The sequence below is a fragment of the Muscardinus avellanarius genome (assembly GCF_963383645.1).
Source record: "Muscardinus avellanarius genome assembly, chromosome: 3".
In the NCBI taxonomy this organism is placed as follows: Eukaryota; Metazoa; Chordata; class Mammalia; order Rodentia; family Gliridae; genus Muscardinus; species Muscardinus avellanarius.
Genome location: NC_137788.1, coordinates 100,077,474 through 100,220,123, shown reverse-complemented (window position 1 = coordinate 100,220,123; position 142,650 = coordinate 100,077,474). Strand labels below are relative to the sequence as shown.

The 142,650-nt window shown below is 41.5% G+C and overlaps 3 protein-coding genes and 1 pseudogene across 7 annotated transcripts; 1 reads left to right on the top strand and 3 right to left on the bottom strand.

Annotated features, from left to right (window-relative positions):
• Positions 1–21,980: 21,980 nt before the first annotated feature.
• Positions 21,981–23,726, bottom strand: LOC308260182 (ubiquitin carboxyl-terminal hydrolase 21-like; annotated as a pseudogene). The gene has a single exon. The product of its transcript is annotated as a ubiquitin carboxyl-terminal hydrolase 21-like (transcript).
• Positions 23,727–35,012: 11,286 nt separating this feature from the next.
• CHI3L2 (chitinase 3 like 2) lies at positions 35,013–51,055 on the bottom strand (the record flags this gene model as incomplete). Of its 2 annotated transcripts, none has more annotated exons than XM_080693405.1 (9): positions 35,013–35,150; positions 36,310–36,426; positions 38,998–39,180; positions 40,335–40,464; positions 40,712–40,836; positions 41,394–41,544; positions 46,996–47,052; positions 47,321–47,522; positions 51,031–51,055. In XM_080693405.1, 9 exons carry the CDS (start codon positions 51,053–51,055, stop codon positions 35,013–35,015), a joined length of 1,128 nt encoding a protein of 375 aa, XP_080549531.1. The 2 variants fall into 2 exon arrangements, with proteins under 2 accessions (XP_080549531.1, XP_080549532.1); XM_080693406.1 differs by lacking the exon at positions 51,031–51,055 and adding an exon at positions 48,094–48,118.
• Positions 51,056–78,972: 27,917 nt separating this feature from the next.
• Positions 78,973–97,829, top strand: DENND2D (DENN domain containing 2D; the record flags this gene model as incomplete). Of its 2 annotated transcripts, none has more annotated exons than XM_080692556.1 (12): positions 78,973–79,030; positions 83,233–83,408; positions 84,483–84,595; positions 85,749–85,818; positions 86,518–86,595; positions 87,664–87,804; positions 89,078–89,226; positions 91,889–92,066; positions 95,776–95,817; positions 96,654–96,738; positions 97,083–97,322; positions 97,753–97,829. In XM_080692556.1, 12 exons carry the CDS (start codon positions 78,973–78,975, stop codon positions 97,827–97,829), a joined length of 1,407 nt encoding a protein of 468 aa, XP_080548682.1. The 2 variants fall into 2 exon arrangements, with proteins under 2 accessions (XP_080548682.1, XP_080548681.1); XM_080692555.1 differs by lacking the exon at positions 78,973–79,030 and adding an exon at positions 82,612–82,699.
• A 3,610-nt stretch (positions 97,830–101,439) lies between these two features.
• On the bottom strand, positions 101,440–136,124 carry CEPT1 (choline/ethanolamine phosphotransferase 1; the record flags this gene model as incomplete). Of its 2 annotated transcripts, none has more annotated exons than XM_080692467.1 (8): positions 101,440–101,559; positions 102,117–102,242; positions 102,722–102,880; positions 103,964–104,095; positions 119,141–119,225; positions 125,597–125,738; positions 128,442–128,589; positions 135,786–136,124. In XM_080692467.1, 8 exons carry the CDS (start codon positions 136,122–136,124, stop codon positions 101,440–101,442), a joined length of 1,251 nt encoding a protein of 416 aa, XP_080548593.1. The 2 variants fall into 2 exon arrangements, with proteins under 2 accessions (XP_080548593.1, XP_080548592.1); XM_080692466.1 differs by lacking the exon at positions 119,141–119,225 and adding an exon at positions 111,387–111,471.
• Between the last annotated feature and the right edge of the window lie 6,526 nt (positions 136,125–142,650).

Below are 142,650 nucleotides of genomic sequence, written 5' to 3'. Positions count from 1 at the left end.
GATTTTAGGATGGCCTAAGTGGTTGTCCAGGTGTGGGAAGTCACAGAAGACAGTGGCACTGAGCTGTGCTGCCCTTGGCCCCTTAAGGATGCCCTTGGGTCCCACGTACCCTGGGTTAGCACAATCTTCTTTTTTTGTGTGGGTGTGGAGATGGAATCCAGGGGCATTTGACCTCCGAGCTACACCCCCTGCTCTATATTTTATTCTTTTATTTTGAAACAGGGTCTTACTAAGTTGCAGAGGGCCTCACTAAGTAGCTGAGGCTGTCCCGGAACTGCGATCCCCCGGTCCCAGCCACCCGAATGCTGGGATTAGGAGCGTGCACCACCACACCCGGCTAGCACAATCTTCAAGGACAATTTTATAGATCTTCTGTAGGGTTTCCAGAAAAGGTGATCCAAATTTGGAAATTTGTGGGAAATTTTTCTTTTTTGCATTTAAAAGTATTTTAAACGGGCACATTACTAATTGAACATATATTTGGGGTACCATATGATATTTCATACATGTATATATTATATAATACCCAAGTCAGGGTAGTCATATATATCTCCTTAAAAGTTTATCATCTCTTTTGTTTTTATAGTACTGGAGATGGAACCCAGGGGCCTTCTACCTCTGAGCTATTTTTACCCCTAGCCCTATTTTTTTATTTTTATTTTGAAACAGGGTCTCATTAAGTTGCAGAGAGCCTTACTAAGTAGCTGAAGCTGGCTGTGAACCTGCGATCCTCCTGTCTCACCCTCCCAAGTACTGGGATTACAAGTGTGTGTACCCTACCCTCAAGATCCCAGATGTTTGTGGATACTATCTATTATAGCTTTATAGGACTATTTCCTGCTTTCCTTATCTGACTACCTCTGAAGCCATGATAAGAATTAGTATCTCAGGAAACCACATGCTCTATCACAGTGGTCTAAGAATAAAAACGGAGGGAAGTTGATTTGATTTTTGGCATATTTCAAGTATATTTGTCTCATTTAAAAATTTATGGAGTTTAACGATAATCATTTCATCACAGGAGATAAAACTAGCTATATTCAAGAAATGAAATGACAAGATAGAAAAAATTTAAACGCAATGAAAAAGAGAGAAGAAAAACTGTAGAAATAAAAAAGTACCACCATTGAAAGAAGGAACGCAATGCATGCATGTCAAGATTAGAAAAGCTGACCAAAAGAATGCCTGACATGGAAAGTGAATCACAAGAAAGTATCCAGGCTGAAGCTCCGAGAGGCAGAGGAGTAGAAAATACATATATACGTTAAAGAAACAGGCGAGAAAGATCAGGAAGTTCTGAGGCACATGTATGTGGAGGGCCACAAAGACTGGAGACAGAGAATGTCTCAGAACTCATGAAAAACATTGAGCAACAGATTAAACAAATGGTACACACAAGACAAACACAAACACTTGTCTTCTCAATAGTAAAGCTGATGAAAACCAAAGAAAAAATCTTGAAAACAGACAGATATGGAAGACATGGTACTTCAATAAGCCCAAGAGCTGACTTGTGACACAGTAGAATCCAGGAGTCAGTGCAAGGGCACATTGAAGTGCTGAAATAGGAAGGAATAAAAATCCAAAAGAAAATTAAGAAAAGGGAGTGTATGTCTACTAGTATCAGGCAAAAATGAATCAAAAGGCATTGCTAAAGATTAAACATTTTATTTTTTATTGGTACTGGGGATTGAGCCTAGGGATATCTTACCTCTGAACTATACCCACATTCCTTTTTATTTGTATTTTGAAGTGGTGTTGCTGAGTTGCTGAGGTTGGCCTCAAACCTCTAATTCTCCTGTCTCAGCCTCCCAAGTACTGAGATTACAGGTGTACACCACCAAACTTGGCTTAAAAAGATGTATTTTAATTCAACAAAAATAAAAACCTCAGGAGCTGTAACATTTCTAAATGTATACGTATCTCTTTTAACAACATATTCTGAGAATGTATAAAGCAAAAAGTTGATGGAATAAAATGAAAATGAGATCATTCTACCTTCATAATAGGAAATTTTAATATATTACTAGTAGTTGATAATATAATCAGAGAAAAAAAAATCAGTAAGTATATGGAAGATTTTACCAACTCCTGACTGAATTAACATGTAAAAAGAACAGCTCCACTGACTAAAGAATGCATGTTATTTTTAAATCCTTGAAAACATTTGTCAAAATTGCCCATGTGCCGAGTTATAAAAATTTAATCAATTTCAGCTGATTGAAATCTGAGTTATGTAGAATATGTTCTCTATCCATAATGAAAATAAAATAAATCAATAAAACATCTAACTAAATGACTGATTAAAAAACATGTTATAATGTTCTATGCTGCAAACAAAAAATGACTAGATGAAATATTTACAATAAATACCTGTGTTAGAAATCAAGACAACTATTAAAGAATCATTAATCCTCCAGGCACAGTGATACACACCTATAATACCAGTACATGAGAGGCTGAGACAGGAGGAGCACAGGTTTAAGACCAGCCTCAGCAATATAGCAAGACCGTCAGCAATTCAGTGAAACCCAGCAACTCAGTTTCACTGAGACCCTGTTTCAAAATAAAAAGGGCGAAGAGGGTATCTTGGAGGTAAAATTTCCTTATATTCAATCTCTAGGACCAAAACAAAAACCTTAAGCATTCATCTCAAGAAATTAAAACACTATTAAATTAAACCTAAAAGAAACAAAATAAAAGTAATAAAAGGAAGTATAGATATTTACAAAATAAAATAAATATGTAATAAAAATCTCATAATTAAAAGTTGAGTTGGGAATGATAATGCATGTGGGTGGTCCCGGCTACTCAGGAGGCAGTGACAGGAGGATCTCTTAAGTCCAGAAGTTTGAGGCCAGCCTGGCAGAAGAGTGAGATCCCATCTCAAAAGAGAAAAAAGAAGTCAAAAGTTGATTCATTAAAAACATAAGTAAAATCGAGAATTCACTGATAATATTTAAGGGAAAAATTAGAGAAGGCACAAACTTCCAATATGAGAAAGGAAAAGGGAGATATTGCTACTGATTTTACAAATATTAGATGGATAATAATAAAGTTTGAAAATTTAGATGAAATGGATACATTTTTAGAAAGTATCTTACAGAAACTATTATAAGAAATATAGTTCTTAATTTAAGGATTTCTCATGAAGAAAACCATAAACTCAAATGACTTAACCAGAGAATTCTACCAATTATTTAAAGGAAAAACCCGCCAATATTATACAAGTTAGTAAACCAATTATTTAAAGGAAAAACCCGCCAATATTATACAAGTTAGTAAAAGAATTACTTGGTGTTAAAATATATTGATGAAGTATGACAACAGAGTGCAACACACTCTGGGTAGGGTCCTGGATGAGATACGAAAGACATGTTGGGACGGCTCACAGAGTTTGAATAGAGTGTGTTCTGTGGTTGCTGATTTTCAGCTTGGTAGGGTTGTATGGTTGGAATGGGAGACAGTATCATCCTTGGAATGTTATAGTGGAATCTTTAGGGAGAATGGGGCATTATTTCATACAAAGTGCATACAAATGAGGGAGGGAGGGAATGAGAATGTTTAACAACAGGAATTTGGGTGAAGAAGATGAGAATATTCTTTTTATCCCTTTTGAAAACTTTCTTTGAGTTTGAAGCTTTTAAAATAATAATCAGAATAAAGAGATACCATTAAGAGAATGAGAAAGTCAAGATATGAGAGCAAATATAAGCAACAAAACATCTAGACCTAGCATGTTGAATATAGTAGCCACTCTAATAAATATGTAGCTGTTGGACATTCAAAATATGGCTAGTCCAAGTTGAGTTGTATTTACATGTAAAATACAGCCAGATTTTGAAGATTTAGAATGAAAAAAGAATGCAAAATATAGCATAGCTTTTCTACTTAGTACTTGTTGAAATTATAATATTTTGGGTTTTATTTGTGGTACCTAGGGGATTATCTACCTCCGGGCTATACTCCCAGACCTATTTTATTCTTTGTTTGGAAACAGCGTCTCACTAAGTTGCTGAGAGCTTCACTAAGTAGCTGAGGCTGGCTTTGAACCTGTGCAATCCTTCTGTCTCAGCCTCCTAAGAGCTGGGATTACAAGCATGTGCCACCATGTCTGGCCTGAAATTATAATATTTTGGATATATTGGATTACATAAAACAGTTATTAAAATTAACTTTACATATTTATTTTACTCTTAATTTGGCTAGGTAAAAATTTAAAATAACATGGCTCAGATTATAGTTCTACTGGCTAGAATTGATCTACAGTATAAAGCACTATTACAGAGTAGCAAGAAAACACAATTTAATTAAAAAAAAAACAGATGAGTGGAAACCTCACAACAAAGAACATCTGGATAGCTAGTAAACTTACATCCCATCCCAGTATGGACTGAGAAATGCAGTGTAAACAATAATACACTCACCAGATGGCAAAAATAAAAATGAGAAGGATATGAAACAACTGAAACTATATATATATACGCACACACTACTTTTGGAGGATGCATTAATCAGCTTTTCATTGCTATGACAAAATACCTGAGAGAAGAAAGTTAGAGGCAAAAAGATTTATTTTGCTCACATTTTCACATTTTCAGAAGCTTCAGTCCATGATTGGCTGGCTCCATTGTTTGGGCCTGAGGTGAAACAGAGCATCATGGTGGAAGGGTGTAGTGGAGGAAAGCCATTCACCTCATAGCATTCAGAAAACAGGGAGAGACAGAGACAGACTTAGGCCTGGGGACAAGATATCCCCAAAGTCATGCCTCCAAGGTCTCATTCCTTTCAACTAGGTGCCATCTTCTACAGTTTCCATCACCTCCCAGTTCATCTATGAATCTATCCATCAGTGAAGAATCCATTGATAAAGTCAGAGCGCTTGTGATTCCATCACTCCCCTTATGTACCACCTCTGAATGTTGCTGTATTGGGGACCCAGTCTTCAACATACGAGCCTTTGGGGATAACCAAGATCCAAACCCTAAAAGTGGATGTGTAATCAAGCCTAATGCGTTCACTTTAGAAAACTGTCTGACAATCTTTCCTAAAGTTGAGGTAGACATCTCTATGACCTACTAACTTCTACCCCTTGGTGTTTACTTAGCAGGAATGTGTACAGTTGTGTACCAAAAGACATACATAAGAATAATAAAAGCAACATTACTCTGGGCATGGCAGTGTACGCCTGGAATCCCAGTACCTGGGAGTTGGAGACAGGAGGATTGCAGATTTGAAGCCAGTCTCAGCAACTTAGTGAGGCTCTCAGCAACCTAGTGAGACCCTGTTTCCAAATAAGAAATTAAATCAGGCTGGAAGTATAACTAGGAGATAGAATACCTCTGGGTTCAATTCCCAGTATCCCACTCCCCAACATGCGCGCGCACGTGCGCGCGCACACATACACACATGGAAAATAAGCGGTATTATCCACAATATACTTAAATTAGAAACAAAGATGTCTACTTACAATAGAATAGAAAAAATAAGCTGTTAAGTATTTATACAGAAATGAATATAAACAAAATCCTGCACATGCAATAATAGTTTAAAAATGTTGAATGAAATTATTCAGACATAAACATTTACACACCATAAATCAATTTATACAACACTTAAAAGTAGATAGAACTAACCTATGAGCTAGAATTCATTATAGGAAAATCTTTGGAAGAGGAGTCTGAGAGGGAACATGAAGGTGGCTGTTAGAGTTTGGGTTTAGAACGTCCCCACATAGGCTCCTGGGTTGAAAGTGCGGCCCCAGTGTGGGAAGGTTCAGAGTGGGGCATGGCAGGAGGATGTGCCACTGGGGGTGTGGCCTTGGGAACTGTCTATGTCCCTGGCCACTGCCTGTCTCTTTCTCTGGTTCTGGGACCCCATGAGATGAGGGCCATGGTTTCTGCTTGGAAAGCAACTGATTATGGCCTGAAATCATGAGCCCAAATCAACTTTTTCTCTAAGTTGTGCTTGTTGGTCACGGTGATGAAAAACTGACTAAAAGAAAGGTTTATGGAGTGATAATGAGATTCTATTTCTTATGGTGAGTATTGCTTATAGCAGTGAGTTCAATTGACATATATCACCAATCTGTTCAGCTATGATTTAAACTTTTTGGTACATATTATAGAGCAATATAATAACTTATTTTTAAAAATCTGACAAACTTGGAAAATCATCACTATTTTCAAGAATAATATATTAATTTTTCCTCTCTTTTTTAATACTTCTGTGGTTTATGATTTGTCTAGGTATCATCCCTGTTTAACTAAAGCTATCTACCTTTTTCTGTTAATCAGAAACCAGTCTAAAGTGTTATTAATTCTCTAACACTAACTTTTGTCCTGATGTCCATTAACTCTTCTCTTTTATTTTCTTAAACTTTGTATAAGATGACTTTTGGCTTTTTTCTGTAATTCTAGACTTAGTCATCTTGCAATATCATATAAGAATCTGACTGCTTCATTGTCTTCTGAAGTAGTTATATCTGGGCATTTATATACTAAGCCACATAGTACTTTGTTAGAAATTATTTTCTCCTTTACATTACAGTTATAGCATTATATTGAGTTATTTGTGAAACTTTGTGGTAGATTATTATCTATGAACTTGATTTTAGGATAATAATGGCAGTATCATAAAATAATTTGTCTCTCAAATCAGACCTTGGATGTGAATAAGATTGAGAGCCCCTGATCCAGGAAATGAAAAGCCTGTTGAAGAATACATGTGTCAAGAGAAGGGAGACACAAGGGAGGAAAATAGACTTGGTAAGCCTCACCTTCTAGAGTTTCTTAAATACCACTCTTCCCTCTGGAGTGAAGCTGAAAGTCCTTCAAACTGGGTGTCAGTAAGGTTTTTGTAATTTATTAGCTGTACAATATTGTGGAATTTACTTAAATTACCTAAGCCTTGGTTAATTTACAAAAACACTAGTCATGGACAGTTTAGGAGTTAATGCAGGGACAAACCTTGCACAGCAAGTGATGAACCTATAATTGGCATTTAACAAATATTGATGCACTTCCACTCTACCACCTCCATGCCAGAACTGCAGCCAGCTCCAAGGGTACCTTTGTGCACACTGAAAAGTGTCCCTTTATCTGGATTGGGGCTGCTTCTTTCCAAGGTTTATGGCATGGTAGAGGGAGCCCTCTCCCATTCCAGCCTAAGATCAGGCTCCTCACGCAGTCCTGTACACTCCCCACCTCTTTCTAGTTAGAATGCAACACTGAAGGAATGAGATTTCACACACAAAGTAGATAAAGACACAGTTACCTTGATCAAAGCCCCAGATGAATTGCTGAGTGGTCACTGACTTGGTTTTCCTGACTTTCTCATGCTCAGGTACATCAAACAGGTCAGATATGGTGGGTTTCCGAGAAGGTGTGGACCAGAACAGTTCTTCATGGGGATTTTCAAGAATCCTGGATGTCTCATATACTATCTCCATGAGTGAGTTGACACTCTCTTACATGGCTTTACCCAAGAAAGTGAGTATAACTAAGACTGGCTGCTAAGCAACAGCCCCACCCTAGAAGATACCCTTCAAGTCATTGTGACATTTGCTTTTTACAAAGCAGCATTGTGGTATAAAGGGAGCCAGAAAAGCCTACATTTTGGGAATTTGTTCTACTAATTATCAAGTACATGATCGTGGGAAAGTTATTTATCCTTGCAAAGTTTTGATTTCCTCACCCTGCAGCACAGGGCCAATTTACCATGTAAGAGATAACCTATATTAAGTACTTTGTCCAATGCTTGGAATACCCAGCTTTCTAATTCTGACTTTCCTTATGTCCTCTCATATTCAACAAATACTTATTAATATAAATAATAATAAGCCAAGCACTCAATTGATAAATGGAATAGCATCAAATTAAAAAGCTTCCGAAGAGCAAAGTAAATAATCAGGAAGAGCATCTAGAGAGAGCCTACAGAAATTGGAAAAAAACCTTTGCCAGTTACTCCTCTTACAGAGGACTAATATTCAGAATATATAAAGCACTCAAAACTTAACAGAAAAAACAGAAACAAATAATAATCAATCTAATAATAAAAAACAACCTAATCAATAAATGGACAATTAAATAAAATACTTCCCAAAAAGAAATGTAAATGGCCAATAATATAAAAAAATGTGCAAGATCTTTAACAATCAGAGAAATGCAAATAAAACCTGAACTAAGATACCATCTAATTCCAGTGAGGATGGCCATCATCATGAATACAAATAATCATAAATTCTGGTGAGGATGTGGGGATAATGAATGCTTATACATTGTTGGTGGGATTTTAAATTAGTACAACCACTGTGAAAGTCAGTATGAAGATTTTGTTAAAACACTAGTAATGAAATCACCATATGACCCAGCTATACTACTCTGAGATACCTTTTCAAAGAATTAAAGTCAGATTACTATAGTGATACATGAATACCCAGGTATATCGCAACATATTTCACAATCGCCAGGTGTCTTCAGCAGATGAATGAGTAAAGAAAATGTGGTATATATACACAATGGAGTTTTACTTAGCCAATAAAGAAAAATAAAATTGTGTCATGTGCAGGAAAATGGATGGAACTAGAAGACATTGAGATTAGCCAGACTCAGAAAACCAAGGGCCACATGTCTTTTCTCATACATGGAATTGGAAAGAAAAAAGGAAAGAAATGGGATCTTGTAGAAATGAGAAGAAAGACCAATCGAGTAGTGGAAAAGGATTGGGACAGGGAGGAGGGGAGAGAAAGGAGTACCAGGAGGGAGATAGACCATATGATGTCACATGTATAGATGAATGTACCACTATGAATCTCTATTCTGCATGGGGAGAGAGAAGGGAAGGAAAAGGAGAAATATGGGGAAGAAAACAGACCAAATGATGGTATATGCATGTATGAATTTATCATTATGAATGTCACTATCATGTACAACCACAGCACACCAATAAAAAATAATAAACACCTCCCCATCCAGTATGTCAGGCAGTATTCCAGGCAGTGAAAATATCCAGCGAACAGAAATTATTGTCCTCATGGAGGTTAATTCTATATGAAAAATACATAAAAGATATGGTATGTCAGGTAGTGCTAAGTATTTGGGGAAAAGAAAGCAAGCACAGCAGTTTGAGAAGGATAAAGGGATTTCGGTCTGAGGCTGAGCAACCACAAAAGGCCTCACTGAGATAGTGACTTGGAGGAAAGACCTGAAGAAGTGGGGGAGAGAATCCAATGGAAACCTGGAGAAAGAATGCCCTAGTTTCACAGGCCCTTCACTACCACTAGGAAGTACATTAAGAGGCGAGACTATACTGTGTACCTTTTGGGGTGGTGGGAGCCAGGAATTGAACTCAGGAACAATTTACCACTGAGTTAAACCCCAAGCCCTCTTTTTCATTTTTTTATTTTGAAACAGAGTCTTCTAAGTTGCCTCAAACCTGCAGTCCTTCTTTCTGTGTCAGCCTCCCAAGTATTGGTATTATAGGTGTGCACCACCAGGTCCAGCTTCAAGTTTGTTTCTTTTATTTTTGAATACTTTTATTGGACAGAAACAGTCTCTCAAAAGGGGATCCTGAAGCCGAGCATGGTGGCGCACGCTTGTAATCCCCGTGCTTGGGAGGCTGAGACAGGAGGATCACACAGGTTCGAAGCCAGCTTCAGCTACTTAGTGAGGCTCTCAGCAACTTAGTGAGACCCTGTTTCCACATAAAATATAAAAAAGGTCTGGGAGTATAGCCCGGAGGTAGAAAGCCTCTGGGTTCCACCCCCAGTACCACCACCAAAAAAAAAAAAAAAAAAGGTGGGGGGGGGGAGAATCCTGTAGCTTATTGGCCGGGCAGGTACCCTATGAAAAGTCCCTGGCACAGATATTTCCAGAGCTGCTAATACAGGAGTTTTGGACCAGCTGTGGGTCTTCAGCAGAAGTGGAGAGACAGATGGCTCTGCCCTCCCATTCCTGGGCAAGCCACGCACCAGTGCCTGTGTCCTGAGTCCTGAGAGTCACTTTGGCTCCTTCCTGAGAGTGGTCACCAGGCTGCAGACCTATCCTCTTCATACTGTCACCTCACCTCGCATCACACATCCAAGCATTTCCTTCTCATGCCTCCCCGCCTTCATGTTTTCACATCTAGAAAAGGTTCCCACCCAAACATTCGACCCAAGAACACTCGTTTTGACTGCTGGTTTTATTGCAGAACTTTAGGTAGCAACAAGCAGCAAGGGACCCTGGGGGTGGAGACATAGATCAGATTCATGCCCAGTTGCAGCAATCACAGCTGTCAAAGACAAGCCCCGCCTGGCAGTTGTGCTGGTATGAGATCCCATTCACACAGTGCCAGAAGGCATTTCTGTTCTTGGCCACAGGGTAGAAGCCGTTGGCTTTTCCAGCACAGAATCCACAGAATCCACTGCAGAGCTGCTCCCACTTCGGCTCCTCCTCCTTCCCGCTGCTGAGAGGAGCAGCTCCTGGCTCAGTGGCCTGAGCAGTGGCCTTGCAACCGGAAACACAGTACAAAGAGCACACTGATCTCAGAGGCTACGCGCTTCACCTGGAGGCAGAGAACTATGGGCATGGGGATCTGGAGGTGGACTCCCATTAGTTCTGGAGTCCTACAACTCAGGATCAGAAGGCTCCTTCACGCTCAAGAATTAAGAAAAGGTGTTACATCAAGCCAGACTGGCTTCCAATAGAAATCTCACCTCCAAGTCATTCAGGAAGTGTCTACAAGCACTCAATGTGGTGCGCAGAACATTTTTTTGGTAGGATCTGGTTATAAGTGGTAAATAAATGAACTATAAGAGAAAATTTGGAACAGATTTAAGGAGCAGTGGTGAGGATTTCTTGTTGAAACTCCCCGCTGTGGGTGGGGAGGAAGGATGAGAGAAACTCTGAATAAGGGATCCCAGAGGGACAAGTCAACATAATTGAAGGTGAGCATAATTTCTGCAGAGTCTGCCACGTATTTTTTATTTTGAAACAGGGTCTCACTAAGTTGAGGAGGTCCTCACTAAGTAGCTAAGGCTGCCACGAACTGTGATCCTCTGGTCTTAGCCTCCCAAATGGTAGGATTACAAGCGTGTGCCAACACGCCTGGCTTAATAGGATTTTTAAATAAAGAATAAACATGCACAAGCACTCAGAAGTAGTCAATAAGTACTTATTTTATTTCTAAATGAAAAAGCAATAAAATTTAAGCTTGATGGTATTAAATTTGAACCTAAAATAAAACCTAGAACCAAACTCTTTCTACTAAAAAAACAAAAAACAAAAAGGTATGGAGATGTAGTTCAGAGGTAGAATGTCCCTGAGTTCAATCCCAAGTAATCACCCCCCCAACACACATACACAAAGAATGTGGAAATGCACTGCACTGATGTGGTGCACACTGATGACTACTGATGATTTTGAGGGTGGAACCCAGAGGCTTTCTACCTCCGGGCTATACTCCCAGACCTATTTTATATTTTATTTGGAAATAGGGTCTCATTAAGTTGCTGAGAGCCTCACTAAGCTGAGGCTGTCTTTGAACCTGTGCGATCCTCCTGTCTTAGCCTCCCAAGCGCAGGGATTACGAGCGTGCGCCATCACACCCGGCTCAAAATGTACAACTTCTTATTGAAAGAAATTAAAGAAGATGTAAATAAATGAGAATAAATTCACATTCGTGGATTGAAAGATTTAATATTTTTAAAGTGTTTATAGTAAATGTCTTGGGTTCATTTAATGCAATGTCTTTGGTTAGGTATCAAGAAAATAGGCTTATCCTGGCTTATAGTTCTGGAGGTCTAACATCAAGGATCTTTATCTGATCAAGAGGATACATCTCATCATCTTGCTGGAGAAGTCTCAAGAAAGGGAATCACAATGTGAGAGATTGGAAGCATGCATGTGTACCTAACTATTTGGGCTCCTCCTCTCCTCCTCCTCCTCCTCCTCCTCCTCCTCTTCTTCCTCCTCCTCCACCTCTTCCTCTTTCTCCTTTCTTTCCTCCTCCTTCTCCTTCTCCGTCTTCTTCTTTTTTTTTTTTTTTTTGGTGATACTGGAGATGGAACCCAGGGGCATACTATCTCTGAGTTATACCTCAAGCCCTATTTTTTTTTAATTTTGAAACATGGTCTCACTGAGTTGGAAAGGACCTCACTAAGTAGCTGAGGCTGCCTCTCAAATGCTGTGATTACAAGCATGCATCACCACACCAGCTTCTCGCTTTTCTTCTAAAGCCACCAACACTCAATTGTAAGGTTCAACCCTGATGATTTTATTTAATCCTAATTATCTTCCAAAAGATCTGCCTTTTAAAACCAGAGTTGGATTAAGTTTCCATAACTACACAATTCACCATTATCAAACTATGGAACCAGCCAAGATGTCCATCAATAGATGAATGGATTACAAAACTGTGGGATATGTTCACAATGGAATTTTACTCAGCCATCAAAGGAAAAAAAACTCAATTACATCATTTTCAGGGAAATGGATGGAACTGGAGGACATTATGCTAAGTGAGATTAGTCAGTCACAAAAAATAAGAAAGCAGATGCTTTTCCTAATATGTGAGAGTTAGGGAGAAATGGGTCATAGGAGGAACTCTAGATGAAAAAGGAAATCCTATAGAGGAACAAACAAGACAACCTAAAGGAGGAGAAAGGAGGAGGGAAGAGGAAAATCTCTAAAACACACAATGTACTTAAACATCGAAGTCAACCACTAAGCCAAGGGAAGGACGGACAGGGAGGGAATGGGGTGGGAATTGGGTAGGGGTTAAATCAGTGATGTGTTCAGGTATGTACACACAAGTTTTTTACCCCAATATGATGTATGAATATAATGCACCAATAAAAAATTTAAAAATAAATAAATAAAAATAAATATACTCACAGTAAAATAAAATAAAATCCATCCTTCTAGTAACTCACAATAGGAATTAAAGTTAACATGAGTTTCAGAGGTAATAACCTATGTTCAAATCAGAACACTACCCAAGTGATCTATAGATTAAATACAATCTCTATCAAAATTTCCATGACATTTTTTGCATAAAAAATAAAAACATTCCAAAATTTACAGAGAATCTCAAGGAACTCTTAAGTAGTCAAAATGATCTTAAAAAAGAACAAAGCTGGAGAACTCATACTTTTTGATTTCAAAATTTATTACAAAGTTACAGTAATCAAAAGTATATGGCATTTGCATAAAGAAAGACATATAGACCAGTGGAAAAGAAGGAAGCTCAGAAAAAAATACGTATAAATTATTCTGTGTAAAATAATCTACAGTAATTTTAAATTTTTTAAATTTAAAAAATTTTATTCAATATTATTCCCAAATCATATATAAATATATCTCGATATATGTTGTCAAATGATTTCTTATAAGAATGTTAACATTATTCAGTTGATGTTTATTTCAGCAAATGATTAGGGAAATCAGGATATCCACACACAAAAGAATGAAGTTTGGCTCTTATCCAATACCATATAAAAAACTAACTCAAAATGGATAAAAAATCTAAATGACCCATAAAGCTCAACAACCAAAAGATCCAAACAACCTTATTCAATACGAGTGAAGGACTTGAATAGATGTTTCTCCATAGAAGATACATATATGCTCAATAAGGAAATAAAAAATGTTCAACATCATTAATCATTAGGAAAGTGCCATCAAAACTACAAGACTCACTTCACATCACTAGGACTAGTACTAAGAAAAATAAGAAAATAACAGGTGTTGACCAAGACGTGGAGAAAATGGGACCCTTGCACACTGTTGGTAGGAATGTATAGCTTCTATGGAAAACAGTGTGATAGTACCTAAAAATTATACAAAGCAAGACCTAAAAGTGTAGAATGCCCCTGGGTTCCATCCCTAGTACTGCAAATAAATAAATAAATAAATAAGATACTTATACATCATGTTTTTCACAGCATTATTCACAATAGTCAAACCATGAAAGCAATTGAAGTGTCTATCGACTGATGAATGAATGAGCAGACTCAGTGTATTATTATGTATTATATATTATTCAGCCTAAAATGATATTCTGATTTAATACTACAACATGGATGAACCTTAAGACATTATGCTAAATGAAAAAAGTCATAAAAAGATGAATACTGTATTATTCCACACATATTAGGTAGAGTAAGTCAAATTCATATAAACAAAACTAGAATGGTGATTTTTCAAAGACTGTGTTAGGAAGGAATGGAGATTTACTGTTTAATGAATTTGAGTTTTATAAGATAAAAGAATGGTGGTGATATTTGGCTAACACTATGAATGTATTTAATACAATTGAAATTTATATTTAAAAATTATTAAGATGGTAAATTTTCTACTTATTTTACTACAACTAAAAAATTGGGGGGGGGGAAGGACACTGCAGTCTGACCAATGTTGTTCATGCATGTAGACAATAAGGACATGCCAGAAAGAATAACCAATGCTGGTAAGTTGCATAGAGCATTCTTCCATATTCACCTGACACACTGGTGCCCATGTAATAGAACAGAGTATCAGAGTAGACTCCAGAATCACAAGGTTGGATTATAATCCTGGTTCTTATTAGTATGTAGAATGTGACCAATTATTCCACCTATTAGCTTCAATTTCTTCATTTAAAACCTACACATAGCTGGGCGTGGTGGCGCATGCTTGTAATCCCCGTGCTTGGGAGGCGGAGAGAGGAGGATCACGTAGGTTTGAAGCCAGCCGTGCTGGCTTTAAGAAACCCTGTTTCCAAATCAAAAGTATAAAAAAGTTCTGGGAGTGTAGCCCGGGGGTAGAAGGGCTTCCAGGAACCCCAGTACCACCAAAAATAAAATAAAATAAAATAAAATAAAATAAAATCTACACATAATAGCTCTTGTCTTAGAAGGTTATGAATATTAAATGAGGTAATCTGTGTAAAACACATTGTACACAGCACATATTAGTTATTTAATAAGTTTTAGCTAATATTATTCCCAAACCAAAAACCTCAAAATCTTAGGTAGCTGAAAAATAACTGAGGGAAAGAAAAGTTTGCACACAGGGGTCAGCAAGGTTGGGATTGGAGCCTGCCATGAGGCAAGGCCGGGCTGGGGCCTCCGAGGCCGGGATCAGAGCCTGCTGAGGGGTAGGTCGGTGCTGGGACCATGAGACACAGCCACTACTTAGGCCTCTGAGGCCGGGATTGGAGCCTGCTGAGAGGCTAGGCCAGTGCTGGGGTCAGCGAGTCCGGGAGCGTAGCCTGCCGTGAGGCAAGGCTGGTGCTGGGGCCAGCGAGTCTAGGAGTGGAGCCTGTCGTGAGGCAAGGCCGGTGCTGGGGCCTCTGAGGCCGGGATCGGAGCCTGCCAAAGGGTTAGGCCGGTGTCAGGTTCAGCAAGGTCAGAATCGGAGCCTGTCATGAGGCAAGGCCAGTGCTGGGGCCTCCAAGGCTGGGATTAGAGCCTGCGGAGGGGTAGCGGTGATGGGGCCAGTGGCTGGCATCGGAACCTGCCTTGAGGCAAAGCCCCTACTGGAGCCTCCGAGGCCAGGATCGGAGCCTGCCAAGGGGTTAGGCTGGTACCGGGGCCAGCGAGGCTGGGATCGGAAACTGCCATGAGGCAAGGCCGGTGCTGGGGCCTCCAAGGCCAGGATAGGAGTCTGTTGAGGGGTTAGGCTGGTGCCAGGGTCAGCGAGGCTTGGACGGAGCCTGCCTTGAGGCTAGGCCAGTGCTGGGGCCACCGAGGCCAGGATCAGAGCCAGCCGAGGGGTTAGGCTGGTGTGGGGGCCAGCAAGGCCAGAATCGGGGCCTCCCGTGAGGCAAGGCCGCTGCTTGAGCCAGTGAGGTCTGGATCAGTCCACCGGGTAGCCAGGCCACTACTGGGGCCATCAAAAGTGGGATTGGTACTTGCAACGTGGCATGCACAGAGAAATATCGCAGAAAATAAAAACCAGATGCTCCCCCTAATCAGCAATAACTAGGAGGAAAGGGGCAACAAGAAGAGGTCGAGTTATAGAAAGGGCCCTATAGCGAAGCAATTGAGGTGACCAATCAGAGGGTATGGAATAGGGGAGGATGGAGCCTCTTTAAAACTCAGGAGGTACATAAACAAATGTATCAAAGTTAATCACCAAACAAACATGGGATGGAGGGAGGGGGAGGGAATGGGATGGGGACTGGATGAGGGCTGATTGGATGATGTGTGCTTGTATATCCTCTCAAGTCTTGTATTCCAATGTGATATATGATTACAATGCACCAATAAAAATAAATTAAAAAAAGAAAAGTTTGCACACAAAACTCTGTGTAAGGATTAAATAGCATATTTCAAATATGAGATTATATGTTTACATAAAATATTTATTCATTTCAAAGTTCTATATGACTTGAAAATTGCTTTTTGCTTTTTATTTCCTGAGTCAGCAGAGGAGAAAATTATGACTATTTTATATGTGTCTGCAATGGGAATTTATAAATTATTATTATCTTTATTTTAGAAAAGCTTCCTAAAGTCTTCAGTTAGAATCTGGCAGGAAGGGAATGAACTCTTGCAAAATGTGGTGAATTTTCTGCTCTGGAGGTGTTCAAGCATAGGCTGAAAGACATCCGTGCCACATTGTAAAGGACTTCTGTAGTGAAAAAATGACAAATTTGCTGACTCTTACGATCTACTAACTCATTTGGTTCTTTCTACTCTGCAAGAAGGAGGTAAGCCGGGCGTGGTGGCGCACGCTTGTAATCCCAGCATTCGGGAGGCTGAGACTGGAGGATCACGGTTTGCAGACAGCCTCAGCTACTTAGTGAGGCCCTTTGCAATCCAGTTTCAAAAATAAAAACAGTAAAAAATCGGCTTGGAGTGTAGCTCAGAGGTACAATGCCTCTGGGTTCCATCCCTAGTACCAAAAAAAAAAAAAAAAAAGGTAAATTTGACTTTATTTTTCCTTTTGCTCCCAAATACAGTTGAGCAAACAGAGTTTGAGGAAGTTATCCAGTCAGGTGTATAGTCAAGTTCAGAGCTTCTGGCTTTTAACCAAGTTTTTGTTTTTCCCCTTTTTGCTAAATTCTGCATTTCTATTAATGCAGCCTAAGACTGTATTATCTCTTTTAGCAACTTTAATAGTTACTCTAAGGGCACTCTTGTGGGAAGAGATGGTTCCAGGCACCTAAACCAGCTTCAACCAGAGCAGTTCTATATTTATAACTGTACCCATTTTCATTTTTATTTGCAGAATGAGTTATGAGATGTTAGCAAGAACAACAGAAGTTTAGAAACCACTTATTAATTTTAATTCCCTCATTTTCAAAAGGAAAAAAAATGGCTAAAAAATGTTTAATTATAGATCCAAGATCTCACCATCAGTTAGGATCAGCTATTAAAACCTCCAGCCTATTGACTTCAATTTGGTATTCTTCATTATATTGAACTGAGGTCTTTCCATCTTATGGTAAGGTTTTTCTCTTTTCTGAAAAAAGTTTAACTGTGACATTTCATGAGTGTATCTATTAAGTGCACACTTGCTTGCATTCCTTTGCAGATGTCTGTTTTGGTATTTTTTAACTAATGTTCAGGCCTACTGACAGTACACTAAACAAAGTCATTAATGATTTACTTCCCCTTTCCTGACATTATGCCTTACTACATTGGTGAATAGAGAAATGGATATTTTTTTTCTTTCATTTTAATTCTAGAAAAGAATGGACTTGTCCCCAGGATGAAAAGAGGAAATAGTCATATCTTGACTTTCATTGTTAAGATCATGGCAACTGTTTGCAGACTGTCTTCTTAAACAAGTCTCTTCTATGTCCAAGTTGTGTATTCTATTTTAAGCAAGGTCTTCTGCTCCTTTGCCTATTCCAACTGAAAACCTAACTTGGAGACATTCCTTACTAGACCTGTGCTCTTTCCTAGTTACGGGAGACATAGGCATGTTCTAAACTGAAATTTACACTATGGAAAAGGAAAGGAAGATGAATGAAGGGGTTGAAACTGAGGGAGGGCGTACAACTTGGGATTACTCAGCATTCACCCACTTAGGATATTATTTTCTAGTTCCATCAAATAACTCTGTCAAAACTGGGCAATTGAACTGAATAGACATTTCTCAAAAGAAAAAATACAAATGGCCAATAAACATGTGCAAACGTGTTCACTATCACTAGCAATCAGGAAATGCAAATCAAAACTACAATGAGATTCTATCTAACTCCAGTTAGAATGGCAATTGTCAAGAATACAAACAACACTAAATGCTGGTGAGGATGTGGGGAAATAAAAACCCTTCTACATTGTTGGTGGAACTGTAAATTAGTAAAACCCCTATGGAGATCAGTGTGAAGTTCCTTAAAATTCTAGAAATGGAATTAACATATGACCCAGCTATACCACTCCTTGGTATCTTTCCAAAAGAAAGTTAAAATACTAGAACAATACATGTATACCCATGTTTATTAAAGCACAATTCACAATACCCAAATTATGGAACCTGTTAGGGTCCGAGAGACGCCCCCACCCCAAACAACAGAGAACTCACCAGAGGATGAAAACCACAGGCAGAGTTTATGGCAGTGCAGCAGAAACTGGCATGCCAGGGTCAAGTCTCTTTCACAAGCACGCAGGCAAGTGGTCAGAGCAAGACCCCGAGCACATTTCAGGCTTTACATTTATAGCCCCAGAGGGGGCGTTCACATTGGGATACAGCCAATAGATTTACAAGGTAAACAAGTACAGCCAATGATTTTCAAAGAAAAATATTTTCCACATCCGCACATTCTCAAAAACACTTTAAAACACTTCAAAAACATTTCAAACTTCAAAACAACTCCTAACTTCAAAACAAGCCTTAAGGTCAAAACAACTCTTGACATCAAAACAAGCCTTAAGGTCAAAACAGCTCTTAACATCACTCTAACTTAATTCTATATTTTAATTCTATATTCTAACATTTTAATTCTATAAGGGAAGGGGGATGGCCCTCACAGCCCCCTTACAAACCAACCTAGGCGTATGTAAACAGATGAATGGATAAAGAAATTGTGGCATATACACACAATGGAATTTTACTCAGCCATAAAAAGCAAAATTATATAATTTGTAGAAAAAATTATATAATTTGTAGAACTATACGCTGAGGTCAGCCAGTCACAAAGAGTCAAGGCCATATATTTTTCTCTGAATGTGAAAACTAGAGAGAAAATAGGAAATAAAAGGACTCAGATAAACGAGGAGACCAGTAGAATAGTAGGAAGGGAATTGGCGGAGGGAGGTTGGGGTGGGAAAAAGGAGTAACAAGGAAGAAAACAGTTCAAATAATGTTATATCCATATTTGAAGGCATTATTACTAATATCATTAACATGTATGAGGAGGAAGGAGGGGTAGTAAGGTGAAATGTGGAAGGAAACACAGCAAGTAATGTGTGCACATATGTTTGTATGACTTTGAAACTCATCAATGATGTCCAATAACAGGGTATCAATAACAGTATATAATGAATACAAACATCACAGAGGCACAGATGGAGCTAAGACCTGCAGTGAGTGGAAAGTTTTGGCTGCTCATGAAGAAACCAGGCTGACTTCACCCAGAAGGCAAGCTGTGAACTGGGGCGAGAGTCCTGCCAAGGAGAGGAGACAGAGCGTCCACTGAGTTGCTGGGTGGGAACCAGTCACCCTGGCAGACAGGGAACAAGTGTGACTGGTGAGAGCTCAGGGTGCTGTAGGAACTGAGATTTAACAGATGGGTAGAAGCATGAGGTTGCCCATTTAAATGTCATCCCTGGGCCACCCTGATTTACAGGGCAGTCAAAAGCTTGATTTGCAGGGCAGGCAAAACCTGTATAGCTCTGTTTCAATGCCCAGAGACCATCCTAAAGGTGGGAAAAGCTATACTTCCCAAGCTTAGGTCAGAAATGAGCTTTAGGGATCTACTTGAGAACATCAGAACCCAGTTCTGACACAAGAGGAAATATCAACAAAGCGCACCTCTTTGTCAGTGAAGAAACCGAGGCACTACCAAGGGCCCCAATAACAACCCTTAGTCTTTCTGAACCACCCCAGCCTGACTCCAACCAGCGCCTCCGCAGCAGGAGAACGGACACCTGCGCCCTCTGGTGGTGGTTGCCAGGATCCCGTGTCCTGGTATTATGAAGCGCGCCCAAACAAGAAGACCACGGACTCAAATTAAAGTATAAATTAAGCCTTTAATACAGATACGAATCTGGACCCAAGCCCCATCTGTCCCAGCAGAGATAGCAAGGGTCCCGATCGCAGTTAGCAAGCATCTTTTATACCTTTGTAATGAAGTTGTTGTTGTACAAAACTGATTGGTTGACCTTTACTTAAAGCAACAATGTAAAGCTTGCAGTTGTGCAGGAAGGCATAGATAGTTATGAGTTTGTTTTGACATATTTTTTAGGATGTGGTTTACGTTGGGTATGTCCAAAACACAAGATGGCCTGTTTATCTAACTGAAACATTTTCTGAACTAACTTCCTCTTGCTCCCCTCCTTTGTTCTCAGGTCTTGTCCTTTTCCTGTTTACGTCAAGGCAGGCCTTGACATTCCCTACTGGTCTTTATGTGGAATCAAATAATTGATTCAGAGGTCATAAGGCTCTCCCATAGCTAGGTTTCGATAGTGACTAAACATCTTAGAACACTTGTCCCCAAGTACAGAGATGTTCAGGAACATTTTTAGTTAAGGTTTCTTTCAAGGTGCGATTCATTCTTTCTACCTGTCCTGAACTCTGAGGTCTATAGACACAATGTAATTTCCAGTTTACCCTGAGTGTCTTAGCCAATAATTGAGTGACATCGGCGATAAACACTGGACCATTGTCAGACCCCATATATAGTGGCAGGCCAAACCGAGGGAGAATCTCGGTGAGGAGTTTTTTAACTACTACCTGAGCTCTTTTGGTTTTGGTTGGATATGCCTCGGGCCATCCAGAATAGGTATCTACCATAACCAAGAGATACCTGTATCCTCCAGGAGCTGGAGTCAGTTCGGTAAAATCAACCTCCCAGTATTCTCCGGGGCTCTCACCTCTGAACCAGGTTCTTAATGGTTCTTGGTGTAGGGGTCCTAAGTTTACCTTAGCGCATGACTGGCACCTACTGGCCAAGTCTTTGGACATCTTGTCTTGCGAAGCAGTTCGGCCAGTTTGGTTCCTCCAAGGTGAGTGCTCTGATGTGTCTGGTACACAATCTGGCACCCCAAGACCTGGGGAATAAAAGTTCTAGAATCTGGTAAATAGAGCCACCCCTGTTTACCAGGTCTTGCCTGGAGCTTTTGTGCCACAGCTTGTTCTTTTTTGGAGCACGCGGGCTGTGGAGGCAAGAGGTTGTCAGGAACTAAAGTTAAAACCTCAATGGCCCTACTGGTCTTTTGGCAATGTTCTTAGCCAGCAAGACTTTTGCCAAATTTTTTTTTTATTTAGGGCCTGTGAGGGGTCTTTTCGATTATTAAAGACCTTTTGGGCAACTTCAACCAATCCTGAAAGTGATTTTTCCCGCAAAGCCTTTTTAACTTTCTGGGGCTGACTGGGCCACAAATTGGACAGCCAGTGCTCACCTATTTTGGGGGGCATCCGGGTCGATAGGGGAAGTCCGGTATGCCTCTGATAGCCTCTCCAGGAAGGCCATAGGGCTTTCTCCTGGACCCTGAACTGTCTCAGTGACTTTAGAAAGATTTGTGGGTTTATGGGTGTCTGCCCAAAGACCTTTGAGCAGAAGCTGGCGATACTGATCGAGAGCCTCCTTACTGTGGCTGGAGTTTGGATCCCATCTGGGTTGACTGCTGGGAAAAATACCTTTCAGAAGTTCAGCATCAGCAGAGGGCAATCCATCTGGTCCAGTAATCTGTTTTTTAGCCTTTATTTTAATTCTCTCCCTCTCTTCAGAGGTGAAGAGGGTCTAAGAGAGAAATTAAACCTCGGGGATTCTGAGAAAAAGAGGGATTTCACGGGACTGGGAGACAAAGCAGCCTCCAGGTGGAAGAGTCCCTTCTTTAATGGGAGCTATGACCCCCTCCCCCCTCTCCAATAAGTGGGGAGCCTGGGGTTAGGGCGCTGGGGGAGTCGCAGGCACTGGGGCGGCTCTTGCATCAGCTGGCAGAACAGCACGTAGCCCTCGCTGGATGCCACTTGGTTTTTGCTGACAGGGGAGACACGGGAGTCTTTGAAGACATGCCAGCCAGTCTGACAGCGGCACAGGGCTGTGTACTGGCTGCAGTGGACGCTGCCCGAGTGGTTGCAGAGGGTGTACAGCTGGTACACAGGGCTTCTGGTTTTGTCGCTGGCAAAGTCTTCCAGGCTCAGTTGCTGCAGCGGGAAGTCTACGCCTACTGAGCTTTTCTTGATGGAGCCTCGGGAGGTGGAGAATTCAGATGGAGCATGAGGATCTCGGGGAACCACTGTACAGTTCACTTTTTGGTATTTCCTGTTTTCTGCCGACATCGGTCACACGGGGGCATTCTCCGACTCTAGCTCCTCTTCCTTGGTGAACAGGGTAAAGCAGTCGCGCAGAGACACCTTGCCCACTGCAAGTCCTTTTTTGGGGATGGGCAGGGACAGGTCACAAAAAACCTCGAAGGTCGTGGAATGATACCCACAGGCCTGGCACTGGAGACAGCTTTTTAGCTGGCCCACAAACAGGTCCACAATCTTGCTGTCCTCTTGCTCCAGGTAACATTTCCACATTAGGGTGGCCCGGTCGTCCTCACTTAACTCAGGTTCTTCTAGCAGAGCCCCTCCTCGGCGGGGCAGGGTAGGAGCCGGCCGGTTGGTCAGGATTGACGGAAACCGGCGGCCTCGGTGGTGGATTTCAAGGTGTAGCCGCTCCATCAGGAGCTTCAGGAACTCTTGGGCATCCTCCTGGATGTATCCAGAGAAGGAGGGAACGTATTTCTGGAAGACCGCCCAAAACCAAGTAGGATTCACAGCCTCGAAGGAGCCGGGGTTTCAGAGGGCGCCAATCACATCTGCAAAGGCTTCTGTGAGCTCTTGGGCTCGTCCCCAACCAGGCATGTCTTGCCGGAAGTCCCTTTGCAAGCAGAAGTCTTGGAGAGGCCGAGTGCCGCTGAGGCAGTGCAGGACGGCGTTCAGGAAGCACGTATCGCCCAGGTTCCGCAAGCCAACATGACCAGAGCCCAGCAGGAGCGTGTGATGAGCCATCTCCTAGGCATAGAAAGGCTCAGAGGGCCGCGCAGCTATCATGTGGAAGGCGCTGCGGGAAGCAGGGACTCTGTCTAAATGCTGAGCAAGATTGGGGGTCCAGGAAAGCCCCCGAAGGCGGCGCAGCTATGTGCTCCGTGGCAAGGTGGGGGGGCTCCGGCCAGAGTGCCAGGCGGCCCAGCGCAGCCCCCAGCTCTGCGGGGCTGCGGTGCCCTCCCAAGGCAATCCCCTTTGGACGCAAGTCCCCGCTGCTCACAGACTTGGAGCGGGCTAGGTCGGGATGGGAGAGGCAGAGCCACAGTTGGGGGTGGTGAGCCAGGCAGGGGAACCCTGTGATCGGCCCACAGGGGGCCTCTGGGGCGAGGGCCCCGAGGTCTGTCCCCTGTCCAAGCTCCAGTTTCCTGAGCCGCTCCTCAGGGGGACCTGGCCAGGGAGGCAGGGGTCGTAACATGGGGTTCGGCCCAGGGGCTGAGTTGCGGCGCTCCTTGCTGCGGCCTGAGGGGCAAATGGTAATTTGGACCCCACTCGGGGTTGGACATTCACAGGTGGCTCTGGGCTCCGGCCCAGGCGATGCTCAGAGGCCTGGGGCATTGTGGACACCACAGGCTGAACCTGTCCCCCTGCGAGGCTGCGGGGGAGGGCAGCCGGGGCCAGGCTCCAGCTCAGGGCCGCCCCCTCCTGGCCCCGAGCAGCCCCGCGCGGGCAGAGCTGCATCTCCAGTGGCGGCTGTTGCCCTGATCACTTCCTCCGCAAGGGCCACCCCCATCTTTGTTGGTCCCGCCCTGCCACTGTGACCAAATAGGCAGTTGGCCTGAGACAAGATTCCAGAGGTCAGTAACAAGGACTTGTCCCTTAAAGACTCTTTCTGGCTCAGGTTGACACCCTTTAAGCCATGAAGGCTGGTCACTTAATATATCAATCTAAATGTCTATATAGGGTATTTGATCAGGGTGCCCTGCTGGGCGCCGACTAGGTCCATAGACAACATTTTGAACTGCAAAACAAATATTTTTATCTAAAGTGCCATTTGAGGGCCATCCGACACCATATGTTGGCCAGTCAAGCTCACAAAATGTTTTTAAAGTGAAAGCATCAACTCTTACGCCATAATGTTTTCCCCATTTTTTGAAATCCTGAAAATTTTTAAGAAAACATTCCAAGGGAGACAGGGTCCCTGAGGAGGACGATCCCTGCCCCATGTCAACACCAAACCACAGAGACAAAAGCAAAGCGACGGACGGATCCTCCTGTCTCAGCCTCTCAAGTACTGGGATTACAGGCATGCACCACCACACCTGGCTTAATTATCATTTTAAAATACATATTTTCTGGTCCAATAGAAGAAGTAGTGATTAACTTTTTTTGTGCCTGACTATACTTTTAGTTTGCTACTAACATTTTTTAAAAATGTGAACTAAATATTTATAAACTATTTCTGTGTGTGTATGTGTGTGTGCATGCATGAGAAAGAGAGTGAGAGCGAGAGAGAGAGAGAGAGGGAGAGAGAGGGAGAGAGAGAGAGAAATATTGGGAATTGAACACAGAAGCATTCTAGCTCTGAGCTACACTCTCAGTTCCATTTTATTTTTTATTTTTTTGGAAACAGAATCTCACTAAATTGATGAGGCTGGTTTTAAATCTCCAGTCTTGTCTCAGCCTCCCAAGTACTGGGATTGCATGCATATGCCACCACAGCCAGCTTTGTGAAATCTTTTTAAGGTGTAAACATTACCTTTGCGACTCAGTGAGACCCTGTTGCAAAATAAAGAATAAAACTAGGGCTGGGGGTGTGGCTCAGTGGTAGAATGCCCCTGGGTTCCATCCTCAGTATCGGAAAAAACAACAACAACAAAAAAAACCTGTTCACTATATGAAGAGGTTGGATTTGAAAGAGCTATTTGTGTGTGAATACAGAGAAATCTGAATATGCCAGGCTCTGGTGTATTCAGGTTACTTTATTGAAGTTCCTCTTAGCAGATCTACAGAGAAGGACCCTCCAGAATATTGACAGTCCCCTCTCCCACACCAGATGTCATTCACCAGCTGTGTCTAGAAGATCCTTTGGGTCTTTTTTCTGGGCCATGCTAGGTTAGCTGGAAAATCTGGAGGAGGCCTCCCTGGAGGCCTGGCAGGAGGAACTCTGGACTGTCTTTTCCTTTTCCTCAACTATGTCTAGTTTATTATCTCAAGTTGGGAAGCAGTGCCTTGCTTCTTACTGGCAATGGAGACACCAACCACAGATTTGAAGACAATCATGAGAGGGAATTTGCCTGGCCCATGAAAAGTGCTTGTGAAGTCCCCTTGTGACCACACCCCATTCAAAGCTTTCCTCCAGCAGCCACTCAGCCTCGGGAGATAACTGGGGAGACTGTGGTGCATCCTTGAACAAATGCAGGGAACAACTCCTGCAGGATAGTTGGGAAGAGGATGATCGAGTCGAAGGGATGAGGGAATGGAAGTCTCTGTCCTGAGGGACTTTGAGGAAATCTTGGGCATATTTTTAGGAGAGGAACGAATTTAGGACCATCAAGTCAGAGAGAATGAGTCTTGGGCTCCAAGCAACTCATTTTCCCTGCTCTGTTCTTTACCTTCTGAGAAGGCCTCCTGAGCTAGAGCTTGGGTGAGCTGAGGGTAACAGAGTTAAAGGACCTTTTGCATAGCAAAGAGTCTGTAAAGAGAGGGGCGCAGATGTGAAGGAATAATGTGAAGGGCCTTGAGGTTGGTGAGCAGACCACATCCTCCTTAGACCTGAGCATGTAAAAGGCCAGTGATCAAAACTTCACCATCTAGAAGATCTCTCACGTACTGATTGTGGTTCAGCCTTTATGGATTTGCTGGAAGCAGGAAGTAGGCAAAGGAGAGGAAGAAGCTCTGGGGTCTACACCATGGTCTCTGGAGTATGGATGAACACCTGCCTCGAGAAGGCTGATGTGCACAGCTGCATCAGGACCAGAGCAGAACAGGATAGAGGGACAGAAGAGAGTTTCCGGGAATGGGAGGGAGGAGAAGATGCAGGAGCTGAGGAAAGGAAGCAAGCCAGCCAACTGTGACTGAAGGGGAGACCGGGGGCTGCTCTAACTGCCAGGCCCCACAACTGGGCCACTAGTCACCTTGAAACTTCAGGGAGCCTCACTTCTGGCCTCACCTCCCTTAGCTATCTCCTGGGGTTGCAATTCAAGGGGCTGGAGAGCAGGTCCTCCACCTTTCCCTGATCATGCAGTGGGAAGGGCGAACTTCTGGGGTCGGCACATCCAATCATCTGTTCTGCCTTGTAGGCACAGGGAGATGCCCCGAGTGTGTTCCACATCGTGTTTGCTTTTTTCGGGGGAAAGCAGACCTGGGGCAAGTGCAGGAGGAATATTTTGACTTAGAAGTGACCTGCTCTGTTACAGTCACTTTTCCCCCTTCCTTTTTTTTTGGCGGCGGGGGGGGGGGGGACACTCCTCCCACCATTTGCTGGAAATAAAAGTATAGGACTCCAGTTTCACCCAGCTTCCTGCCCTACTTTCCAGTCCAGTGGGACAGTGGAGAGCCCTGGATGGGGAGAGAAGAGACATATCCTATGTCTGCCAATAGCCATCTGGGCGACAATGGACAAGGCAGCTTCTTTGTGCATGTCTCTAGCTTCCCTTTTAAGCTAATTTGCTTGTTCCCCTAATTTGAAAAGAGTTTCTGTGTCAAAGACCTAACAAAGGAACAATAAAGCATAACAGTCAAGGTCTGAAACTCTGGAGCTGGAAACCTCAGGTTTGAATCTTTGCTGTGTTACTTACTACTGTAACCTTGAGCAAATTAACCCCTCTCTGCCTCTACATCCTATTGTGTGAGATGGAGCAAATATTTGTGCTTATTGTTTGTGCTGAAATGATATATAAAAAACACTTAGAAGAGTGCTTGGCTCTGCATTTACCCTGGCTAAATATTAACTACTACTCGTGTTAAAGATGCCCATCTGTTTTGAAAGGTTAAGAAGTGTTATCAATCCTTCATCCTACCATTCCTTCCTAGTCTATACATAGACTCAAAGCAGTAAAAAAAAGGGGGGGTATACTGTATTAGAAATCAAAGTACAGATTCTCTCTCCATGGATGCAAAATTCAGCCTTTGAGTGAGAGAATGGGCCTCTTTGGTGCCCTACCTCAAAGTAGGCAAGAGTCACAGTGTCCAGAGGCTGGGGCCCAGCAATCCTGGGGCCACAGATAGGTACACTGAGGCCATGGGTGCTAGGGTTAGTGAGAGCAAAGGTATGGGAAGTCTCCTACAGCTTTTCCATAGAGGGTCCCTGGTTCTTCCAGTATTTCATCACAGAGTGCTGGAGGCAAGAGAGCTCAGGAAGCCGCCAAGCATGAGCCAGGAGGCTTTGGAATAGCCTAGCTTTCTGCCTAATTCCCTGGAGCGGTGATTAATCTTGGTTGCCAGCATGACTATAGAGAGGTGCCTAAAAGATTGGTAAAGCACATTTCTGGGTGTGTCTGTTAGGACGTTTCTGGAGAAGATTGGTATGTGAGTCGGTGAACTAAGTGGGAGACTCAACCAGCTTGTGGACGACATTCTTCAACAGGCTGGAGGCCTGGGTGGAACACAAAGGTAGAAGTGGGAAGCCAGTGTCAATATTCCCTTCACTCTTCTTGAACGGGGTATGTCTCTTGCTGCTGTTGTCGTCTGTGGACATCAGACTTCAGATCCTTCGGCTTTTGAATAAAGAGTCGCACCAGTAACTCCAGGGAGCTTCCAGGCCTCCAGCCATGGACTGAGGCTACATCATTGGTCCCTCTTGTTCTAAGGCTTCTAACTTCTTTGATTAGGTAACTACTGGGCTCCTCAGCTCTCCAGCTCACAGATGGCCAGTGTGGGACCATTCAGCTTGTCATCATGTGAGTCAATCTAATAAAATCCCTCTTATAATTACACACTGGTTCTTTTCCTCTGAAGAACCCTGACTAACATACCTGGTGTCTCCAGAGACAACGCCCAGTCAAGTCTCTTCCACAACCAACTCTATAGAAAGGAAAGGAACATCCTTCCTTCATGACCTGGATCTTAGAGGCATCTTTGGTCAAGAGGGGCATTGCTTAGGTAGCAGGGTCTAGTGTTAACTGGAGGTGAAAATCTCCTGCTATGCTCCCTCCCCTCATCCTGGACTGGGCATTTGAGGCATAACTAAAGTTCAGTTTGTCTTCCCAATGGGCTTAATGTGAAGCTTAAAAATTTTGAAGCATAGAGTATCAATCTGGGAGATGTTTCACATCAATTTTTAAATCCCTGAAATTATATCTTGCCCATTTAATCACTAATTATTGAGCAGATTCCTTATTATAGCTCCCTGAGATATAGATGTTAGAAGTTAAATCTCATAGGATAGGAGAAGGATAGAGGGAGCTGAGGAGTAGTAGCAAGAGAGGTTATAAATGTGCTTCTAGCATAAATGGAAAATATGCTTTTAAAAATTCTCAAATAGCCGGGCATGGCGACACATACTTGTAAACCTAGTACTTGTAATCCCAGGCTGAGAAAGGAGGATCACAGGTTCACAGCCAGCCTTGGACCTTAGTGAGGCCCTCTACAAGTTAGTGAGACCCTGTCTCAAGGAATTAAAAAATAGGGCTGGGAGTATATATGGGAGGCAGAATGCCCCTCAGTTCAATCCCTAGTACATAAAAAAATCTCAAATGTATCCAGGTGTGGTGGTATAGGCCTTTAATCCCAAATTCTTGGGAAGTTGAGACAGGAATATTGCAGGTTTGAGGTCATTTTAACAACTCAGTGAGATCTTGTCTCAAAAAAGTGGGGGTAAGGACTGGGAGGATGTGGTTTGGGATTATCCCCAACCACTACTCTGTTTACTTTTTGTGAATGATAAATGGATGCCATTAGTTGTAGAAACAGAAATAGGGAATATGAGCTATCCATCAGGCTTTCTTGGTTTCCCTGTCAGTCCCAGTGCAGGAATCCCCTACATTTTTTTTTTTTTGTGGTACTGGGGGTGGAACCTAGGGGATTTTCTACCTCTGGGCTGTACTCCCAGACCTATTTTATACTTTATTTGGAAACAGGATCTCACTAAGCTGCTGAGAGCCTTACTCAGTAGCTGAGGCTGGCTTCAAACCTGTGAGATCCTCCTGTCTCTGCCTCCCAAGCGCTGGGATTACAAGCATGTGCCATGAACCCGGCTCTGCATGTTTTGAAGATACCCATTAGGACTGGGTTCCCGAATTCATTCCCTCACTTACCATATTAAAATTATTATAGTCTCTTGACCATTGTGTGATGCAAACAGGGAGCCGACCTCTTCTATGAAATCTTCCCAGGAGCCTCTTACACTCTATCATCACACTGATGCGGTCCAGATACCTTGGGTGATTGGCAGAGGACACAGGAAGAGGGAAATGACCCAAGGGAAACCACATCCCACTTACCCTAAACTTCCTAGTCCCTACCAAATGTACTGTTCAAAATTATGTCATAAAGGTTCCTTTATGCATTATTATTCTTTATTGCATTCTATTCTCCTTCACCTTTATCTCAAAAGTACCTGATACATAAAAGCCACCCAAATCATAATCAGTATAGTCCCCTACAACTGAGAAAACACTATAAATCTAACAAAGAATGTGAGCAGCAAACACTTATGGATAGATAAGAGAGCACATTGTCCCCAAACTCCCTCTAAAGGCTTCTCCAGAGCTCAGGTCTTCTTGACACCAGGGAGGTACCTCTCTCTGACTTTCTAACTCTGTATCAATCCTTTGCTTCCTCTGGTAATCAAATACTGGAAAGGTGAATGAACAGAGTAATTAAAACCAGGCAGGTCTCCTGGGTTTACACTGGCTTTATCGCTACATTTCTGTAAAGGAATTATGGAGTTGGGGCCTGAGCAGAGACTACCTGCCTGGCTACCATTGTCCATACACCTTCCCTAAAAGCTATCAGTTATGTTTTGACATGTGATGCCTACTTTGACTTTCAATTATTTAGGATCCTAGATCAGCCTCAAATATGTACCAGATATGCAATTTTCCTAAATGTGCATTTAGTCAACAGCTTTTTTTTTTTTAAAGCAGCCTCATGAAATCTCCGTTGTGTCTTTGGGTTCATAGTCATTGCTGAGGTTGAGAAGGTGATGGAGAATCACATGCCACCCCTAACCTTTATTCCTGATCTCACATCTTGCCTGGGAGGGAGCCAGATTCATTGTGGGAGGGCCTTCAGTGCTCCCTATAAAAAGCATTGCAGCTGAGTGCCCATTCAGTCCTGGAGCAGGCATTTAGGATGTTCTATTAAAGTGGACAAATTTCTGAGTTTGCTGAGTTTGCTGGTTCCTATCTATAATAAGGAATCTGCTCAATAATTAGTGATTAAATGGGCAAGATATAATTTCAGGGATTTAACTCCCCTGAGTTTCCCAGGGGAGCTGAGAGGAGATTTCAGCACACCTGTCTTTCTCCTCCATTCACCGCCTGTCTTCTCTTCTACTCTCTGTGGCCCCAGGCTTGAATGACCCTCATCTCTCTCCTGCAGGTTCTTGGGTTCATAGTACAGTGGAGAAGGAAGGAAAAGCACCTAATGGCTTCCTCTGAGAAGCAAAGTGGATAATATTGGCTGACCAGGATAGGCCATTTTCCCTATATAAAATAACAGAAGACTTGGGCCAGCCTATTTCCAACGTTCTGTGATTCCACTTAAGTGCCAGTTACAGAACAGAAAATCACAGACTGCATCAAAGATTAACCAACTACTTAGTGAAAGAAATGAAGAAGTCAAATACTTTTCTGGATGTGATCCTTGGGAGGCAAGTTTAAGGGGCCGAGGAGGGAGGCATAAAGGCCTTAAATAGTTAACACATCTCCTGGAGGCTTACCTATTCCTCAAAGATGACCAAACTGAACAGGATCCTAAGAAGAGTGATCACCGGGCTGGGCACAACAGTAAATCCTGGGTGTGGTTGGGTGTCGTGGGAAGGAATAAAATTTGCAAGCAACATCTGAGTAGAAAAGGAGAGTAAAGTTGGGTCTTGAAAAGGTGAAACCCAGTTCTCAGTGTGAAAAAACTACCAGGGGAAGGCCCAGCCCAAACGCCACCTCTCTTGCGAAGTCTTCTCTGTTCTTTGTTTTCCATTGCACTCAGTTTGTGTCTCAATTTTTTTCACTTGCCACATCTCAGTGCATTTGTGCTTTGACTTCCTTACCAGGTTGTGGGCTTTGAGTGTGTGTGTGTGTGTGTGTGTGTGTGTGTGTGTGTGTGTGTGTGTTACTGGGATTGAACTCAGGGGTATTTTACCTCTGAGCTACACCCCCATCACTTTTTAATTTTGTTTTGTTTTGAAACAGGCTATACCTCCAGCCCTATTTTTTATTCTTTATTTTGAAACAGGTCCTCGCTGAGTTACAAAGGGCCTCACTAAGTAGCTGAGGCTGTCCTCAAACCATGACCCTCCTGCCTCAGCCTTCCAAATGCTGGGATTACAAGCCTGCACCACCACACCTGGCTTATAGTACATTATTTTTGATCAGTTACCCTAACATGTGATAAGACACAAGAATTTATTTTTCTTAACTATAACTTAGTAGTCATTGACCAACCTCTTGCCCTCTTCTTCCTATCTTCCCCCCCTGATAACCACTATTCCCACTCTCAACTTTTTTTTTTTTTTTTTTTTGTGGGCTTGGGGATGGAACCCACGGGCATTTGACCTTTGAGCTACACCCTCTGACCTATTTTTTATTCTTTATTTTTGAAACAGGGTCTCACTAAGTTGCGGAGGGTCTCACTAAGTAGCTGAGGCTGTCCGCGAACTGTGATCCTCCAGTCTCAGCTTCCCGAATGCTGGGATTACAAGCATAAGCCACCATGCCTGGCCACTTTCAACTTTTATGAGGTAAACTTTTTTAGATCTCACATTTTAGTGAAATCATTGTGGTATTTATCTTTCTGTATCTGGTCTATTAAACTTAACATAATGTCCTTCAGGTTCATCTATGTTGTCACAAGTTATAGTATTGTATTTTATCCTTTTTATGACTGAATAGAATTTCATTGTGTCTTTATATTATGTTTCCTTTATCCACTGTTCAACCCCTGGATTGAACCCAGGGCCATTCTACCTCTGAGATAGACCCTCAGCCCTTTCTATATTTAATTTTGAAACAGAGTATTGCTAAGTTGATAAGGCTGACCTGCAACCTGCTCTCCTGCTGTCTCAGCCTCCCAAGTCCTAGGATTACAGATGTGTGCCACCCCACCTGGCTATACCCATGATGTTAAATGAACACTCCAATTACTTCATGGTGCTACAGTGAAAAATGGGAGTGTAAGATGTCTCTGACACATTGATTTTATTTCCTTTAGATATACACACAGTAGTGGGATTGCTAGATCATGTGGTCTTTCTGTTTTTAAGGACATTTTCATAACACCTACACTAATTTCCATTTCCATTCACAGTGTGTCAGTGTTCCCTTCCCCTACATCCTCACCAATACTTATCTTTTGTCTTTTTTTTAAAATATCTATTCACACTGGGGTAAGTTGGTATGCCATTGTGGCTTTGATTGCATTTTGCTGATGGCTGGTGATATTGAATCCTTCTTTATATAACTATTGACCATTTGAATGTCTTCTCAAGGAAGTCCCCTCATATTTCCGTCCTTTTTCCCCTCTGGGTCACATAGCTGCCTAAGACCACTCCTCCATAGAGATTCTCGTGCCACCACCTTCTGAGATCAGTCTAGCTGCCACCACTTATCTGTGCCTATCCACTTCCCATGCCCTACTTAACTCATCTGAAAAATGGGCTAAGTAGGACCTGGTACCTCACAAGCCATAATTAAATATACACATGCAAGTATTCACAGGTTAGGATAAAAGTGATTTTTCTTAGAAATAAAAATTAGAAGAGAAGTAAGAAAATGAAAGAAAACAGTTTATAGTTTATCCTAAAAGTAAGGTGCCTGCCTCCAGAAGTAGCCTTAGACCTGGGTTACAGGAGTTCATGCTATGGGTTCCATGCTTTAGAGAAAGGGTTGGCACACTTTTCTGTAAAGGGCTAGATAGAAGATATCTAATCTTTGTGGTCCATACCATCTGTCTCAACTTCTCAACTCTGTGATTATAGAAAGAAAACAGCCACAAGAAATTTGTGTTCTTTTACAATTTTTATTTACAAAAACAGACAGTGGGCTGAGTTTGACACATGGGCCATAAGTTGTTGATCCCTGCTTTGCAGAATTCCACTCTGTTACTCTTTCAGCTGCGCTCTCCTGATCAGGTGAGGAGACTTTGTGCCTGAGAGCAGCTCCACCTAGAGCTCACATGCTTTCTCATCTTAGATCTCTGCCTCTATGGTACAAAGAGCCATAGCCCTGCAGAGACTTTTTCCCTGGGCAATTACCATAGAAGAGGTTGTGTGTGTGTGTGTGTGTGTGTGTGTGTGTGTGTGTGTGTGTGTGTGTGTGTGTGTTGAGGGGTAAGGTGGGACATAGACAAAGCTTGACTACAAAGCTTGAGATGTCCACAAGTATGCATATGAGTCCTCTTGCCCTGTGAGACATAGCTGAAGGTGAGAACCAAAGTCTGTGGGGCAGGAGCTGAGGGCAGTGTTGCCACATTCTGGTGTGGAATTTCATAGTCTGAGAAATTTAAATTCAAACTTGATCTTCTAGGTTGTTGTGAAGTCGTACTTGTTCATGAAGGAAGGTAAAACAGTATGTTAGCTCTTTTTAGTATTTAAACCTATGATAGTCTGGCTCACATTTGTGCTGTAGCCTCGGGCCCCACACATAGTAGGGGTAGGACAGCCTGATACCACAGCATCAAGGTCTGCATGCAAAGCCACACTTGCTGGAGCAAAATGATGTTTTTCTCTATGCCATAGAGTAACAAGCCAGCAGCTGCAGGAAAACAAATCTGGGGCCAATCCAAAGTGGAGGTAAGGTCAGGAAAAGCTTGGGAGACAAGTTATAGAAAACAGCCTGCCAAGGGGAATCCCACACAAGAATTCCTGTATAGCAAGCAGGCAGCAGACAGCAAGGTCACCTTGCCTGTTCCATTTTTAGTGAAACCTGGATCCAAGAAAAAAGAATATTTCAAAGTCTAATTCAGTAACCTGAGGCTTGAATCATGTTACTAGACTATGGTTGCTTAGAGCTAGAAGTTGCTGCCCAATCATCTAGCCAGGATTTTTCAAAGGGGTCTGGACCCTTCTCCAGGACTGCTGGCCCTCATCAGTTGTCTGTTTGGTGAGCCCCAGCTTCCTGATTCTTCACCACCTGCCTGAGAACCAATTGCCTCTGCACCGGTGGCTTCTCACCAACAGCCTTCACCTGAGCAAGAGAATACACAATGCACCTGGAGATTCTGCGTTCTAAGATGCAGCAGCAGCAAAGCCACTGGCCTTCAAGATAGGGTAGGGTGAGAGAACATCAATAATGACCTCAGGACTTCCTGTCTAGACTAAATAGGATCCTGCAGGAGTTAAGGGGTAGGGAATGTTAGGTAATGACTGAGATTGGAGTTCTCATCGGCCCAGTGAATTGAGGGCCGTGGGTCCATTTTCTTCTGATTTAGAAAATTATAATTAAAAGAGAATGATTTTTTGCAAACAAAATTATGGCGATGTGAATATATATATCCCCCATATGTGTCAAGGAACCCCTTAGTTCTATAAATGGCAGCCAAAATTGTTATTCTTGTTATGAGTCTATGGGAAGCCTACAAAAAAGAACTGTTCTAAATGAGAAACCAGAGCAAAAGATATAAAAGGAGCATGAGCAAAGATCAGTGTAAATCTGTGGTGGTGACCCTCCCTCCCTCATCTCCTATGCCCTTCTCTGCACAGGAGCTCTCTGCCTGCTCCCAGCCCCAGCCCTGGACACGTTACCATCATAGGGAGCCAAGATTTCTCTTGACAGCTTGGACCAAGGGGTAGGGGCCCTGGAGGCAAGATTTGCCAGTGAAGTCATCCATGTCAATTGACCAGATCATGGCTCCTCCAAGGTTTAAATTCTTTAGAAACTGAACCTGTAGAAGGCACAGAGGGACATGAAGATATTAGGTTTAGATGAGGGCATACGCTTAGAACGCACAGCAGACTTACCGGTTTCATGGAGTCAGAGGCCCTCTGAAGGAAAGGGGCTCAAGGAGAGAAGGAGAGGGCAGCTCACTATTAACCAGTTCCCACTCCGACTCCAGGACTAGCATTCTTGGAGACTATGAAAGCTTTTCAGCATAAGAGTAGAAACCAGGAAGCCATTAGCAAGACAAACTTCCCAAGGCTATCAGTTACACTCATATCTCCTTCCTGCCCTAAGCCTGGAAGGCAAGTAAATGTGTCCCTAAGTGCTAAGGATGGGTAAGCTCAGAAATCTGGAGCCTCCTGGATAGGTAACCCAACTCATGAGAACTGAAGGGTTTGTCCTGAGATTCCACAAGGTGGATAGTTAAGAGTTTGAATATAAAATGTCTCCCAGACTTTATGCTCAAGAGGCACCATATTCAAAAGTAGGTCCCTGGGGGTGTGGATGTGTACTGTGTGTGTGTGTGTGTGTGTGTGTGTGTGTTTGTATACCTGTATCTGTCCTGACCTGGCCCTACCCAGCTGCGAACTCTGGCTCTAACCCTCCCTCTGACCCTTTTGCTCTTCCTGCTCTCCACCACCATGCCTTAAGGACCTATCTCCCCTAAGCAGGCATAAAATGAAGTATATATATATGGACTAAAATCTCCAGATCTGCAAGCAAATACATCTCCCTTCCTCTAAGTGTGTGTGTGTGTGTGTGTGTGTGTGTGTGTGTGTGTGTGCCTGATGTTTGGATCCCAGTGGTGACACTGCTGATTGAAATAGATCCCTCTAAGCAGGCACCAAGATCTCCATTAAATTAGTGATTTATTAATGTTGATCATTGGTCATCCCCTCTTTCTTATCCTTGTTCTCCCCTTTCCCCCACACCTCACCTTTTCACTGATTTTCAGGGTTTTTTTTTTCCTTTTCACCTCTCCTACCTGTCCCACAGATACTCACAGGTGTAGTCTTAGGCTACACAGAACACTGGATCCCATCCTAAAGTCTGGGGCCCCAGAAGCTTCTCCCTTTCAGCATAGAGTATTGAGGCATTTTGCCACACACACATTCCCCACCCTAAGGAGCACTTCCCTGTCCCAGTGTCTCTTGCCTACCCACCTTGGTCTCGACACTTTCCACGTCCTCATAGCCAAGCCACTGGTTTCCCTTGACTGCATAGGGGACCTGTTGATCCTGGAGCCTTATGATATTGGCTCCTTGCAGGAACTGGCATATCTGGTGAAGAGAAAGGGGGACCATGTAACAGTTTGAGATGTTGACATGGGTTCTTGTTCTTAGCTACTTAAAAAAAAAATAGAACTATATTGCTGCGAGCTTAAGCAAATTTTATTATTACAAAGGTAGAAAGAAGAGACAGAATTATAAAGCACTGTGTCAGAGAGAGGGATGCAGTGGATTTCCATGAAAATAAGACACTGAAGTTTTTTGTTTTTTTTTTTTAACATAGAGAAGTTTTTATAAGGATTCATTATTTCTCATCCTGCTTAACCAATTCTATCTGCCCCTAACCTGATGCAGGTATAGGCCTGCCCATTATCTCCTGTGCAAGCCTTTGTTATGATTATAAGGATTTACTGTCTCCCATCCTGCTAGACCAAGTCTTTTATCTGCCCCTGACCTGATGTAGGTGCAGGCATGCCCATTATCTATGGTGCAAGCCAAGATGTGTTACTTGGTTAACAAAATCAGCGGTCACATGGTATATGCCCTCTTTGGCAAAGGCCTGTACCATCTTTCCATGTCCTTGGAGAGTTTTAGCCTTTTTTTTTTTTTTAAATCTCTATCTGCTAGAAGTTAGTTATTTGTAAACTTGTCTTTAGAGTATGGAGGCCCTGGACTACAACTCTTTTGTGTACTTGGTAATCAATATAAGGTTCTCTTAACTTTAACATTCCATGTTTAGCTGGGCTAACAGCTAACTTTTATTTTAGATGATTGAGGTCAATATTGGCTGCAGCTCTTGGCTAACAGCTTAGGGGCAGAGAAAAGGATTTTATTGTTTTGCTTAAGTATGAAAGCTTATTCTTGTTAGCAATTAATATACTTTCTTAAACAATCAATATAGGCTCAATCCCCATCAAACCAGAAGGTCAGTAACAGGTCCTTCTTGAAACTGAATGAGGTAGACAGGGCAGGTTAGTTGTTAGGAGTTTGGGAAAAATATCTTTGTCCCGGAGATCAGACAATGAGAGAAATGGCCTTACACATCATACAGAATGGGTGAGACAAGGTGAGTCACTGGGAACTGTCTGTGCTAAGGCCTCATCTGAAGGAGCCACAAGCACCCAGAAGTTGGAAAATACTCAAGCTCCAGATCAGAGCTGACCAATAGATCTTCCCATTCCTTCATTTGAAAAAAAATGTAAATAATTACAATCCTTCCTACATATTTATCTTACAGTATTGTTATTAAGATCAAATGAACTAATGCATATTAATTTAAAATTGGTAAAATGCTTAACAAATGTGAAGTATTATGATGACTATTATATCATTCCTCACTTCACAGCTAATTCCCAGTTTAAACCCATTACTTCCTCTCTGTCCTTCCTATTCCCAATATTCTTTGTTCTGGGATCTCCCCTTTTATACTTAGCTGCTTTCTCTTTCTGTTAGCTAAGAAATAGCTCCTAAAAGAGATAGATCTTCAGTGAACAAGTGCATTTCAATATCTCATAAAAAATTTATTTGTGATGGCCTCTTCCTTTTGAATGGTATATACTTATGCCTACCTCAATAAAAGCAGAAAATGAAAGTTAAATATTTAAGCAAACATGAATTTGTCAAAGTCATAATGACCTAAGAGGACAAACTGAACAATCAAATTAAAATTTTCATAAGGTGTGGGAGTACATACCCAGTAGACCATGGTAAAACTACCAGTTGATTGGGAACAATGACCCTTATTCTCCCCGGAGCTGATAGCAATCAGCTGAATAACTTCAATTGTCTTTACTATAAGCTGTTCAATCTCTGGGCAGAGTCTGACTCATTTGGCTTCTCTCTCCTTCTTGAAACCCCACTTCTCTGAGCTCAGCATAGATCTGCATGGATCCTTTCTGTCCTGCTTTGTACTCCTTGTTAATTTCTTCAATGGGATCCTCTTCCTCAGTACATCCTAAGATGCAGGAGGTCCTTGGGTTTTGTCTTGGACCTTATTCACTTCTCAGTGTGTGTTTTGGTTTCAAATTCTCTCTGTCTCTCTGTCTCTGTCTCTGTCTCTCTCTCTCTCTCTCTCTCTCTCTCTCTGTGTGTGTGTGTGTGTGTGTGTGTGTGTGTGTGTGTGTGTGTGTGCTGATGACTTCAAATCTACCTCTCTAGCACAAACTGACCTCCTGTGGTCCAAACTCCCATATTCAGCCATTTGCTTGTTACTGCTATGCTCATAGACATCTGGATATACCTCAGTCTCCTCAAACTCAGGATGTGTCAGGATCATGACTAATGCCACTCTATTCCCTCTTGTCTTCTCTTAGTCAATGGCACTACCATCTACTTGGTTGCCCAAGTCAAGAACCTGGAATGGCTTAGTTCGATTTCCCAAAGTCTCTTCCCTACCCCTTTCCTGGCTAGCTTTGTCTCCTCCTCAGAGTTCAGCATATTTCACTTCTCTGGGAAGCATTGCCTACTTCCTCAAGTCAGAGTTAGGAGTTCCTCTCTGTATTCCCACAGTACTCTGCATTTCCCCCCTCACAACATTCAGGGTATTTTGTTACTGCCAGGGTGAAGCCTTAAGCCCTTCCCAGACATGGCAGATGGCCGAGGGCACAGAGAAGTTTCAGGTACCTCATAGTAGGCCAAGAATCCTGGAGACTCGGTGATGGGACCAGCAGCTCCAGGGCTGGAGGCAGGGGCCCCAATGTTGGTGTCTGCAGAGGCCAGTGTGTAGGAGTGTCCATATGTAGGGATACCCATGATCACCTTCTCTGCAGGCATCCCCTTATGAATCCAGTAACCCACAGCGTATTCCTAGGAAGGGAAGGAAAACTGAGGCCTAGGTTGTGGGTAAAAAGATGTCAAGCCTTTCTTAGCCTTCATCCAAAACTCAACACAGGTGATTCCTAGGTCCCCTTACTACACGTGAGTGTGGACAGTCCCACCAGCACTTGAGTGTTTAATGCACCTAATGCTCTTCACTAGTAAAAAACATATGCAGCATTTTCTAAGTTGTGAAAGACAACTGTGGACAGTGAATCACAAAACAAATCAGGCAAGGGACCCAAGACATGAAATCAAGGTTGTCACCATATTTCTTTCTCGTTGGAGTCCATAGGCTCATCATACTTACTATTGGGGTCACCAACAGACTCATGGTCTACAAGGCCTCACAATGACCTGGGACCCAAGGGACAGGTTTGGAGACAAGGAGCTAATTTTGAACTTCCTGACCTCAAAAACAAAATATAGGATTATAGGAGATGAAGATAGCTTAAAGGAAGGAAAATGTGAAGGAGGCTGGTGTGGCTCAGCCATGCAGAGTCCTAGAAAGCTTCAAACTATAAATCAGAAGATCCAGCTAGTTTTAAAACTTTAAATGTGAAGACCTGGAAATATGTAACATGGAAAACAGTTTTTTCTTCGACAATTTAAGGAATACACATTCATATGTATGCAACAGAACAACAGCAAGGTTTTTTTTTTTTTTCTTAGATATTTCATTCTCGCCATTTTTCAGGACCTTCAATGACCTTCAGAGGTCACTGAATTTGTTATGCTTCTGCTTCTAAATCTGTAAGTGGAAGTAATGCTTCCTGCTCAGCAGACTCCACAGGATCGTTTGAAGATCAAATGAGATTAGGAATATGGATGAACACAGAGGGTGCAGGTTCTGCACACCTGTGAGGGTGCCAGAAAATGTGTTAAAGATGGAGAATCCAGAGAAGACTAGATAGAGGACACACTGAAAAATAGAGTTCAGGGTACCTCAACATTTTTCAGGTGACATTTTGTTGGTGCCCGGTCAAAACAGTTTTGCTATACTCACTGGCTCCTTGGGATACCCTAGTCCTTCTTGGACATATAACTTCTCCTCGTTTTAAGAGAGAAGCAACTCTGAACTGCTGGACTCTCCTGGGCCCCTCCCCATCAGTCAGAACCTCACTGTGGTTCCTCTGTCCACTCACCACATTATAGTAGGAGCTTGTCCCCGTGTCCAGCTGCCCCTTTCTCAGAGGGCTGTTGTGGCCAGTGATGAGGGGTTTTTCCCAAGACCCATGGAAGTCAAAAGACAGCAGGTTGATGAAATCCAGCTCTCTAAAGTGCCAAAAGCAGAGGAAGACAGTCTGCCATCAGCAGTGGGAGGAAAAAAAACTGTATGCAATGTTTTGTGCTTTGAAAGTTGTTAGAAGGATAGAAATCTATCATTAAAAAGTCATTCCTGTCTAAATGATTCAGGGTTAGAACAATGACTTTCCTTCTCTTCCTTCAACCAACTGAAATGTATTATTTTCATGGACCAGGATGAAGGCAGAGGGACAGGGAGGTGCTCTAAAGTACTCACTCTGCCAGTTTCTTGATCTGATAGCTGCTATCAACCATCTGCCTCCCTGCAGACACACCTGCAGTCAAGAGAAGCCTAGGTTTGGTAGATTTTACACCTTCTCTCTGAAAGGCTTCTACTAATTCCTATGGAAACAGGAAACAAGATGTCACATTTCCCCTCTCAGAGTATACTGCTAAGCTTCTTACCTGGGATTAGTGAAGTTTCTAGAACCATATAAAATGCAAGATATCAACCCCTTCCGACCATCCCACACAGGGATAACTGTCCTGTATCTGGTCAGGAAGTCTCCACATTAGGCCAGAGGGCTACAGCCTTACTGTGCCCAGGAAAAGAACTACCTGGGTTTCTTCCTGATAGATTTTCTGATCTGATAGTTTTTCTATGAAACTGTCAAAGACTCAGGAAGAATCATAGACTCAGGAAGTTCTATGGTCCAAAGCTTTTTTACATAAATATTGCTTTATTTGGGTGGTGTTCACTGCATAAGGCTGCTCTGTTATTTGATGTTGTTCGTGCCCTAAACTAAAAACAGGGGCTTTCCCCCCATCAGTCGGGGTGTTGGAAAGGAAGGCTAGGTTGGGACTTCCAAGCAGTCCCAATCTTTTACTTTTTTGTCTCCCAGAATAAGTATGGATTCTGCATGTTAAAGTCAGCAAGTGTCCTGTAGAGACTGGCTTACGTGAATCAGTTTTGTGAAATGAGAGCTTTCTTTCCCGTCTGGATAGATCCAGCTTACATCCAGTCCATCAAAGTTGTGGCTCCTCAAAAACAGGATAACTGAGTTAATGAATTCTGAGCGTGATGCAGGAGAATCAACCATGGGATGAAACCTGGGTAGAATCAATACAGGTGTATTTTGGATAGAATAAACAATAACCTAGCATGGCACATTCTTCACATAAATGCAAAAATCATCTTTCTTTCCCCAATATTCACTCACTCCTTATCTGTGTCAACTCTTGCCCCTTTTGTAACTAACAAAAGGAAGTGGAAGGATTGTCAACCCCTCAATCTGATCAGCTCAGGTGAAGAAAGATGGGGTTCTTTGCAGACTTTCTTGCAAGAGAATGGAGCTTCCCTTGCCAAGGACCATCTCCTTGATTAAACTAGGCAGGCATCTCAGAGGCTTCTTCATCTAGACCTTGACCTTATGCTTCCATGTCTATCTTTGCAGAATCTAATTTTTAAAAGTATCTTGCTGTCAGCTGAATGATAAATTCCCACCCTTGGTATCTGATCACTCTCAATATATTAACACACTCAACCCCCACCATCCCTCAAGGAATATCTAATCACCACAGCCTGCCTTTAACAAGAATCCTGTTGAGTCAGCTTAGTAAGAATCCTCACAGTCCTAGCAATTTTCCTCTCCCTCTTAGCAATTTTTCATTCATCATCCTACTTTAACTATAAATCTTTACTTTTCTGTATTAGGATTTGAACCCAATACTACACTGAAGTCTCTTTCCCTTATTGCAGCACTCCCTGGATAAAATCCATCATAATAATTTAAATATTATCTAGCTTTGTTTTTCTTTACCATCTCACACCTATGGAGAAGCAGTTTGCAGTGTGGCAGGCTTAGGATCAAGAGATCTGGGTTTGAGTTTCATTTTCCAGTCTGGCTAAAAATGCTAACCTTGCTACAAGTGCCTCAAAAGAAACATATTCAGGAAAGCTCCATAAACACAGAGCCAGAATCTAGGTGCTATGGCACACACCTATAATCTCAGTAGTTGGGAGGCTGAGACAGGAGGATCACAGGCTCAAGGCCAGTTTCAGCAACTTAGTGAGACCCTGTTTCAAGTTCAATCTCTAGTTTGAGACTCAAAGAAATCCAAAGTAAACAAAGAAACCAGCGCTGGACTACAAGAACTTCAAGTTTCCCAAGTCCACAACACAGTCCTCAGAGCTGCTGAGTATAGAACTCTGAAAGCAGCAGTGCCTCCAGGGCTTTCATCTGAACTAGAATCCCTAATCTATGAAGTTGGTCCTCATGTGTCCATACCAAGGGCACCAATGGCATTTAAAATCTAAAGCTGTAGCGAGATACTGGTGTTTTTCAATCCAGTATTGGTACTGAGCGTATCCCTTGAGCTGTGTCATTTCACACCTTTCACAACAACCCCCACTTAGTCATACTTAGAGTCTGGGATTACTTTTGTTTCAATCAATATTAAATTGAGATTTTGTTCTTGTGGTTTCTTAGCTGCTCGGCGGAAGAGATTAAAGAAACTGGCCTGGTGTCAGAAAGCCACGGTAAAAATCAGTTGTAGCTTTTCTCTTGAATTTGAAAATGCTCATGATGGATGATGAGAGAGGATGTTAGGAAAGATAATAAAAATTTACTAATTGCTCTTCAGAAGCCTATCTATGCATTACATATAGTTTAGTATTCTGCATAACATCTGGAACAAAGCCTGGCTTTTTTTTTTTTTGATGATGATGATGATGATGATGATGATAAGGGCTGTTACAACCATTGATCCCTTATTGTATGTCAGCAACTAAACAATTTACATTCCCTGCCTTCACAATGTCACCTTGAAGCAGATTCTATTATTATCCTCGCTGTGTAGTAAACAACCACAATACAACTGAAGCTTAGCAATGCTGAAGAACTTGTTGGAAGATACACAGCTTGCATATGGCTTGCACATACTGCTAAAGGAAAATCCAAACCAAATGGGTCTATCTCCAATGTTCTTCTTCTTTTTTTTTTTTTTTTTTTTAGCATCTGGAGATGGAACCCAGGGGCATTTGACCTCCGAGCTACACCCCTTGCCCTATTTTTTATTCTTAATTTTGAATCCGGGTCTCACTAAGTTGCGGAGAGCCTCACTAAGTAGCTAAGGCTGTCTGCAAACTGCGATCCTTTGGTCTCAGCCTCCCAAATGCTGGGATTACAAATGTGCGCCACCACGCCCGGCTTCCAATGTTCAACTTGTAACAAGCACTCAGTGACTTGTTTATTGAGTGAATGCATATAAAAATGAATGAAGATAGTATTAGTTGAAATTCAGGCCAAGTATTAGAAAGAAGAAAGAATCTGAGAATTATAGGAGGATAGTAGTCATGGGAACCCATTCATAATTGAATGGTGATCATGGTTGTGTTAATGCAGAATCAAAGACAAATCTTTCTCTTTTCTTTCAGTGTATAGAACTCTACATAGGTCTTCAAATATTTATTTCTTTTCTCTGCCTGACAAGCTATACGAGGAAGTTGTTATAGTTTGGATTTCAAATGTCTCCTCAAAGTTCACGTGTTGAAAGGATATTCTCAATGTAGCAAGGCTCAGAGGTGGGGCATGGATTACATATGCCTGTTTCTCCCTCTCCCATTTTCAGCTGCCACCATGTGAGAGTTGCAACCCTCTACCACAGCCTTTGTGAGCACTACTGCTGCAGCTAATTCTCAAAGCCAGCTCTGTGTGTTGCACTGTCGATGCAGGATGGAAAATACTTTCCAGGTGTAGGAGCAGAGCTATAGAAATGTGAAGTTATGAGGGTGAAGTCAAAGCTGCAATGAAGACCCCAGTAATTTTTTTCTTTTCCTTTTTTTCTGATACTGGGGGTTGAACCCAGGGGAATTCTACCTCTGAGTTACATCCCCAGCCCTATTTTTTATTCTTTATTTTGAAACAGATTCTAAGTTGCAGAGGGACCCACTCAATAGCTGAGGCTGGCCTTGAACCTGCGATTTTCCTTTCTCAGCCTCCCAAGTACTGGGCTTACAACCATGTGCCACCATGCCCGGCTGATCCCATTAATTAAGAGATGCCAGGAGCATCTGCCGAGGAAGGCTGCAAGCTGTGGGCAGTATAGCCCAGCTAGAAGAGTAGCCATACCTGCTGCAACTGGCAAGGCCATAGATGTGAGGCTGTCAAAGCCCTTTGGAGATTGCATGTCACAACTGTGTGCCTGGATGTCAGACGTACAGCTACAGGGTTCAGTGTTTGCCCTGCTGTATTTTAGTCTTGCTTTGGTCTCATCTCTTCTTTCTATGCCCCTAATTCTTCCTTTTGGAATGCAAATATTTGCACTATACTATAAGGCTGGAATCATGTATCTTGGTTTTATTTTCACAGGGGTTCATGAATGAAAGTTTGCCTTGAGTCTCAGAGGAGATTTTAGACTTGGGCTTTTGAGCAATGATGGCACTGTTATGACTCTGGGGAATCTTGGAGGTGGACTGAATGCATTTTGCATTGTGAGATAGCATAAACTTTTGGAGGCCATGGGTGGAATGCTATAGTTTAGATTTAAAATGTACCCAAAAGCTCATGTGTTAAAAGCATGTGTCCAGTGCAGCAAGGCTCAGAGGTAGGGCATGGCTGGAGGAGCAAGTCATTGGAGGTGTGGCCTTAGTTGCTAGATATGTCTGTGGGGAGATTATTTCTCTTTCTCTCTCTCTCTCTCTCTGCTTTTGAGCACCATGCTGTGAACAGCACATCCTTCTGCCTTGGACCCTGCCACAACCATCACCATGGTTTATGCCTCAGAGCTGGCCCTTGAGACAAAAACCTCTGAAACTGTGACCCAATAAACATTTCTTCCTCTAAGTTGTTCTTCTTGGATATTTTGGTCATAATGACAGGAAAGCTGACGAAAATAGTTTTACTATCAGACTTTCATGACAATCAAGACTCTTCTGAGTTTAAGGTCTCTAGACTTTTTAAATGCTGGCACTTTAAAAAATTAAAGAAGTAATAGCCAGGTGTGGTGGCGCACGCTTGTAATCCTAGCATTCGGGAGGCTGAGACTGGAGGATCACGGTACATAGACAGCCTCAGCTACTTAGTGAGACCCTCTGCAACTCAGTGAGACCTGGTTTCAAAATAAAGGATAAAAAATAGGGAAGGGGGTGTAGCTCGGACAGCAAATGACCCTGGGTTCCATCCCCAGACCCGAAAAAAAAAAAAAATTAAGGCCAGGCTTGGTGACGCACGCTTGTAATCCCCGTGCTTGGGAGGCGGAGACAGGAGGATCACACAGGTTCGAAGTCAGCTGTGCTGGTTTAAGAGACCCTGTTTCCAAATAAAAATATAAAATAGGTCTGGGAGTGTAGCCTGGAGGTAGAAGGGCTTCCAGGAACCCCAGTACCACACACACACAAAAAAAATTAAAAAAGTAAAAATTCGCCAGGCGTGGTGGCGCATGCTTGTAATTCCTGCCCTTGGGAGGCAGAAACAGGAGGATGGCGCAGGTTCGAAGCCAGCTGTGCTGGCTTGAGACCCTGTTTCCACATAAAAATAAAAGTAAAAACTAGGTCTGGGAGTGTAGCCCGTGGGAGTGTAACCCGGAGGTAGAAGGGCTTCCAGGAACCCCAGTACCACCAAAAAAAAAAAAAAAAAAAAAGTAAAAATTCAAAATTATGTTACTGTAGTTGTTGATCAAAAGTGTGTCTTTTATCCTTCAATATTTGTGCTTCTTCAGCTCTTGATATAAATGGGATATTTTCATGTGAGTAGAATACATAATTTCTTTTCTTTCTTTCTTTCTTTTTTTTTTTTTTTTGGTGGTACTGGGGTTCCTGGAAGCCCTTCTACCTCTGGCTACACTCCCACGGGCTACACTCCCAGACCTATTTTTATACTTTTTCTTATGTGGAAACAGGGTCACTTAAGCCAGCATGGCTGGCTTCAAACCTGCGCGATCCTCCTGTCTCTGCCTCCCAAGCGGGGGGATTACAAGCGTGCACCACCATGCCCAGCTAGAATACATAATTTCTAATGCATGCTCTGGAGTAATAGCTATTTTGGTTTTGAGCAGAGCAGCCTTGGTTGTTTCCTCTGCTGTCCTGCTTGTTCTCAGGCCATCTGGCTGCATAGCTATGACCCAGGACACTGCTGTCTACCGATTGCTGTAGGTCAAGGCTGAGTTTTTAAATGGAAACAGCCACACAACTCACCCTGTGAAGTAAATCAAATCCTCAAGTGATTTTAAAAAATTGCATTTTGCAACTAAAACCATATACCCATAATTTATAAGAAGAAATATTTCATGTAAATGATTAGGAGTTTACTGACTGTTGCTCATGGTTCAGTTCCTCCCAGGCCTTTAATGTATGGGCTTGTGTTAAGATCCTGCACATTCCCTTCCACAACACAGAAAACCTGGTGCTGTGCTTCTACCTGTGACAATGTTTAGATCAGTTTTTATCACCTGCCGAAAGGAAGATCCCCCTATACCTAGTATGATCTCTTCTCAGGAAGAAGGGAAGTGGTCATGATCATGAATTGTGGAAGAATGAACAAAAGGTAGAAAGTGTGGTCTTACCCTTTGGAACCAAACAAATACCCTCCAATGGACAAGAGAATTTTCAGTTTGGTATTCCTGGAATAGAAGAATAAACCGATTATTTCTTGTATGGCTGTAAGGAAAAAATTTGCCTAAAAGGTAGAATTCCTGACATGAAGAATGTAGATAAGCAGGGCCTGGCTGCCCAGCAGTGCCTTCACTGGAAAGGATAAAGCTTTGGGGAGAGTGAGGATCAGAGTCATACTCAAAGAAATATGTACAAGTAGATCGAGAGAGTAGGTCTGAGGCCCAGTTTGGGAATAACTTTCCTCCCTCAGAAACCACCCACTCCCATCCCACTGACTTGGTTTTGAGACTGTTGATGGTCTGGTAAAGCATTGCCTCATTCTTGTCCTTGATTATAATCTTGTTGTCATTGATGCTGGCGAATGAGTAGATGAGATGAGAACACAGGAAAGGGTCAATGTTCTCAGGGGTGAACTTTCCTGGTTCCTGCCTGTCCTGGGACCAGTTGGTAAAATAGCAAACCAGTTTGTAGGCAGATCCTGGAGCAGAGTGAAGAGGGTCAATGAGATTCTGGGGCTACTGTCTTAGAGCCCAAAAACCTCCAAGCTTCTCCCCAAGACAGACGTTGGATCCTTTGCTCATTCAGACAGAGCCTATGAGGGCTCATTTACTCTGTATCTTCAGAGCTGTCTGTCTTTTGAGTTCCCATATTCCAGTTAAGAAATACATCGAGAGACAGAGATATCATTAATATGTGAAACACCCACAAAGCACCGGGAATCAATGTGTGTGTGACTGAATAAATAGCACAAATAAGTAGAGAAACAGAGAGATGATACATGTCCTGTGTATGTGTGTATACATATTCACACACACATACAGACACTGAGGTTAGTGTGTATGTGTGAAAGAGAGAGACAGGGACAGAGACTAGAGCCATGGATGCACAAAGATACACAGAACAAGCGCTCAGAGTCCTGAATATGTTACTGTCAGAATCTGAGAGAATAATCAATAGAAAAAGCAAGTTGTAGAGATAGAAACCAAACATCAGAAATATAAGGATCCAACACAGGAGAACCAGGTATTAGTGACACATCGACTACTTACCTTCCTGAAGAAGCATCCAGACCACAAAACCTGTAATCAATAAATGAAAAGAGAAAGCTGTTGGGCCAAACCTGGCTCATCCACTGCAGAGGAGAGCAGTGAGTATGTGGAGTGCCTGCATACAAGGTACAGCCACATTTCCTCAGGGCTCTCCAGACACAGATGCTGTGATCTCATTAGGGCCTTGAAATCTCTATTGAGGGACTTTAAGAATAACAACAATTTTAGTTAGCTTTTGATTGTTGCGACCAAAATACTGGATATGAACAACTTAGAGCAGGAAGGGTTTACTTTGTTCATGTGTTCAGAGGCTTAGTTCACCATTGCCCAGGAGGGATATCATGGCAGCAGGATGAGGTGAAGGAAGGAAAGCTGATTAACTCATGACAGCCAGAAGCAGAGAGAGGAAGAGGGAGGCGGGAGGAAGGAAGAGATATGGGAGGGAAGAGAGAGAGAGTGAAAGAGTGGGGGAGATAGAGTGAGATAGAGAGAGAGAGAACAAGAGCAAGTGAGTGAGTGAGTGAGAGAGAGAGACAGAGAGAGACTGAGATATAGTGTCCAAGGATACATCATCAGTGGCCTATATCCTCCAGTTGGATCATACCTGCCTATAATTATCACAAAGTAAATTTATTCAAATTATTAATCCATCAATGGATTTATTCACTGATGAGATTAAAGAGCTGATCCAATTATTTTCTTTCTGAACATTTCTTCATTGCCAACACATGAGGTTTTCTGAGGAGCATTCCATGTTCAAATCACAATAGCAATAGACAGAAATATTTTCCAAAAGTAGGAATTCATTTTTTTTTTTTGCGGGTTTGGGGATGGAACCCAGGGCCATTTGACCTCTGAGCTACACCCCCTGCCCCATATTTATTTATTTATTTATTTATTTATTTATTTATTTATTTATTTTGGTGGTACCGGGGTTCCTGGAAGCCCTTCTACCTCCAGGCTACACTCCCAGACCTATTTTTACATTTTTATTTGGAAACAGGGTCTCCTAAGCCAGGGCGCGCGGCCGGCTTCGAACCTGCGCGATCCTCCTGTCTCTGCCTCCCAAGCGCGGGGATTACAAGCGTGCACCACCACGCCCGGCTTTATTCTTTTATTTTGAAACAGGGTCTCACTAAGTTGCAGAGGGCCTCACTAAGTAGATGAGGCTGTCTGTGAACCACGATCCGGTCTCAGCCTCCCGAATGCTGGGATTACAAGCGTGCACCACCACACCCGGCTCAGGAATTCATTTATTTATGCAAAAAGTTTTGCTGAGCTGGACGTGGTGGCTCACGCTTGTAATCCCCACGCTTGGGAGGCTGAGACAGGAGGATCGCACGGGTTTGAAGCCAGCCTCAGCTACTTACTGAGGCTCTCAGCAACTTAGTGAGACCCTGTTTCCAAATAAAATATAAAAAAGGTCTGGGAATATAGCACGGAGGTAGAAAGCCTCTGGGTTCCACCCCTAGTACCACAAAAAAAAAGTTTTGCTGAATCACCTGCTCTGTGCAGTCATTGTCCAGAACACGATGCACCTGAGATGAAGCAGATGCCTTGTCTACACTCCAGGAGCTCACTACCCAGTCTTGTTTGAGCATAGTTAGTATGACTATCTAGTTTATTGTACAGTAGGACCCTTTGGGGAGTGAAAAGGAGCATTAATACTTTCCTTGAGACAATTGCTTGGACCAGTATGGTCCTGGGAAAATTGAGAAGAATAGACACCCCATGTAAAAGCAACTAACTCTTAAAACAAGGCAAGCATGAGCTGGCTCTGGAATGTTACAAACCCACATGCCCAGCCTTTTCCACACATGATACTTCCCTTGGGAGGACTGATACAATCACCCTATTTTTAATTCATCATCCTAAATGGAAGGAAAAATCAGGATTATGGATCCTAAACTCCCCTCAATGGATTATAAACTCCTCAAAGTACAGTTTCTCCAGCCTGGGGATATTGTATGGACTTCTTCACACAGGACACTTGGAGTCTGAACATGGAGAAAGGAGCAGTTAAAAGAAGAACAAACTTTGGAGGACAGGGCTGCTGGAGCTGGTGCCTCCTCTGCAGAACTTAGGTGTGGGAAACAGGGCTCCAGGGTTCTCTTTTGTTGATCACATTCTGTGTAGGCAGAGGGTGGAGTGGCCAGGAAGCTGCTCCTTAGTGCAGTTATTGAGTGGTCAAAGAAATTCTGGTTACCCTATCTCCTGTCAGATTAGTCTCCACACTCTTCTCCAAAGTGCAGTCTGCCTACAGGATACCCTCACAAGGGCCCAAGACATAGGACTCAACAGGGGATTAAAAAAATCTCTTGCAAGTAGATATTCATAGCTGGAGTATAAAACAAGGTAAAAGAGATATAAAAGGATACAATGAATGGCTTATCACTCCTAACCTCAATCAAACTCCCAGCTACTGTGAAAGCCAGAGTTTTGGATCATAACTTTAGACATGAAAGAGGGAGTTTAGAACTAAACATTTAATTCAACAAACCATTCTGCAGACAAGAAATGTCAGGCTTCCTCAGAGTTCACAAACACACTCAAAGTATAGCCCATGAAAGGTGAGACTCCCGGTACAATAGTCATGCATCAGGAGATTAAGAAAGCTTGCTCTCCTCCTGTCCCGAGCTCCAGTTCCAATGCAGACAAGAGGCACCTCTGTGTAGACTGAGAACAGCCTGACAGTCCACAGAGCGTGGCCACTGCTATTTTCTTGCTCACTTAAGAAAGGCCAGATGTCTCTACCAGGACAGTTGCATTAACTTGATATTTTTTATACTGAGGCTCACAGAGAAACTGGAGTCCTGGAAAAGGAAGAGGATCATGTCTTCCATAGGTCTGCATTGCCCTTTCTCTCCTCACTAACTCCTGTGAATTATCAGCCCCACGCTCACCAACTCTCCTGTGAATTATCAGCCCCATGCTCACCTGCCCAGAGAGACTTCTGGCCCATGGTGGTTACTTCTGTCTTCCAGTTCAGCTTCCCCTGGGTTTGCACATGTGCTGCACCTTTTATGCTCTGAAAGTTCAACAGCCTGGCATGCTAGGAGGAAACAAGGTGTCCAGAAAATTCCAGGGACTTGTTGTGGCAAATCTGCCTTGTGAAACTTCCCGGTAATGAAGCCAAATTTGAGCAATACCAATACTGACAGGAAAGGGCTGTGAACACAACCAGTGAAAGGACTTGTTCATCTAGTCTCACCTTAGAGGGCCCAGTATGTGAAAAGGGAAGAAGGTGGTACTTCGTTTCCGCCACTCCCTGCCCCTGTATCATCCTCCAGTCCTGAAACCTCTCTCCCCGCCATCCAGAATCCGCCTTCTCCTTTTTCTCACCTCTCTGCATGCACATCATCTCTGGCCTGATGAGTTTTGCTCATTTAATTAGACACTGCTTCCATCCAGCTGGTCTCACTCTGCAGCTATTCTTTACCAGACACCTCCAAAGACACTTGCCCACTTCTCCCCTGTCCAGGACAGCTGGCTCCTTGGCTTATGGTGTATCCTAATTATTTTCTTATCTCTACTTTGTATTGAAAAGCATGTTTATGTCTGTCTCCCCAACTCGACTGTAAAATTCTTAAGTATAAGAATAATATTAAATGAAAGAAAAGAAAAAAAACAAATTAAAAACATTCAACACATGTTTATTGAAGATTCTCTAATAATTTGTTGAGGTGGAACTATACCTGATTCAAAGATTCAGATTCTCAAGGTTGAGAATATCTGGTCCTTTCCTACCTCTCTCTAGTTACCCTTTACACAACTGGCTCATTCCCAAGAGTCTTCTTCCAGGTTGGGAGCCTCTGGCATGTCATTTCCCATTTAACAGGTGTGAACCATGTGGAAAATAAAAAATGACCTTGATCTGTTTTAATTCCTGTTCAGGGAAGGACAATGGGACCTCAATAGAGACTCTGCTGTTTGGAGGAACTTACCAGAAAGCAGGGGCTCATGGGGAGCCGTGGCTACAGGAAAACACACTGCAGGTAATGACTTTGAGTGTGCATGTGTGAGAAGGTGATTCTGAGGAACCCATGAATCCTCTCAGGAGGGGAAAGGGAAGCTTGCAGCATCTGCCAGACCCAGGAGACATAAAGACCTCAATAGAGCATACCAGTAAGTGACAATATTCTATTCCTCTTACCACTCTTCTTTCTCCTCTTTCTTTGGCTAAAGCTGGTTCAGAAATCATAAGGAATTTACATCATATTGGGATTCAGAGTGTTAAAAATATATGCACACAACTTTTATTGTTCCCCATCAGGTTCTCCCCTCTCTCACCCTCATCCCACAAGTCTGTGAGACTGGAATTGGCATTTTAAATATATTATTATTATTTTTGGTGGTATTGGGGATGGAACCCTTCTACCTCTGGACTACACTCCCAGACTTTTTTTTTTATATTTTATTTGGAAACAGGGTCTCTTAAGCAAGCAAGGCTGGCTCCAAACCTGCGTGATCCTCCTGTCTCCGCCTCCCAAGCACATGGATTACAAGTGTGCGGCCACCACGCCCAGCATGTTCATGGCATTATTCTACTATGTGCTCTTTATGACCTCATCTGCCCTTTTCTTTCACTAATTGCTCTCAGTCACTCCCCTTGAGTCTCTGTTTATCTATCTGATGTTACCTTTATTTCTGAATATCTCTCTAGCTTCCATGTATAAAAGAGAACATACTAGCATGAGAAGTAATCTCAATGCAGTTTTGATTTATATTTTCCTTATTGTTAAAGACGATGAACATTTTTTATATATTTTTGGACACTTGGATTATATCAATAGATGCAGAAAAAGCATTTGACAAAAATCCAACACCCTTTTTATAATAAAAAGGCTAAGGAAATTAGGAATAGAAGGAACTTATCTTGACATCGATAAAGGCTATATTATAACAAACCCAAAGCCAGCATAATTATGAGTGGAGAAAATTGACAGAATTCTCCTTAAGAACAGGAATAAGACAAAGATGTTCATTGTCCTCATTCCTATTCAACATAATACTCGAAATGCTCGTCTCAGCAATAAGACAAGAAGAAAGAATCAAGGGAATACAAATAGGGAAAGGAGAACTAAAATTATCTTTGTTCGCAGACAACGTAATCCTTTACATAGAAGATCCAATAAACTCATCAAGAAGACTTCTAGAGGTGATAAATAGTTTTAGCAAGGTAGCAGGATACAAAATCAACCTAAAAAATAATTAGCATTCCTTTACACCAATCATGAATCCCCCGAAAAAAGAACTATGGAAGACAATTCTATTCACAATAAACTCAAACAAGATAAAATACCTAGAAATAAATTTAACCAAGGAGGTGAAAGACCTCAATTACGAAAATTATAAACTACTAAAGAAAGAAATCAAAGAAGATTTAGAAGATGGAAAAACCTCTGTGCTCTTAGATAGGCAATATAAATATAGTAAAAGTGGCTATATTTCCAAAAGCTATCTACACATTCAACAAAATCTCTATTAAAATAGCATAGTCATTTCACATGACCTAGGGAAATCAATTATAAAATTAATATGGAAAAAAAACCACCCAGAATAGTCAAAGCAATTCTCGGCAACAAGAACCATGACAGAAGCATCACAATGCCTGACTTAAAACTGTACTACAAAGTGTTAGTAATAAAAACAGCATAGTATTGGCACAAAAAACAGACACATAGGCCAATGGAACAGAAGACTCAGAAACAAAGCCCCCAGTCTACAGCCAGTTGATATTTGATAAAGGTGCTAAAGACATACACAGGACAGTTTTTTCAACAAATACTGTTGGGAAAACTGGCTATCCATATGTAGGAAAATGAAACTAACCCCTAACCTCTCATCCTGCACAAAATTAGACCAGAAACTTTGAAACTGCTAGGAGAGACTAGAGGACCAACACTCCAGCATTTAGGTACACATAGAAATTTCCTCAATAAGTCTGCAAAAGCTCAGAAAATTAAAACAAGAATTAATGAATGGGATAGCAATAAATTAAATAGGTCCTGTGCAGCAAAATAAACCATCAAGATTCTATAGAGAGAGCCTACAGAATGTCTACCTACCCATTGGATAAAGGTCTAATATTTATAATATACAAAGAGCTTAAAAACTTAGCACTAAAATAATCCAATTAAAAATGAACAACTAAACTGAATGGACACTTTTAAAAAGAAATGCAAATGGCCAACAAATATATGAAAAATGTTCACTATCTTTAGCAATCAGGGAAATGCAAATCAAAACTAAACTGAGATTCCAACTTACTCCAGTTAAGAATGCACTAATCAACAGCACAAATAATAAATGCTGGCAAGGATATGGGGAAACCAGAACTCTATTACATTGTTGTTGGAACTGCAAACTAGTACAACTGCTTTGGAACTCTCAGAAGACTGAAATAGAACTACAGTATGACCCAGCGATATCACTTCTGGGCATCTTCCCAAAGAAAATGAAATCAGAATATTATAATCATACATGCATATCCCTGTTCATAGCAGTATAATTTACAATAGCCAAATTATGGAACCAGCCTAGATGTCTGTCAGTGGATGAATGGATCACAAAACTTTGGTATATACACACAACAAAATTCTACTCAGCCATAGTGAACAAAATTAGACCAGTTGCAGGAAAATGGGTGGAACTTGTGAATATTATGCAAAGTGAGTACACCCAGTCCCCAAAGAACACGTAGATATTCTCTCTTATATGTGGAAGCTAAAGAGATATTTGGCAATCAGTACATCATAAAACAGATGAGCAGAGACTCCAGGGGAGAGACCAAGTATGATTAGGGAAAAAAGGGTAGGGAGATGATGTCATAAAGAACCATAGTAGAAGTAATGCTATGAATATATACAAAATCACCAATTCTAATCTCAAACACTTGTGGGGTGAAGAAAGGAGGGGACCCGGGGGGGAGGGCAACAAGTGTGTGTGCATATATTTTTCTAACACTCAATATTCCAATATGATGTAAAATTAGAATGCATCCAATTAAAAATGGTAATCATCAAGAACACAAAAAACATTAAATGCTAGTGAAGATGTGGGGAAATAGAAATTCTTTAACACTCTTGGTTGAACTGTAAATTAGTACAATCACTGTGGAGATCAGTGTGGAAGTTCCTTAAAAGAAAAGGAATGGAATTACCATATGACCCAGCTATACCGCTTCTTGTTATCTTTCTAAAAGAATTAAAGTTAGAATTCTAGAGTGATACATGCATACCAATGTTTATTACTGCACAATACATAACAGAAAAATTATGGAACCAATCTAGGGGTACATCAAGAAATGAATGGAAAAAGAAAATGGGATCTACACACAATGGAATTTTACTCAGCTATACAGACAATGAATTTTACTCAGCCATAAAAAGCAAAATTATATAATTTGTGGGAAAATTAATGAAACTAGAAAATGTTATGCTGAGGTCAGCTCGTAACAGAAAGTCAAGGGCCATATATTTTCTTTCCTACTGAAAACTAGAGAGAAAATAGGAAATAAAAGGACTCAGATAAACGAGGAGACCAGTAGAATAGTGGAAGGGAATTGGCGGAGGGAGGTTGGGGTGGGAAAAAGGAGTATCGAGGAAGAAAACAGTTCAAATAATGTTATATCCATATTTGAAGGCATTACTACCAATCATATTAACATGTATGAGAAGGAAGGAGGGGTAGTAAGGTGAAATGTGGAAGGAAACACAGCAAGTAATGTGTGCACATATGTTTGTATGACTTTGAAACTCATCAATGATGTTCAATTACAGGACATCAATAAAAGTATATAATGAATACAAACACCACTGAGGCACAGATGGAGCTAAGACCTGCAGTGAGTGGAAAGTTTTGGCTGCTCATGAAGAAACCAGGCTGACTTCACCCAGAAGGCAAGCTGTGAACTGGGGCGAGAGTCCTGCCAAGGAGAGGAGACAGAGCGTCCACTGAGGGCAGAATGCAGTGGAGTTGCTGGGTGGGAACCAGTCACCCGGACAGACAGGGAACAAGTGTGACTGGTGGGAGCTCAGGGTGCTGTAGGAACTGAGATTTAACAGATGGGTAGAAGCATGAGGATGCCCATTTAAATGTCGTCCCTGGGCCACCCTGATTTACAGGGCAGTCAAAAGCTTGATTTACAGGGCAGGCAAAAGCTGTAGCTCTGTTTCAAAGCCCAGAGACCATCCTAAAGGTGGGAAAAGCTATACTTCCCAAGCTTAGGTCAGAAATGAGCTTTAGGGATCTACTTGAGAAAATCAGAACCCAGTTCTGACACAAGAGGAAATATCAACAAAGCGCACCTCTTTGTCAGTGAAGAAACCCCGCAGTCCTGAACCACCCCAGCCTGACTCCAACCAGCGCCTCCGCAGCAGGAGGCCGGACACCTGCGCCCTCTGGTGGTGGTTGCCAGGCTCCCGTGTCCTGGGAAGGCAAGTCTCTGCTCAGTTTCTCTGCATGGGGTTGTCTCAGAACAGTTGGGAGCTGGGTAGGGAGAGAGGAATGACGTCGTGACTTTGCTCAATGTGAAACGATGTAAGCACCAACAAGGAAGGCGCAAAGGGAGAAGTCCAACAAGGATCAAAGGGGAAAGTTTTTAAAAAGTAAGAAGTGTTCTTTCCTCAATATTGCAAAGTGTACTCAGAGAAAGTCAAGGGTGGTATATTTTCTCTAACATGTGGACGCTAGACAGAAAATAGTAAAAAAAAAAAAAAAAAAGAAAAAAGAAAAAAGAAAAAAAGAAACTTCAGATAAAAAAGGAACTTTAGAATAGTGGGAAGGGAGGGGCCAAAAACATACACTGGAAAAAAGACAGCCTCTTCAACAAATGGTGTTGGCAAAACTGGTTAACCATATGCAGAAAATTGGATGTTAATCCCACTTTTTCACCCTGTACAAAAGTCAACTCACGATGGATCAAAGACTTGGAAATTAAACCAGAGACTTTGAAGCTCCTTGAAGAGGGCATAGGTCCAACACTACAACACATAGGCACAGACAAACATTTCCTCAATAAGACCCCAAAGGCACAACAAATAAAAGGAGAATCAATACATGGGATTGCATGAAACTGAAGAGCTTCTGTTCAGCAAAGGAAACTATCAAGAACCTCAATCGAGAGCCAACAGAATGGGAGAAGATTTTTGCCACCTACCCCTCCGATAGAGGACTAATATCTAGAATATACAGAGAACTCAAGAAACTCAACACTAAGAAAACAAAGCATCCAATAACAAAATGGGCAAATGAACTAAATAGACACTTCACAAAAGAAGAAATTCAAATGGCCAATAAATGCATGAAAAAATGCTCAACATCACTGGCAATCAGAGAGATGCAAATCAAAACTACCCTGAGATTTCACCTAACTCCAACTAGAATGGTAATCATTCAAAACACAAACAACAACAGATGCTGGCGAGGATGTGGAGAAGTGGGAACTCTAAGACATTGTTGGTGGGATTGCAAATTAGTGCAACCACTTTGGAAAACAGTATGGAGAATCCTCAGAAGAATGGGAACACACCTACCATTTGATCCAACAATACCACTGTTGGGTATCTACCCAAAAGAAAAGAAACCAAACTACCAAACTAATGCATGTGTATCTATGTTCATAGCTGCACAATTCACCATAGCCAAACTATGGAACCAGCCAAGATGTCCATCAACAGATGAATGGATTACAAAACTGTGGGATATGTACACAATGGAATTTTACTCAGCCATCAAAAAAAACTCAATTACGTCATTTCCAGGGAAATGGATGGAACTGGAGGACAGTATGCTAAGTGAGATTAGTCAGTCACAAAAAATAAGAAATCAGATGCTTTCCCTAATATGTGAGAGTTAGGGAGAAAAGAGGAGCAAACAAGATAACCTAAAGGAAGAGAAATGAGGGGGGAAGAGGAAAATCTCTAAAGCACACAATGTACTTAAACATATCGAAGTCAATCACTAAGCCAAGCAAGGAAGGGAGGGACGGGGAGGGAATGGGGTGGTATTTGGGTAGGGGTTAAATCAGCGATGAGTACATGTTTATACACACAAGTTTTTTACCCCAATAAGTTGTATGAATATAATGCACCAATTAAAAAAAAAAGAATAGTGGGAAGGGGCAGGAGGAGAAGAGGAGAACTTATGAAGGTTCAAATAATGCTAATTCCATATACGAAGGCATCACTACCAATGAAGGCATCACTACCCATACTAATAGGTATGGGAAGGGGTGGGTAGTGGGTTGAGATGTGGAGGGAAAACCACCAAGTGTGGTGTGCATGTAAGCTTGTATTACTCTGGACCTCACTATGATGTGTAATTACAATGCACCAATAAAAGTAAAAAAATAATTTAATGACTAAAATAATTGTAAAACATATATTTTTCATGTCTAAAGATTTTATTTTATTGGTGCATTGTATTCATACATCTTAATGGGATGCAAGATGGTGGGGACATACATGCACACATTACCCATTTAGCCCTTACCCAGTTCTCACCCCCTTCCCTCCGGCACCCTTCTTCTCATGTTTGGCTTAGTACACTGATATGTTTAAGTACATCATATGCATTGGAGAATTTCCTTCTTACCTCCTCCCATCCCCTGAGTTGGGTCTCCTTATGTGCTCATCTATAGTATCTCCTGTTCTTCTAGAGTTACTCCTATGACCTTTTTTCCCCCTAGCTTTCTCATATTAGGGAGAGCATCCGATTTCTTATTTTTTGTGACTGACTACTCTCACTTAGCATAATATATTCCAGTTCCATCCACTTCCCTGTAAATGACATAATTGTGTTTTTCTTTATGGCTGAGTAAAATTCCATTGTGTACATATCCCACAGTTTGTAATCCATTCATCTGTTGATGGACATCTTGGCTGGTTCCATAGTTTAGCGATGGTGAATTGTGCAGCTATAAACATAGATACATATGCATTAGTTTGGTAGTTTTGTTTCCTTTCTTTTGGGTAGATACCTTGTAAAATATAATTTTTAATGACAATGAATATTTGTATTTTATAGCTTTAACATTCTTTATTTCACCATTAGCATAATTGAAAAATTGGGCCGGTTTAATTTTTATAAAAATAGTACCATTTGCCGGGTGTGATGGTGCATGCTTGTAATCTCCATGCTTGGGAGGCAGAGACAGGAGGATCTCACAGGTTGGAAGCCAGCTGTGCTGGCTTAAGAGATCCTGTTTCCAAATAAAAAAGTATAAAAATAGGTCTGGGAGTGTAGCCCGGAGGTAGAAGTGTTTCCAGAAACCCCACTACCACAAAAAAAAAGTACCATTATAAATATTCCTTTATGTAAATGTTTGGGTCACAAATGTATATTTTATTAGAGTAAAAATGCAGAAGTTAAATTACTAGTCAAAAGTTATAGGTATATTTAGTATTCTTGATAAATATTGCTAAATATATTTTAAGTATTTTGCCCATATATATTTCCAACAGTATTTATGAAAATAAGTATTTTTCTTATTTTTTTTATTGCAGTTCTAGGGATGGAACCCAGTGGCATTCTACCTCTGAGCTACACCCCCAGCCTTATTTTTTATTCTTTATTTTGTGGTACTGGGGATTGAACCCAGGGACATTCTACCTCTGAGCTAAACCCCTAGCCCTATTTTTTTCACTACTGGGGATGAAATCCAGGGGCATTCCAGCTCCAAGATACACCCTCCAACCCTATTTTTATTCTTTATTTTGAAACAGGGTCTCACTGATTTGTAGAAGGCCTCACTAAGTAGCTGAGGCTGTTTGATAACCTGGATCCTCCTGTCTCAGCCTTCCAAATGCTGGAATTACAAGCATGCACCACCATGCCAGGTTAAGTATTTTGCTCTTTTACAGAAACACTAATTTTCATTTTAAAATAAATACTTTCTGTTTTAATAGGAGAAAGAGTGATTTTATTTTTATTATGCCTGATTACACTTTTTTTTAACTACTGACTGTAGCATTCTTTTCTCTCTTTGTGTGTGTGTGTGTGTGTGTGTGTGTGTGTGCGCGCGCGCGCGAGAGAGAGAGAGAGAGAGAGAGAGAGAGAGAGAGAGAGAGAGGAAGAGAGGGGCTGAGGGTTCAGCCCAGGGGCATTCTACCTCCAAACTATAACCCCAGCCCCATTTTATGTTTGCTTTTTTTTTTTTTATAAACAGGGTCTAAGTTGCTGACAACCTCGCTAAATTGCTGAGGCTGACTTCAAACCTGTAATCCTCCAGTCTTGGCCTCCCAAGTACAGGCATTACAGGTGTGGACCACCACACCCAGCTTTGTAAAATCTTTTTAAGTATGAAAATTACCTGTTCACTATATGTGAGATTTTCCATCAGATTGGATATGAAAGAGCTATTTATCTGTGACAAATAAAACTTTGTCATAAATGTTAAAATAAATAAATAAATAAATAAATAAATAAATATGGCAGTGGATTTTTCTTGTTTGCCCTCACACACTTGAATGCCGGAGGCTTTGTGCCTCTTGGTTTGCCTTCTAGCGTCTGGTTCAGCCCTAAACGTGGTGAAGCAGAGAGGGACTTTTGTTTATGTGATTCAAGGCCAAGGAAGAGCTGTCTCCTTTCGCAATGTGAACATGAACACTTGGGGTGCCCAAGAGGTATGGAAGATGCCTAAGAAGACCTTCTACAAGGCATGATACTGGAGGGAGGGTTAAGAGGCCAAGTGTCCTAAGGGGTAGAAGAGAAAGCAGGTTCAGAGAAAGACATCTGTTCCTTTGTAAGAGCGGTAGGCCTGGGAGGCACCCAGAGACTGTAAGAAAACCCAGGCTTTGTGAAGAAACGGAGAAGCCCCTGAACACCTACTTTGTCTGAGAACTCTTTTTACATGAGAAGTTACAATCAAACCTGAACTAAATTCTCTTGTATAGTCTCCTGGACTTTGTGTGTGCATGGCTAGACTGTTAACAAAAATAAAAGTTGTTTAATAATGGGCTTTAACCCTTCTGCCTTCTACTAAGTGGAATGTGAGGTCAGAACCATTTCTTTGGGACTTGTGCTTCAAACAACGTAGGAGCTCATTAAGTCACTGTTAAATGATCAAGTGCAAGAATCAATGAGTCAGTCCACTGGTGGTGGTGCCCACTTGTAAACCCAGTCCTGGGGAGGCTGAGGCAGGAGAATTGCAGGTTTGCAGTCAGCCTCAGCAACTGGGTGAGGTTGTCAGCAATGTACTGAGACCCTGTTTCCAAATAAAAAATAAAAAAGGACTGAAGGTATAGCTGGAAGGTAGACTGTCCCTGGGTTCAATCTCCAGTATCACATACACAAAACAAAACAAAACAAAAACCCCGGCCATTCGTTGTGCACTTCCAGCAGGGCCCGGCCCACAGCAGTTTCTTTGTGGGATCCCTTGCTGGTATATGAAGGGTGACCTCTTGGGAGTATAATTCCACGGTCCATAGATTGACTATGAGCTGAACAATGTTGCATAAATATTTGCCTGCGTTGATCCACACATAAGACTTTGCTTAGATGCAGGATGTGGGCTGAGAGCTTCTCTTCCTATTTTTGAGGGTGGGGGTTGGGCACCGAAAGTCCCTCTCATCTGCTACAAGGGCCTGAGCAGGGGTTGCCAGATCTGCAAACTGAAAGTTGAGAGGAAAAAGAGGATGCAGACACCAGCCAGACATGAGAATAAAGCCGCCCACAGGGACTCATGCTGTAGAAGATGGGGCCAGTACCTGAGGAGAGCTAAGATAATCATTCACCATCCACCCACAGATCTGCTCCAACTCTGCAAAAAAAAAAAAAAAACCTAGCAATTTTGATAAAATGGAGATAATGGAGTACCTCCTCCATAGGACTGTTTGAGGGGATTAAAAGTGATAATGCATATGGAAGTCTTAGCACAGTACCTGGCTTGTGCTATACACATGCTCGAATGTTACTTGTCAATGATTTCTGCATGTTCTTCACTATTTTATATCACATTACAATGGGAGGTGGGGAGTGGTGAGGGTCTGAAATCTGGGATATCAGGGTGAGCCTTCCGTGGAGCTGACCTTTCCTGGGCTGCAGGGAAGCTGGACTGGGTGAGTCGATTCTCTATGTCACAGCTGGGTTCTCCAGAAGCAGATGCAGTCTGAGCGTGGACCCGCATTCTATATCAGGAATTGCCGCTTGTGAATGGAAGGGAGGTAGGACAGGGTTGGGCTGCAGGGAGAATCGGAGTTTTATTGTAGCCCAGACGAGTTTCAGCCAACCTGGGAAGAAACTCTGGAAGAAGTGATATCCAGCGTCTAGTATTGTCTCACTTCAGACTAAATTCCTGGGCCTTCATACCCCCACTTCATGCAGTCACCAGACACGGACTACCCAGCTGGGGCATGACCTTGGGCAAGGGGGTGCTGCCTCTAAAATCTCTGAGGACTGTGGTAGGCAGAGGCAGTCTGCTAACTGTGGTCTCACAGATGCTGGGCACCAAGTCCCTGGCGGGCTGCTTCTTAGGAGAAAAGTCTATACCAGTGATCTTCAGACTCTTGACACACAGGGACAGATGTGTGTTATTCAAATTGCTTTTTAAAGACTCCTGAAATATTGCTGTTCACAGTATGCTTCTGCATATTAGCCAGGTGGCTTCAGGTGATCTGGAGCAGATGTCAAGGTGGGCAGAATAATTAAGGTAACCTCACTGGCTCACGGTGCTGCAAGTGGGTCTCCGTGCTTCTGAGAACTGGTCTGAAAGGTGGTCTGGGGGAAACCTGGCTGAAGAAGTCAGCATCCAAGTGATACTAGGAGACGGGAACTGAGAAGGTAAAGTGGGGGCGGGGCGGTGGAGAGGGGCTTCTCAGAGCAGCTGGGCTGTGGAGGGATGGATGATGCGGCTTCAGGAGGGAAGAGCAGCCCGCGGATGTAAAAGATCTCGTCTCTGCTCCTAGCTCTGGAGGCAGCTTTGTCTTGGGCGGATGATTTCCCTGGCCTGAGTTTCAGTCCCTCTGCCACACACCAGGATACTCTAACCCTAGTAACTAGCACGGAGGCTGAGATGCTTCACACACTTAATAATTGTTTGTGGTTGCTTCCAGTAATGACTCAGTTACCCTCACACCATAAACTAGAAAACTAGAGAACACGCACGCGCACACACACACACACACACACACACACACACACACTCATTGTTTTCAGACATTTGGTGACATGCAACTGTGGCCTCTGAAAGGAAAAAAAAAAAAAAAAAAAAAAAAAAAAAAAAACAAATGACCCAAGTCCTGCTGCTGCCTCAGCTTTCTGTCTTGGGTCAATGTCCAGACTGTAGAAGAAGGCGGAGGGATCTGGAAAAAACCTGCTCAGGATGATCTGCAAGTAAATCAACTGCCAGACAACAACATCTGAGCATTCAGCCATATCACATGTATGGGCTCAGCATCCAGTGTAAATCACTAGACATGTTACCTTCAAAGACCTTTAACACAAAACTGCCCTCAGAGCTGGGAGTAGAGTCCAGGCTTTTGCATCCCAGGCTGTTCTTTCCATCTCGCGCCACATCATCCCCGCCCCAGCTCAGCTGCCTTGAGCACACTCTCCCCAGCTCAGTTATCTTCTCCTTAGTTCCAGCCTTCTAGCATCACCTGGGATGCCAACTCAAACCAAAAGAAAAAGGTATCAATAAGTCTTTTATCCCATTAAGATGTATGACTACAATACACCAATAAAACATTTTTTAAAAAAAGAAATAGATCCAGAAGCCGGGCATGATGGCGCATGCTTGTAATTCCAGCATTCGGGAGGCTAAGACAGGAGGATTGTGGTTCACGGACAGTCTCAGCTACTTAGAGAGGCCCTTCACAACTGACTGAGACGCTGTTTCAAAAATAAAAAGACTAAAAGTAGGGCTGGGGGTATAGCTCAGAGGTACAATGCTCCTGGGTTCCATCCCCCATATTGAAATTTAAAAAAACAGGGCTGAGGGTATAACTTGGAGGTAGAATGCCCTGGGTTCCATTCCTAGTACCATAAAAAGAAAAAAGAAAAAAAGAAATAGACCTAGAAATAACAGATATTAATATGCAAGAGCTTTAAAGCATCTATCATAAATATGTTCAAGGATATAAAAGGAAACATGAATATAATGAGGAGAGTGTCCCACAGAAGAAAATAGCAGTCAGCCTGAAAGTAATAGAAACTACCTAAAGCAAACCAAACAAACAAGCAAATACAAACTTCCTCCCAACAGAGAGGAGCCAAATCATTCAGGTGCTCTGTGGGTTAAGGATTTTTTAGCCTTCTAATCTGAGTGACACTGTAGATGTTGTTTATGAGAGAAGTGATAACATCTGGCTCACATTTGCTTGGAATAATTCTGGCTGCTGTGTTGAGGCTAAACTGAAAGGAACAAAATGTTCCTTTAAGTGGCCAAGTCAAGAGAATACTATGTTATTATGAGTGAGAGATCTTGGTAGCTTAGATCAAATTAGTGACTGGGGAAATTGAGAAGTGGTTGAAATCTGGGATATATTTTGATGGTATAATGGATAGGATTTGGAATCAAGAATGATGTCTATGCACTGAGCCTTTAATCACTTTTTGAGAGCAAGAACTATGTGTCAGTTGGAACTGAGCTTAAGTATATGTAATAGAAAGCCCAGCTAATGACATAACCCAGCAGAGGCTTATCTGCCTCCTGCACCTGATTAGACCAAGGCTGGATAGTTACTCAAGGTCACCATTTATATCCCAGGCTATCCTTGTCTTTCTGGTACACTATACGTTAACAGATGAGTTCTTTATCCTTTTTCTCATGTCTCATGGTCCCAAGATAGCTGCTATATTTACAGGTGTAATGGAGTATTCCAGGAAAGAAGAAATCAAAGATGGACAAGAGGGGCACTTCAGTTGAATTTTTTCCTTTTTACATAGAAAATAATATCTTTACTTTAAGCATATCCAGCAAATTCCCTGTCCTGTTGTTTCATTGGGCCATGTGCAAACATTAGAAGAGTTAAATCATCATGTCTTGTTAAAAATTATAGGAGGCCATTGTCTTAGATTAAGCTCCTGTACCAGGTCCCAAATGGGGAGACTAAAAGTCAAAATGGAACCAGTCGTGTTAGAAGTCAAATGGAAATTAAGTTTTTATGTTACCTTCCAAGAAATCAAGAGAGAAAAAGATAACAGTCAAAATTCTCAAACAGGCTAGCTTCAGTTAACACCATAATGAAGTTCCCTCTGCTTAATCCTTACACAAAAAATGTAACCTGAAATTAAGCAATCAGTTGTTTTGTAGGATGTTGGCAAAGTGGTATCTATTATGGAAGACTTCATAAATATGCTGATTCAAAGACATCAGAGGGCTGGGCGTGGTGGCGCACGCTTGTAATCCCCGCGCTTGGGAGGCGGAGACAGGAGGATCCCTCAGGTTCGAAGCCAGTCGCGCTGGCTTAAGAGACCCTGTTTCCAAATAAAAATATAAAAAATGGGTCTGGGAGTGTAGCCCGGAGGTAGAAGGGCTTCCAGAAACCCAGTACCACACACACAAAAAAACCCCAAAGACATCAGAGGGATTTGCAGAGGGGTATTATGGTCTGTGAGGAGCAGTGCACCGTGGCCCCCGCAGACTGAATGTAGAAGATGGTGGGCTGGCTTTGTTACCTGGAGAAACAGGGAGTGCAGTGAGAAGCTAATACAGTGAGGGGAAATGTATATATTTTAAAGTTGAAGGCAGAGTTCCTTATGTATAAATATACCTGAAAAACATTTGGACAGTTAATTCTGAAAAATTAGGTCCCAGGATCTGGTCTTAAAGCAAAAACTGAAACAAAGAAGCCAGGCATGGTGGCTCATGCCTATAATGCCAGTACTTAGGAGGCTGAGACAGGAGAATCCAAAAGTTCCAGCCTAGTCTCAGAAATTTAGTGATACCCTTATTTAAAATAAAAAGGGCTATGGGTGAAGCTGGGTGTGGTGGCGCATGCTTGTAATCCCAGCACTTGGGAGGCTGAGACAGGAGGATCACACAGGTTCAAAGCTAGCCTCAGCTACTTAGTGAGGCTCTCAGCAACTTAGTGAGACCCTATTTCCAAATAAAGTATAAAATAGGGCTGGGAGTATAGCCCGGAGGTAGAAAAGCCCCTGGGTTCCACCCCCAGTACCACCAAAAAAAAAAAAAAGTGTTATGGGTGTAGCTCAGAGAGAGAATGTTCCTGGGTTCAATTCTTAGTACCAAAAAGAAGAAAAAGAGGAAGAAGAGAAAAAAAGGAGGAGGAGGAAGAGGAGGAAAAGAAGAAAGAGAAGGAGGCAAAGGAGGAGGAGAAGGAGAAGGAGAGGAGGAGGAGGAAGAAGAGAAGGAGGAAGAGAAGGAAGAGGAAGAGGAGGAGGAGAAGGAGAAGGAAGAGGAGGAGGAGAAGGAAGAGGAGTAGGAGGAGAAGGAGAGGGCAATAAGGAAGAGGAGGGGAGGAGGGGGAAGAAACAAAGAGATTAACATTGTTCTTAAAAAAATAAAATAGGCAGATTTTTAGGTTTTGGCTGGCAGTGCAAGAGAAGAGACAAACGGGTCCTGGGAACTGAAAAGGAAAGGGAAAAATTAAAACAAGTTGGGCATGGTGGCTTAGGCCTGTCATCACAGTACTTGGGAAGCTGAGACAGGAGGATCACAAATTTGAGGACAGCCTGAGCAACTTAGCAAGACTCTTAGCAACCTAGCAAGACCCTGTTTCCAAATAAGAAATAAATTGGGCTGAGGGTATCTGAAGGCAGATCGCTCCTGGGTTCAATCCCAAGTAACACAAACAAGCAAACAAACAAAAAGAAAAAAGAAAAATATTAAAATGGTTAGGGGAGAAAGTAATATTTTCCCCATAGTCACTAGGCATCCCACTCCCTTTCTGCAGAATCCTATAAGGAACTTTCAAATACCAGACCAAGATGATGACTGATGATGATGATTGATGATGATGATGATGATGATGATGATGTTTGTTATTATTATTGTGTGGGCACCAGAGATTGAACCCAGGGTCAATCTGCCTCTTAGCTACACACCCAGCCCTTTTCATTTTTTATTTTGAAATAGCATCTCACTAAGTTGATGAAGCTGTGGCCTTGAACCTGTGATCCTACTCTCTCAGCCTCCCAAGCATTGGGATGGCAGGCATGTGTCACAGTGTCTAGAGGCGAGGGCTCACCTCCGCTGTGAACCGTTTATCAGCTGCACTGGCAGGAAGTCCCACAACCACCTTGGGGACCAGGCAGTTTCTGTGGGTTACTCTTGTGGGTGATGTTTTCACCTCCTTTCCCATAGCAAGCAGATAAACAACCTTAGTCTCAGCCCCAAATGGATGTTCTGTGACCAGGCCTCTGTTTTTAGGCCGTGACCTTCAATTCAATTTCTTGAAAAAAACAAGCATCTGGGCTCTAGACAATAAATATCAATTTGAAACCAAATTATTTGGTTTCCTTTGAGCCCCAAACAGCTTTTATAATTGCCCAGCCCCCTTTGCCCTGGGAACTTGATGCTCATGTTTCTCACACTGACTACAACCTGATTGCTGCTTAGGCCTCGTGTTCCTCCAGCATTCTCAGGTGCTCATTCTCAACCTCATCTCGGTTGCAAGGATGCTCTTGAGCTCTGTTGAAGAAACTACTTGAGTATGTGGCAAGAATGTTAGCATTTTTCTATCTAAAATTTCCCTGGATCTTTGCAAAAACTTTGCAAGTTAGGTTGGATCTGAAAGCTCCTTGGAGGGCTGGCAGTGCATTTCCATGGAGCTGAGATCAGGTCCCAAGGTTCAATCTCCAGCACCCAGCAGAGCGATGCTTGGGAAATGACAGGTGCATCAAAACTTCTTCGAGTAAAACACAAAGGTGAATGAGAAGCCGGGAAATGGAGAGTAGGCAGGCTGTTTGGGGCTTTTAAACAAGTCTGATAATATCATCCCTGGAGGCTGAGGCTGTCTGCTTGTAATTCCAAGACTGCAGGCTCCCAGAGGGCACAGAGTTATAGTGGCTTCATTCACCAGAGTTCAATTTGGAGACAGGTTTTAATTTGGTGCACATAGTTAGACACATGGGCACCTATGTATACATACATGATATGCATCCATCTCTCTGAGTAAGACATGAGGTTTAAGATAGAATGATACTCTCTGCTGCGGCCCAAAGGAGAGGAAGAAGGGGTTGTTCCTGAGACCCAGGTGAGATTGTGAGGCTGATGCCAATCCTGCCCCAGCCTCCCCATGCACTCCCCCTCCCCAGCCAGGCTTCTGCCCACTATGATCTTCCCTCTTTCTTCCTGTTGTTGTCTTTCAAAGGCTTTTATCATTTCCTTGGCTTCCTCTACATGCCATGTCACTAGGCAAACAACCAGTCTATCCTGGGCCAGGCAGGGAGAGATAAGAGGAAGAGAATTGTGTACCATGGGTGGCATGCCTTCTTGGGTAAGCCTGGGCAGAGGGAGGTGGGGTATAACAGGCAAGTAACATAGATTTACTAATTTCTGTGTTCTAGGACTAGGCCAAAGGTTCAATACTAAGATGGGTGCAGTGACACACACCTGTAATCCTAGTACGTGGGAGGCTGAGACAGGAGGATCACAGGTTTGAGGCTAGCCTTAGCAATTTAGCAAAGCCCTTAACAACTTAGACTATTACAAAATAAAAAAATAAAAATGGCTGGGAGTGTAGCTCAGAGGTACAATAACTTTGGGTTCAATGGCCAGCACCATAAACACAAACATATACACAGGATCACTGCTGTCTGTTGTCTGTCTCTATTCATTGAGTGAAAAGGGACATGAACATAGAGGACGATATCCATAATCTCCTTTGGGCTGAGGTCAGGGGGTTGGATAAAGATATCCCCTGGATCCTGGTGCGGATAGTCAGTCTCTCCCTGGATGTGTGAGGTGAGGGAGCCCTGGGGCTGGCAGGTCCTGTGTCCATGGCAGCAATTTCCCCACATCCCAAACCATGCTCAGCAGAGGACCTGGCACATGGTAACATTAGCCTGGGGCATCAGAATGCCCGATACTATCCCTCTAACTCAACATTCTACAATTCTTGATGCTTTCTGTCAAGAAATGGTCAGTGGATGATGGTTACTGAGGCACATAAGGTGTAGAGAAAGAGGAGTTCAGGCAGTCAATAAAGGGATTTCATTTTAATTAATTCAGTTAAAAAGAAGAGAATTTTATTTCACATTAGTCAATTAAAGTTCAGGTAGAAGACATTGGTGACAGTGTTCTACAAGAATACAGTTCAAAAAAACCCAGAAAGGTGATAAAAGTTGCAGTGTATTGTAAGAGAAGTTATAGGATTAGGAAGTCTTATCACCAGAAGGGTTTTGTTCATTAGCTTTAGGCTCATCTTTTGGCTCATCTTAGAAGGACTTTTGAATCACTTCTCAAGCTTTGTTCCCTTGTCCAGAGTCTCAGACCAAAGGATGACTGAAATTTTAGTTACTGTGGTCATGAAAAAGGGCTGGGGGTTTATGTTTTTCATGGGTGGATTCCCACTGCAAGGTGCAGCTCTGGGAAACTGTACGGATACGCAGAGAGATGGTGAGGAGTGACTCCGGGACCAGCACTCTGAGTAAGCTGTGTTCATCCAGGTCAGCCATTTGTGCTCTCTCTGCTGACTGCAGCTGGCAGGTGAGAATTTGACAAATTTACCTGACTTGTTTACATGCTCACAAAGATTTTGCTTGTTGAAAATCATAAATCTTCTCTACCAGAAGTTTGACATGTTGAGTAGATTAGCCATTTTGCAATTTTAATTGTAGGTAGAAATATCAAAGACTTTTTTTTTTTTTTTTTTGCGGTACCAGGGGCATTCTACCTCTGAGCTACACCCCCAGGTCTATTTTGAAACAGGGTCTCACTGAGTTGCAAAGGGCCTCACTAAGTAGTAGCTGAGGCTGTCCTCAGACTGCGATCCTCCTGTCTCTGCCTCCTATGTGCTGGGATTATAAGCGTTCACCCCCACGCCCAGCTATCAAAGACTCTTTGATGAATTAAAAAGCCGTGTAATCTCCTGGCCCCTTCTTTTTTGTCTCCATTGGTGAATGCTGCACCTATTTTTCCCAGCATGAACACAGAGCTAGACCATCTGCCTTATTTCTAGGGGTCATTTACATCTCTGAGGACTTCCAGTAACTATGAAAACCTGCTATGATGAACCCATGCCTCATACAGGAAAAACAAAAACAAAACACACTCCACCTTTTGGGGGAATTCCTCAGTATAGAAGAGAGGAATGAGCTAGGCATTTTAAGAGCAATGAGTGGGCTGGCCTGACCAGTCACACAGAATGTCTATTTGAGGACTTCGCAGACAGCTTTGTGTACAAGACCACTTGTCAGCTCCATGAATCCTAGCGAACTCATCAGGTGTCCAAAGTACCTGGAAATGAGGTTTCTATCCAACTGTGAACTTAAGGTTCATTTTACCTGCCGTGTGACCTTGGGCAAGTTTGTTAACATCTCTGAGCCTGTTTCTTAATCTTGTAAAGCAGTAACAGTAATATCTCACCCAAAAGATTATTGACAATGGTGATTTGCAATAGCGTTTACAAAACACTTAGCATTAATTCCTGAAACATATAAGGAGATCAAGCCACAGAGGTATCTATTCCTTTAACATGAATGGTCAAGGGAACTCCCTAAATGGAACTAAGATGGTAGAAACACAGTTGAATTCAACAAATATGTATTGAACATCTGTTAATGATGTAGGCGCAAGGCGGGGATTCGGTCATTCATTTGTTCAACAAATATTTATTAAGCAGTTGCTTGTAAAGGAACTTGGTTATCCCTATTGGTTGCTCAAAGTCCTGCAGAGTGCTGAAAATACACTTTGAAATTCTTTCTCTTTGTTCTTTTTCTTATAAATGTATTATATTTTGCATTCACAGAGGCTTTTAAAAGAGAAGTAGACACTTCTAAGTGGAAGAAGCCAATCTGAAAAGGTTATATATTGTATGATTACAACTATTTGACCCCCTAGAAAAGGCAAAACTGGAGACAGTAAAAGGCTCAGTGGATGGGGGAGCAGGAGTGAATAGGAGCACATAGGATGCTTAGGGCAGTGACATATCCATGTTAAACTGAAATGGTGAATACATGTCATCACACATTTATCAAAACCCATACACTCTATTAGAAGACAAAGAGTGAACCCTAGCTGGGCACATGGCCCACTCCTGTAATCCCAGCACTTGGGAGCCTGAGACAGGAGGATTGCAGATTCAAGGCTAGCCTTAGCACTTTAGTGAGACCCTATTTCCAAATAAAAAACAAAAAAGAGCTGGGGGTGTAGCTTGGAGGTAGAGCACCTCTGAGTTAAATCCCCAGTACCATAAAAAAATACAAAAAAATGAGTAAACCCTAATGTAAACCCTGGGCTTTGATCAATAGCAATATATCAATAATAGCTCCTCACTTTTAACAGATGTACTATACTAAGGCAAGATATTAATAATAGAGGAAAACGATGTTTAGGAATATGGGTAAGAGGCATGTGGGAAGTCTTTGTACTTTTTGGTAAGCCTAAATCTAACACCTAAAACTGCTCTAAAATTTAGTCTATTGATTAAATTTTAAAAGTAAACAGAAAAAAAATTTTTTTTTTGCAGTACTGGGGATGGAACTCAGGGGCATTCTACCTTTGAATGACACCCCTAGCCCTACTTTTTTATTCTTTATTTTGAAACAGGGTCTCACTGAGTTGCAAAGGGCCTCACTAAGCAGTAGCTGAGGCTGTCTTCAAACCACGATCCTCCTGTCTCAGCCTCCCAAATGCTGGGATTACAAGCGTGCACCACCATGCCCGGAAGAATTTTTTTTTTTATGGTACTGAGGATCAAACCCAGGAGCATTCTACCTCTGAGCTATGACTCCAGCCCTCTCTTTTATTATTTATTACAGAGGGCTTCACTAAGTAGCTGAGGCTGGCCCCGGAACCGCAATCCTCCTGTCTCAGCCTCCCAGGTATTAGGATTACAAGCTTGCACCACCACATTCTGCTAGAATCTTCACAATGGATCTGACCTCCCAGTCCTACCCCTTGGAGGTCAGCTTTGGTTGCTCAGGGTGGAGCACCTGCTTCTCTTCCCGATCCCGGTGGCTATTCTGGGTGCATCTCAATCACAGCACCACTGCACTAGATCTCTCCCACAAGAATGTCAGTGCCACGAGGATGCTGTTCATCTCTGAGGGATTGTGTCAGTCTTCTGTTTAGACCTCCCAGTGCCTTCCCATTCCAAATACTTCAGCATATTTGCTCATTTAATTCTATGCGGCAGTTACTAATATTCTCCTACCAAATATGAGAAAGCTGAATTCAGAGAGGTTAAGAAACTTGTCTGATGTGTCAGGCATGGCGGTGCACGCTAGTAATCCCAGCATTTGGGAGGCTGAGACAGGAGGATTGCGGGTTCGAGGCTTAGTGAGGCCCTTTGCAACACAGTGATACCCTGTTTCAAAATAAAGAATAAAAATAGGGCTGGAGTGTAGCTTGGAAGTAGAATACCCCTCGGTTTCATCCCCAGTGTTGCAAAAAAAGAAAAAAATAAAGAAAAGAAAGAAAAGAAAGAAATTTGTCTGATGTAACAAAAGCATTAACAATCCAGGTAGTTTGGCTCCAGAGTCTGCAGAAAGTGTCAGAAAACTCAAAAACTGTTTTAAATTGCAGGTTATGACACATATTTTGGGCAGTGAAAGAATGTAGAAAGCCTTAAATAAGCCTTTTGTTTTTGGTACTAGGAACTGAACCCAGGAGAGTTCTATGTCCAAGCTCCATCCCCCAGGCCTTTTTATTTTATTTATTTTAAAACAGGGTCTCACTAAATTGCTGAAGGTCTCTTTAAGTTGCTGAGGCTGGCTTCAAACCTACAATCCTCCTGTCTCGGCCTCCCAAGTACTGAGATTACTGTGTGCGCCACCATGCCCAGCTGCGTATTTTTTATACTCCTTATCAGGAGTGGTATTGCACTGTGAAATTTGTTGAATTCATATATTGTGTGTATGTTTATTAGGATGCTATGTAAGATGGAGTTAGAAAGCTCGCTGCCAAGCCCTAGGAGAGTTATTACCCCAAGTAACAGAGGAGCTTCAGGCCCATTTCTCCAAAAGCGTGTAGTCCTTGTTTTTATCTACGTGCAGGTGAAGTCTCAGCAGTTCCTGTTATGTCTAAACCTGGTGATACCCAGAGGCAGAAAAACACTCTCTCTCCAGAGAACCTATCCAGAAGTCCCAGCACATCCCCCTGCATCCTCACTAGGATAGACATCTCCTTAGCTCCAGTGGGCCAGAGCAGGATTGCATGCCCATCACAACTCAGTCTCAGGAAAGAAGCCTGGGACTGCCATGACCAGATTCCATCCCTCTTATCTGCCCCTGCACAGAGTCAGCCAGCAGGACAAGAGGGAGAATGGGTTTACACACCCAAGTGTTCACCCTGATTAAAATGCAGAACACAGATGTTTCAATCAATGTCCTGTCTCCTTAGAGATAAATGCGTAAGGCCGACTACACATTCAGTCATTCATTTGCTCAATAGGCATTTACTAATTATTTAATGTGTACCTGGCACACTGTTAGGCAACAAGGACACAGATAGGAGCAACAGAGGCACAACTCATGCCTCTGGGAGTGACTCTAGAAAAGAAGAGAGAAGTTGAACAAGTAACTTTAGAAATATGTGAATATGCCGGGCGTGGTGGCGCACGCTCGTAATCCCCGCGCTTGGGAGGCTGAGACAGGAGGATCGCACAGGTTCAAAGCCAGACTCAGATACTTAGTGAGGCTCTCAGCAACTCAGTGAGACCTTGTTTCCAAATAAAATATAAAATAGGTCTGGGAGTGTAGCCAGGAGGAGGCCCCTGGGTTCTATCCCCAGTATCATTTTAAAAAAAAAGAAATATGTGTATATGATTTTATAATAATTATAAGTGGTTTTTATAATCATAGATCATACCTATTATATAGAATTATAAGTAGTTTTTAAGGAAGCAAAGAAATGGAATGATTTGGGGTTGAAGCAGCAGGACCCAACTTAAATGGGAATGGAAACCCAGGAAGTCCTTTCGGAGAAAGTCATCTTAGTGAGGTGAATATTGGAAGAATATTTCGTGCAGAGGGATCAGCAGGTGCAAAAGGTTGGGGTGGAAAAGATGCTAGCACTTAGGAGGCATGAGGAGGAGGGTGGGACACAGGGACAAGGTGGCACAAGATGAGGCCAGAGAATAAACAAAGGACAGGTAAGTCACGCGGGTCCTTCATTCACGGCATGGACTGTTACTTATCAGAGGGCAGAGACCCTTGTCGGTGGGGAGAGGTTTGAGAACATTGGCTCCAGAAACTCTCTGTGGCAATGTAGAAGGTCATCTTTGTTTCCAACATTCAGATGTTCTTTCCTAACACTGCTCATGCCTGGTTCAGGTGGTTTCTCACAGGAGATCAGAAGACAAGACTTCAGATGGCTCGAAGGATATGAGCTTGAGTTGCCTTTCATCTGTGAGCAAGGGAAGTGTAGAAGACTATTGATTATGTTGCTCTGCACAGGAGGACTCATTCTTTGGGGGAAGGGACATTGTTTACATTGTTGTCATTCTAGTGTCTTTGTGCCCAAATATGGGACCAGATCCTCTGTATGGGTCAAGGTTACTGATGTCAATCATGTGAATGCTGAGGCAGGACTGGCCTCAAAGGGAGGACGTCCAATAAGCAGGACTGGGGATAAGAAATGCAGTGCTCAGGAGAGAGGACGCAGCACAGCAGGAGGAACACTGATAGTTGTTTTTAAGTTCTCATTTCTAACACGAGTCTTTAATCACAAGGCAAAGACTAGACAAAGCCTCAGCAAAGTCTTAAACCTTATGCCGGATCTCAACTAGACAAAATGGCAAGGGAAGAACTGTAAGAGACAGTCTTGACACCGATGTGCTCAACTGCAGAGGTGAAAATAATAGTTTATATCCCTATGGCAAACTCGATTGAAAATGAGTGTCAGTATTGGTCTGTGGAGTGTGTACTCTGTGGAGTATCTCAGAAACACTTGGGGACAGGACCCTGATTAAAAAAAAAAAAAACAAACTATACCTTTTGCATTTAAAAGAGATGGAGCTGAGACAGACCACAGTGATCTGAGAGGATTAGAAGGATGTGTGAAGTTTGGGATTTGAATTACCAGTATATTCTTTTTGAACCTCACAACTACCTGAAAAAGTGATTTTACTGTCTCAGGAGAATGAGGCTCAGGGAGGTGCCTACTCAAGACTGCCAGGCAGGTGAAAGGCCGGGGGATGGGGGGCTCAAATACAGTTCCCTGAGTCTCAGAGGCCCAAGTCTGTTCAGTTATGTCATGCTGCCTCCCTGAGTGAAACCTTGGTGTACTTTTTTGCAAGACCTTCCAAACTAGAAGGCTGGAAGCTGGGTGTGGTGGTGCATGCTTGTAATCCCAGCATTTGGGAGGCTGAGACAGGAGGATCTGGGTTCACAGACAGCCTCAGCTACTTAGTGAGGCCCTTCACAACTTAGTGAGACCCTGTTTCAAAATAAAAAATAAAAATTCGGGCTGGGGTGTGGTTTGGAGGTAGAATGCCCAGTACCGAAAAAAAGAAAAAAGAAAAGAAAAACTAGAAGGCTGGGATCATTTTCCACTACCACACAGCCATACTAGGGGAAACATCCCCACAGAAAGAGTGGGAGATGGAAACTATAAGAAAAGAATCTTTTTCCTCAGCAGAAACAGACCTCTGCTATCCAGCCTTTAGCGTCCCATTTCTGTATCCACAAATTCATCAACACCATTTATACCCATTTTTATCTATTTTTGCTCCTTCAGTTTATTTTTCTTTTTGCATCCACAATCCAGTTGTACCAGGGCAGCAGCTAGGTAGGATGAGGACAAGCCAAAAAAAAAAAAAAAAAAAAAAAAAAAAAAAGCTCCTGGAGACAGCATGGGTCAAGACCTCCGATTTATTGGGGGAAAGTGATGGATGGCTACTCCAAGAAGAGCTTAGTGGCGGTGGGCTGACAGCTAGCACCTCTGTCCCTCATGCTGTCCTGCCCAGCAGCACCTCTGTCCCTCACGGCGCTTTGTCCAGTTGTGGTCAGCTGGACCGTGACACGTCTCCTCTTCCAGTGCCCTCAGCTCCACGCCTGTCTGCACTCAGGGAGGTTTTATATGTTAGGCTGAAGAAACAGCAACATCATCCTCGACTTGCTTACTTCACTGGTGCCCGCCCAGCATCCCCAGGAGCAACCGTCCTGCTGTCCATGCCGGAAAGCAGCTTTCTACAGATAACACTAGCCAGCTCGCCCTGGTCCCCAGCGGGCAGGAGAGGCAAACAATGACTGACTGGGAGCCAGCGTCCTCCAAGATAACACGGAGCTGGGCATTCTGGCGCAGGCTGGCTCGCATTGCTCCCTGAACCTGGCTGGGGTTTGGGGAGCAGATAGGAGACACTCAGGGGCATGGGGCTTTACTGCGCCCCCTTTCTTTAGGAACAACACTCCTTAAAGTCACATTTCTGCCTAAACCTCTGATTGTGCTCCTCCCTCTCCTCTCGCTCCTGCTCCATTTGCACACTCTTTCTTGTACTATAAACCTCTGACCTTGTTGGTTCCTATCCTTCTGCTCATAAATAGGCTCTTATCTTTCCTCTCGAGCCCACCACTTTAAGCCCAAATCTCCTCCTAGCTATAGCTCAGCTAACTTTTTCCTGTTGTTTTCCACACTTTGCAGAAATGTAGATTGTATTTGTTAACTGTTTCCTCACATCCCAGTAGTTTATTGTTTCATTCCCAACCAGCTTGTTTCCATTCCATTACTGCCATTCATGTCACCCTAACATCCTGATGAGATTATCATTATATTATTATCAATGATATATAATAAAAATAATAATGATTATTATTATTTGTTGGAACTGGGGATTAAATCCAGGGGCATTCTATCTCCAAGTGATGCCCCCAGCCCTTTCTATTTTTTTATTTTGAATCAGGGTCTCACTAGGTTGCAGAGGCTGGCTTTGAACTTTTGATTCTCCCACTTCAGCCTCTCACGTACTGGAATTATAGACATGTGCCACCGTGCTTGGTTTCTTCACCTGTTTTTTTTTTTTTTTTTTGGTGGTACTGGGGTTCCGGAAACCCTTCTACCTTCGGGCTACACTCCCAGACCTATTTTTTTATACTTTTTTATTTGGAAACAGGGTCTCCTAAGCCAGCACGCGCGGCTGGCTTCGAACCTGTGCAATCCTCCTGTGTCTGCCTTCCAAGTGCGGGGATTACAAGTGTGTGCCACCACGCCCGGCCTTTCTTCACCAGTTTTTAAAGAAAGAAAGCACTTTGGATGGGAGCACTGTCAAATAGGTTGGGAAAACTGAGGCACAATAATTGCCAATCAATCGGACAAGTTTATCAGGAGCAAATCCTGCCGCTACAGAGAAGCCCACGGCAAGAGTCTAGGCAAGAGAAGGTACTTGGAGAAAGAGCTGTGTCCTTGCATGCAGGGATCCAGAAAACAGGGAACAGAAACAGGACTGTATAATTAAATTTGCCAACGCCTAGAGTAAAGGCAACTTTTAGAACCTCTGGGCTAAGTGTAGACAGTTTAATACTAGGGCTCGCTTCACAACAGGCTCCCCCTTAGGGCGTTACTAGAGAGTCATGTGGAGGACGGGCATGAGGCCCCGAGAGAGGACTGTGGGTCTGGAGGTCAGTCCCATGGGTCCCAGACATACTTCTCTTCCTTCTGCCACTCCCAAAACTGAGGCCAAGACCTTGATGAATAGTGAAATCTCAGACAGACTCTATACTTCCCATTCCTATAGAAATGTGTCCTGGAAGGGAGAGGGGCCAAGGCATATCCCCCAAGACCAAGTGAACTTCCCAGAATTTCATGGTTGAAGCCAGGCCTGGTGGTGCATGCCTCTAATCCCAGTACTTGGGAGGCTGAGACTGGAAGATCGCAGGTTTGCAACCAGCTGAGGCTGCAACTTAGTGAGGCCTTCCACAACTTAGTGAGAGCCTGTTCCAAAAAAACACAAAACAAAACAAAAACAAAACAAAAACAAATACAAAGAGCTAAAACATAATAAACTAACAATAAAATAGGTTTGTGTAGCTTAGTGGTAGAACACCCCTGGGTTCCATCCCCCCCCCCCCAGTGACGCACTCACACACACTCATGGCTGATAAGCAGTTTGAAGTCTGGGAATATTTGAATGTCAGCAGGAATGAGAAGAGGGAGGAGAGGCCGAAAGGTAGCTTTGGGATTTGGGATTAGAAGGGGCGTGGAGTTGGCTGCAATGATGATAACAGTCCCTTGAAACATGTGTCACCTAACAGCGTACAAAGCTGTCCATTCCCTGACTTTCACAGCTGTCGGGGGCAAAGGGGACAGGTATTGCTCCTTGTTGATCTTCAGAAGAATTAAGACTGATGGAAGGCAGGGTGAGGACCCCCAATCCACTTCTCCAGTCCCTCCTCCAGGTGAAGAGTCCCTCCTCCAGCTGAGAAGACAAATATGGCAAGAGACCTGGAAATGGTCACAGGTCAAAGCAGTTGCAGGGAGAGAGGTGGAGGGGTTGGGAAGGTGCGAGGACTCTGAGAGTGCTACTAGATTCCTTTGGCACACCCGGCCCTGCACCTCCCGGCCCTGGCCCTGGAGCGCCTGGCGCCCCCAGCCACCACCTGGCGCCGGGGGCCCAAAGCCGAGCTTCGGAGCGGCGGCGGCGCCTCGGTCACCCGCGAGGCGCCGGCCCGCCCAGGTGCGCCCGGAGGTGGCGGCCCCGCCCCGCCGTCCCCGCGCCCCCCCCCCGCTGAAAGTGAAAGCTGGGGGCGGGCGGAGGGGGCCGGGGCCGCGGCGGGGCGGGGCGGGGCCGGACGGGCGGGCGCGGGCGCTCCGGGGCCATGGATGGGCTCGGCCGCCGCCTGCGAGCCAGCCTGAGACTGAAGCGCGGCCGCGGGGGTTAGTGCCGGCCCGGGCTCGGCGGGGGGGGGGGCGGGGGCCGCCGGGCGGGGGGACCCGGAGGCCGGGCGGCGGGGGCAGGGTCGGGACCCCGGAGCACTTTGGGCGGGATTCCGCAGGGCGGCGCGACGGTCAGGTGAGCTGGAGACAGAGCTGCAGACAGCGCAGGTAGGGGTCTGCGGGCCAGGTGGGGGCGGGGTCAGAGGTCACCGGCGAGGCCCAGCTTGCGAGCCCCCCCCGGGAGGCGGCGGCCGGAGGAAACCGTTGTGGGGCCCCGGGGCCACGTGTCTTTCCATTCAGGAAGCCGGTGTGCAACCGCAGAGTGCCTGGAGCGCCCGCAGCGCCCTCCGGGGGGCGCCGCCTCGCAGCCCGCACTGGGCGGTGGCCTCTGCCGAGCCCCTGGGAGCCAGCCTGCCCTGACCCTACCATAGCCTCTGGCCACCAACACTGTCCTTCCCAGCGCCTGCACCGCCAGGCCCCCGGGTGGCCTCCAGGGACAGGCAGAACTAGGGTGGAGCCTACCCTTCTGCCTCCTGAGAGCACGACCCAAAGTGGGCCCGCCCCACTCTTCAGCCCCCCAACAGTGAGGTGGGACCCATGCCCCTGGCCCAGGTGGTGGGGGTTAAGTTAGAAATCAAGGTTAGTTTCCTCTCTCTTCTATTTAGCCGGAGGGCTGGCCATTGGAAGAAAGGCAGCGAGGATCTGATTAATTTATTCATTCATTCAACAGACACTTATTGTTGCTTGTCCAGGCAGTCCTGTGGCTGAGCAGCCACAACCCCTACATTCTCTGCCTAGAAATTCCCCTTCTGAAGAGAGTAGAGGGCTGGATGTGAGCAGGGGTCACTCCCAGCAGTCCCCCCCTCCCCTAAGATTGGCAAGTAGAGACCCCCAGTGAGCCCCTTCTACTCCACTCTCCACTCCTCCACTGAAGAGTGGGCAGTGCGCCCTCCCCTGAATGGCAGTGACTTTCCAGTGACCTGCTCTTTGTCCGTTCCCTCCCCTCCACCACCCCTGCTCCAGCTGGAGCTCTCCCCAGTGTCCAACTCTTGAACCTGCCTCACAGGGAAGAGGTCAGAGCCTGCAGCCCCGGCGCAGAATGAAGGGGAAAACTGGTGTCTTCTCTCCTCCGGAAAGCACCAGACCCTGGGAAGTCTGCTGAAGAGATAGGGTCTGTCCCCACCCACCCACCCCAGGCAGGGTAGGACTGCTGATTGTGTGGGGAGGAGCCTCCTGGTTGTGAGGCTCTGGGAGATAGGCAGTCTGTCTATACTACCTGTCCTGAAGTCTAGGACATGTCAGGCCAGCGGATACCATCCTCCACCGTCCTGGTTATTTTCTGCCCTTTTGCCTTTTTGGCTTCAGAATGTTATAAGTTAGGAGTGTGTGTGTGTGTGTGTGTGTGTGTGTGTGTGTGTGTGTGTAAATCATCAGGGAAGGAGTGTTGTGGTGGTCTTGGGTTAAGAGACCAGGTTTTCAGATCAAGGTCAGAAAATCCCCTCAACTACATTCTAGACGGTTCTGGGACTTCAGTCAGGTGGCTGTGGGAGGGGCTTCCTGGTGGAAGAACAAGTGTAACCAGCCTTTTGGCATCCCCACAAAGGGTGGCTCCCTCCTCAACTAAACCTCAGCGTAATAATCCCGTTCCAGGGCACCAGGGATTCAGTGAGGTAGCTTAATCAGGAAACAAATGCATTTGATGAGTATTGGTTTTCTCACATGCTTTCTTCTTCTCTTGATAATCTCTTCTGAAAGGGGGGAGGGAGAAAACACTGTGGGCACCAGCCCGGAAGTCTAATGACTTTTTTTGTGTCAAGGACCTCTGAGTTTTGCTGTTCGTTTGGCGTTTCTGATAAAGCAGGAGGAAATGAACTGAAAATGCTGCCCGAAGGATTTAGGAAAGAGCATGATTTCCTGAGGTTCTGGAACGACCAGCGGGAAGATTCTGGTTCTCAGAGCCCTTTGAAAACCTCTGTGGGATGTTCATTATGGAAGGCACCCAGAGGCAGGAGCCTGGGCATGGAGCTTTCATAATCCTATTAATTTTAAATAGCCTCTGATTTATCCTGTGTCTCAGGAAGGTGCCTGCTCCTCAGGCAGTAAGGATTGTGCAACAAGTCTTTGCAGGTCACAAGTGAGGTGCACCGATGGCTGAGTTCTGGTTCACTCCTGTCGCCTATTACAACCTCCAGAACCTCCTTATTTACTATGATTGGGGCACGCCCCAGGAATCATGGCTGGAAGACTGAGCCCTGGCTTTAACACCTGCCACAGAAGCCCAGCCTAGAGCTCCTGGGAGCAAGGCAGCCACCTCCTCACCCTAGCACCCTTCTCCCTTCCAGAGGACTGCTCATTCTCTGCAGGAGTGACAGACACTGGCACCAAATCCCTTTGGCTCCTGCTTCCTCCTTCCTCCTTCCCTTTTACCCTGTGCATTTCCTTGTGCCCGGGTTTCTTTGAGAATCGTAGGTGAGATTTACTGCTGTTTTCCTCTCTTCCCCTGTCTCCAGACACAGCCGTGGCCCAGCCGCTCAGGTCTCTGAGCTGGCCCAAGCAAGAAGGGCTGAGCAGGAGTGGGGGTGGGTGGTGATCACCTGGATGCTTTCCCCAGCCATGGCTGTTCCTCTGGCTGCTGATGCAGCCAGTCCCCTACTCTAGGCTACAGTTTCCTGAGTCAGTGCTTCCTATTTGGGAAGAGGGAACCTGCTAGAGCCCTGGAACAGTCTCCATGAGAGAACTGTCTGCCTTAGTCCAGGACATGTTACAGCAGGGTAGAGACTCACCATTGTAGTTATTTATTCTGGAAAAAAAATATATATATATCTTGTCTTGGGGATAGACTTTGTTCTCTACTTCAGCATCAGGAGAAGAGGCTTTGGTGTCCATACTGACTTCTAGGACTTCCCCTCTTGCTAGAAGAATTAATATGTTTATATCACTATTGGGCCAAGTGTATTTATTTTAATCGGTGCAAAGCAGTGGCATCTCAGCTTAGGGAGTGTTGGGTCTTGTGATCTTGCTATAGATCCTGAAGTCCTAGAACTTCTAGAATGTGGCAGGTAGCCTCGCAGGGGTTTTTAGCTGCTGTTGAATAAGTTGAGAAATGGAAGGTTAGCAATCAAAGTTAGGGGATGTAAATTCCCAGCCCTGAGCCGGGTGAAGCTTGGGTGTCCACGGTCTGATGCCGGCAGGCATTCCTCACTGCCCCGAGGTTGCACATAAACTCGCTGTACAATCCACAGTCCAGAATTCAAAGCCCTTAGCCCAGAAATAGCTGAGCCTTGGAGGTGTTTGCTCAGGACCTTTTTTCTCACCACACCCTGGGGCTCTTGGGAGGAGCCAAGAGCTGAGCTGTGGTGCCAGGATGCCGCCTCTGCCAGTGCCCGCATTCGGCAGCCTCTGGGGCTCTGTCACATCCTTCTTGCTCAACCCTGGGACGTGCAAAATGAAAACTGTCCTCCCTTCTTTGGAAGACAGCGCATGGCTCAGCTTCAGAGCGTTGTAGCTGGAGACCAGAGCAGCAGCCTCCTCTTTCTCGGGCTTCCTGTAGGCAGCCGGCGTGGGGAAGAGGAGAGCACCCCATGCCAAGAGGGCGCGGGAAGATGGAAGGGCAAGTGGTAAGACGAGCGCTCGGGCACTTCCGAAGTCGACTGCTTCGGCTGCGAGCAGGTCAGGACTGATTGTCCACTTCCTATATTTTTGAGGTGACCCTTTTAAACGGGGCTGCTCCTTCCTCTTTCTTTTCTGCTCGAACCTCCACATGGTCCCCCATGTGACTGACTGGGCCATGAGGTTTCTTGTGCTGGTGTGCAGAGCCAATCCTGCCCTCTGAGGGGGTTGGTGTGCTCAGTCACGAGCCTTTTGGGCCTCATGTGATGATTCAGCACAGGTGGACTCTCGGGGCCTACTGTCCTGGGACTCCCTAGGTGGGCAGAGATGCCCCAGGCTCAGAGGGCTTCCCAGAGCCTTCCCAGTCCATCTCCTCAGCTTCTGAATCAGTGGCTTCTTTCCTCCTCCTGGCTCTCTGGCTTCAAGTCTGCTAGGGCAGGCATGGAAACGGCCACTTGGCTTTGGTGTTGTTTGATGGTCAGGTGCTGGTCAAGCTTTAGGTAGCTCAGCGTTGGGAAGGCGGCCTTGGGTATGAAAGTGTCTACAGATCGGAGGGGTGGCATACTGAAGGTGCCCTGCCGTCTCAATCTCAGGACCTCCCCAGGACAATCTGGGGGAAGCTGTCAAGGAGCCAGAAAGGACCCAGGAACACACTCTGTCCAGCTTTGCTGGGGGACAACACTTCTTTGAATACCTTCTGGTGGTTTCTTTGAAAAAAAAGCGCTCAGGTGATGACTATGAGCCCACAATCACCTACCAGTTTCCCAAGGTAAGGACTGAGGGAGGGGGTTGGGGAGCAAAAAGTTGGGGTGTTTGAAAGGTGGCGTGGGTTCCATCTACTTCTCTTCACCCTGCTAGGGCTGGCGCTCTGAGCTCACAGCTTCTCTTTCTTTCTTAGCCCAGCCCTACTTTTCTGTTATCACCCACAGAATCTAGGTCTGCCTGCTGTGTGAGGGACCGGCTGAGGCTCCCTAGGACAGAAACAAGGCTAGTGCCCTTGCCCCTTCGGAGACCTCCTGGTTCTCCTAAATTCCATTCAGTTGCCTTTCCCTGCAGAAAAGCAGCTTTTCTGTCAGACCTCCTAGAACAAATCCCCTGCCTCTGCAGTGTGGGAAGGAGGGCTGCACATAACTTGGTGGGCAGGCCCAGAACTCCGCCACAGCCCAATCATCAGACTGCTGCTTGTTTGACCGTGCCATGGGTGAAGGGGTTAGAATAGGGCATCTTTTTTGTTAACTCGTCTTGTTAGCAGGTGCGGCAACTGAGCTGGCTGCTGCTGTTTTTTTTTCTGATGTGGTATCTCTGACTGCCTTCCTCTGGGGCTGGGCCAGCTCAGGGCCTTTCTTTATTTAGTGTGGCCCCTGACCTCCTTTCTCACTGTGTAGATCTTCAAGATACTGAAGGCCAAGCCACATTCATGCTGATGTGGCCCAGAGGAGCTCTGGTCTTTGGGGTCATGGTGCGGTGCGAAGAGGCAAAGGTGCCTTTTGACCTCCCTACCCGATCCCGCCAGTGGAAAGGCTTATCCTAAGATGACCTTAAACCTCAAAAGAAGCCTGGCAAGTCAGGTGCACGCTTGTAATCCCAGCATCCAGGAGGCTGAGACCAGAGGATCGCGGTTCGCGGACAGCCTCAGCTACTTAGTGAGGCCCTCTGCAACTCAGCGAGACCCAGTTTCAAAGTAAAGAATAAAAAATAGGGTAGGGGGTGTAGCTCAGAGATCGAATGCCCCTGGGTTCCATCCCCAGACCCACAAAAAAAAAAAAAAAAAAAAAGAAGAAGAAGCCTGGCAGCTCACCTCCTATCCCCACATTCCATGGCTTTCTTTTCCTTTTCCTTACAGCGAGAGAACCTGCTTCGGGGCCAGCAGGAGGAGGAGGAGAGGCTGCTCAAAGCCATCCCCTTGTTCTGCTTCCCAGATGGGAATGAGTGGGCACCACTTACTGAATATCCCAGGTAACTGCTTAGGCAGGGCTATCAAGTTGGGGAGAAGGGTGAGTGTGAGCTGCCCAGCTCCTGTGCCCCTGTCCCTTACGTGGTATGCATGCTGGTTTTCTGCCTGAGAACAGAATCTATTCCATTATAAACATCTTGTGTGGGGGCCCTTATGGCCAAACATCTTAGCTGCTGTTTGGCCTCTCACCAAAGAAGAGGGATTCTCTCACCTGCCTAGGAGCTATGTTCATTATTTTTTACTTTGTGCCTAAAAGAAGCTGGAATAGGCAGAAGGCCTTTGTATTCTAAGAGGGCAGTACAGTAAAGGCCTCGGGCATGAGAGCCCTAGACTGACTGCTTGAGTTTGAATTTTGAATTCACCATGTATAAATTTATCTTGGATAAGAAATATCCTCTTAGAGCTGTAGTTGTACACTGGCATAGTGGCACATGCCTGTAATCTAGCACTTGGGAGGCTGAGAGGGGAGGATCACAAGTTTGAGGCCCGCCTCTGCAACTTAGTAAGACCCTGTTTAAAAATATAAATTTAAAAAAAAAAGGGAGGAGAAGGAGACTGGGGTCGTCAGTGGTAGAATGCCCCTGGGTTCCATCCATGGTCACACACACACACACACACACACACACACACACACACACACACACACGAAATTTAGAACCAGAGCCTCAGTCCTTTATCTTCAAAGTGGGAATGATAATTGAACCCACCTCAGAAGGTTGTTTTGAAAATCAAATGAGGTAAAGCATTTAGGGCTTGACGCTAATGAGCACTTAATAAATGACTGGAAGCTTGGCGTGGTAGCGCATGCCTGTAATCCTCATTCTTGGAAGGCTGAGACAAGAGGATCACAGGTCCGAGGCCAGCCTCAGTAATTTAGTGAGACCCTGTTTTGAAATAGATAGATAGATGATAGATGATAGATAGACTAGGGATGTAGCTCAGAAGTAGAATGCCTCTGAATTCAATCCCAAGTACACACACACACACACACACACACACACACACACACACACACACAAGAAATACTAGGGTTATTACTACCGTGACTAATCAGCAGCTCCCCTTTGCCCTCCTCTCCACTCCTCTGACGCGCACTGCCTTGCGTTCAGAGTCTAGTGAGCAAACACAAACCAAGCTTTGTGTGTTCTCTCTTAGGGAGACCTTTTCCTTCGTCCTGACCAATGTGGATGGGAGCAGGAAGATTGGCTACTGCAGGCGCCTCTTGGTCTGTGTCGCTCAGAACTGCCCCCTCCTCTCCGTGGCCTGCTCCGCTCCACAGCTGGGCTGGTGCAAGCCTCAGCTGCAAAAGCCCAGTCTCGCTGGCAGTGGTGGTTATAGAGAGAGAACAGCCCAGCACCTGCCGCCACGTTAGTGTCCCCTCTGTAACCCCACAAGAACGGGGATATGGCACCCCTCTTTGCCCAGCCGGGAACCTTGGCTGGCCAGGCTCGGGTCTGTGCTCTCCCCACCTTTCAACAGCTCCCTGTGTTGTGAGAGGCCTGCTTGTCTAGGCCTGGGGCCTCCCAGAGGAGGGGTGGGGATTGGGACAACTAGGTTCAATTCTTGGGTTTCCAGGAGGATTCTTCAAAGCACCTGATAGCTCATTCCTCCCTAGACGTTTCTCCATCTCTAAGGTGCACTTGCTCCCTCTCCTTGCTGACCCTTCAGACTACGTTGCCCTGGAGGCAGCAATGCTTGCCTGTACTCCCCCTCAAGGCCATCTGTCTTTGACCTTGGTGACCGTGCTGACTTGACCTTGGTGACCATGCTGACCTCCCTGCTGCCTGTCCCATGCGTGGACTCTGCACAGTTAGGCCTTCCTCAACCAGCCCACCCACAGCACTCACCGTGCGCCTCAGCAGCCCAGGTGGGAGAAGCCCCTGAGGAAGTCGCAGCACTGAAGGAGCCTCTTGTCCCTCCCCAGCCCGCAGGCCCTGGCCCTCGCCTTCCCAAAGTGTACTGTATCATCAGCTGCATCGGCTGCTTCGGCCTGTTCTCCAAGGTAGGGTCGGATCAGGATTCCTTGGGGCCTGTTAGGCCTGTTAAGCTTCTGGGCTCTGTTTGTGCAACCTGAGCCCGGAGTGGAGCTCCTTCTTGATGGCCCAGCCAGCACCAAGGACATTTGGGGAAACAGCGGAGAGGGGCTTGGGCTCAACTTGGTTTCTGGCAACTCTAGGGACTATCTGCAGAGAGAAACCCTGCTCCCGCTCTAGTCAGGTAAAGAGCAGTTGGAACAGGATGAGGAGGAGGTCCTCAGGAGTCTTCTGCTCTGAGCTCCAATGTCCTCATCTGTCCAGTGGCTCCAATGCTCCTTCACCTTCCTCTGTCCTGGGCCAGAGTGAGGCTCAAATGAGGCCAAATATGAGAAGTCTCTTAATAAACCAAGGAACACCCGCAAAATATGAAAGCAGTTTTATACAGCAGAGCCTCAGACTTGCTCTGACTCTCTGAGGGGCAGAAGTCGATGTTGCCAGGCCTCGTGCTGCTGGGCTGATCTGGTGCCAGCGCCCTCGTGTCAGGACCAGCAGGGCCCCTGGGGGTGGGGAGCACCCCCATCGGCCTTTGCTTGAACGGAGCTTCCATCTGTTGTCTGTGCATCTGTTCTGAGGGCTGGGGCACCCCTGATCCTGGGGAGTCTCTGGTGGTGGTGGCTGGAAGACAATGACAACTAAGAGGTCAGGCTTCTAGGCTCCCGCTCCAGCGAGTGCTGTCCTGGCTGACGAGTTTACTCTGAGATGACTTTCTGGGGCAGTAGCTTTCTGTTGGTCTTAGAAGAAAGGAGTACAATCCGGGGGGAGAGAGAGAGAGAGAGAGAGAGAGAGAGAGAGAGAGAGAGAGAGAGAGGGGAAGGAAGGAAGAGGAAGAAGAAGAAGGAGAAAAGACTAGGAGAAATCAGGTCTTGTTCAGGAGATTGAGAGCAGATTATTTAGCATGAAATTATTTCTTCCAGGGAGGGAGGGACAGCAGGTTGTTGGAGGGGCCTAGAAGACACAGAAGAATAAGCAATTGCGGCCGGTGTGAGAGCCTTATGATGCTCTGAGCCATGCCCCCCATGGTCCTTTCTTGGCAGATCCTAGATGAAGTGGAAAAGAGGCATCAGATCTCCATGGCTGTCATCTACCCGTTCATGCAGGGCCTCCGAGAGGCAGCCTTCCCGGCACCCGGAAAAACCGTCACCCTCAAGAGCTTCATCCCGGACTCAGGCACGGAGGTGGGTTAGCAAATGAGCGGGACACCCCGCCAGCCCAGTCGGAGAGGGTAGGCTTCTGTAACAACTCTCTCTACTGTTTTTCCATGCAGTGGGTTTAAGTATAGAGAAATAGCCAGACAGGTACGGGAACTTGCTTTGAGTTTTTGGCAGGGCTGAAAACCACCAGGCATGGTGGGGTGGAGGATCATAAATTTGCAGTTAGCCTCAGCAACTTAGTAAGACTTTCCACAACTTAGGGAGGCATTGTGTCAAAACTAAAATACTAAAATATAAAATATAAAATAGGGCTGGGGGTATAGCTCAGAGGTAGAATGCACCTAGATTCAATCCCTAATAACTTTCTCTGTCTGTCTGTCTCTCTCAATCTCTCTCTCTCACATACACACATCAAAATCAGATATTCTATACCTTATAATGTGCATACAAGCTCCTAGCTATTGTTCAAGCCACTGAGACTTTTGTGATCAATACACCATGTAAGTCGAGGGTTTTGGTGCCAGAAAGGTCTTCACATCCAGCCCTTAAACTCTTTGCCCACAGCACCTCATTCTTATTCTGTGTGTCTGTCCTATCTCTACCTTACTTATGGCCTCCACCTGTCTACTTCTTATCATCCCTGCTCACTCCACTGAAGCACTAAACAGACTGAAGCAGCGAGTCGAGCATGGTTCTAAGAATTCCAGTCCTGACCCCTGGAACCCTGCAGGGTCCGTGTGCCCTTCTGAACTTTGGCTCCTCCACAGAAAAACAGAGGAGCAGCTAGAGCTTTCTGGATGCACAGTGGGGAGCTGGATGAACAAGGTTCCTGACCTCCTGAAGCTAAAAGTCAGCTAGGGAAGACAGACATTAAATAAGTAAACACACCAATAAATATCCAATTAAAAGCTGTAGGTTCACAATGAAAGAACCCCCAGGGTGTTACAGAAGAAACAGATTAAGAAGTAATAGGAGGCCCAGGTGGGCCTCTGAGGCCTGAGAGAGGATAAGGACAAGGGCGGGGGGAGCACAGTCTGCGAGGGTGGCGGTGGGAAGCTCCATGTGCTCCTGGAACCGTAGTAGTAGACGTGGGACAGGCTGGGAGGGGAGCGCACTCTAGACATGACCTGGTGTGCCATGCTGAGATTTACACAAGCCATCCTCTGAGCAGAGGACGGCCACCGGTGGGCTTTTAGACAGGGTCAGAAAGGATGGAGTAGGGCTGGTACAGGCCCAGTATTCTGGGGTCCAAGTGATTTCGCAGCTCGATGATACTTCCCCTCCGGTTTTTCCACAGTACATCTCGCTGACACGGCCCCTGGACTCTCACCTGGAGCATGTGGATTTTAGTTCTCTGTTGCACTGTCTCCAGATTGAACAGATTATTCAGATCTTTGCCTCTGCAGTGCTGGAGAGAAAAATCATCTTCCTGGCAGAAGGTCTCAGGTGGGCTCAGGCACTGAATGGCACGGCCAGACTGCGTCACTGGGCTCCAGGGAATAGAGCTGAGGCTTTCAAAGGAAGTCAGACTGTAGGGTCTGCGTGCCTACTGTCCTGTTTCTAGTTCTTGAATCTGCACTTTAGGCCTAGAAAAACAGCTGTTGCAATTCCCCTGTCCTGTCTCTGAACTTGAAGAAGGTTCCTGATTTATCTCTGAGAAGGAAATGTTCCCGGGGCAGCCTGGTAGGACCAGTTGAGGGTGGATGTAGACATGAATCTTCTCTTGCCAGACAGAGGGGGAAATAGGGTAGAGATCAGGATGAAAAAGTGTGGAATGGTATGGAGGGTAAGCCCATCGACCTGTTTATTCACTCATTCAACAAAAGTTTATTGTGTATCAACAGTTTTCCAGATGCCAAGCATTGGAAAGATACCAGCAAGACATGGCCCTTGACACGGGATTAGATAGTGGTTGAAAGCATAGATAGTGAAGTTGGAAGAATGAGTTTCAAATCCAGAAGAATGAGTTTCAAAAGCTTTGCCTATGAGGTTCCTGTAGGTCACTGTCTTCTTAAAGTAGAATGGAAATGACTGTGTCTACCTCACAGGGTTGTGGATAGGATTAAGGAAATAATGCACGTTAGGTACTAGTGCCCTGCCAAGATATTGGTAAGGACTAGCTGCTACTCATAATGAGCCCACAGCTGAGTGTATCCCTGTGGATAGTCAAAGCAGGACACAGTCATGTCTTGGTTTCTACTTCCGAGGAGCTTCAAGTCTAAAAAGAACAAAGGGAGAGATAGGACAAAATGGAGAAGAAAAACATAAAATTGTAGAGGACTGACGTTCTAGTCCTATCTGGAGATGGGGAGAATCAGTGACATTGAGCTGACAACCCTGGTTCTAGCTTTTATGGAAGAAGGAGAACAAGGTATTAGGGAAGAATAGAGGTCAGGGGCTAGATGGATGTCATGGGTTTCAGAGTAAGAGAAGTTTGGGCAGGAACTGGGGTCTGTGTGTCCAGATACTAAGAAAAGCACTGAAAAAAGGAAACTAGTCAGCCAGCCTTGCGAGTCTTAATACTTGGGAGGCTGAGACAGGAGGACCACAGGTTTGAGGACAGCCTCAGAACTTAGACAAACTCCATTTCCAAATAAAAAAATAAAAATGGGTGGGGGTGTATCTCTGAGACAGAATGTCCCCGGGTTCAATCCATAGTACCACTAAACAAATAAAATAAAAAGGAGCTAGTCATAGGTAATCTTTGTGGAAGGAGCATCGTTTTCACTTTGGAAGCAACTCTTCCTCTCCCAGGCCTATGTGAATATGAGTTTCTGTGGTGCCTGGGGCTGGGGTTCTGGCCCTTCTCCTCAGATCAGTGTTTGGGAAGTGAACACTAGAGGATTCACCTCTCGGGAACAGACTTTTCCCAGGGAAATATTACCACTCCCCACTTCCTTCCCGCATGGGGTTTTCAGGTCCCTGAGGCTGGGGCTGGGAGGGGCTTCCAGTCAGCTAGACACTCCAGAGTCTCAGTCTTCTGAACTCAGGAAATGCTAGCTCCTTACTAAGAAGCGAAACAAGGTTTCCGTGTCTGTGTTTTTACTGGCCTTGGCTTTGGGGCAATTTGGCTGGGGAAATGCAGGGCCATGAAAGCACACAGAGAGGCCAGGGAAGGGTGTGTGGGGAGATGAGGTATGGGTGGGAGTGAGGAGTTGTGACTTGGGCAATAGTGACAGGAGGAATGCTTTGTTGAAAAGCATAGACTAGGAGCCACCTCTCTGGGACTTTCCGTGTAGCAAATGCTGAGTTAGAGGTTCCTGGAACCTAGGAATTTCCCAGGCTAACTCAGGCACCAACCTGGTAGCTTTCAGTAACCTCAAGTGGCCAGAGAGAGCCATGTGAGGTCAAGACTGGGATTAGAGTGCATAGACACAAGGAGAAAAGGCTTTGCCACTCCTGTGAGGCCCCTTGTTGACAAGGCTGTCTCTTTACTACCCCACAGCCCTTAAAAGCAGAGCCAGCATCTCAATCTTCCTGGCATTCACATCCTTAGTACAGCTTGTGAGCATATAGTAGAGTCCGATCATTTCTCCATTTGAACGTTTTGAATGATTGAACATCTCTTCTTCCCTCCCCTCTTTGGAGTCGCTTTTAGTTTTGGCCAGTAATGAGTTGAGGAAACTAAAACTAAAACTGAGAAAAATAAATATCAAGCCGGGTGTGGTGGCGCACACTTGTAATCCCAGTACTTGGGAAGCTGAGACAGGAGGACTCAGGTTCGCGGTCCGCCTCCGTTACTTAGTGAAGCCCTCTGCAACTTAGTGAAAGATCCTGTTTCAAAAATAAAGGATTAAAAACAAAATGGGCTGGGGTGTAGCTCAGAGGTAGAATGTCCCTGGGTTCAATCCCCATCACCACAAAATAAATAAACAAATATCAAATGTATGCCCCACCCTGGGCCAGTGGAGCCTCCTCTTTCCTGGTTTCTGTTCTTCCCCTGCTAGGGACAAGTGGTGACAAGCCCTGTGACCAGCGTGGCTCCCAGACTAGCCTGTTTTTGTGGGCACAGGTGGCACCTGTAGAAGCTGTCCCAGGTGCTGGGCTGAGAGGGCTATAGGGTGGAGGCATGAGGGCTCCCTGACTCCTTTCCTGTGTTCTGTCGCAGCACCCTATCTCAGTGCATCCATGCTGCCGCTGCGCTGCTCTATCCCTTCAGCTGGGCACACACCTACATCCCCGTTGTTCCTGAGAGCCTTCTGGCCACTGTCTGCTGCCCCACCCCCTTCATGGTTGGAGTGCAAACACGCTTTCTGCAGGAGGTTCTGGACAGCCCCATGGAAGAGGTATGTGCAGCAAGAAGAGTGCATGGTTTGGAGTCAGGCAGACCTGGGTTTGGATTCCAGCTCTGCTTCTAATAGCTGTGAGATTTGGGGCAAGTTACTTAATCTCTTTAGGCCTGAGCTTCCTCACCTGTAGAATGAGGATAGCAGTGTTCAGTTTCTATGGAGCTCTTATTATGATGCCTGACACATACTTCACGCTCAATAAGCACTGGCTCTCTTCTCCTGATTGGTGTCTCTTTGGGCTCAGGAGGCAGCACACAGCTTATTCAGGAGTCCTGTGGCTGTCTTATACTGACTAGCCCTAATGAGTAATGTCCGGAGTATCCCATCTCTCAGATGAATGGATGATCACAGCTGGTCTCTACAACACACACCCTACTGGAATTCATTCAAATTCCTTGGAAGAGAGCCCTCCTGCAAACCGTGAGAATGTGGATTTCTGCAACATGCACCATCTTTCTGAGTAGTTTAGAGCTCAGTTGATTAGATTCAAATCCCCTTTAATTTTGTTAGCTTCTTATTTCTTGGTAGTGCCGCTGGCAGCTGAAGCTTCAGTTGTGAAAGTGGGCATTAACCAGGTAAATCTATTTCCTATAAGTGGAAAAAAAATCATTCAAATCCTGCTCTTCTTTAGGTTGTTGACAGAGACTTTAAGGATAGCAAGTTATGTATCTGAAGGCAAAAGATATATTTAGGAATGTCTGCCCTGGCCATCCATTGACTCACTGTGCAGAATGGGCCTACTAAAGGGAGGAGTCTAGAAGGAAGGTACCAACGAGGCCTGGAGCCAGACTTAGTGGAAGGATGTCCCCATTGCTATGTAAGCGAGAGTCGAGGGCCAGAGAACCCAATTGCCTTAGCTGAGGTCACAGAGGCACAGATAAAACCAAAGTCTTTCCCTACAAGGTATTTCTAGGAAGGAGAGAAGTGGGGCTGCATTTCCCCTTTTTGCTCTCCAGCTCCCCTACCCTTCCTCAGAGCTGCTGACTGAATGAACACACATGCCCTTTGAACCGTCCTTAGCCTCGTGACTAACTGGGAGAGTATTAGCTTTGTGTTAAGCAATAAAACTCAAGTTGTCCCAACCCTAGAAGTTATGAAACTTCCTGACTTTGCAGCTCTGCCTCCTCGGAAGCTGCAGCTCCTCCTTCAGTGGCCAGGCAGGAAGATGCCAGAATGTCAGTGGACTTCAGTTCCTGCTAATCAACAGCCATAGCTTGTTTTATTCCTCAGCACTGGCTTTGAAAAATGGGCAGGGGGTGAGGAAGGAGGAGAGCCCCGTGGGCAGAGTGGGTGTGTGGGGCATCCCACAACTCCCCACAGAGGCTCTTTTAGTCCATAGACAATAATATGCCCAAACACTGCAAAGAGTTCTAGGAATAACTTTGAAATAAGAATTCTTCATATGTAAATTTTCCTCCCAAACCCCCAAATAAACAGCCTTTCCTGAATGAAGGCGTCTGAGCCTATGTGTACAAGTGGTTACAGGCCTGAACTAGTTCAACTTTTCTCCCCTGGCTGATGGATAATTACAGTGCATGTGGTTTTTTATGGCATACTTTTTAGTCCTCCTCTTTCCTTGTATTTGGAAGAAGGGAGGATCCTTCACCCTGTTATCAAGACCAAGGTCACAAATGCAGTCCCCTAAGTGTCCAGCACAGGATTTGGAGGACTGTGGTACATTGGTTGCCCTTTAAAACGTGGAGCATACCATTTGATCCAGCAATACCACTTCTGATAACTACCCAAAAGAAAGGAAACCAAACTACCAAACTAATGTATGATCTATGTTCATAGCTGCACAATTCATCATTGCCAAACTATGGAAACAGCCAAGATGTCCATCAAAAGATGAATGGATTACAAAACTATGGGATATGTACACAATGGAATTTTACTCAGCCATAGAGAAAAACACAATTACATCATTTACAGGGAAATGGATGGAACTGGAGGACATTATGTTAAGTGAGATTAGTCAGCCACAAAAAATAAGAAATTGGATGCTTTCCCTAATATGCAAAAGCTAGGGAGAAATGGGTAACAGGAGGAACTCTAGATGAAGAAGGAGATCCTATAGAGGAGAAAATAAGGCAACCTAACTGAAGGATGGGAGAGGGGAAGAGGGAAACTCTCTAAAGCACATGATGTACTTAAACAAACATATCAAAGTCAATCACTAAGCCAAGTATGGGAAGGAGGGATGGGGAGGGGATGGGATGGGGATCAGGTAAGAGCTAATTGGGTGATATGTGCATGTATATCTCCACAAGTCTTTTATCCCATTAAGATGTATGACTACAATGTACCAAAAAAACAAAAAACAAAAATCCTCAAAAAAAAATGTGGAGCAGTGTTGGAGCGCCTGAATTTTCATGAGAAACTCCAAATCCATATTTTATGTGAAATATTCCAATTTAAATATTGGGAGCTAATCCAATTACTAGAATACTCTGAGGAGTATTCCAACCAGATCTGCTGGTTGGAACCGGCCAACAGTATGCCTGTTTGCAGTGCCTAGTCTAGACTGTAGGACTCTCAAATCATGATGGAGCTGGTACTGGAAGTAGGGTCCCCCACGTCCCAGCCCCGTGTTTGTCTCTCCTACAGCCTGGAGGCATTTGGTCTCCCAGCTTGCTTTCCTGTCCTCTTCCTGTTGATCCTGGGCTAATTTTCTTCCCTTGCTGAGTTTCCTGTTGGAAGGCCCAAGGCTCTTAGGGAGTTTTCAATAGAACCCCAGGCAAATTGTATATAATTAATTGGGGCAATCTTGTAATCCCAGTACTTGGGAGGCTGAGACAGGGGAATCGCAGGTTCATGACCAGCCTCAGCTACTTAGTGAGGCCCTCTCAACTTAGTGAGACCCTGTTTCTAAATAAAGAATAAAAAATAGGGCTGGGCGTGTAGCTTGGAGGTAGAGTGCCCCTGGGTTCAAACTCCAGTACAGTAAAAATAAAAAAATAATCAAGACAGGTCTGGTTCTGTCTAGCCAGAGGACAGGGGGTGGAAGAAGAGTTGTAGAGAGAGAGGAACACAGCCCCAGCCACCTCTGGCAACTTTTCTTTAGGTCTGCTTTCTCATTTGAAAGATGGGGGCAGGTCCTGCTTCACAGGACTGTTGCCAGGACTAAATAAGAAACATTTGCAAAGTGCTTATCATGTGCATGCCAAGTATTAACTGCTCTACATATAGAAGCAATTAGTATGATCAATGTTTTATTAAGGGACTGGCTATGATTTCTCTATATTATACTCACTCCTCTCTTACCTTAGCTCTTTCCTACCCATTTGTTGTTTTTTGCGGTACTGGAGATGGAATCCAGGGGCATTCTACCTCTGAGCTGCACTCCCAATCCTGTTTTTTATTCTTTATTTTTGAAACAGGGTCTCACTGAGTTGCAAAGGGCCTCACTAAGTAGGTAAGGCTGTCTGTGAACCCGGATCTTCCTGTCTTAGCTTCCCAAGTGCTGAGATTACAAGCGTGCACCACCACACCTGGCCGGCCCCCTACCCATTTTCTACATAAACATACCCTTTCCCCAGGAAAGGAACTGAGATGTCCAGAGGAAGAAGGAAAGGAATGAGAACACCAGGCAGGAAAGGAAGTTTGAAGATACTTAGGCTCAAAGATATAGCCACAAGCAGAAATGGAGATGGTTAAGTCCTCCCGAGGTTTGTGAAGGGATAAAGCCGTTCTGTATTTCTTTCAGGTGTTATTGGTGAATCTTTGTGAAGGAACCTTCTTATTGTCTGTAAGTATCTCAGTCCAGAGCCCTTGTAGCCCACTACTCATTCAACCACTCTAGTATAATTATGTCCCTTCTTTTTTGTGGTACTAAGATTGAACTCAGAGGTATTCTACCTCTGAGCTATACTTCCAGCCTTATTTTTTCTTTTTCCTTGTACTATGAAGCAGGGTATCACTAAGGTTCAGAGGTCCTCACTAAGTTGCTGAGGCTGGTTTCGAACCTAAAATTCTCCTTTCTTAGTCTCTCAAGTACTGGGATTTGTATACCACCGCCATGCCCAGCTATCTTCCTTTTTTTTTTTTTTTTTGATACTGGGGATGGAACCCAGGGGCATTCTACCTCCGAGCTGCACCTCCAGCCCCCCCCCCCCCCGCCTTTTTTATTCTTTATTTCGAAACAGGGTCTCACTGAGTTGTAAAGGGCCCAAGTAGCTAAGGCTGGCTGAGAACTGTGATTCTCCTGTCTCACCCTCCCAAATGCTGGGACTATGAGTGTGTGCCATCACACCTGGCTCTTTCCCTTATTTTAACACACATTTTGAGTAAGAACTTGTGCTAATAAGACCCTCCCTTCTCTTGAGGCCCCTGACATACACATGACTTCATTAAAAGGCCATCTGTGTTAGGGCTTTAAGTAGTGACTATAAACCAAGAATCACAGGGACTGAGAGGATCTCTTGTTAATATTTGTAGTCAAATTGAAGACAAAGAAGCAGTTTCTGTTGTTTCTCTATGTGGGTGATTATTGGGGGGTGTGGCACTCACGCCCTCCTGATGCTCTTCTGCCACCCCTCCACTGTACCCTCTGTTCTGCCTCCATGACTCTCTGTCCTCTCCTAGGTTGGTGATGAAAAAGACATCTTGCCACCAAAGCTTCAGGATGACATCTTAGGCTCTCTTGGTCAGGGGATCAGTGAGTTAAAGAGTAAGTCCTAGGCCTCTCCTGTTTTGGGTTTTTCCAGAAAGCTCCAGGGCATGATTCCCAGCTATTTCCTTCCAGAATTAAAAAAAACATATTAGGTAGACTGAGGCCAGCCCTAGCAGTCTAGGTCCTCGGGCATGCCTGAATGTGAGATTCCCCCCCCCCCCTAAGAAACAGCAGAGAATCCACACCCAGGCTCTCATTTTAATCAGTCAGTCAGTAATCGCAAACCCTACCCCACAGCTTTCCCCAGGAGCTTTCAATCTGTGATGAAAGCTATACTGCAGTGAGTTTGGGGAACTTCATCCTTCTACCCTCTGAGGTGGCCTTTGTATGTCCCCATGCAGCTTCAGAACAAATCAACGAACATGTTTCAGGCCCTTTTGTGCAGTTCTTTGTTAAGACCGTGGGCCACTATGCTTCCTATATCAAACGGGAGGCGAATGGGCAAGGCCACTTCCAAGAACGGTCCTTCTGTAAGGCTCTGACCTCCAAGACCAACCGCCGATTTGTGAAGAAGTTCGTGAAGACACAGCTCTTCTCCCTCTTCATCCAGGAAGCAGAGAAGAGCAAGAATCCTCCTGCAGGTAGAGTGACAGTGCCCACGTCTCATCCCAAGAGGGTCACTTCTAAGATAAGGAGGAGGGGCAGGGAAGTGTATTTCTTTCTAGAGGCCCCCCAAAATAGCTTTATCAATGGGGTTGAAAGAAGTAGCATGAAACTTAAGTTGGCTGGTTAATTAGCCAGCAGGACTGGGTCCTTTTGTCTTTTTAAAAAATTAGTAATTCCTGTTAATTATCCTCTATTTGTGGGCCCCTTTTGGGGCCACATGGAGTAGTGACTCTCTAGAGTCTTGTGAGGGCCTGGGGGTCCTGGCAAGGTCAGGTGGTGGTGGTGGCATGTGTGTATGTGTGCTTTAGTGTGGAGAGCAGAGTATTTCTGATCCTTACTTCTGAGCTCATCATAGTCTGCCAGGCCAGATTAGGTACTTTGTGACACCTGTATTTGAATCCATAGGTTACTTCCAACAGAAAATACTTGAATATGAGGAGCAGAAGAAACAGAAGAAGCCAAGGGAGAAGACTGTGAAATAAGAGTTGTGGTGATCAGAAGTGACTAAACTACAGGCCAGTTCTGGACTTTGGCCCCTGGCAGAGTGGTAGGATGGGAGCCACTCTTAGCCCCCAGAACCCACCGCCATCTTCCGAGTCCTGGTGACCAGGTCTTGCTTCAAACTGGTGTCAAATGAGTTTGAGATCCCTGGTGTCAGCTTTTTCAGGACTTTTGAGAGCTCTGAACTGAAGCTCATAGAACCGGATTCAAGGCGGTAGTGATACAAGAGGTGACAGTGGGAAACAGTAATACAGGTGTGGTAGGTGCTTAGGAGTTGCTGCAACTGCCATCTCCTGGGAACCACCTACAAAACCCTCAACAGAGTTGAAAGAAGTTGTGGTTCAAAAACTCACATTAAAAAAGGAGGTCTATGGATTGTGAAGATGAGAATAAAAATGCTTATTTTTTACATGTGTGTCAATATATGAGACAACCTATATAAGAACAAACTGAATTAGAAGTAGAGGACCTGGTCACAGTGGGCTGTGTGGAGTCACAGTCAGAGGAGGCAGCAGCTCCACTCAGGATGGATGAGCCCGCAATAAAAGAAGCACCGGTACCAGACACAGGGTGGATGAGTCTTTGGTCCTAGTCAGGTATGCTTCCCAGAACCCTGGGAGAGGGACTTCTGGCTGCAGAGAGGCAGCTGCAGGAGAGGGGGGTACTCAAGCAGAGGAACCTTGGTCAACAGAAGCCAACAGGGAATACTACATGGCTTCCACAAATAGATCTGTTCATCTCTCCCAGCTCAGACTAGTCTTAGACATCCCACCTCCAACTGCTTGTTGTTTGAGCGTAGTGTGAGTCTTTAGCTAGTAGTGGAGGGATTTCTGCACTGACATTTTTTTCTTTCATTCGGAGAAAACAAAATCATAACTTTAGGAGTCCAAAGGAGTTAAGTGGCTCCCTCCTCCCTCTATACCTCTACTGACAGTTTCTGTTAAAACACTGCAAGAGATTGAAAACATTTTTAGAATCATCTTGCCTTTAAAAAATCCACTTTTTTATGTGTTTGAGTGTGGCCTTTACTGGTCTCTAAACAGATGCTTTTGGAGAGTCTAATGGGGGAAGGGACTGCCAAACTGAAGTTAAAGCCAATGCAATTTGATTTGAGGTGCGCCGAGACCCACCTGCAGGTGGCAGATGTCTCACTGTCCGTCCATACCCTAACTATACTGTTATTCATTACCACTTCTAAGAATTATTACATATTTTCAGGTAGTTTGTAGCATTCGTTCCTAAACCTAGTTGCACCCAAAAGGTTTCAGAACCGGAACCACAATCCTGGGATGCTTATGAAAATTCTGAGGCTCCATCCTAGACATGTCAAATCATCTTTAGCAATAGGATCAAGAGTGTTTGTGTGTTGGTGGTAGTGGAGATTGAACCCAGGGGTGCTCTATCACTGAGCTACACTCCTAGCTCTTTTTTAAATTTAGAAACAGGGTCTTGCTATGTAAGTGTGTGCCAGTCCCAGGAACTACAGGCATGTGCCACCACTGCCTGGCTTCAAAATCTGTATTTTTAAAAAGTTTCAGGGGATTTTGATACTTAGCTAGGTAAATGAACACAAGAAGAATGAGAGCCAGCTGAGGTTTTCTACAAATATACCCTTGACCTGATGCTAATGATATCCAGGGCTGAAGGAAGTATACACTGAATATCAGCGCTTTTCAAATTCCCTTTATACTGAAAAAGATTCTGGGATATATATACACACATTTCAATCAGCCCTGAACATCTCAGTTTATAGCCTTAGCTCACTGAAGTCCAGAATGGTATAGGAGAAAACACTGGACCAGTATTCAGAAGATTCTAGTCTCCATTCTTTAAAATATCAACAGTGTGTGACATTGGTAATGCCACAGGCTTTTGGGGCCTATTTTCCACTGTAGGTAAGTAACACCTGCTGTGTCTGTTGTAATGATCAAGTAAGACGATACATAAGTGCTGAACAAGTTGTCCTTTCATTTTCTTGCTTTGTCCTCACTTTCAAAACTTGATCTGCCTCCAGCATATTCCTATAGGTATTTCTCAATCCCAGATGTTGGCGAGTTGCGAAGAAGGTAATGAGAGATTTCCTTTCCTGTTGCAGTTTAGCAAAGAAAATAACAGTTTAACTCTCATTGCCAATCTAGATCTACAATGGGTTTATGGAATCATTACAAGTACAAGAAGGTATGGTTCTGGTTACAAGCAAGGCAGTACAGCTATTGTTTATTCCTGATTATGGAACAAGGTATAAACATTGTTAATCAAAAGATGCTGATTTTAGCTCTAAACCTTTCTGCTGTTTTCCCTCTTCATTCAATCAACTGAACATCTACATACAATGGGAATAGAGCTGGTTCACAGAAGATACTTGGTTTCTATGTCAAACTAGTATAAATACTGAAAAGGAGAGTACAAAATGACCCTCGAGAGAAGCCCAGGCAATTACTGAAAATGTAGGGGAAAGGACTGAGACCCCCAAATGACTGATAATTACAAGGGTAATTACTGTAACACAAGAATTTCATCTAAGGGAAAACGAACATTGTTCTTCTTCTATTATTATTATTATTATTATTATTATTATTATTATTATTATTATTAGCAGTACTGGGGATGGAACCCAGGGGCGTTCTACCTCCAAGCTATACTCCCAGCCCTATTTTTTTGTCTTTTTATTTTTGAAGCAAGGTCTCACTGAGTTGTGAAGGCCTTGCTAAGGCTGTCCGCAAACAGCGATTCGCCAGTCTCAGCCTCCTGGATGCTGGGATTATAAGCGTGTGCCACCATGCCCAGCTCTGTTCTTTAAGTTAACAGTTTCTACAAGATAGGAAGGTCACAGGGCACATCATCACAACACAGTTGACCGAACTTCCTTATTTATTAAAGAACAGGAATTTAAAAAGACATTAAAATTTAATCTTTCAACAGAATAAAACTGAGAAAAAAGCTTTTAGATCATATATTTATTTAAAAAAATAAAATGGATTGACAAAGTTACCACATTATTCTGCATGCTAACAGGATTTCCCAAGCCCATGAGCGATACCATTTCTTGAGCAATAAAAAATTACTTCCTCAACAATATAAAGATAGGAAACCTTTCAATCCAAATTCAAGATCTTTATCATTCATTTGTCTCACAAGCTAGTGGGATGTGTCTGTCACAAGCTGAGCTCCTTAGTAAAGAAAGCTTAAGAAGACAACAAGGATGTTACTAAAAGATGATGATTTGTTAAAATTATAAACAACCATCTTTTGGCCTGCAAATATTTTACATTAGAAATCTCCACCACTGGGGATGCTCCCCATGACAATATTATTCTGAATCCAGGATAATTACGAACGTATGGTATTTTTCCCCCTGCATGCTTTCCTGGGCCAAACCTTGTATGATGACATATACAATTTACAGGATGTGAGTTGAAATTACCATTCTCACAGGATAGTTAGGGAGTGTTACCAACAACAAATAATAAAAGTTATACAACATTGATTACTATAAATTATATTTGTTCTTATCCACCCCCATTCTCCTTAATGTGTTCAGATTCTTTCCTGCAGAAAACACGAGTTTCCTATACAACCCCAACTGTATTGTTAATGATGATTAGAATGAGCTGTAGAGACCTTGATTCTGAAGACATGAATGTGCAGGTGAGATGCAATCTGATTGCAAACACTGACACAGTAGCGAATCAAATCAAAGAAAGAGAAGACCTGTAAAGAAAACAGACTGTTAGATTCTCAGCACCTGCTTAGGCCTAACCTAAGCTTCCTGAAAGGAGAGAGGGATGGCCTCTGACTTTCTTTTCTCTCCAAATTCACCTTTCATTTTATACACCAAACAACTCATTTTGTCATGATCTGTCCTCTATTTCTTAGAGACACAGTAAATATTTTGAACTTTGCAGGCCATTTTGTCTATATCTCAGCTGCTCAATCTTTCCACTATAGCATGAAAGCAGCCACACATAATACACGAATGGCTGTGCTGGGTAAACAGACTGTGGGCTTGCAGGGTATAGTTTGAAATTTTACTTTATACAACTGGAAATCTGTAATTTATGAGTTCTGATATAAGAAGGACTAATAAAATGAATAAAAAGGAAAAGGCTCCAATGTAAAGCCATAGGAATTTCCACAGCACCGTCAATATATGGATTTCTGGCATTCCCAGTTATTACAATTCTACGATCTTTCTCTTAAGGCTGGCCCACCAAAACAGGAAAACAAGTAACTTCCAAATTTTGAAGTTAAGACAGCATGATACCTACCAGGGCAATCCAAAGTACAATATATTCATCAATAAAGCTGTTAAAATACTGGTCCAGAAACAAAAGCGCTGGACCTATGAATGCTGTGTCATGCAAATGCATTTCACTTTTCGTCATGTGTGCAACCTATGAATAGAACAAAATCAACAATGTAGGTATTTTTGTAGTAGTGACTGCAAACAGTTTGTGTTGTGCTCAAATGTCATTTCAAGGATTATGTAGTAATAGTTGTTGAATTTCCAGAACTAAAAACCCAACAATGTAATATATGTGAGAAAGAAAAGGCTATACCATGTCAACTAAGGTGGCAAAAAATGCTTTCCACAAGGAGCTTTACTTTGTGTCCACACTGAGACTGAAGAGCACAACCAAGTTAATAGTGCACAGAATGGTGAAAGTTTGTAGAGGCTCAAAAAACTTCTGATAACCTTAAATTGTAGCTCCATAAAAGCGTAAAATTAGCCTCTATGTTGATGTTAAGAGATTTTTTTACTGCAAATTCTAGGACTGTTTAGTAGGCTTTAGGATGAGACTGGTCTATAGAAAGGTCTATAAAAACCAAAATAGAATAACTGCTAAAAACAAATAAAAATGAAAATGCTTACCACAAGCTTATTAGTGATTTTAGCTGATACAAAACCAAATGTCAGTATATAAAGACAAGGATGCTTTTCAAAAAGCTGAACTGCTGATTTCTTGTAGATCATTACAGCTAATGTAATCACTGATCCAATATGGAGAAAAGGAGAAAGGACACTTGTTCCCTGTACAGAGTGAAGAGAAGAGTTAGTAGTACTCAAACTCACTGGAGACCATATGGATCTACCATAAAGCCATTTGTTTCCAACTTTCTAGAACCACACAGTGCCTGACAACCAGCTATGTCGATAATCTGAACAACAGAACAGCTAATGAAAAGCAGCACCATGAATTGGTTAGGCACGAACTCAGCATTTCATTCAACAGATCAGCCTTATTATTATTATAATTTATTTTTTATTTTTTTGGCGGGTCTGTGGATGGAACCCAGGGGCATTTGATGTCCAAGCCACACCCCCTGCCCTAATTTTTATTCTTTATTTTGAAACCGGGTCTCACTGAGTTGCAGAGGGCCTCACTAAGTAGCTGAGGCTGTCCGCGAACCACGGTCCTCCGGTCTCAGCCTCCCGAATGCTGGGATTACAAGTGTGCACCACCACGCCTGGCCCAGATCAGTCTTATTTATTTTTTGGTGGTACTTGGGGGTGGAACCCAGAGGCTCTCCACCTCCGGGCTATACTCCCAGACCTATTTTATATTTTATTTGGAAACAGGGTCTCACTAAGTTGCTGAGAGCCTCACTAGCTGAGGCTGGCTTCGAACCTGTGCAATCCTCCTGTCTCAGCCTCCCAAGCGCGGGGATTACAAGCATGTGCCACCATGCCCAGCCTCATACACACATTTTTAAAAGTATGATCTGCTTTGTAAAAAATAAGAATGAAGCCGGGCGTGGTGGCGCACGCTTGTAATCCCCGCGCTTGGGAGGCTGAGACAGGATGATTGAGCAGGCTCGAAGCCAGCCCCACTGGGTTAAGAGACCCTGTTTCCAAATAAAAATATAAAACAGGTCTGGGAGTATAGCCCGGAGGTAGAAGGGCTTCCAGTACTTCTACCAAAAAAAAAAAAAAGTGTGTATGTACAAAAATATGCCTATATAAATCTAAATGTATGTATATGTAAAACTGAAAAGTTTGAACATATTTTAACACTAAGTAGAAATTCTAGATTAGTAAATTATTTTATATATTTCAAATGAAAAAATAACCACAAGACCAAACCCTAGTTTGGAAATCTTAAGATATACTCACTGCTATCGTTGATCCATTTTTGCCAACACCACCTGTGAAGATTACACGGAAGTAATTTGTACAGGAAAATATGGTCCCTGCTACAGTACAAAGTGCAGGAAAAATTTTCATTTGAATATTCAGCACTGGAATCTTTAATGGGTAGAGAGAAAGAACAATTAAAATACATAAAAAAATCAAATAAGAAAACATAGTACAGTTAAATATTTGATTTATATTCCCAAATCTTCTCTATTTCCTCAAGTTTAGTTAATAAGTAATGGAAGTTTCCTTCTCTTAATATAGCAAATCTCAAAAGATGAGGATTTATAGAAATTAATCTCCCTCCTGATATCAAATCTTAAAAAAAGGATCTAACTTTATTAATTTATGTTATAAGCTAAGATGTTCCTAATGTATCCCAGAGGCCTGGCAACAATTGAAAGAGGCTGTCTTTTGGCCTTTTTGTAAAAGGTGTGTACCTTGCTTTTTTCTTTGTGTATTTTTTAATTCTTCCTCTAAATATGTAGTACATTCCTAATTGTTACAAGTAGGGAGCATAAAAGAAGAGAAATGTTATTAACTAGATTTTTAAAAAGTAGAGAATGGAAGAGAAAAGTTCTATTCAGCAGAGTTTTCAACTCCAATTTGTTAGGATATAGGAGCTAGTTAAAGCTGAGGCAACTGAGATGGTATTTACATGCAGAATTAAAGTCACAACAGCAGGCCCAAACCAGTGCAGCTCTGCAAGTATGTACCTAAAATGTTAACATGTTAGTTTACTTTCCAGAAAAGTAAATAATAAATTGCTATAGTACTACAGACTGAAAATATGGATTGATTTACTTAAGGGCGTGAAATGGGTGGATAAGATGTATTTGATTTTATAAACACAATATGCACTATTTATTTATTTATTTATTTATTTATTTATTTATTTTTGTGGTACTGGGGATGGAACCCAGGGGCATTCTACCTCCGAGCTACACCCCCCAGTTCTATTTTTTAGTCTTTATATTGTTTGTTTGTTTATTTATTTATTTATTTATTTATTTATGGTACTGGGGGTGGAACCCAGAGGCTTTCTACTTCCGGGCTATACTCCCAGACCCATTTTATATTTTATTTGGAAACAGGGTTTCACTAAATTGCTGAGAGCCTCACTAAGCAGCTGAGGCTGGATTTGAACCTGCACGATCCTCCTGTCTCAGCCTCCCAAGTGCGGGGATTACAAGCGTGTGCCACCACGCCCGGCATAGTCTTTATATTTTTTGAAACAGTTCTCAGTGCGTTGTGAAGGGCCTCCCTAAATAGCTGAGGCTGTCTGACCGTGAACCTCGATCCTCCATCTCAGCTTCCCGAATGCTGGGATTACAAGCGTGCGCCACCACGCCCGGCAATATGCACCATTTAAAGCGAAAGATACTTGCATCAGACTTTTAAAATTATATATATAGAGAGAGTAGTACTGGGGTGGAACCCAGAGAACTTCTACCTTGGGCTATACCCTCAGCCCTATTTTTTATTCTTTTTTTGAAACAGGTCTTGCTAAGTTGACTTTGAACCTGTCATCCTCCTGTTTCAGCCCCCCAAGAACTGGGATTACAGGCTCTTAAAATAATTTAATATGCCCTTCTTTTTTGAACCCCACCCAGATTTCCTGGTTTCAAAGTTTGTCCAATTGAATTGATAAGCAATGATAGAACCAAAAGGTTATGGGAGAGCAAGATTGTAAAAGTCCACAATGATTTGATAGCCAATAAGTTCTTAGAAATGAAAACATTTTAATTAGGATTATTTATACTTTTAGGCCTATGTTTTAAGAATCAAATAGTAAAGATTTCCCTTTTAAAATTGTGTACATATAAAAACCTCAGCAAAACTGGCAGAAATAAATCTAATGTTTGGACACTTCATTTCTTTAAGATTCTCAAGAACTCACTCTATTTATACAACCTTATGACCTCTTGCAAAACTACAGCTCTAAAAAAAAAAAAAAAAAACAAAACAAAAAACTGAAGTCAACTGTTCAAATTCCAAGTTGTAGCACAGCAGTGTTTAATTTTCTAAAGTGAAACAGGTCAACTAAAATCAAGTCCAGAACTTTATGGATGTAACAACCAAAATGGTTCTCCGCTAACTAATGATTGACCCTTAGAGCCCAGGTTCAAACTTGTTTTCAATCAAGGAGAAAACACCAAGGCCGCTTTGAACTCTGATTTTTTCCCTCTCTAGTTTAAAAAAACTAAGGACTTTACAATCTAAATCTGATCCACCTGGCTAGAACTCAATGCCCTGGCTAGTTTCCTAGCTCCCAGTTTCTTCTGTCACCCCTTCCATTTTTCCTTCCACAAAGACAAAGACCTCTCTGGCAAAGGGGAAAATAATACACTTGCCCAGATTCCAAAAGACGTAGAGCGTTACTCCATCACAAGAGCATCTCTGCATCAGGGCCACAGTACTGAACGAGTGCCAGCTGTGTATAACAGTAATGTGTGCCACAACTAAACTGATTAAGTATCATAGCTGTGTTTACAATTTGGTGAAACTGCTTTAGGATCATGGAAATTATTGCCCTTTGAAAGAAGAATGAATAAACACAAATATTGGAAAGGCAGGGAAATTAGTACATGGCTTGGATCACAAAGCAAGCAAGCTAAGATCTAAGAGCAAAGTATCAAAAACATTTTAGGGCTTTCGATCACTTCTGTCATATATGTTAGCTATATATACCAAAGTATAAATAAGCTTTTGAACATTTTGAACTGATTTTTTGTATTCTATACAGCCGTGGCTATTGTAGGTATTCAATATATATCTGCTGAATAAAGATTAAAATTTCTTTTTCTCACTGTGTATATAGAAATTCTGTTGTAGGACAGGATGAAGAAACATCTTGCTCCTACATCTGCCCACAATGAAAAAAGTAGCTAGCTATAAAAAATTTTGAGGCAAAGTAAAGGGAAAGCTCGAATTAAAGGAGTCCCAAGTCTTACCAGGTAATCCCTTTAAATCTAGTACTAACTGAACCTTTTGTAAAAAGCACCAGAAGTGTTGCCATTTTCACTCACACTCAAGACCAAGGAGAGTTGACACGTTCTGTTTTTACCCCATGTCACAGGGTAGGCACATTCTATCTTGCCCAATTTTTCTTTTTCTGCCATCATCTTACTAGAATTCATTAGAGGTGGCCAAGGTGTATTTTCTCAACAGAAAAAGCCAAAGGGTTGCCCTGAAAGCACTTTTATTTCAGGCCTGCCTGGAGTTTCAATGGTCTTCCAGTCTTGAGAGGATTAAGAACTCCCTTGGGTTATGGTCTCTGTATAATAGCTAGGGAAAAGTCTTCTGGATCCATGTCATGAGAGTATGCATCCACACAATATCAATCTAATGTAATTCATTTTTAAAAAGGTTAGAGATGAAAAACCTATTAAATTTTTAGCACCTCTACCAGATTACAATGGCCATGTTTTGGTTCAATAGTTTGAATAAGTATAGTTTTTGTTATTAACTATTAAACTTGTTTTCTTATGAACATAATAAAATTTTTTTTAGGTTTGTAGATTTGTTTGTAGAGGTTTGTAAATTTTAGCAGAAACAAAGTATCATTTTAAGATTAGATACTTTTCTCTCAAAAAATGGGAATGTGTTTGTAAATCAATTTAATATAGGTAAATTTTATCAAAATAGCAAACATTAATATAATTAATTGGTTAAAAATGACCATTTCTGAATTAAGTATAAAGACAATTTCTAAGTCTGGTACAAGAACCAGAAAAATAATAATAATACACACTGAGTCCTATCAAACAATGCTGTAGTGATGAGTTGCTTTCTAAATGTATGTTTAGTTGACATTTAAAAGAGTCAAACATCAGTGAGGGCAGCCATAAGTGGATTATATATGGGTTTCTTCCAAAGTGAATATATTATCTTTCTCTTTTAATAAAGAATGAGATGATAGAAGACAGTTCCAAGGTATCCCAAAAGGAAATACTCTTTTAAGGAAGCAATACACAAATAATGTGCCTTTTGTTTCTTGCAATGGATAAACAAAGCACTAACTTTTGTGCAGGAAAATAATTCCTTTCATTAAACAAACAAAAAACCTGGGGGAAAAAAGCAAGAACACAAAACTAACTACAACCCTTAGTAAAAATTTACCTTTTCTTAGGGTTGAAGGGAGAAAGGCAGAAAGGAACAGGTAATCCAAATACAGTAAATGTAAATCACTTACCTTTACAAAATAGTGATCCTCTGGAATCAAACTTAGGACGACATTTGGACTATTTTTGTTCATTTACTTTTACCATAAAAGTTTGCTTTCTAAATCAGTTAAAGCCTTGTAATTTACATTATTATTATTATTATTATTATTATTATTATTATTATTATTATTATTATTATTGTTGGCAGGTCTGGGAATGGAACCCAGGGACATTTGACCTCCGAGCTACGCCCTCTGCACTATTTTTTGTTCTTTATTTTTGAAACAGGGCCTCACTAAGTAGCTGAGGCTGTCCGTGAACTGCGATCCTCCGGTCTCAGCCTCCCAAATGCTAGGATTACAAGCTTACAGGCGTGTACCACCACGCCCGACTTAGCTTTTTATTATTATTATTTTGGTGGTACTGGGTTCCTGGAAGCCCTTCTACCTCCAAGCTACACACCCAGACCTATTTTTTATATATTTTTTAATTTGGAATCAGGGTCTCTTAAGCCAGTGTGGCTGGCTTTGAACCTGCGCGATCCTCCTGTCTCCGCCTCCCAAAGCGCTAGGATTACAAGCGTGCGCCACCATGCCTGGCTAGCTTATAGCTTATTCTTTTTTTTAAGGGTTTTTTTTTTTTTTTTTTTTTCCTTTTGGAACCGGAGATTGAACTCAAGAGTGCCACACCTGACAAAGCAGGAGCTTTGCCGCTGAGGTACATCCAGGCTCCAAAGCCTTGTAATTTAATGAGGATTTTAATACCAATGTCTATTTTATGGCCTCAATCACAAGAGATGAGGATTTCACATCTGAACCCTAATTAAATATCTTTTATTCTATTTTGGCACACAACAGTTGGGAGCACTGTACGTAGTAACTTCCTGAACTAAAAATTGAAAACAGTGTAACCAGTAATGAAATAAAAAATCAAGTAAAAAGAAAAGAGCAATACAGGTTGTGTATCCTTAGTCCTAAAATCCAAAATGCTCCAAAATCTAAAGCTTGATACTTAAAAAAGTTTTAGATTTAGAACTTTGAATTTTAGATTTCTGGGTTAGGTAAAATCTAGGCAAATATTCCAAAATCCAAAATAATCCCAAATCTGAAACACTTTGGGTCCCAAGTATTTAGACAAGTAATACTAAACCTGTGCAGTGGGGTCTGGGGTTAATTATGGACATCTGTGTTGAGAGTTGTTCAAAGAACAAAGAATATTTCACTAAGTCTTCAAATATCACTAGGGAAGGCAAGTCCTTCTCTTTTAGTTTAATGAAGCAAATAGGAAAGGGCCCAGGAACCCAATTTCCTGCTACAATCTAACCTTATTGATCCTGAATTTGGATTTTTCAGTCTGGGAATTCCATTTCAGTCTTAAATCTCAAAGTATCACATTTCACTTTTAAGAACATGTTTAAATTACGTGTAGTTGTACATGTACAAAACTTATATGTACAGATCCTACTAAGAAAGGTAAAAATTGTACCTTAAGCAATTTACTGCCAGGCACCCCTTAAAAATTAAGAACTTGTGTATAATGTACATAGATAACTTCCTTAACAACATTTCATGCTTTTCTGTGTCTAAGGATAATTAGGTATAAAAACAAGATGTTGACTTATTTACAAATGATCAAGTCAGAAATTCCATGTTTAGATATTAGTATGCTGAAATTTTATAGGTAATTTATATATGCTCAAGATAATAAAAATATATTTTGGAGAAAATTTTGGTATAAAACACAAAGCATATGAAAATAGTCAAGTGGGGGTTAGGGTAGACTTTAGGCTTTTATGATCTGGTTTCAGGAAAACAAAATCTATTCTTTCCTTCCCAGTAGGGCTAAATTATACAAAAGAATGAATGTACTGAAGGGCAAAAGCAATAAAATTCATCTTTCTTCATGTTATTTTCAAAGGTCAGTAGCCTCTAAGACATATGGCACATGAACAGTGTCAGAATCTTCCTACTTGACTGTTGAGAGGATTTTTATTCTCTAATCTCCTTTTTCAGAACCCTGGCTTTTTGACAAAAGGCATTAGACAATTTCTGGCTGACTTGCAGTGGTGCACAACTGTGAGCCTAGTTACTTGGGAGGCTGAGGCAGAACAACTGCAAGTTTGAGGCCAGCCCGGGCAACTTAGCCAGATTCTGTTTCAAAATAAAAAAGATGTAGCTCAGTGGTAGAGCATCCTTGAGTTCAACTCCCATTACCCAAAAATAAAAAAACCCAAACAACAAACAAAAAAATTCTTGCAATAAATATTTAGGGATGTCAGTTATACTCCTAAAGTACCTAATTTACTGTAATAAGGTTAGTTAAGGAAAAAGTCTTGCTCACCATATTTCCCTTATAATCTGATTTTTAAAAAAATTATATTCATTTAAGCATTTTAAATACTTTTAGTAAGTTTACATAAAACAAATGATAGTTTATTTTGAAAGAGTGGTAAGGGAGTACAAACTACTTTGACCTAAATCTAGAAGAATATATTGAAACTGTAGAAATAGCATCATCTTTCATTGAATATTTTGTATGTGACAACACTATTTGAAGTGCTTAATATATATTAGCTCATTTAATTTACAAAAGAACTTTATGAGATGGGTACTATTACTGTCCTCATTTTGCAGAGGGGAAAACTAAGCCAAGAGAGTCTATATAACAAATTAGATTTACAGGGTAGGCAGGAAAGCCTGGATGAAACAGCTATTGGTTTCTGAGTTTCTCTGTCTCAGAGGTTCATGGAGAAGAATTTGTGTTTGTAGAGTGACTATATTTCAGGTCAGGCTGAAAATGAAGGTCCTGGTTTGTTAAAATAATCCCCAGGAATTGAATGAATTCAATAAGCATTTTTCTATTTTGGGGCCAGAGTAAATTTATAATCCCCAATTTTTTATTTGGCTTTAAGCATGACAGAAAAACCAACAGACTCACACAATTCAGAGAGAATATCTAATTTAATCTTGTCACTGGTTCACTTGTTTGTTACATTACCTGCTGTTTCCTAACATGTAAAATGGGGTGATAGTAATGATTCAAATTCTCAATAGCCTTCAAAAATAACAGCCCACAACTCACCATGCTCCGAAGAGAAGTTTGTGTCCTACTGTTTGCTGACTTTGTTTTTAGAAATATAATTTTACACAATTACCCTTTACAGGATTACCCCATATTAGAAAAAAAGAAGGAAAGATAGCATGCATCACATGGGCTACACAATGCGAACAAGTTACCATAGATTGCCAAAAAGGTGGTCCTCCAATCACTGCCAGCAAATGCATGATTATTATGAAGATTTGCACTTCAGTCACATCAATTCTGATTAGGTACAAAAAGCCAAAAAAGCAGAATTACTCAAAACAATTTCAAGTTAATTACTTGCAAGCATAGCAGCATTCCTCTATCATGCACAATAGAAAAAAAAAAACCTCAAATATTGAAGAAAGGGGAAAAAGAAATTTCAAACATTTGTTATGAGCAAAATCACATAACATCCAGAGCCTTTAAATTTAATTTGAAAAATTTCACAGAGCAATAAAAACCCCTCCTTTTAAAAGGAAATTTCTGACACATTGAAGCTGGGTTATAACTATAGCTTAACCTTTCCCACCAAAAAGCAAAAAGCAAAAAACCAACCCTCCAAAAAACCCCCACAAAAATCAAGTGTGTATATGTGCTAAATTTTTGACTATCAAGCAGAGGATTATATTGCATTTCTATATACTATGAAATCCTAAAATAAGTACTTTGCAGCGTAAAATGAGAGATATGAATTTTAACTAAAGTAAGATAAATCACTAAGATCTTAACAAAACTTACTGCCCTTTAGATAAATTTATTTCATGCCTGCTATGTTATGGCTTTAAAAAAATCATTCAATTCTCAATTAAAGTCTTATTCTAACTAGGTTAACTACCCTCACATTTCTGGAAAGAAGATACTGGTAGCAGCCAAGAAGTAGCTTTGGGATTGCTGAAAGTGATCTTACAGTTAAGAAGAGACAAACCTGTACAAAAAGAGGGCAGTAGAAATTAGAAGCCTGAAAGTATGAAAAAAAAAAAAAAAGAATATGGGCTAAAAGACTAAGGAGCAAAGCATATGCCAGTGTTCCTTTCCTTTTGCAGGTGAGTGCTGTGTGTATCTTCATTCTTAGATTACTGGTTCCAAATATTTTTGAATGTTGAGAATTTATCCCACAGATATGTTTGTTTGTATAAGGTTATATTCACCTCAGAATTAAAATAGTAAAAAATTTAAAAAGCCCTCAAAAAGAGTGCTTATATAAAGATTTAATTATAGTCCTTCATTACAATGGAATACTCTGTAGCTCTTGAAAGTTGTTTAGGAGAGTGGGGATGAACAACTCCATAAATACTAATATGGAAAAATACCAAATATATATGCTAAGCAAAAAAAAATAAAAATAAAAAAAGTTGCAGAATGTGTATGGGCTACATTTTGTGTAAAAACAGGGAAAATAATACTTTTATTTTTTACCAGTAAATGCCAACACATTTCTGGAAGGATACATTACAAACTAAGAAAAATAGTTACTTATTATTAGGGAGGACAGTGTAGGAATTGGGCAGCTGGGAGATAAGGATGAGAAATATACTTTACAATGTACACTTTTCTATATTGTTAGTTTTTCAACAAAGTGAGTAATGTGTCTATCAAATGCAATCACTCTTAGATAAGGAGGTGTCAACAACAGCAAGGAAGTTCGATATTCACAGAATCGAGCCCCATTTATAAAACTGATAAAGTAGATTACCTATAATGTGAGTTTAAGACATACAAGCTTTCCTGTCCATAATAAATAATTGGGTTGAAACCAGTCTCTTGCAACTAGAAAAACTGATCTTTGCTTAAGAATGTTTTAAGATAGTTTACTTAGCTGCAAACAAATAGTGATGTAGTTATCTTGATGTACACATTTATTGAAAAAAATGGACTGAATTAGGCTAAAAAGAATCTGTAGAGCTGACCTGGTGGGTGGTGTTGCCAATAAGGGGAATTACACTCAGTAGCAGACTCAGGAGACTAAGCAGGTAGGTGTCAAAGATGATCGACTCTGTCTTGGGTGGAGGAGGGTAGACATCTTACAACATTTTGCTGGACATATGAAGTAGCCTTTTGGAAGGGGAAGGGCCAGAAGTATAGAATTACAAAATAAAAATGGAGGGAAGCTTATGCAATTAATTTTTATACTGTGGATGAATATAAAAGAGGAAAGGAAACATAAAAGATTTTTACAAAGCCTCAAAGTGGAATTCCTAGGGGAAGTTTTGTGAAATAGCCTCTCTGAAATTTTGGAAGAGAGTTCTTTCTAAACTGTTTAACTACTACTATAATTAGATTAACAATTCCTTAACGTTAGGAAAGAGGGCCAGCGCCAACTTACCAGTTGGTAGGGAGTTAGGAACATTCTTTCCTATTTGCTTATCAGATTTGCAGAGTAATCCTCTGAACTCCAGGCTGAGCCCCCTCTGCTCTGAATAACACTACCTATCATTTGTGCAAGTGGCTTTAACCTTGACTGATAGTCAAAGAGTGCAGTGTGAATCTATCTCCAGGAATGGGAACTAAAGCCAGCTGAGAGAGAAAGCTGGCAGAATTAACAATAAGTAGAAGAGCTAACGTTTCTATTTAGAAGCAAGCTAGTTACTCAAGAGTCCATTCTGCCACTTTTCCACCAAGAAAACTCTGTGTGGGATAAAGTTACTGTATTGATTATGAGGGGGCTCATTTTAATCTTTTTTTTTTTTTTTTTTGTAGTACTAGGGATTGAACCCAGGGGCATTCTACCTCAAAGCTATACCTCTAGCACTATTTTATTTTTGAAACAAGGTCTTCCTAAGTTGATGAGTCTCACTACTTGCTGAGACTGACCTCAAAACTGCGATCGATCCTCCTGTCTCAGGCTCCCAAGTCCTGGGATTACAAGTGTGGGCTGGGCAGTCATTTTAATCTTTTTAGACATGCAGGAAAGACATCATTATCTAGGAGGGAGAATTTCTGTAACTGCTTCCTTTCTATTATTATTTTATTTTAAAAAATGCAGACCTATAGGGATAATATTCCCAAGTGTTGGGACTGTTCTTGAAAGATAGAAACTGATTACCACTATGACACTAAAAGAAAAAAAAAAGCCTTTCAAAACATAAGAAATGGGCAGTATAAGAGCATCCAAAACAATAAAAATGCTAAAAAAAATAGAAAAACAAATTTATAGAAAATTGTTTATTTGTACCATTGGACTTCTGTTGCCTACTCTCAGAAGGAGAAAACACAATTTTCTGTATCCACAAAGATGTTTTAACATCCTGGCTGGTGTTGCTTTAAAATAATTCTCTACTTCTACTTCATTATAAGTTGTCTAAGTTGTCAAAGGACAAAAAGGATTTCTTGAGTGGCTGTGAATAACTCATAATGAAAACTGGTCAGAACACACATAAACTACTACAAGCCAGAAATAAACATTGTTCTGATGGTTGTCACAAAGGAAGAATGGAAAAAAGCAAACCAAGCCAGGCAAGTGGCACATACCTGTAATGCTTATACTTGGGAGGCTAAAATAGGAGGATCACAGCTTCAAGGCACACTTCAACAACGTAGGCCATTTTGAAATGGAAAATAGGCAAAACAGCCCTGGTGGCACACGCTTGCAATGCACACGCTTGCAATCCCCGCACTTGGGAGGCGGAAACAGGAGGATCGCGCAGGTTCAAAGCCAGCCTTGCTGGCTTAAGAGACCCTGTTTCTAAATAAAACATAAAAATAGGTCTGGGTCTGGGAGTGTAGTCCGGAGATAGAAGGGTTCCATCCCCAGTACCACTACCACCAAAAAAAAAAAAAAAAAAAAAAAAAAGGCAAAACAGCTGTGGAGCCTAAATTCTCCCATCTTCTGACGGGAGGGGCAGTAATTATGGCAGTCCAAGGTCAAAATAACCTTCAACACACATACTCCACCCTAGGGTCATTCATTCCTTAAAACAATATTTAACGGTGTATTGATTAAGATGAAAAGAGAACAAAATGTCCTCAAATGAATGTGAACAATTTTAATTTTAAACAAGGCAACAGTGAATCTCTTGTAAAAGAAAGGGTCACAAGGACCTTATATAACCACAGAAGGGGCATCTTAGTTATTATGTCAAAAGTAAAAAATAGCTGTTAAAGCTGTTAAAGTGATGAAGGGGGTACAGTGACTCCAAACTATATGAATGAGGTAACTGGGACAAATTCCTATGGTTTTCTTCTTTTTTTAAGTGCCAGGGATAGAACCCACGGCCTCACAGATACTAGGTAGGCACTCTACCACTAAGCCACATCCCTAGCCCCTGACTCTTGCAGAGTTTATTTTTATTCTTCACTGTTCAGAAAGACACCTCACAAATGCCTTTGGCTTGAACTGTATTTCCCTGTTTAATGAGGAATGCAAATATTTAAATGATATTCTGTGATAATCTTGTTAACCACTATTTCCTAGAATTTCTAGTCTTTCCCTTCTAAAAGAAAAAAAAATCAGAAGATAAACTAATCTATTTTTTTCTACATGTTACATAAGTATTTTAAAGATATGCTTGCACTTAATTTGCAAGTATTTTTGTCCAACTGTAAATAATCATATGTAAACATAATTGTGTTATAATTTTGATTGGCTATTATTTTGGTTAAGAGAATAAGTAGTAGAGACAAATTTACAACATCAGAGAAATCCTGGTTTGTACAATTTGACTTTTGAACTTTTGTTAAAAAAGAAACCTTTTGCTTAAAGAGCCACTGTTTGAAGGTGTCTGGAATTCAAGGATTAGACTGCTATTACCTAATAATTTATTTGTAAATAAATTATTTGTAAATCTGAATTTCTAGATAAGTTGTGCATAATCAGAGCATGGTATTTATTATATACTGTATCAGAAATATTATGGGTAGGAAGAAGTGCTAGTAGAGTGAAATGATTATCCTACAAATTCAATATAGTTTTCTAATATTTAACTTTCAATCCTAAGGGGCAAACTAGCTTTAGCAAAGCTTTGATTAATGTTAAATAACATTAATTATATAACTGAGTGATAACAGTATTTTTATTTGAAAATTAAAATTGCAGAGAAAAAAACAGGCAAACTGAAGTATCTATCTTTGAAATAAGTTATTAAAACAGTATTATAAACCTTTACCATGAATGACTATATGAATTCTAACTTGGAGTTTTTGAGAAAACTATAAAGAGAAAGTCTACTGAATAACTTTAAGTGGAGAAAAATATAGCCTAGAGCTGGAAAAGAACAGGTTCTCTAATATAAGAACTAGAGTGTATGTTTCAAATTTAAGTATCAGCCTATCCTATTACCACTGGAAACAGAAGAACTGAAAGGAGAGTACTCTTACCTCATTTAGTCCCTATCTTAAAGGTAATGAGAGGAAGGGAACTTATTTTTTCTCCCTATCCAGTCAATTCTAGAAGAAATATGCAATCTGTTGGGAGTTACTAACTTGTCTTAAAATTAACATAATAATGATAACGAAGACTTATATGCCAAGCACCAGACTCATCAGCATATGACATTTTTTACCCTCCTCAATGACACAACTACCCTGGAAGGTAGAAAATACTATCACCACTTTATACATGAGAAATTTTAGTCAAAAAGGTTAAGTGACTTTTCCAATGTAACAGAGAAAATAAGAGGCCAAACCCTGAAAGAAATTTTGGGGTGCTATTCTTATGCAGGGTTAAAACTCTTAAAATGTTTAGTCCACCAAGCAATTGGGACACACATTTGCCATAAGTTTTTATTTGCCATTGCTAAGTTATCTATACATTTTAGGATAATGCTTCTGTATTCTAGCAGAATTTTACTAAAAATGTAGTCTTTCTAAAGTTTTTTTTTTCTTCTGGAACTTTGTAAGAAAGAAAACAAATACATGTAATTGTTTCATTTTAATGATCAAATAGGTTAAAGTAACAAATATGAGGAACAAAAGAAAGTTACTACAAGCTAGTAGGTGGCCAAAGGGAAGACACTGTATCTGGAGAAAGCATATTTTGAAAACTTTTATGATGTTAAAATTCATTAAGTTTCCAGAAACATTTTAATATAAAGGCTACATAAATACAGGGTATTTTGGTATCACAAAGAAGCAAGGTGATGGGAGGCTGAGACAGGAAGATCTCGGTTAGTGGATAGCCTGAGCTACATAGTGAGGCCTTTGCAACTTAGTGAGACCCTGTTTCAAAATAAAGAATAAAAAATAGGAATGAGGGTGTAGCTCAGAGGTAGAATGCCCCTGGGTTCCATCCCCAGTATCACACACCCACACACAAAAAAAGGAAGCAAGGTGAAAGTAAATAATATAGTCAATATTCTGACTATTAATTAGATTAAGAACATTGGCAAAGCCGGGTGTGGTGGTGCACGCTTGTAATTCCAGTACTTGGAAGCCTGAGACAGGAGGACTGCAGATTCATGGCCAGCCTCAGCTACTTAGTGTGGCCCTCTGCAACTTAGACCCTGTTTCAAAATAAGGAATAAAATATAGGACTGGGGGTGTAACTCAGAGGTAGAAAGCCCCTGGGATCAATCTCCAGTACCACAAAGGAAAAAAAAAAAAAAAAACATGGTGAAGACACATGGTGACCATAATAAAAAATAAAAAAACAATAAAAAACTATAAACTTACATGATTTAAATGAACATAAAATCTTTGACACAAGTACCAGAGATTGGGTGAGGGTAAAAAGAAGCTCAGGACACATACACATTATCTTACTCTAAGAGTGAATCCCACAATTATGCAAATACATTGTAAATTCAGTTGAAAATAGCTTTAAGTTTTGCTTCCAGACATATTTAAAGTACTTTTCAATATTTTCCACATTCAAAGGTCATTTTGAAAAAAATATGTAGAATATCTTTACTGTCTCTAAAGCCACGGCTAATGCCATTGAATAATTGAATTTATAATACTGTAATAAACAAGTTAGAACTCTGCTATCAAGGGATTGACTATTTCCATTATATTACTAAAGAAATATAAAAATGTTTACAATTCTTTTTAGGGGGAAGGTAGCTTAGTGTAGGAAATCTAATGCAGCCTTTTACTATTAAAATGATCTATTAAGTTCTCATATGACAGTCCCTGAATTATAACATAAATTGAATCTATATTTTTTCTTGTAAATTAATTTTCATACTAAAATGCGAAGGATTATGAATGTTTTTACTGAAAAATGTTTCCTAACATTTTTTAATTTCTAAAGGTCTTAAAGTTAGAATTACAATTCTAATATGAGAGAAAATCAATATATACTTAGTACTACATTAGGAAAATGTTTTAATAAAAAATACAGAAAAAGAAAGGTATTCAAAGAATGATGATAGTGACATGAAAAGCTAAGGATATTAAGTTTAAAGGTGCAACTAGGGGAAGAAAACATTAAACAAAACAAAAAGGAATGAGAATAGCTTCTAGCAGAATTTTTTTTTTTTTATAATACCAGCACTGTTGTTAATCCAAGCAAAAGAAATGGAGTGCTTTAAGGATATGCTATAGAAGTTAAGAAAATAAGCAGATTCTTTCCTTCATTAATATAGAGCTCTCTCAACCTACTTAAGACAAACTCTGCTTGCTTTTGTTTTCAAAATAGAAATATCAAAAAATTCTATCTAATGGTGGAAAGGTATTTGTTTTAAAAATATTACATAGAGTAAAAATATTATTAGGCATAATGGGTAAGTGAAAGAGAAAAATGGTTTTTAGAATCAAATTACCAGAAATATTACTCTCCAAAAACTTGTTATATTAGTAGGGTGGATTTTTATTGCCCTATTATATATTAAAATTATTTGTTTTCTAAGAATCTGTCAGATACCACCAAGAAGATTTTTGATTTTTTAATTACTCTGTGCATGACAAAGGTGCTGTCTTTATTGAGTTCACACCACTGTTTAACAGACAGCATGAATATTCTAGCAGTTACCGTGAAGTTCCAGAACCAAGGTCCCAGGGTTCCTGTGAGAAGCTGGCATATTATAATTACAATCTGGGACTCTGTAACATCGAATCTATACATAAGGAAACAAACATTTCAAAATAACTTTACTTAGAGCTTTTTCTAAAGAGACCTACTAAAACAGGTAGCAAAACAGGTATCATTCTCCTTATAAAGACACCTAAAGATACAATGATACAATCTACACACTAGAATACTGTCTTTACGCATTCACAAATATTTTTTATCCAAATAAAATTAGTAGAAAAGCTTAAAAAATTAGAACTGTACACATACTGGAAAATATTATTTACAAGAAGGCAGCTGGAGACATTAGTACTAAAAACACAGGGTCAATTCTTAATTATGTAGGAGTGGTCAATACTACTTGCCAAATAATTACACATTCTATGATACAGGTCTTGTCAGTGTGGGAACCTAACCAGTCTTCCCTGTGGAGAGGAGCTATATCCCTAGCCCCTAACTTTCATTTTTACTTCTCCCTGTTCAGAGAGATACTGTCTAACAAATGAACAAAAGCATTGGGAGACATGAAGGGACCTAAATGACATTTTGTGAGAGCTGATAAGCAAGTTCATCATCTTACCAGAACTTTTAATGTCTTTCCCCTCGGGGGAAAAAAAAAAATCATAAAATAATCTCACCTATTTTCTTTCCAGAAACTCCAACATACATATTAAAAATTCACTAATCTCATTTCCTCCACTGTTCCCAACCTTGTTACACTTCTAATTCTGCTTTCTCAAAAAAAAAAAAAAAAAAGAAAGAAAGAAAAAGAAAAAAAAAAAAGGGCAAGTGGGAGCCATGCATGGTGGCACACATCTATAACCCTAGTAATGTGGGAGGCTGAACTAGGAAGATGGCAGGTTCAAGGATAGCCTCAGTTAAGAGTGAGACTCTCATCAACCTAGTGAGACTTTGTTTCAAAATAAAAGAAAAATAGGGCTGGTGGTATATATCAGAGGTAGAATGCCCCTGGGTTCAATCCCTAGTGACACAAAAACAAAACAAGAAAGGATGAATGGGAAAGAATCAAGTCATGAGTAGCCTCTTTCTGGATCAAACTGGTCATCTACTTATCCTATTGCCTGATAATCTCTAGTTCAGAATCTTTTAATTTTCTTCCTTCTCTTTCCTAATTCTATACCAGCCTTATAACTTTATACATTAGATTAGTTTATTAGTGGTTTTTTAAAAAAAGTAAAACATCCAGTTCAGTCACTACAGAAATTTTGGAACACACATGGTGACAGAGTAGTAGTATAGTATAGAAAAGGCTTCAAATAAAAAACCATGTCAACCAAAATTAAGAATCAAGCCAGGCAGCGTGACACCCGCCTGTAATTCCAGTACTTGGGAGACTGAACAGGAGGATAAAATTCAAGGCCAGCCTCAGTAACTTAGCAAAAGCCTGTTTCAAAATAAAAAAAATAAAGAGGGATTGGGGTATAGCTTGTAGGTAGAATGCCTCTGGGTTCAATCTTCAGTACTAAAAATAAAAAAATAAAAAACTGAGAATCAAAGAGGAATACTAATACACAAAGAGATGTTCATAATTTTACCTGATGATCAGAGGGCCCAAACTTCAAGCTACGTTTTACTTTAGAATAAATGGTTGTGTTAGAATAACATCTGTAACACTTGATAAAACTAAATTGATAGGGCTGGGGGTCTAAATGAATGAATCACTGCTGAGAAAAAACCTACACAGGCAAATGGGAGACTAAAAGAATGATTTCTAGTATTTAATAATTCATGTGATAAGTCTTAAATACATTAAGATATATAGTTACATATTTCTTAATTCCTAAAACAGAAAGTGTCTTAAACATGAACAAAAAAGTTTTTAATTACAAGAAAGTCTTTCAATTATTTCTAGAACTTACTTAGATGAGATGAACTAGATTTGTCAGACTACCAGGTAAATAAATAGTCTATTGGCTATTTTAGTTTTAATTTTTTAAATGGAAGCAAACCTTATTAATTTTTTTCATGTAACTATTGAAAAGAAAAAGTGGGAAGTTATTTGCTAAATAGAAATAAATGTTTGGTGGCATGGTTTTTAATATAAATGTGAATCCTTAGAAGTATGAACTAAAAAATATAATAAATGTATTGTGAAGATCAATACTCTGCTTATTGTGATTATTTTTTAATTATTTTTTTTTTTTTTTTTTGCGGTACTGGGGTTCCTGGAAGCCCTTCTACCTCCGGGCTACACTCCCAGACCTATTTTATATTTTTATTTGGAAACAGAGTCTCTTAAGCCAGCACAGCTGGCTTCGAACCTGCACGATCCTCCTGTCTCCGCCTCCCAAGCTCGGGGATTACAAGCGTGCGCCACCACGCCCAGCCTGCTTGTTGTGATTTTAAGCACACTAGAAATATAATCTACAGTTGGGGGTGGTGTAAATGCTTGTAATCCCATTATTTGGGACGCTAAGACAAGAGGACCATGATTTGTGGCCAGCCTCAGCAACTTAGTGAGACCTTTTGCAGCCCAGTGAGACCTTGTTTCAAAATAAAGAATAAAAAAATAGGGCTAGGGGTGTTGCTTGGAGGTAAAATGCCTCTGGGTTCCATTCCCAGTACTGAAAAAAAAAAAAAAAAAGAAATATCTATAAAATTAGTAGACTCACAGACTTTGTAAATAGAGAGAACCTTAGAGATCATCTAATCCAAAACTCTTTATTTTACGAATTAGGAAATGAGGCTCATGAAAGTTATAAGGCTTACTCAAGCTGACAAGAGACAATATAGTCTGGTGATAACACCTGAGTCAAGAACTACTGTTCTGAGTTCAATTTATTACAATTTCTTTTCTTTTCTTGCTTGCTTGCTCTTGAAAAGATAATTTAAGAGTATTTTTTAAAAATAATTTAAACAAGAGTTCTATTTTTGAAGTGTGAAAGATTTTAATTCCGGGCGTGGTGGTGCACTTGGGAGGCGGGGACAGGAGGAAAGCGTAGGTTCGAAGCCAGCCGAGCTGGCTTAAGAGACCCTGTTTCCAAAAAAAAAAAAAAAAAAAAAAATGGGTCTGGGAGTGTAGCCCGGAGGTAGAAGGGCTTCCAGGAACCCCAGTACCACCACCACCAAAAAAAAAAAAAAAAAGTGTGAAAGACTTCTTTTCCCCTTGTACTTGGGATTGAACTCAGGGCATTCTACCCCCAAGCTATACTCCCAGCCCTATTTTTTATTCTTTATTTTTGAAATAGGGTCTCCCTAAGCTACAAAGGACTGCACTAAGTAGTAGCTGAAGCTGGCTGCAAACCCACTATCCTCCTGTCTCAGCTTCCCAAGTACTGGGATTACAGTGTGTGCTACTATGCCCGATTCTATAATAATATTTTAAGACTTATTTAGGGATATATTTATTTATGTATTCTATATGCCTCAATTGCATTAGTATTTTGCTAAATATCTCCTTAAATGGAAAGTACTCATGGTATATTTCTAAGAATGTTGTAGCCTGCTTTTAATTGCAAAAAGAAATTCTGCATTACTTTAATGCAAATGTAAGATTTCTAATACTTGGATATAATTTTCCAAATCAAAACCAATTTCCCTATAGTATTAATATTAAATTTAAATTTAGATACTAAATTTAAACTGGCCTCAATATTACCAGTTTTTTTTTTCTTTTAAGCTGTATTATAAGGAAGCACTTTAGTCTCAGTGGCAGTTTCCTCTTATCTAGTCCATGTATTGTTACTCTAGACCCCCTTTTCATTTTGTATCTTTAGCTATCTTGCTTCAGAAATTATCTTCTCTCTCTCCCTCTTTTCCCCCAGTATTTTCAATCTCTTCTCTAGCTGATTTCTTCTATATGCACAAATTTTTTTATTAAAATATAAAACCTCTCCTTCCTTTGAGCCTAGTTGCTCCTTAACCAATGCATTTACAATCTCCTTCCCATTACAGTCATATATTTTATACATAACCTTATAGAATGCATAAAAGTAGCAGTCTATTTACTCCACCCACTATAATCTGGCTTCTACCCCACCATTATACAGAAACTACTATGGATAGCTCATGCTGCCAAACTCCATGTATTATTTCCTGTCCTCACTTAGCTTTTTTTTTTTCCCCCTAAATTGAACTCTCTTCTGGTTTTTCTTTTCAGTATGCCTCTCCCTATTCTGGCTGTTCAATAATTTTTATGGGCTTTTTTCCTAAGCTTATTCTTATTCTTTCTAAGTTTACTCCTATTTTATTTGGATACCTAAAATCCTTCACAAAAGCTTTCGTAGAATTCTCCCTTTAAAGGTCCCTTTTCCTGTAAATGCCTTTACTTTACATACAACCACTAAATAATCATTTCAGTATCTGACCTCTCATTCATCCCCTACATGCAAAGAGAGACTATATCTTTTAGTTTCTTAAGTTTCTCAACCTGTCTCTCTGCAATAATACTGCTGCTGCCTTATGTCGGGCTTCAGCACTCCCAACCCTAACTAAGCTAATGCTTTTTAACCATGGGTCTCTTAACTTTGCTAACAGCCTACTACAGTTTACCCTCTTCCACGACAGATAAATCTCTAAAAGATACTTTTGTCATTTTCTAGTTTTAGGTCTTGCAAAAATTCCCTGCAGATTCGGGATAAAAGCTCACAATTCTTGGCAGAGCACAGGCCTTTGATTTTCTGGATCTTTGCCAGCCTTATCTCTTGCTACTCCCCTACAGGCATCTTATGATCCAACCATATGGACCTACTTGCAGTTCTGTAAATACATTTTTCATCACAGGAAAACACCACATGGGAAATTCTACGACTGGAAGATAGAAAGCCGTAATATTTAACTGCCCTTAAAATCACTGTTGATTTATAATTCTCCTACTTCTATGGCTAACTCTCCTTCGTTCAGTTCCCACACCATATGGTTGATGCGGCCATCACTTGAAAGGGAAAAAGAATACCTTAGGACTGGTTGGTAAATGCTTTCAAAACAAAGGCATGAAAGTCAACTGTGAGATTCAATCTCTAGTACCAAAAAGAAGTTAATTGTGAGATAATGAAATACAAACAGTGTGAAACTACATATAATAAATTCTTCCATCTCTGAAAACATTAACTAAATTAATACACACCAAGTGATCTTAGAAGTCTATTGCATTTAGTGATTTATCTAATGTAAAAGACTGAAAATATTTAAATAAAGACTATTTACTGAGAAAAAGCCTATCTATACACATTTTCAATTAATGTATTCCTTTATATCTATATCTGAGCATTGATCATTTTATAAACTTCTGAAAATGCATAGGCATATCATTTGCATATGGATACTCATCTCTGTTAAAAGACTCTAATAATAAAGATACCACTTTAAGAATGTGCCTTAAACATATACTCTAAACTCCTTTATTTTAAAAATATTTCAAGAAATTCCTTTTTATATAGTTAATATTTGAGGCAACAGTAATTTTTCAGTTATTGCCCTAAGGACATCTTAAGTTCTATTTAAATAAATTAGAAAAAAATCGAACTAAATTTGTATTCTAATTTCTATTCTGGCTTTTTAAAAAACCAGGAAACAATCTATCAGAGATCTTAAATTTTTAAAAATCTACTAATGATTCATGTTAGTTTTAAGTTATGATGTTCTCTTGTTATTTGCCATCAGAGACTTTTATTTTGACATTTCATTAAGTATGCAGTCTTTTCTCAAGTTTCTTTTTACCTCTTTGAATCCTATGCCATGAGAAAAAAAATAAGTGGTATAATAAAAAAAATTGGATCTGTGATCGTACTTGAAAGACATTTGGTGAAACCCATCCTTAACCAAGTGTCAAGCCTGGTTTACTCAAGAATCCTTATAAAATGTACTGATCAACAAGTAGAAACTCTTCATGTGTAAGCTTTTAAAAGACACTGTATTTTATTTTTAAATTCTCGGGTTATTTTGTTGGCAGTAATATACTATATGGTGTGCACATGTCAACTGAATTACTAAGAGCTTAGATTTTTATAGATTTATAAATAAAAAATGTGAGAAAAATAAAACCTAATTAAAACTATAATATTTAGAGGTAAGAATTGTTCTTTTCTCTGATAAACTATCTTTCCTGAAAACAATTTTTTGTTTTTTATATCTCAAAATAAAACAGAATTAAGGTGAATAGTGGTAGAAGAAAAAAGTGAATTTGAAAAGACAAATGGAGATGAGTGAGAAGGGGATATTGGTTTAAAAATGCTGCTTAGGAGGTTCTGAAACTTCCTTTTAAAAGGGTAATAGAGGGGCATATGAAAGAGACTTTATTGAATACTATTACTGAATATGTATAGTAGTAATTTTTAAAGTTTTTATTATTAAGCTAATTTATAGAGATTTGATCAATTCTTGATATTCAAAATACCTAAAAGCACCATTCTCCACATTTGAAAGCGAAAACAAAAATTACCATTAAGTATTACTTACATTCCAAATCGCAATGTTCCAGAAACGTATGTTTGCCAGTGTGCACAATAGAACATAAATGTCCCAGCAAAACAACAAAAAAACATCCAGTCAGGATTTGTCCCAAGCTGTACAGCAATGCAAGTTCCAAGAACCACAAATACTGTAGAAGAAAAAAAAATTACAATGAAAACTGAACATAAGAAGAGTAACTACAAACATTAACTGAGACAGAAATGTTAGATGAGACAAAAAAGATAGGCTATAAATATACAACTAGTCAGCCGGGCGTGGTGGCGCACGCTTGTAATCCCCGTGCTTGGGAGGCAGAGACAGGAGGATCGCGCAGGTTCGAAGCTAGCCACGCGCGCTGGCTTAGGAGACCCTGTTACCAAATAAAAATGTAAAAATAGGTCTGGGAGTGTAGCCCGGAGATAGAAGGGCTTCCAGGAACCCCAGTACCACCAAGAAAAAAAAAATAATAAATAAATATACAACTAGTCTCAGTAATCTAAATAACAGAAGAGTAGGATATAATCTTTTATATTATCTTTTTACCATATAATTCCACTCTTTTTCCACTAAATCACTTATAACTAAAGTTCTTCAAAGCAACTAAAATACTTTGGCATTTTTTTGAGTATTTTCTGACTTAGTGATGGCAGTATTAATAAGCAGTAAAAAGTTACAAGGCAAAATTAAAACATAAACACAACAAAAGCCTAAATAATCTACAATGAAACCTACCTGATTCAGACTGGAAACTATCTTTAGTTATTTAGTAGATATCATTATGGAGGATATATATAAATGGCTATCATTTCAAATAAAAAGTAGGATACCTAGAATTCTTCAGTCTCCTGGTTAAAGTATAATGGCCCTTCAAAATACCCAATAACTTTTATTCAGTTAGAGTTTTGAGTTTTCTGACTTGACTCTTAAAAGTTATGAGGCCAGGTGTAGTGGTGCACACTTGTAATCTCAGCAATTGGGAGGCTGACACAGGAGGATTGTGGTTCGTGGAAAGCCTCAGCTACTTAGTGAGGCCCTTTGCAAATTAGTGAGAACCTGTTTCAAAATAAATAAAATAAGGCTGGGATGTAGCTCAGAGACAGAATGCCCCTGGGTTCCATCCCCAGTTAAAAAAAAAAAAAAAAAAAAAAAAGAGCTTAGTTGTTCTTCCTTCTTTACTAAGCAAGCTGCTGAAGCAATGATTTTGATATATACCTGTATCCACAAATCTGGATTCAAAAGTTAAAACTATCAAGGATTTCTGTTTGTTTCTTTTAAAACATTTTAAGTGCCATTCCAAATGATAAAAGAACTGAGGGACTAAATTAAAATTGGAAGGGGGGTAGTTACAGTCGGGAAGACTACTTAGAAATTAACTTAATGAACTGGGTGTGGTGGCACATGTTTGTAATCCCAGTACTTGGGAGGCTGAGACAGGAGTATTGCAGGTTCACAGTCAGCCTTAGCTACTTAGTGAAGCCCTGTTTCAAAATAAAGAAAAAAAAAAATAGGGTTGGGGGTATAGCTTAAAGGTAGAATGCCCCTGGTTCAACCCCAAGTACTGAAAAAAAAAAGTAATGCTGGATGTTTAGCTCAATAGTAGAGCTTGCCTTGCATGCACTAGGGTCTTGGTTCAATCCCAAGTACTATCAAAACAAAAAAAATTCATTTAATTTCTAAGTCTCTCTCCACCTCTAAAATCATACTAAAATATTATTTGAAAAGCTTGCAACACAGTGTAAATATAGATATATCATCTACAATGTAACTATAGTAACCCATCTATTTCTAGCACTTAGTGTACTTTTTTCTAGTCTTTAAAAAATTGTATATATTTATAGTACACAACATGCTGTTTTGATATACATGTATGTAGTGAAATTGTTACTATGGTTAAACAAATTACCATACTCCACCTTCCACAGCTAACTCCCCACCATGTAGGGGCACCTACAACCTATTTATTCTCTTAGTACATTTTCAATATACGATATTATTAACTACAACCCTAATGTACATTAGATATCCAGGCCATTTGTCCTAGTCTTTCATACTTAAAATCCACATCTTCAATGTAGTGTTTTTTTTTTTTTTTTTTTTTTTTTGTGGTACTGGGGATGGAACACTTCTACCTCTGGGGTACACTCCCAGACCTATTTTTTATATTTTTTTATTTGGAAACAAGGTCTCTTAAGCCAGCAAGGCTGGTTTCGAATGTGCAGGATCCTCCTGTCCCTCCCCCCAAGCGCAGGGATTACAAGCGTGTGCCACCATGCCTGGCTTCAATGTAGTTTTAAGTGTCTACATAAGACAAATTTAAATATAAAGGCCACAAATTATCAAACTAGTCTCCCACTTCTGTACTCTTATCTAGAACTTATGAGGTTCTTATAATGACAATTATGCTTGTGTGTGTGTGTGCACGCGTGTGTTACTGGGAATTAAACCCAGGGGCCTTCTACCTCTGAGTTATACCCACAAACCTATTTTTATTCTTTATTTTGAAATAGGGTCTCACTTACTAAGCCTTACTAAGAGGCTGAGGCTGGCTGCGAACCTGTGATCCTTCTGTCTCAGCCTCCTAGTACTGGGATTCCAAGCATACGCTACCATGCTTGGCACTCTAATTTTTTTTAAAGAGATGCTAAAAATAATACTTAGTAAACTTAATTTCTAAATTTTCCCAAACTTCCAATAATGAACAAGTATTAACCAGATCCTATCTTGAAAAATACTAAAATTTAATATAAAATCACTCATTCGGATAACTAAGTAAACCTCTTATTTATTCTCACAGTTTATCACTTTTTTTTTTAACCAGTTAATGAACATTGACATTAAGAAGCAACACTACCTGTTGAAAGTGAATCACAACCATGATCAAAAAGTTCTCCCAAAGGAGAACTACTATTGGTTCTTCTTGCCTGTTTCCCATCTATAGCATCCAAAGACTGGTAAATGAAAAGGCCACATGCACAAGCAATGTAAGCCCACAGAGGTGCCTGTGAAATGAAATAAGAAAAGTAAGAGCATGCAGACACTATATACATTAGCCTTATTGTGTTTGGCTAACATATTTCTTTCACCTGAAGATATTTTATCTTCATCCTCTACAGAGGCCTGCTGGCTGAAAGTCATGGAGGAGAAGAAAGAAGTGCTACATAATGAAGAATTGACTGAAACAAGATTGTTAGGTAAATTAAATTTCCTTCTTTTCGGGGTGCTCAAGCAGATGCTGGATAACTATAGTCAACCCTTCATATCCCTAGGGTTCCACATCCATAGATTCAACCAAGGCTCTAAAATATTTGGTATAAAAAGTATTTTTCATATTGTTTACAAATGAACATGCACTTTTCATTATTCCTTAAACAATACAGTATAATACCTATTTCATAGATTTATATTGTATTAGGGATTATAAGTAATCTACAGATGATTTAAAGTATACAATATGCAAATGTAATATAAAAATATAACATCATTTTATGGTATTTGTAGGGAAATCCTGAAACCAATCCCCCATGGGATATCAAGAGACTACTCTATTTTGAAGGAATTTTACAGAAATGCATGAGAGACTACGATGTCTTACTTCTATAATATTCCTCCCAAACTGGGCCTGGTGGTGTAGGCTTGTAATTACAGTATTTGGGAGGCTGAGACATGAGAATCAGAGGTTCAAGTATAGCCTCAGCAAGTAGTGAGACCCTCATCACACTAGAGAGATCCTGTTTCAAAATAAAAATAAAATAGGGATGGGAGTATAGCATGGAAGTAGAATGCCCCTGAGTTCTATCTCCAGTACCAAAAAAATTAAAAAAAATTCCTCCCAATATTTACACCCTAAGATCCTAAGAGTCAGTTGAAGAATAACCTAGAACAGTTTTCCCAAGTTGTATTTTTCAAGATGTTTACATGTTAACCTTATAAAAGAAACACTGGGTTAAACAGAATTTTCCACTGTAGGACCTTTTCTACCCTTCGTATTGCTAATGCATGCTGTAATATTTAAGGAGAAACAATATTCTGATATATCCATATTTATTTGAGCATATAACTTATTTTTAAACATACTTCCTCAGTGGTTCATGAAAACTACAGAAATGATGATTAAATGCACAGTGTACTCAGAATATTCTCTAATTTATAGTAACATCTTCAAGGAATGCCTTGTCTCAGAAACTGGTCTGTTTGTACTGATTTTAAATATTACATATTTAAAAAGAGAATATTACATATTTAAAAAGAGATATTTTATTTGGCTTACTGTCTTTTTAAGTTTCTATATGGTTTACTGTCTTTAAGAATGTAGAAGAAACTTTTTTTTCCCTCATTGGGGGGGTTTCTACCGCCGGGCTATACCCCAGACCTATTTTATACTTTACTTGGAATCAGGTTCTCACTAAGTTGCTGAGCGCCTCACTAAGTAGCTGAGGCTGGCTTTGAACCTATGCAATCTTCCTGTCTCAGCCTCCTAAGCGCTGGGATTACAAGTTTATATTACTTTCTACTGTTTTCCCATGGCCGGAGCATGAAAAATTTTTACAACCACAAGGTAAATTTTCTTAGCTACTATCAGTTTATACTATAAGTGATAAAACAGAGCCACAAGAATATTCAGTGTATTCTGTACTTCAAAAAGATTTCTCTCTGAAAGAGATTTACTTACACTTCAATGATTAAAAGTTAAATATCTTCTCTTAAACATTTTCTTGGTGTTCCATATTTTAGGACACTGAGGCTATTAAACAGATCACAGGAGTCTAGGGTGGTGGCTCACACTTGTAATCCCAGTACTTGGGAGGCTGTGACAGCTTCAGCAATATAGCGAGGCACTCGACAATTTAAGGAGACCCTATTTCTTTTTTCTTTTCTTTCTTTCTCTTTCTTTCTTTCTTTCTTTCTTTCTTTCTTTCTTTCTCTTTCTTTCTTTTTTTTTTTTGTGGCACTGGGGTTCCTGAAAACCCTTCTACCTCCAGGCTACACTCTCAGGCCTATTTTATATTTTTATTTGGAAACAGGGTCAACAGGGTCTCTTAAACCAGCGCGGCTGGCTTTGAACCCGTGCGATCCTCCTGTCTCCACCTCCCAAGCGCGGGGATTACAAGCGTGTGCCACCAAGCCTGGCAAGGAGACCCTATTTCAAAATGAAAAAATCAAATAGGGCTTGGGATTTAGCTCAGAGGTTCAATATCCAGTAAAACACACACACACACACACACACACACACACACACACACACACACACACACACGATATTACGTTCCTCCCTTAAGCTACAGGTAAAATTCTGAATGCAGTAACTGAAGTTATATAACATTTTACATGTAAGCACACTTAAATAAGCAAGTAATCCTGTGTGATTAAGAAAGCCCTCTTCTGGACTTTAGGTCTACTGCTTCTTTCTCCTAAAGGAATCTAATAACTCTCTCTAGGGCTATACAGTAGACATTAACTATGTATAACTATTTTAGTTTAAATTAATTAAAATAAAATAAAATTCAGTTCTTCCAGTTATACTAGACACATTTCAAAAGCTCAATAGCCACATGAGGTTATGGCTACCACACTAGATCATCCAGAGAGAATAGTATCGCCTTCACAGAACAATCTACTAGATAGCTCTGCTTTAAGAAACTAGAAGGCTAGCCGGGCGTGGTGGCGCACGCTTGTAATCCCCGCGCTTGGGAGGCAGAGACAGGAGGATCGCGCAGGTTCGAAGCCAGCCGCGCGCGCTGGTTTAGGAGACCCTGTTTCCAAAATGAAAATGTAAAAAATAGGTCTGGGAGTGTAGCCCGGAGGTAGAAGGCTTCCAGGAACCCCAGTACCACCAAAAAAAAAAAAAAAAAAAAGAAAGAAACTAGAAGGCTAAAGACTTTTTGGGGTCTAAATTTAGGATTATTAAAATCCTAGAGTGGTAGAGGGCAAAAGTGTTACTAGGAAACAAGAAACAAGTTAAACTCTATGTATACCCACAGTTGTAGAAAACAGTAAAATAACTATACATAAAAAAGTAAAAGTTTCTTATCTTAGGGCTGTCCTTTTTCCCTGTAAATCTGTAAAACACTTAAGTAAAATTTTCTTAATAAGAAAGCCTTTTAATTCAATAAGTATAGTCTCAGTTAAGAGCGTAGCCAAGACACTGAACAAGCAAAGGAACGTTTTTTCAGTTAGGATGAGTGGGAAAGAAAAGTAATTTGCAAAATCTTGCAGAGATGTTCTTATGTGAGTCAACTAAGATGAAAAGTTAGAAACATATGGTTTTAACTATCTTTGGAAATACAGCGGAAGGATTTACATACATACAAATGTATACACATGTGGTAGGAGAAGTTCCTTTTTTGCCCTCTGGAAGGATACATCAAAAAATTTATTAAGCATTTTTATGTTTGAAGAGGAGTAGAAAAAATGTAGGAAGGAAAGGCAGATAGAGAAGAAGGTTTTGCTGTTTTATACCTTTCTGTGTTTTAACTTTTCTGTGTAATTTTTTTCCCTTAATTTTTTTTAATGTCAATAGGAGTTCTGTGCAGTGAGATTATGGGCAATATAGATTTTTAATTATCTTTCCAATTTTTTATGCTGAAAATCTAGTTATTTTTTACTGAGTTAAATAAAATGCATTACTAAGCAGTAATAAAAATCAAATTAGCATTTAAACTAAAAGTCATGATTATATTCTAAAAAGCCATAATTAATTTTGCCAAAACTCTTACTGATAATGACATAGTTCAGGTCTATTTTTCATGTATATAAAATAGATGTTACTAACTTCTTTTATCTATCTTATGTGGGAAGGATAATTCAAGCATAACATACATCAAGCTGCAAGACAAAATTCAAATTTATAATACTTAAACCAAAGCTCCAAGCTATTAAAATTTAAATACTAACAAATGAGTCAAGGGATACTTTTGTATTCCATATAAAAAGAAGCCTACATTTTTATTGGAGGAATTTTTTTTTTTTTTTTTTTTTTTTGGTGGTACTGGGGGTGGAACCCAGGGGCTTTCTACCTCTGGGCTATACTCCCAGACCTATTTTTTTATACTTTATTTGGAAACAGGGTCTCACTAAGTTGCTGAGAGCTTCACTCAGTAGCTGAGGGTGGCTTTGAACCTGTGCGATCCTCCTGTCTCAGCCTCCCAAGCGCGGGGGTTACAAGCGTGCGCCACCATGCCTGGCTTATTGGAGGAATTTAAAAAATAAGAACTAAAATTTTTCCTTTCATATCTACTAGGAAGATTTTTTTTTTTAACAAGAAAGGATTCCATCTGTAGCCATTAAAATAGTGTTCTTTTCTACCAGAAAGACTGGTATCTACAGTTCTAATTATTTAAAAAATCAGCAACAAAAACCATGTGAAAGTTTATATTACACTTAGACATAAGATTTAATGATTACTTATTGGTAAAAGTCCCCAAATATTTTGAATGGATGGAAATTTTCTACAACTTTATAGACCTTTTTGACTCCAAAATGCTCATAGGAAAAAAACATAGATGATTCAACAAGGTCTTAAATAAATTTATGGCTCCATATGTTATGTATTATTAGAGGAAATAAGGAATGGGAGGGAAGGTGTGGGGAAGAACAGGTCACATACTTCAACTTTTTTTGGCAGATGCAGTAGTGAACGCCTGTAATCCTAGTGACTTGGGAGTCAGAGGCAAGAGGATCACAAGTTCAAGGTCGGCCTCAGGAACTTAACAAGACTTTGTTCCCCAAAATAACAGGAGCTAGGGATATAGCTCAGTGGTAGGGCAACTCTAGGTTCAATCCCCAGTACAAAGAAAAAAATAAAAATCTTTCTGACCATTGAAATAACAACCATCTACTATTTATTAAGCATTTATTCAGCTTGCTAGTCACCCTGAATGCATGACCTTACTTAATTCTCACAATATGACAAGATTTACAAAGATGAAGTGTGACTTTGAGAATTTAAAGTTACCAAAGGTCAGAGTCAATAAGGGCCTATCAAGGAAAGATAGCCAAGACCTAGTTTAATGCATTCTGATCTGAGCATAACAAGTATCTGTAGCATGTAGCTTAAATGAATCCAGGCAGATCCTTTTTAGGACATTACCTTCCTTTGCAGAGCGCCCAACAGAGGCTTGCTCAGTCACATTCCAACTGGATTCCTCCCAGGGGCAATTCTGAAAAGTTTGCTGTGATCAGAGTATTTCCCATTCTGGAAGTTTCCCCAAAGGTTTAACTATTAACTAGTTCTAGGGTTATCCCAGAAATCACTTAAGAGCAACAGCATCCAAATATCATCCAAATCATTTAAGAGCAATGGCAAAGGAAACGCATTACAGGGGAAAATAGAACCTGGCATACTCTGTGCACTCAATAAATGACTATTAGTGGCTGAGCAACCTTTGAACTTGCTCTCACTCCCTGATCCCCATGCTAGATACAATTTAGGACTATTGGAGGGCTTCCATTGCAATGAACCCACCTCTCTATTGTTCTATGCGGATTTGTAAGATCTGGGCCAAACTCAGGAAGTAGCGGCCAGGGCCTCAGGTAAGCCCCTAATAAAACAATGCAAAGGACAGGTGATAAAAGATCCCAGGACATGTTTAAACAATTGTACTGTTCTTTTTGTTTTTAGTATTCTGATTGAGGTACAGCAGGATACTTAAGAAAAATATGAGAAAAAAACAGAAATATACGCATATGATTGGTGTTAAATATATAGTAAAAAAAGGAATGAAAATAAAGGTATTCAAGGTAAGGAAGAAAATAAGCATCTAGAACACAAAAAATCATTTTTTTTTTAATGAGTAACTGTGGCCATCAAGAGCCACTCACTTTAAGAGACATATGAAAACAAGTGAATTGATGAAAAGAGAAAGGAATTGGATGGAGGTAATTTTATCTCAAAGAACAAATCATCTTCTGAAAAGACTACTTTAAAAAATAAATTACTTCAAGTTTAAAACAAGATAAAGGTTGTTGTGGCCATTAGGATTTCGTATAGTACAGTCACTCTGACACCTTTAGTTAAGGATCACCTTCTATCTTCTTGTGTTACTTGCGACTGGTAATTTTGATGAATACAGGCAAAACATATATTTCTGATACTCTTCCATCTACCTACATAGTTTACTTTTTGACAAAGATAGTAAAAAGAAGAAATAAACATCAATTTATTCATTTGAATGAATAGTTTTGGTTTCAAGTAATGGGTACAAAGAATAATAAAGGTTAAGAACAGAAAAGTGGTATGGATTTGAGAAGGTCTAGGTAGAATCTTTTAAAGAAATATCACGCTTTTTTTTTTTCGTTTTATATTGGAGCTTGAACCCAGGGTGTTCTACCTCCAAGCTATGCCCCTAGCCCTATTTCATTTTGAATCGGGGTCTCCCTAGGTTAATGAGAATGTCACCTACTTGACGAGGCTGTCCTCAAATCTGCTGTCTTAACCTCCCAAGTACTGGGATCACAAGTATATGCCAACCATGCCCAGGCCACCCTTCCTTCCTTCCTTTTTTTTTTTTTTTGGGTGGTACTGGGGTTCCTGGAAGCCCTTCTACCTCCGGGCTACACTCCCAGACCTATTTTTTATACTTTTTTATTTGGAAACAGGGTCTCCTAAGCCTGTGCACGCGGCTGGCTTCAAACCTGCGCCATCCTCCTGTCTCAGCCTCCCAAGCGCGGGGATTACAAGCGTGCGCCACCACGCCCGGCCACCCTTCCTTTTAATAGTGAGCCAGAGTAGGATACAGAACAGAAAATTTTGACTTTTTCTTACATTTCCTTTTCCTTGTTAGAATAACAGTGATATACCTAAACTCTATCAGCCACACGCTTGTAGGAAGAGGAAGGAATAACCAACACTTCTAATAAAATGACTCCATAGTCATGCCATCTCAAATGCCGGAGTCTTTTCTCTTTGATCATATTAAACTTTACTAAGATATTATTCAATCAACTGAAAAAAAATGAGATAAAATTCTTCTGTAAAGGATTGAGATTTTGTGTATTAATTCCTGCTAACATTAATTTACCTACTAGGATCAGAGCATACCTTTTGCTTCAAAGTGTTATTACACTGTGTGTGATAGACTATTTTAAAACAATTAAAAATACCTATCAGATTATCTTACCTTTATTAAATACCCTAAAACTTCAATTACAATGTTTCTGGTATAACAAATATTATCTGTACTTAAAAATTTCCTCTTACCTGCTCTGTGGCTGTAGGGCAGTAGAAGACTAATAAAATAGTTGTACAGATGTTTATTGACAGTCCAATTATGGTGATGAGATTTGGAGCAATCCAGGAGGGAACTCTTCCTACTAGCCATTCCCAATATCCTTGCATTAAGGGCTCAAGCAGGGACCGTCCCGCACTCTGGTATCTGTGTTCTTCTAGCCGCTTTAACTGGTGCCTCGACAATGGTGGTGTAGGTAACTGAAACAACTTATTTAACACACACCCTGTAGTACTCATATGCCCGAAGCCCATCGGGGACTCCGGGTAAGACTCTCCACATCGTTTCCTTGTTGACCGATGTGCACTCATGGATCTAGGTTTTCTTGTATTGAATACAGTACTTTATCTTGTTTTGTAGCTGTTTATGGCTGGTGTATCCTAAAAAAATAGAAATTGTCAGCCACTATTTATATCAATATCAATAAATTAAAAAACAAATTAACCTAACAGAATAATAAATATCACAGAGACCTGATTTGGGTCCTAGTTCTTATTGAAGGTATATAACCTTACCTTTAAGTGAAAACTACTCAGGGACTTCATCATTCATATGCTTCCTGCTACCTGATAGTTTCACACTGCTTTCAGTAATATATAGAACAAATGCTAGAAATTATCTAATCATTTCATGTATATGTAATTAATGTCCCAACGCTAGCAAATTAACATTAACATCAGAGGAACAGTTTGATTGAAATGGGTCTTAAACTAGGTTTTTATGTAATGATAATAACTAATATGTATTGAACACTTACATCATATCCCCAAGTAAGCATTTTTTAATATGTTAATTAATTTAATCCTCTAAACAACTCTAGAAGGTAGGGACTATTAATTACCCTCATCTTTAAAGAAAAAGAATCTAAGGCACAGTGAAGCTGATTAACTTGTCCATATCACAAAGCTTATAAGTGGTATTTAAATAAAACAGAGTTTCTGCTTAAGCTAAGTTTAAAGATAAAACTTGTTACTGGTGGAAAGGGATATAGATGATATTATAAATGGAAAAAACCAGCAAGAGCAAAAAAACAATTTAAAGAAAACAGTACTGCTCATATACATCAGCTGAGTGGCCAAATAAACTGAGGAAGTTATAAGAAAACAAGGATAAAGTGATGACTGTTGAGGTTAAGCCCTGAAATGCTTATACTTGATTTAGAAAAGATTAGATAACACACTTACATTATAAGTAATTAAGCAGTGGTAAGGAAATAATTACAAGAGCATTCAAGATTAAAAGGGCAAGCTGGGTGTGGTGGTGCAAGCTTGTAGTCCAGTACTTGGGAGGCTGAGACAGGAGGATCACAGGTTCTCAGCCAGCCTCAGCTACTTAGTGAGGCCCTCCGAAACTTAAACCCTGTCTCAGAAATAAAGAATACAAACATAGGACTGAGGTGGAGTTCAGAAGTAGAATGCCCCTTGGTTCAATCCTCAGTACTGCAGGGGGGTGGGGAGGGGCAGCTATATATACTCAACAGAATTGAAAAAGCAGTGTGAGAACAATTAAAAATTAGCACATGAAGCTAGCACAGTGATGCCTACCTTTAATCCCAGTACTTGGGAGGCTGAGACAGGCAGATCACAGGCCAGATGCAGCAATTTAGCAAGATCCTTAGCAAATTAGGGAGACCCCTGTTTAAAAAAAGAAAAAAAAAAAACTAGCACATGATCTCAGTGGTTTTAAACAGCAAAGGCCTACTCATAAACATGCAAATATGAAAGTATATAAGTAATTTCTCTTTAGAAGGTTTAGAAGGTTTAATTTCTCTTTAGAAGGTTTAGAATTACATATCAGAGATATAGGAGAAGAAAAAGAGTCCAAGCTAGAGACTAGTAACACTGCTGTCAAAAGAGAAAGTTAGAAAGGAAAATTAGCATTATTTTTTGGCTTTTTTGGTGTATATTTTGTAGTAGCAATGGACCTAAATGAGGTATAATTTGATTTTGGTTGAAAACTACCCAGAATGCAAGGAAAATTTAGAATCAGTGTACTATGGAAATATAGAATGTAATACAGGATCTAGAACATCTCAACAGTGGATCTAGTATCAAAACATGATCTGATTTATTCTGCATTGGCAGGCAGGGTTGTCTTGAGGTTGGTGGGCACCTACTTGTGAGTGAAGGGAGGGACTGTGGGCTAGTGAAGGCCAATAATTGGCTGGGGGAGGGAATGGCACAGGCCAGAGGGACACCCAGATATGGTGGGCTGGTCATGTAGATATAAGGTCACATAAAGACCAACACATCTTTTCTATATTCCCATAAACATCAATTAAAAAAAAATGACACTAATGATGTAAAGGTGGAATCTGAAATATGTCAATCATGTCTCTCAACATTTGTTTTAGAAAAGAGTCACTATAGAGCCGGGCATGGTGGCGCAGGCTTGTAACATGACCAGAGGATCACACTAGCGGACAGCCTCAGCTACTCAGTGAGGCCCTCCACAACTTAGTGAGACCCTGTTTCAAAATGAAGAATAAAAAAAGAAAAAGTACGGCAGGGTGTAGCTTGTAGGTCAAATGCCCCTGGGTTCTATCCCCAGACCCGCAAAAGAAAAAAAAAAAGTCACTGTAGTCAAGCTATAAATATATAAATATTCAAAAATCTCAAAAGAATCATAATGCTACAATTTAATCTAGGTAAACTGAAATAAAAATATTTAAATTCAAACCAAGGAGATAAAATCAAAGCTAACTAATTGTATAATATTCCAAAAAATTCTTCCTCACAACTGTTCCACAGAGCTATTGATGCAAAATTTAAAAGTGATATCTATATAATGTTAAACAACTGATGAGATCACTTGAGGTCAAATGACAAACTGATAATCAACAAACACATTCAGCTCTATAGTAGCCAATTTTTCTATAATCAAATTGAGTGATGCATTTTCATATTTGGTAAGCTATACATAACCAGCTCTTATATAATTCCACTTAAAAAAGGAATAAAATGTTTAGACAACTCCATTTTGTTGTTGCAGTGTTCTATTCTTGTATCATTAAATAAAAAAGGTGACACACTGAGGGTGCTAGCCCATTTTTGGCACTGAACAAGCTACAAGCAACTGATCCTAATGGTTTTAAGTTTGAGCACTTGGCAAGACTAGTTGACACGATACTTCCCTTCTGAGTTTTTTTCCCCATGACCTAGATTATTTTTAACCTTTTATTTCTTTTTTAGAAAAATATCAACATTTTGACAAACTTCTGTAGACCTAGCCATTATATAATTTATACAAGAAAAGAGGCACTAAGTTTTTGAAAGTTTTCCCAGTGTCAACATTTCCATTTGGCAACATTGTCCCAGTAAAGCTATTAGCAACAACACTGCAAATACAAATTCAGATACTTGTAGTGCCAAACATAAAGATGGCTGCTTCAACACATATAAACAGCCACAGAGGGTGCTGACTCAGCCACAGGTCTAGCTACATAGTGTAGTCCTTTCTCCCATCACAGGAGATAGGGGCTATTACTATGAAACCATCTCAGAAAAACAGTAACTTCTGATTTTTTTGCAAATAAGAAAACAGCAAGTAAGGCAGGCATTGTGGCTCATGCTTATAATCCCAGCATTTGGGAGGCAGAGACTGGAGAATCTCCGTTCTCTGACAGCCTCAGCTACTTAGTGAGGTCCTTTGCAACTCAGTGAGACCCTGTTTCAAAAAAAAAAAAAAAAAAAAAAAGACTAAAAAAAGTAGGGCTGGGGTGTAGCTCGGAGGTACAAAGGCCCTGGGTTCCATTCCCAGTACTGGAAAAAAAAAAAAAAAAAAAAAAAAAAAAGAGCAAGCATATGTCAAGGGAGCACAGGCCAAGGCTACAACAGGAACACCAGAACTACATGGAGAAAAAGGAAAAAAAGAATGTAAGAAAGAAAATATGGAAAGAAATACAAATGTTACAAAATTTTAACCACTTGAGATTGTTATGTACAGTCAGGACTATGCCCAAAAGGGCAAGGAGAAAATATCCTTTCTTACTGTGGTACAAGGAAGAAAAAAAGTCTAGTACTGCTGGTTTGCTAGCCTAAAAATTATCCAGCAGTCAAACAGTTTTTATGAGAATGTGAATTCTAAGTTCATTCTGCCATTATCTGAATACAGTGGACCAGTCATTCATGAAGCAGTGATGGGCACTATGTGGAAAGCAAACTGCTGAGCCAGAAAAGAGTTGGAAATACATACTTTAAATAGAGTGGATGGAATCTCTGAAGTAGCTTATATACCATGTAGAGAAAAGAAGGAACCAAAGATTTCTTAAGAGGAGTAGAAGAATAGTCCACGAAAGTGCATGCAGGCCCAGAGGCAGAAAAGAGCTTATCTAGTTATAGTACCACAGAAATTACAATGCCTAGACAGGAGTAATCAGGATGGAAGCATTGGATAAAATGAAGGTGAAGAGACAGATAATACAGAGGCTTATAAACTTATGGCAAAGAGTTGCGATTTTACTTTGATGTAATAAAAACCAATAATGAGCTTATAAAGAAACCTACAGCTGGGCGTGGTAGCACACACTTGTAATCCCAGTGCTTGGGAGGCTGAGATAGGAGGATCATACAAGTTTGAAGTCCCACCTCAGCTACTTAGTGAGGCTCTCAACAACTTAGTGAGACCCTGTTTCCAAATAAAGTATAAAATAGGTCTGGGAGTGTAGCTGGGCGGTAGAAAAGCCCCTGGGTTCTACCCCCAGTACCACCAAAATAAATAAACAAATAAATAAGTAAACCTACAATTTTGGAGCACAGCCGAATTGCTGAGGATATGTTTTCATAAATCATTATGAGTAAAAAAAAAAATGTAACTGTAAAAACTGTAATTCCAGTACTTGGGAGGCAGAGACAGGAGAATTGCAGGTTCTTGGCCAGTCTCAGCAACTTAGGCTCTCCACAACTTAGTGAGAACCTGTTTCAAAATTAAAAAACAGGGCTGGGGATGTACCTCAGAGGTAGAATGCCCCTGGGTTCAATTTTACAAACAAACACACACACACACTTCCCATTGTTTGTAATTCAGTTGATAATAACATTAGTCAATCATAGTCCTAGACCATTACAACCTTTCCACTTTTTTTTTTTTTTTTGCAGTACTGGGGATAGAATCCAGACATTCTACCTCTGGGCTACAACACCCCCAGTTCTATATTTTTTCTTTGTTTTTAAAACAAGGTCTTATAAGTTGGCTGAGGGCCTCACTAAGTATCTGAGGCTGTCAAGCAAATCATAATCCTCCTGTCTCAGCCTCCCAAGTACTGGGATTACAAACATGAGGCCATCAGGACCAGCAACAACTTTTCCACTTGTAATCAATAAGCACCCATGCTGTGTTATAACCTGGCTCTAGTACTCTGTTCCTTTCATAGCTTTTAATATATTTCGAATGTTTTCTATTTATTTATTTATTTATTTATTTATTTATTTATTTATTTATTTTTGGTCTTTCCTTTCCCTAACCTCTCATTGCTTGGTAAGTTCTTTGAGAGCAAGGGATATAACTATCTTGTTTCCATTGCCATACCATTACCATTTTTAGCACTACACAGGTAATCAGTATGTATTGAAAAATGAACAAATATGATTCAGTTAATATTTAATTAGCACTTACTTGTTCTAGATCCTGTGAAAACAGAAAGATTAGAATATGCATTCCATATTCTCAAGAAGCTCAAAAGGTGGGAGGGGTAGTTTTATAAACAGCTATGAAATAACATGCTGTCAACAAATTGTTTGGGAGTTCTAACAGAGCATTTTCTTTGTGAAGGCATTTTTTTTTTTTTTTTTTTGTACTAGGGATTGAATTTAGGGGCATTCTACCTCTGGGCTACATCCCAGCCTTTTTAATTTTTTTATTTGGAAACAGGGTCTCAGTTGCAGAGGCTGGCCTTGAACCTGAGACCCTCTTATCTCAGCATCTCAGGTACTGAGATTAAAGGCCTGGGACACCACACCTGAGTCAGGCATGAATATTTCCCTGAAAAGGCCAAAAAAGAAACAAAATTACAAACATATTTAATGACTCCAATTTCTAATTTACACATGATTTGTGGGCCTTAAAAAGTCTATCACATAGAACAGTTGTGCTTATAGCAGCTGAGGATACCGGCATCCGCCTGCCTACCTTATTTCAGTTGTGGAACTTTGTCTCGTGGAACGTCTAACAAGTGCCACACTAAAAACAACAACTGAAAAACAAAAAAACTCCAACTGCTGGGCAAAGAATAAGGTAATCTTACACAATATCCAACCTGTTGATGAAATTCCAGCATTTCCATTCCTCCCCCCACCTATAAGGGTGCCAAGTTTTGATCTGCACTGATTCAGCAGTATGTTTACAGTCCTTTCAGGAGAACTGGGTAGTACTTAACTCCTCCCTTACTGTGCTGCTAATGGAAAATGCTAATGGCTGAAGTTTATAGGAAAGGGGGCAAATTACTAAATAAGGAGAATGAGCTAATGGCCTCACAGGAGTAAATTCAGCGTTATTTAACTAATGATATATAATGTAAGTCTACAAAAAAAAAAAAAAAACAGCCTTTTCAGCAGACCTGTAAGCAAAAATAGTAGTCTGTAATACAAGTTAGTTCTAGGGCTTTGATGAAGTGAAATCTTGCACTCCTTAAAAAAGGAAGTAACTGGGGGCAGGGAGGAGAGGAAAGCAAAGGCCTGGTATCTTATAGATTTTTAAAATGAAAAAAAAAATAGCACTGAATGACCTTCATAAAGAATGTGACAGCACCTCTAGCACGCTTAGAGAGCAAACAACGCAACATAGAAAATAAATTGCTATGCAATAAAATGTAATTGGCACTAATATGCGTGGCAGATTAAC